This window comes from Nipponia nippon, unplaced genomic scaffold, assembly GCF_047370975.1.
Source record: "Nipponia nippon isolate SJK-2023a ecotype South Korea unplaced genomic scaffold, ASM4737097v1 scaffold_2, whole genome shotgun sequence".
Lineage (NCBI taxonomy): Eukaryota > Metazoa > Chordata > Aves > Pelecaniformes > Threskiornithidae > Nipponia > Nipponia nippon.
The window spans coordinates 110,345,496-110,452,107 of NW_028262336.1; the positions used below are offsets into that span (position 1 = coordinate 110,345,496).

The 106,612-nt window shown below is 38.3% G+C and overlaps 1 protein-coding gene and 1 long non-coding RNA gene across 5 annotated transcripts; one reads left to right on the top strand and one right to left on the bottom strand.

Annotated features, from left to right (window-relative positions):
- The first annotated feature begins 570 nt into the window (after positions 1-570).
- Positions 571-5,658, top strand: LOC148055919 (uncharacterized). Its single transcript, XR_015704706.1, has 3 exons — positions 571-603; positions 4,511-4,733; positions 5,507-5,658. It is a non-coding gene; the product is annotated as an uncharacterized LOC148055919 (long non-coding RNA).
- Positions 5,659-5,764: 106 nt separating this feature from the next.
- On the bottom strand, positions 5,765-73,600 carry TNFRSF19 (TNF receptor superfamily member 19). Of its 4 annotated transcripts, XM_087757420.1 has the most exons (11): positions 73,527-73,600; positions 73,138-73,225; positions 60,275-60,363; positions 58,750-58,860; positions 45,029-45,207; positions 41,739-41,824; positions 15,418-15,582; positions 14,015-14,140; positions 13,136-13,238; positions 10,564-10,964; positions 5,766-8,077 (listed from the first exon to the last, which is right to left on the bottom strand). In XM_087757420.1, exons 3-10 carry the CDS (start codon positions 60,338-60,340, stop codon positions 10,571-10,573), a joined length of 1,230 nt encoding a protein of 409 aa, XP_087613546.1. In that variant the 5' UTR covers positions 60,341-60,363; positions 73,138-73,225; positions 73,527-73,600; the 3' UTR covers positions 5,766-8,077; positions 10,564-10,570. The 4 variants fall into 4 exon arrangements, with proteins under 4 accessions (XP_087613548.1, XP_087613546.1, XP_087613547.1 ...); XM_087757422.1 differs by lacking the exons at positions 73,138-73,225; positions 73,527-73,600 and adding an exon at positions 67,497-67,789 and having other exon boundaries at positions 5,765-8,077; XM_087757421.1 differs by lacking the exon at positions 73,527-73,600 and having other exon boundaries at positions 73,138-73,306.
- Positions 73,601-106,612: the final 33,012 nt, after the last annotated feature.

Sequence of the window (106,612 nt, forward strand, 5' to 3'; positions counted from 1 at the left end):
TCAGGGCATGTGCTTAAAAATCACCATTTTAAGCACTCAACCATTATCTTCCATTTTAGAAGCAGCTGTCCAGAGACAGGAATCCAACCAAATAAATTCTTGGGTAGGCTGGCTTTGAATTTGAGCTCGCTGGCTTTGAATTTGAGCTCGCTGCCTTTCTGAAAGTCAGCATTACCCCATGTCGCATTTGCACACTATGCTTGAGTACCTTTGTTTCCCTCTCTTTTATTTCCTTTGCTTGTATATAAGAACAGAGCACAGCCTTAGAGATGCTTTCGTACGTTGTGTTACATCTTCCAGGGTCATGAAATTAAATCTACAATTCTGCTTTCACGTGGCAATGGGGGAGCAGACCAGCTAGTGGAGGCAGGAGAACGGGGAACACAGGCCTGGAGGGAGGAAGGCAAAGAAAGACCTGAAAATTGCAGCAGCGACAAATAAGGCAGAACGGTCGGGAAGAGCCATAACACAGGAGGAGCGGGGGTGAGAGAGAGCCATTCCTTTCCTGAGTGGAAAGAGCCTTCAGCGCTGGTGCTGTGTTACTATTTCTGATGCTGGGCAGGGGATGAGGGAGGGCAAACCCTTCTGCATTAAGAATGAGGGGTAAGTGCTGCATGTCTACTTCACAAAATCATATTTTGTAAAGATTAGAAGCGTTTTCGTTCCTACTTGTTGTCCTGTGCAGCCCAAGGTGATTTAGCTAAGCTTTTCATACACAAATGGGAATTTTGCTGAGTGTCTCTCCAGTATAATTCTTTATGCAGTTGTTTTCCTCCTGTCTCTGTCTCTTTTTTTCTTTTGTTTTGTTTGAACTACCCGTAAGCTGTGATTCAATAACAGACTTTTAAAGAATGGGTTGCTGGTGTGGGTTGGGGTTGCTCTGGTCAAAGAGGTGTTTTGATTTTTTTCTGGCCTGCTTCCTGGGCCAGGGGACAGAGCAGCAGAGGCAGGCACTGGTACCAGCATGAAGCAGTATCTGGTTCCCAGGCCATCTTCTGGGTGGCATTAAGGTGACTGCATTTCTTTTGCATGAGAAAATGGAACTGGAGTCTTATTATGGACAGTTTGTGAGTAATGCAACTTAAGCAAAATTTGAATACAGTCTTTTTTTTTTTTTTTTTTTTTTTTTTTTTTTTAAATGAGGTAATTGGGAAAAGAACAGAGATTGTCAGGCATTTAAACCCTCCAGCTCTTGCAGGGTGAAGTATAACAAGGCCAAGCCGAAAGGTAACTTCTGCTCCCTAAGATCAGGTGAGAGTTGCATGGGCATCCCCAGAGCCGCAGCAGCTGCAGACCTTTAACTACATGCAAAGTGTGCAAGCAAACATTAGAAAGCAGATCCAAGAAGGCCTTGAGCCCCAAACCTTTAGTTATTTTTGGTCGTGCCCCCCCCCCCCAACTAACAGATGATATTAATTTTTTTTTTCTTATAGCTTTCAGCTACCGCGGTTACGCTGATACATCTGCAGAAGGTGCAATATTGCATCTTTGGGGGTTTTTAGGCTTCCAAGCACGTTTACAGCTGATCTCTGCACAGCTGGGAGACTCGCAGAGGGAAATCAGCTGTAACGGGCCATGGGGTGTGCGGGACGGACCCGCGCTGCACCCTGCTCCCCTCTGGCTGCTGCAGGCCTTGCTGCTTCCCCCGCCGCCCCCAGTCCACCTACTGCAGGAAGGCAGTAAAAAGGCCTCTTCTCTAGGAAAGGAAAGCGTCTGGCTGTAAACGCAACAAGAGCTCCTCAGTGCCATTCTGTGTATTAGGAAACATCATCTGGCAGACAGATATTGTCAGGAATCCCTATCACAGCACTTGCCAACACCCTGGGTAAACTCCAGTGCTATCTATTTGTTGTTGAAAGCCACGGGCGAGGTAATTTATGGCATTCTCGAGCTCTTCCTTGCAGATCCCATAGCCTGTTTGAACTAATGAGAGAGGGCTGAACCCACAGGGCTTGCTTCTTTTAACCCATCAATAACGTAATATTTTATCATGTAAAGGATTTAGAGTTTCTTCTACCTGAATCCATCTGTCCTGCTAGTTAAAAACCAGTGTATGAAAATAACTTTGAGGTAGTTCTTGCTCATGCAAATGGATTAGTCCTCCTTCAGTAACCAACAAATCCTCCAAAGTTTAAAATATATTTAAAGATACAACTTAAATCAATATTGAGGGTTTCAATTTATTGAGGGTTTAAGATGGAGGGTAGCTGCGCAAACCATCCTGGAGAAAATACTCTCATGTGAGATGTCACAGCATTTTGTCATGGCGTGAAAACTTTTTCAAGCAAGGAATTTTTTCTATTTGTAGTCTCAAAAGATGAAAAAAAAAAAAAGTGATGAATTTTGACAAAATGTATTGCAAGTGTTGTTTGGTAAAATGTTATGTCTCTGTTTCGGTATCTCAGTCAGAAAGACATTCTCACTCTTGCACAGGTGCGGTGTCCCCTTAACTTTTATTGTTGAGCATCCTTAGGTTTAATAAAGCTGAAGCTACGATACAGGAACACAACTATTGTTGTGTCTAACAACATAAAACCGCATTGGTTTGGTCAACAACTTTGTTTTTTCTCTTGGAACAGAGTGAAACAAATGGCCAAACTGATGATTGCTGTTGAATTTCCTCAGGTTAAACTCGGCTACCATATGTTGCAGGAGTCAACATAAATATACAAGAAAACACAGTTGCAACGTATGAACAAAATTGGTGCAGTAAACACGCTGTTATTCTGCTGATTCCAGGTCTTCCTCGGTTTGCTTTGGCCAGGTGCAGAGTTTATGTGCATTTAAGCGACCATGAAGTCAGAGAAGTAAGGGGGCTGTAGACTAGATCTTTACTTTGGCTTTTAAAATATGGTTACGTTGCAACATAATGGCCGGTTTTGCTCTTTTTTGGTGCACTAGTACCCAGATGTTCTTTCCTCCTTATTCTTATTTTCGTAACAAATAACCTCTACCGTTCCAGTTTTGTTGAGTATTGTTCTCTTAAAGGTCCATTGTACGGAAGCACGTGTAGGCACATGCACAGAGCATCCCCATTACAAACGTCCTGCTGAGACCCCCACCAGCCGAAAAGCGTTAGCATCTCCTGTGGGGCCAGCCAGGGCCTTCGGGGGCTACCAACCCTGGTGGGCAAATTGCAGTCACTCAGTGAATATTCCAGTATGTTGCTTTTGCAAAGCAAGAAATTGCAGCTCTAAAAATCCTGGAAGGGAGCCAGAGAGTACTGGCTGTAGGTCTTAAATGTTTTCTTTTGTTGTTTATAGTAACTTTTTTTTCTGTAAGGCTCCCATGTTGACCTATGAAACATCCAGGGCCCTTGGATTTCTGGACTGAAAGGCATTTTAAAAAAACTGAAATAGAGCCTTTACTACTTTCTAAAAAGTTCTCAATTCATTTTGTAACCTCTGCCACATGCAGAATAAATGCTTGTATCTTGTAAAGGTCTCATCTGAATTGGTCCATGCTGTTGTGTAATTTCCTTATGTTTAACGACTTAGGAATAAAATTACTAACTGGCCTGGACAATGCTCTGCCTCAGATCACATGTAAGGTGATTGGTTCTTTTAAATTTGGTTATTATTTTATTCTAATGTAAAATATTTCTTCATGTACACATGAATTATATATGTATTTATATATGTTTATCGTTATGTTCCAATGAACTGTCTGATATGGCTCTTGGGCAAATCAAGGTGATTTCTTGAATTCCAATGGTTTAATTTTTTCCAAGCTTTAAATCAGTGCTCTCCCTTAAACTGTTGATTATAGACTAGATTTTGATAAAGTATCTTCTATACTTCAAGATATTGAGGTGCTGGAGCGTGTCCAAAGAAGGGCAACGAAGCTGGTGAAGGGTCTGGAGCACAAGTCTTATGAGGAGCGGCTGAGGGAGCTGGGGTTGTTTAGTCTGGAGAAGAGGAGGCTGAGGGGAGACCTTATTGCTCTCTACAACTACCTGAAAGGAGGTTGTAGCCAGGTGGGGGTCGGTCTCTTCTCCCCAGTAACAAGCGATGGGACGAGAGGAAATGGCCTCAAGCTGCGCCAGGGGAAGTTTAGGTTGGATATTAGGAAAAACTTCTTCACCAAAAGGGTAGTCAGGCACTGGACCAGGCTGCCCAGGGAAGTGGTTGAGTCCCCATCCCTGGAGGTATTTAAAAGCCGGGTAGATGTGGTGCTTTGGGACATGGTTTAGTGGTGGACTTGGCAGTGATAGGTTAACGGTTGGACTTGATGATCTTAAGGGTCTTTTCCAACCTTAATGATGTATTTTTCTTGGATTCTGAGAGTCTCTGATTCTATGACTCTTTTAGAAAGATAGCTGGATAAAAAACTGCAGCCTTGCTAATGACATTTATATTTTATCTGTCTAATATGATCTAATGTCTATGCAAGTTTTATGGTCACATACATAATTTCTTTTAAATTGTAGTTTGTTTCCAGATAAAACAGAATAAATACCTGTTTTTCAATTCCTGTTTCTTTCTTGATTTTTTTTTTTTATTTTTGGCAGGGGCACACTATTGCGATCCTAGCAGTTCCAAGACTTGTTACCTTTATTGACACAAAGTGAACGACGTTTAAGTGACTGAGAAGGGTGATGAGGTGGCTGGGGATGCGGTCGGCTGCCATTTTTGACAGCCTCAGCAGGAGACAAGTAGAAGACTACTCAGGAGTGTAGCACACGGGCACAGTCATACAAGGAGACCTTGCTATTCTGGGAAGGTGTTCCCCGGGTAAGCTGTGAATTATGTACTTAAAAGACTGGGGAAATAACAGCAATACACAGAAAAGAGCTAACATGACATTTGCTAGAATAAACTAGCAACAGGGACAGAGCAGCTTTCGGCTTCTCTCAAACTTTCCCATAAAAACCAATAGTGCTACAAACTCTCCACCAGAAACACCCTGGCTTCATGTTACCTATCATCCTTATCTGGATTCAGTTTCCAGTCACTGCTTTTTATGTCTTCACCATAAGAAGCCATGTAATTATATGCAATTATCAAATTACTCTTTCTTCGCAGTCCTTTATTCTTGTCAGTCAAACCGTGCCATCCCTTTCTTAATCCCATTTGAGTAACATTTTCCTGAATCTTTTCAACATATAAACCTTCTGGACAATGTTTGAAAAATGGCCTAAATAGTCACGGGTAATTAGTCTTCTGTATTGGTGTTCTCTAATTCCCTCTTTCTTCAGCCAAGGTTTGAAACCACTCTTGGCTGCTGCAGTGCAACACGAGTGCAGGCTCTCTCGGTGCTAATCAGGGGCCACGATTAGGGCATCCTTTTCTGTTTCAATTATACAGCTACTCATTATTTACGTATCTGTCTTGTCTGAAACAGTCTACTGTGTGGAGTACTTCGTTTTCTTTTCGAAGACATTATACGGACAGCAATTTGTGGCGCTTACCAGCTTCTTTCTCTCCTTTCTTGAGAAGCAACATTTTGAAAAGATTTTGAAGCACTATGATTTTAAGGATTGATGTTAACTTACTGCTTCTTCCAGGTCCTCCAGCTTGAAGAATGATGCTCCTGTTAAACAGCAAACATCTCAAGACAAAGATGTACCAAATTATACCCTAATTTTAATACAATTAAACCATTATGGAATTCTAAAAATAATAAAAGAATTGATCACTAACTTTGTATAGAATGCTATTATTAATTTGAGATCAACAAACCAAGACTGGTTCACGTAACATTTTATTCACAAGTAGAAAAAGTATTACAAAATGATTTATACAAGATTTTAATTTACATTCCTTACAGGAGTATTTAAAACAGCAGTGTAAGTGCCTAGATGTGATATGTGGGCAGTCTAAATGCGGTGGTAGCGTATGTTTTCTATTGGCATGTACAACATTGCTTGCCACAGGCAATATAAAAAAGACCAATTTGGTTAAATTAAGGAAAAAAGTATGTACACAATATACACATATATTTAAAAAGCACTCTCTTTGTTTTTTCTTCCCAATTTGCTCTCAAGCTAGCTGTCACTCATTTAAAGAAATGAGTATTTTTCTCTAGAGTTGCCGGACAAAAACAATTATACAAAGTGTAAATTCCAATGGGAAAACATACTTACTGTGGCAGATGCTGGCAAAACTTTTGAACATAGCATTTTAAAGAACTGTTATTAGTGAAAAGTTAAATCTCCATATGTTCTAAAAATATCTTGCCATATACTGAAATGCACATTGGATTTTTTCTATTTACAAAGTATATACAAAGAAGCACACATCTCTTCATGCACACGTCGTGAAAAATAACATTTTGTCACTTCTTAAATGTATGAAAGTATCCAGAGAAATTATTCAAAACTACTCTTATTTGACTGTACAGTATTTAGCTGAGTAACTGTACTCCCTGTATAACTGTGTATTATTCTGTCAGTGACCAAAGGGTGGTATGTACTACTTAAAAAAAAAATCACTTATGTAATTTCTTCAGTTACTTTGGTTTGAATTTGATAACTGTTTTTCATGATTTCTGCACACACGAATGATCTCACCGGTTTTAGCTGAAACGTCTTACCGCCTTGGCTGCCTATACTGGCTGTAGCTATTCTTGTGCAGGTTCAACCTTCTCCTGGGTGCTTCAAAGCAAAAGTCTTTTTCCGTTAGGGAATATGAATACTGTCTCAACATTTCCATTGCCACACAAACCATGTGTTGAAAGATGAGTAATAGTTATTGCAAATTGGCATTTGTTTTTGCTGATTGCTTTGCTTTTGTCGAGGCACATTGGGTACTTTAAAGAATAATTGCTGGAGTTCATCACTATCAAGTTTGAGCCTGTTGAATGTAATGAATCAGTAGAGGTTACTGGGATTACTCACAGAAGCGAAAACTATTTTAGGGATAAAAATGGCTGCAGAACAAATGGTATTATGGGCTGTGGTGCAACAAACTGCAGTTAAAAAAATCTTAACAGCAATGAGGGCAGAGAGTTGATAATTTACTAGGCATTCACGCAACTTTGAGGATTCAATTCAGAGGTATTTTTTTTTTTTAAATGTTATGAATTACTTTCTGTATTTTGTGTGGAAAAATTGAATTTACACAATACTACAGTGAGAAGGACAGAGTGACACGAATGAAAAGAAAAGGCCTCCTAAATGAACAAACTAGGTCACCATGAAGCTTGACCCTTAAAAATAATGCATTACTAAAAAATATTAGTAATAGTCTCATTGTATGAATACTTTCATGACACACCTGCTATAGTTTGACATTTTGATGTGACAGTTGATTACATTTATTTCAACATCCCAAAATTACATGCTATAACAACAAGTGCTGTATTCCAATACTGAGACTACCAATTAAACACAACATCCCTATCTATACGGCTGACTTTCATTAAACTAAATCTAATTTAAAGCTAATCTCCTGCTCTATTTAACAAAACAATGCTCCCTCCCATAAATGTAATAATTGGATGGAGGGGACTTCAACCATACATATTGTAACATGCAAATTCTTTAACTCCCCAAACTAGCTTATTAACTATAATGTAATATATAATAAAAGCTTCAGCTTATCAATAGATGATCCTTGCATAAATAGAAATGTTTCTTTTTTAAGTAAGTCCTTCAACAGCAGGAAACTGATTTAAAATTAGAACCAGCCAAAAAAAATCCTAATGCATGCATAAATCTGCAAGCAGAATAACTGGCGACGTCTTGTCCCATGCCTTCTGACATCTGTAGCCATATTTAAGATATACCCACCTAAACACACTGAAATATTTATATTTCTTGCTGTATTTACAGATACTTTGAAGCTCACTCCATTAGACTTTTTGAGAATCTAAGGGAATAGAAGGTTCTTTTTAAAAAGAGATGCAAAAGGTCATAAATCCACATTCAGGGTTCTCCTAGGATGCTCCTCGAAGGTTCACTTTACAGCTGTTACGGCTCAGATGTAACTGCTCAGAAGGTGTGAAATGATGCCATTTCTTTCCAGCTGATTTTGAAACCATGCAACATTGAAGACCAGACCAAGTTTGATGAGAAGCAGCAGAGGAGCATAAGGGAAGCATTCAGCTTTAGCGCTGAGAGAAATAGCTTGGTTTCCTAAAAGAAAGTGATAGAACAGTGGTTACATAAATTCATAAAAAACCTGTATGTACTTCTATACTTGACTAAACACTAAGAAAGTACAGCTATACTTACTGCTCACTGTAAAAATTCACCTAAACCTGAAGACCGAACCTGTATCAAAACAACCATTAAAAAACTTATATTTATGTGCACATAAATAAAAATGTGCCGTCTTCTGATTTTATTACGTTATTATTTATTTTGCAATATAATAATGAAGCATGGCCCTATGCAAGACTGTAATGCACCCACATGTACTAAAAAGACCATCCTTCCCTCAAAATATTTCAAAAAGACAAGATAGATGAAGGGCAAATGGAAAAAATGGGGTAGACTGAGATGAAATAATTTTCTTGGAGTTGTACAGCTGGTCAGAGTTCAGCCTGAAAATACATCTCAGGTAAGCCTAGTCCTGGTCCTGTCCCTCAAATGCTGCTTAAATTTCTCCACCAAAGATGCATATATAATGATGCACTGTAGAGTCCAAATAGGGAGAAATTGTACAAAATGAATCAGTAAAGTCTATTAAAGAAAAAACATGAAGGAAAACCTAACCGTTCCAAACCATCTTGCTTATTCAGAATTATACATAAATCTCATTAGTGATACATGATAGTACAAAACCATCAAGGAATACAGGATTTTGAAATGTCAGAAAAAATGTCTACACACACGTAGGAATCAGTAAGAAAATTTACAATTTATATACCTTAACAAGTATGGTGAAATCTAAGTTAATTTTTATAGTGATATTTTGAAATTCTGTGGTTCCTTTCATCTAGAAAAACTCTAAATAATATTAATCACAAACCTCTGGAGTTGATACAGGGTTTAGTGGGGAAAAAAACCCACAAACTTCTGATTTTTAAAATCTTATTTATATGGAAATATATTCCCTTAAAACATCAAGGGAGCATTCAAGTTTCATTCGTAATGGCTGAAGAACTGGGAACTAGCAGCGTCAAGATTTGCAGTCATAGCCATGTCATTGTCCCTTCCTATATATCCCAAGAGAATACGACTATCACCTAATGATATTTGGCATATACCAGAATGAAACTATGACGATTGCTGTCTGACACATGGGCCATTAGTGCCAGACATTGTTACAGACAAACCTATATATTGTAAATAATATATTGAGAAAAATATGTGCGACATAGATAAGGTTGATATTTTCAGTGACAGCAGTAGATTTCGAGGGTGATATATGAGTTCCATTGAAGTCAATGGCAAAAAAAGTCTTGACTTAGCAGTCTGTTTACCTTCCTTTCCTCCTCCTGAAAACATCACCTAAAGAATTAAGCCTTGATTTACACAGAATTAACTATTGCACTTACATGTTTTCAGAATATGCATATTTTTTTGTTAAATACTAATTACTTTCTGCTTCTTATTTAAGAACAATATGAAAGTGGCATGCAAATCAAATAGAAGAGGATCAAAGGAAGGTAGTTTTATTTCTGCAGATGACCCTAAATTTTTATAATTACAGATAGCGTAATTTTCTTAATTAAGTTTGGTGGATTATTAATATTAGTGGCAAGTGCCTTTGTTCCTGCCTCTGCGTACATGCACAGGAGACTGTTTCAGCTTTCCAGCCACAGCCTGCATAACCCTTGAGTAACAACACCAGTCCACATGCCATAATTTGGGATCCTTTCACAGATGAGCTACTTTTTGCTCCAAGTTACTTCCAATAGTAGAAAATGCCACTTTAAAAATATACAGCACAGCTAATATTCAAAAAGATATAATGATGAAGCAGTAGCAGAGTGACTTCTTGTGATGGTTATGTTGCTATGTGGTAGAGACAACTGTTTATCACCTCTTCTCATTTTGACCTCAGACCTGCATTTTCTCTGAGCTTCTATATATTAAATTATATACTATGGACAAACTTATGGAACGTTTTACCTGATGACATGGGAATTCAAATGGCATTCAATTCAAAAGCATTTGAGATTCTCTCTTCTGTTTCTGCTACTGCTGTAGTAACTTCACAGAGAAGGCTTTGTAAATATTTTTGGATGAACACTTGCATGTATTTTATGCTCTGTTTACAATGAGCAAAGACAAGTCCCCAGTTCTTCCCTCATAAACAAGGACTAGCCCCATATAGCAGTTTGGTCATAAGGCTATTGAACTGATGTTTTTCCCCTGAAATGTAATGAAAAAAAAAAAACCCTGATAAAAGCTGACTGGTGTACAGACTTCCCTCTGTATTCTGGTTCATATTATCTCAACATTATAGTTTGAGTAATTACACCTTTCAAATTCAGTCAATTATTTAAAAATGTGAAACTGTTGGATCTCTTGTACAGTTGTAATTTATTTCAGCAATAGCTAGGTGTAACCTATGGAGAAACATAACCCTACAACTTTTTACAATTCTATTTTTATCTAGCTCTATGTGCCTTGAGTACTCATTCTCACTCCTTTGTAGTTATGTTTTTTACCTCTTTATCAGTCTGTAGAGTCATTTGCTGTTCCATTACGCTTTGTCTTTGGCTGGGTTTCAGCAGCGGCTGAGTTCTGAAGTGATGAAACATCTATGCATGTTCTATGTTTGGAGATTTCAAATGACTTTGCAACGTTTCCATCAAGAGATTTAGCTGAAATAAGTACTTCACTTAGTTCCTGGTTATTATCCAACTCAACAGCCGTTGCATTTTCAGTCTCAGAGCTGCAGGATTTTGCAGATCCTCCAGCCAGTTCTGAATATGATTCACAGAAAGAAATGCTGTCACAACAAGCTGAGTTTTGCATAAGAGGCCAAGCATCTGAAATGTCTCCACAGGTGGAGTGTGAAAGAGAACCAAGGAAGGTAGGAATCATTTCTCCAACAGAATCAGAAGCCCTGCAAAAGGATAAAAGACACATGGTTTCAAAAGCATTCCAGAAAACATTATCAATATTGTAATTATTGTGTTAGTAATTATAGGTATTTCAAGAAGGTTTAACAGGATTATATTAAGTTAATACTCTAGAGGCATCCTGTACGAACAAATTCTTCTGAAAAGGAATACAGTTTGTTCCTCGTCTGGAAATGAAGAAAGCTCTGGAGAACACTACTAAAAGTAGAGATGATGCCTAGAGACCTTCATACTGTGAATTCAGGGTTCTGGAAAACATGAACTACAGTTGGGGTTGTTTAAAGTCTAAAGAACAGAAATATGATAAAAAGTACTATAGCAGTGTTCAGATACAAAGACGGTTGCGAAGAGGAAGGAATTTATTTGTTCTCAATGCACAGGGGGGCAGGGGGTGTTGAGACTAGATATAACAGGCTTGAATTGCAGCAAGAAAGATGTTTGGGAAGACTGTGGAATCTCCAACACTTTTTTGAAAAAAAAAAAAACCAAACAGGCTAGTCAAATATCTAATGGATGTAAAAGAATTAAAGCGGGTTCAGACTCGGAGAAGGGAATAGGCAACAAGACTGAATGAAACTCCTCCTATCTGGGTGATTTCGTATTGAACATGCATTCACTTTAGCTTTTTCAGTTTGTTCTGTCTAGCCTTCAAAATGTTTCAAAATGTAAGAAAAGTTTTTCTCCTATTCTCTTTCATGCGGAAAGGATATAATATTAAAGAAGGGTAAGGATTTTTAATTCTCACAAGGTTCATTTTTATTATACGGATAATGGAAGAAAGTGGAAGTAGAAACTCAATATTATCTATATCTCAAGTGTATTTAAAGTGCATGATGAGACTGGTGTATCTGAGTGCACTATACATGCCTATCTCTGTTGAAAGCCCAGTAATGTCTTTTGCTATAGTATATCACAATAAGTATTAACAAAACCAAAAAAATATACTAATGTGTTTAATTTCCAAAAACTGTCTACAGATTTATAGAACTGTAAAGGCTATATTAAGTAAGTCTGATATACAGTCATAATTTGTGTGACAAGACTCATCCCACATTAACGTTGCCTATAACAGATTTTAAGTAGCCTTACTCTTCCAAAACATGATGCTTTAACAGCTTTGATATACAGACAAAGCATTTTCATAGATGAGGCCAAAAGTCAGGACATTGCACCACAATTGAAGGAAATACATTATTTTGGCAAAGGAAATTGGAGCAAACTCCATTTCTACTGGAAGGAACCACGGGACCTTTGATGTCCACATAGCATGGACATAACATTTATTTTTAAAGCCTTAACCAAAAGATCCCTCACAAAGTACACAACTCTCAATTTGTCAGCCTTGGTGGTATAAAAGGATGACTCAAGCTTGCTGGTATTTAAACTAGTTGTTACAGAAAATTTAGGTATTTTGCATCTTGTACTTAGGTCACTAAGTCACCTTGCATAAACAGTACCTATGAAGAAGCTGCCTCTACATTTTTAGTTACATTTGGCCATAAGAACAAAACAGCTGGAGACCAATTTAAACCTTATATGGCAAACAATTCTAGCTAAAAGAAATAAATACATCCTGTGTTAAAATCTGTAACCAGGAAACTCTGAATGACACCATAAACTTTGTATATTTAGCTCATGGCACTGCTGTAGAAATAACTACTCTACTACTGTATTTATATTCAGCTGATCAGGAGAAAATAATGGTTACAATCTGGTAGGAATTCAGAAATGCTAGATATTTCAAATCTCACAGTCATTAAGAGTTTCTAAAAAAAGAAAATCTTTGTGACACTTCTAAATTGTACCTTAATCCCCCCAGATTCACAGGTTTATGCAGCACCTTGCTAACCCATAGCAGAAGAGGAGGTCACCAAAGCCTCTAAGGAACCACAGAGTAAGAGGAAGACTATTTGCTTGTGAGAGAAGTAAGTTACTTCTTCTTCAGAGAAATGGATATATCAAGTCAGCATTTACCAAGTGATACTTAAAATCAATTTTTCACCATAAACCTGTTTTTGCATAAAATGGGAGGATATGGCTACAGTTCATCAAAATCCCTCATTCCACTCCAAACAGCTGCTGTATCTGTATAAATATTAATTTGACTGCATAAAAAATATTTCATGTTTAATAGACATTTATAAAACTAAGTTACCTTTCGTTAAGTGTAGTCTGTGAGTGGAAAGCACAACTGTGACTGCTGTGCTCCATGCTACAGGTTTCATCACAGCACAGTGATGGAATCAAGTGAACTGGTCCTAAGGAATGAAAATTAATTTAATAATGTTAAAAATGTTAAAGCTCTGTATAAACTTAGCCTCTGTACTCTTTCAAACTTGAGTATTAGTTTGCCAGTTACATTATAATATATGGATTGAGAAAAGAGATTTCTTATTCCAAAAAATATGTTATTTAATTTATTACTTTAAAATCAAATTACTTACAAGCCCTTCCTCCAGGAGTAACATAGATGCCAGTATCTACTTTTTAAATTAATTTGCTTTTCAATTGGATACGCGTGAGAAGAAGTACCACATTCTGAGTTAACGTATTAGGATGATATTTAAGCTTGTGCTCTTGTGTTAAATTATGTATTTGTTAACGTCATAAATGCATCTGTTCTGATATGACTTCACAAAATCTCAATGATTTGAATTGTTCAGGTTGTTAATGTCCTTTAGCATTCATATCACATTCTTAGATACTGTCTGGTAAATCCTTCACACTAATTTAAGGCTCAAAGCCAGATGCAGTGCTATTTTTATCAGAAAGAAATGAGATAGACATTTAAAGCTTTTTTTTTTTTTTTTTTTTTTTTTTTTAAGCGAAGGGCCATTGGAATGAAATTGGGAAAAAAAAATCATAACCAAATAGCTACTTAGAAATTCTATCTGCTTATTGAGAAATTAGCCTAGGACAAAGGGTAGTTTGACAATGTTAGCTCTGTAGTTAAATGTCACAACTCAACTGTTAGATAAATGTTAGATAAATATTCATCATGCCATGAAGTCACCTTTTAGTAGGCCTAACATACCACATGTCTGTGATGTGCTTCTCTGGCACTGGCAACATGTTCTGTGGTCATATTCACTTAGCCGTGGTCTATCAAAACATGACAATTCAGAGCCATTGTAGTGAATGTCTTGTGATCTCAGAGACCCTTTGGACAAAATGAGTAAAAATATATATTAGTAAATGATAACCTTTTTCCTGTTCAGAGCTTCCTGTCTTCACAGAATGCTTAAATGTCACACCATACAGTATTTCCATACATTTTCCAACTGAAAGATCCACAATGATCATGTGGTTTCATATAACGCAAACCACAGATTTTGCAATAAACCCTAGAACAGCTGGTTCAACTACAGCCTCTTCTAGGAAGACATCTGCTCTTATTTTGATCATTTGAGAGTATATATTATTCACAGTTACATTTTCTCAGTGTTTTAATGATTCTCAGTGATTCCCATCTGAAATTCTCCACATTCAGCTTTCAGCCACTGGGATTTTGTTTATGTTATCTTAAAGAGCTTTATATTAACAGCAGACTTGCTTTAATCTGTATAATTGTAGGCCAAGACAAATGAGTTACTAAACTTCACTAACTGAAGTTTGAATTCACTATGTCTGAATTTCTCAAAACTTACATTGTAAAGCATCTTCTAGGTTAGGAACAATTCTTACAATTCCTCTCTCAGTCTTTTTATTTTTGTTTGTGCTGTAAGCAGTGATAACATCAGTTCTTCCTAGATATTATTCTTGTTTGACATCCGAGGTTCATTAGATGCTATAAACATATTTTAATAACAGTTTTTAAAAATGATAAATAGGAACTAGAGTGCTTTTAACTTTTTCTTTATTTAAATTAAGGGGCAGAAAAATGTTCATTATAAACAAACTGAATTACATTGATGAGCTGTTATGGATTTTTAAAAAAAATTTACAAATCTAACTGGCTTAGGCATTTAATTCTTCTTGAATATGCCCATAAAACCAAAATTGCTAATGACAAATGTGCTATCTACACTGGCCACATTCATTACCTTGATGAGCTAATCTGTGTTTCACAATAGCATGTGACATACAGATCCTCCAAGCTGGTATTTCCACATTGGCATTGCAACTCTATAATGATGTCCCAGCTTGGATCCTGAATGGTCCAAGTATATCTGTGCAGCATCTAACAGAGTATGGCACAGAATTAATGCAATTGGACTATTTCTGGACATCTGCACAGCATTTTCTCAGTAGAAGCTGCAACATCCACACTGAGCTGGCAAACCTGTATGGAGTCTTGGGCTTCTGTTAGCTTGCTCATCTCAATGCTAAACTTGCTTGAATGCTGTAGACATTTCATTTATTTACCTACAGAGGGATCTGCCAAACTAATACCGGTATATAAATATTACAAAGAAACAGTAATAATTGGAAACTCACAGCTTGGTTTCTTCTCCATAAACTGCCTCTTACAATAGATAACACAAAGAATAAGAAGTGCTAAGAGCACTGTCGCAAGTGCACTGCATATAACAGCTGCTAGAGCAGTGTCTCGAGGACTGGAAGCAGTTGAAGGGATCTTCACAAGATTTACTTTGGTGGTACCTGAAATGTAATTAAATAATAATTAAGGCAAACTGTAAACATTTCAGGAATACAATAACATAAATGAAAGCCTGGGAAAAGAAGAGGTTTGTAGCACATAAAAAAAAAGGATATTCCATCTGCTAATGTATAAAAATTAGTCGCACATATAAATAGATATGATTATCAGCAACCACATTACGAAAAAAATCTTTAAAAAAATACATGCAAAGTGAGTGATGCAAAAATATATGCAAAGTGGAGATGCACACAAACATGTTCTGACTATCCATGAGAATGGAATCAGATCTTCACCATGAAAACAAAGACCTCTCAAATTTTAATGTCAGATGATTTTGATATGGAGAACATATCCTACTGTATAGTTGAGAAAGCTGTCCACTAGAGGGAGTCACAAATACATGAACTTCCCTTAATAAGGAAACTTTCTGAGAACTGAGACACCCACAGAAGTTCAAAGGCTGTCAAAGGTATCATTTTGCTTGGTTGTGTATGTCATGACACCATGGTCATTTCTAGGCTCAAGCCTAGGATTTCAACTTTGCTAACTTTTTTTATTCAGTGATAGTTTTTTAGTACAGATAACACCTCTAGTAAAAATTCAGCAGATTAACTTTATATCCATATTAGTAAAGACTTAAGCAATGTTTCTAGCTTTGACAAACATTGTTACTTTTAGGTGGAAAGTGAAAAAAATTTTAAAAGTATCAAAACTTGAACTACAACTATTGAAACTATCTTAAATTACGAATGGTCTTTTAAAATGAAATTCTTTTTTAACAACTTATGAATTTTGATAGCTCATCTATTTCAATCTACTTTGAAGTCCACATCAATTCAATAATATTTTATGAGAAAAAGGAACAAAACATTGAGTATTTCTCTGACAGCAAATTTTTAAAAAAACACAAGCCAGATTTTATTAACTTATAAAAATAGGTTACATGTGCCTATTTACCCCAGAAAATTTTTGGTTAAAACCTAAAGACTATAATTTCCTAAGAAATGGTTCATGCAGTCATAAGTTTAAATTGGGAGATAAATGTCTGCCAGAGTATATTAAAATCATTAATCAAATTGTACATACATACTATTGTTTGATATCTTCACTGCAACATAATAATAGCAGGAGAGAACTTACTTACTAGGTTAGTTAGTGCAATCAATGGAATTGTATTACTTAGGAATAATTCTCTGACATAATTATGGTATTTCCTCTACACACATCAAACGTGGGCACCAAAGTGTTTACCATACCATATACTTTGTTATAATGGCCAGATTGCCAAAAATCTAGGGATTTTGAAAACCAACTTCATTCTATCCCATCCTAAGTCTTCAGACCACTTAACACCTACAAAAATATTAACTTGTAGGAAATAAAGAATCCAAAATTAAAAAAAAGACACCCAACATATTAAATAAAAAGAGCTTCTTTGAATTATAGTATCACGTAGTTGCTGGTAAGTGGGAGAATATAAAAAAACGGAGAGGTCAGATCACAGTGATTATCCAGAAGAAAGAACGTTTAGTTGTTAATTTCCTGATTTCAACATGAAGAGAAACAAGTCTTAATGCATTTACATCTGCTCGAATATTTCTATTTACCTTTGATTTGTACTATTATGTTCCACTGTCACTTCAAAAGTGTAAAGAGCAAATTTATAGCAGATCTTTTTTATATCCTTTTAACTTGCCAAATTGGACAGAGTGGAGCTACTGGAGAGAGTCCAACGAAGGGCTGCAAAAATAATTGAGGAACTGGAGCCTCTCTCCTATGATGAAAGGCTGAGAGAGGTGGGACTGCTCAGCCTGGAGAAGAGAAGGCTCAGGGGAATCTCATCACTGTGTATAAATCCTTGAAGGAAGGGTGGAAAGAGGACAGAGCCAGGCTCTTTTCAGTGGACGAGAGGCAATGGGCACAAACTGAAACACAGGAGGTTCCCTCTGAACATCAGGAAACACTTTTTTAACTGTGAGGGTGACTGAGCACTGGAACAGATTGACCAGAGTGGTTGTGGAGTCTCCCTCCTTGGAGATACTTAGAAGCCATCTGGCCATGGTCATGGGCAACCAGCTCTAGGTGACCGTGCTTGAGCAGAGGGGTTGAACCAGATGACCTCCATAGGTCCCTTCCCACCTCAACCATTCTGTGATTCTGAGTTATTAAAATACAGCAGATCTCAAAACTCAAGTCAATAGAGGCTGAAGTCTCCTACATGAACTAGAAATACATTCTGAAGCTCTGTCCTTGTACTGAAATGTTATCATTTTCATAATCATAGCAGATGGTCTATCATCTATTATTTGTGTTCCAGATAACAGAATGGAATTCCAATTCAGGGTCTCAGGTACATTTCCTCTTAAATAATTATTACCTGTCCTTCGCTTTATGTTCTTCTAGAATTCCTGTTACTCACAGAGTTAAGTTCTATGACCTCTTTTTCAAAAACCACCAGTATGATAATCTTTTTGTCATAACTTGAATGCTCTTGGCAGGAGCATTGCAATCTTCCACAGAGAAAACTTTTCACTCAGTTTCTAGGATTCTTGCAGCTGTAATTTTAAGTTTATAGTTTTAACAGACTGCAAAAATTTCTGCATGATATGTAAAGTTCCAGAATATAATTCTGTGAGAAGCAGTAAAACTATATATATAAAAAAAAGCTGTCTATACAGCAATGTGTACTGCCTTTGGTGTGAAAGTCAAGGACCGTGCTTTGATATCAGGTTTTCAATTTTAGTCAACTGCCTGATCTAGTCCTTAGAAGGTTAAAGACAGCCTGGACAAGTATTTAAAAACAAGACAATAAAAAACAGATCAGAATTTCTTCAAATATTTTTCATATCAATATACCTACTTGTATCAATGTACCTACCTAAAAGCACAAAACAGTTCTTAGAAATTAGGCCTTCATAATTAGTAAAAAATAGAATTGCTAATTTTGAAAGCAAAAATACAACAAGAGTACTGGAGGTGGAGCTGCTATATTTTTGTTTCTCTTCATTTGCTCACAAAATATATCTATTTGCAAGTATAATTACATATTACATATTCTGGGAAATTATAAATGATATATATTTCTTTAGTGCCCATCATCAATATCCAAACTGGAAATACAGTGATTTTAATTTAAATAGTGATGGCAAAAGTTTAGATTTATTTTAGCCATCTAGTTATTTAAGATTTATTTTATTTGGTTGATTTTTTTTTTTCTTGAGAAAGCAATTTTCTATTCCTGAGAATCCCTACCACTCATCTTCACCTTCAAAGAACTTTTTGGAATAGCTACTATAAGCAGTCCATTGTAGTGTAGCTCTAATTATAATGATAGTGATCTTCCCTGCAGAGACCAACATTTCAGAAGTGGATTGCTATTGTAGAAGTGGCCCGTTGGGCATTGCTGAACTCTGCTTTCAGTGTTACTCAAATACGTATGCATTTTCATAAACTCTCTCTTTCTTTTCAGGCTCACAGACTTAATAGTTCCATTTCAGTAAAGCAAGGAGATGCATTTTAAACTTTAAACTTGTGCTTACATCTATTAAATGATTACATGATTAAATTTAAATATGTAATTAAACACTTTGTGAATTGGACGTGATACATTAAGAAAGGAGGGAGGAGGTGCACGCTGTTTTATGATTCTGGAAAGCATGTGCATATTATGCATCACAAAAATAAAACAAAAAATATATTTTATTTAAGAAATAGATTTCCTTTTCTAAGTCTTAGTTCCAACATATTCTGGAAATGTGCTAGTGCTAAAGAAGAATTACCCAAAATACCAAGCTGTCTCCTGCATAATTTTGAGCAGTAAGCCTAAATACACATTCTTCCCTTAAAAAACCAATAGTACATCATAATGTCAGTATATGCAAAGGTGTGGTTCTTAAAAGCAAGCAAAGTTTCTGTCAATCCAAGAAGGTTAAATAGCAGTAACTTAGCTAATACAGAACATATGAATTCTAGTTGTATCACTACAACTTCTGCCAATGAACAGAATAGTTGAATTTTCGGCCTATTATACCAAACAACCAGAGACAGGACAAAATGTAAAAAGACGTTCTTTATCACTTATTTCATGCTTTTTTTCTCAGATTTTTTTTTTTTTTTCAGAACCATGATTAGTTACAGTCACTACTGGAAACAGAATGCCTAAAAGAAGGCTTTCTGTGGTAGATTAACCATGTGAAAACAGAACTTGCAACACTTTAAGTTTCTTCCATGGATATAATAAATAATAATATAATAATAATAATATAATTACCAAAGTTGAGGAGGATAAAATGTGGAATATTATGTTTGGGTTTTCTTTCTTACCATGTCAAGTCAATGCTAACCCAAAGAGGGTTTACTCAAAACAAAGCTAATCAAAACTTCACTTAGATAGCAATAACATGGTAACATTGGACAGAGTGACATCTTTTACAATCATCATTTAAAACAAGATACAAAAGTAAATTAAAATGCTGTTAATTCCTGGAATATGGGTATTTCTGGTCAAGAGAGGGGAAAGGAGCATATGCCTATTATAAGAAGTGTTTGCCCACTACCTTTATGCTGATTGGCCCAAGTCAGTGGTATCAACCTTAATTTGACATGAATTAAGGGCTCAGACATACCCTCAAGTTACGATAATTTAACAAGTTACTGCCTGTCAGCTGAATTGCAGTGGCTATCTTTATGTGTGCTCTTGATCCATGGAAAATGAAAGGCAATGTGACTTATCTTGAAACTCCTTCATTTTGAAAAAAGTTTAAAATGTGTTTATGTTCATTTAAAAGTAAAAAGGCAATACCTTTACCTAGTCCCCAACAAGCAAAAGAATGTATTATGTATAAACACGATGTGTGTATATATAATTCAGATACTACATGTATTTTATATATGTATATATAAAATACATGCATAATATATACTACTGAGTATTAACATCAATGGAAAGTAAGTTGTCCTGAATATATTTTTGAGTCGTCTCCTGATCTTTCAAGTAGGAGGTAAGAAACTTTATTAAACATTACTGTTGGAGACTGTGGTAAACACTGGAGAGAGAGAGAGTCTCCCAACATCTGTAAAAGGTCAGCCATTTGCGTGCATGGCCTACACCCAAAAGTTCATCATGTCAAACCACATTTTTCAAATGTACTCCAAGTGCTGACTTTAAAGCCTTTAGTTTCCAAGTTAGTGCCCTACAACTTTTTTGTCTTATTTTGCTGGTTTTGTTATTTTTTTTAATAAATGTACCAAAAAGCCCTAGGGGAGAAAATGACTATTCAAGTATTTATCCATTGTTTGGAAATCCTGAGAAATGTGCTTATAAATTCTTTGGAATTTGATTTATTCATTTCCAAGACCATTTCTATTCCACTGCCTATTTCCACAAACTCCAACTGCTGACAGCCTTTTATGTTTAAAATGGTAGAACAATTACACTGTGTATGTGAATTTAAAATATATATGAACTCCACAGTACTGGATACATACCACTGTGTCTATAAGGCATAGTCAACCTCTGCAACATGTTTTTCTTTTAGTAATTACGAGATGTTAATTCTTGGTACTACCATCGTCATCTAAATTGAACTGATATATGGCCACAAAAGTAACATTGTTTCATGCACAAAACTTTCACCTTTGAGAACTGTCTAGCTGTTTAAAAATACTACTACATGAGAATAAAGCCTCAAATCACTGGTACCCTGAAATAACCTGAAAAAAAGCCTGAGAGTGAGCAAAAAATCAGAGGAAGTGGGATAAAATCTGTGTCACTGCTGAACTACATATTCTCCCCCCCACAACATAACATAACTGGTTATCAATGTTGAAAAGACAGTATGTCTCTCCTCTATAAATCGGAAATACTTAGCATGATCTGGTGGCACAAAGTATATATTGCTGTTAATATGACTGTGGTGTTGTCAGCAATTATCCTTCTGACTTTGCTTCTAGCAGCTCACTTTGCACCTCTGACAGTTAAGAGTGCCTAATATCTATTTTGCAGAAAATGCAATTTCTTTCTCAGGTGTTTTCATGTGTTAAATCAGTATCACATAAAGTTTGTGTCAGAACATATGAGATTGCTAGGTACAGCAGAAAATCTATTTCCCTATTCCACTTAACTTGTACTTTTAACCAAATTCTTTTCCAGACATGTTTTGGGAGCAAGAACACAATATTTTACGATATTCTCTTGTTCAAATCCAACTATAGAATGCATTCATCCCACCCAGGCTATGATTTTTAACAGAAGATGAAAGTAGAAAGTACCTGGTTTGAATTCTGTATGTGCAGTCCTATTTCATCTTTAGGACTACCCAGTCATAGAATAAAAACCACCTGGTGCAGTATTTGAGTCAATTAAGTCTCTTTATGACAGTTACTGCTTGTATACATACTCTATCAGTTCCAAAATGCTTATACAAGGCATTACCCACATAAGCAGAAGAAGAGTTTGTATTGCCTAAGCGCACACCATTTTCAAGTGGGTAACTACTGCCATTACCTGTTTTCTAAAAGAAGGAAGACCTTATACCCTTTAGAATCTAATTATATAGTCACTAGTTAAATGACAATGGCATGTATGTAAATATAAGAATAAGCATGTCTGAAGGTTTTTTCTTTAGCCAACAGAGAGTAACCCACTTTCATTAATCAAAAGTGTAATTGAACATTGTGAATCCCATGCATACTGGTTACAGATCTGTTCTAAAAGGTTCAAACAAGATCTCAGAGTTGCTGTGTGATGAGCTTGTAGATTGGGGCATGAATTAGTTTTCAGTATGGATTGAAACATGACAGCGTGGAAAGCTCCATCCTGTAACCATGACCCGACAGGCAGGACTGAGGGCTGGCAGGGTAGCTATGACACTTTATGCCCTCACCTGGGCAGGGAACACACATGCTCTTCCAGCTATGCACTACTGGCACACTGTATGCATTTCAAGTGCAACTGCCACATACACCCACGATCACTGAAGTTAATACAGTACTCTATATATATTTGTATAAATCCCTGTCAAGAAAGACGTGAATTGTAAGTCAGTCATAAAAGAGTTTTTGTCTCCCTCTGATTCAATGAGAAGTAATTGTCTTCATAAATGACCTGGATACAGGACTTGAAGGACTACTATCTAAGTTTGCCGATGACACAAAACTGGGAGGAGCCGTTTACACTCTCAAGGGCAGAGAGGCCCTCTGGAGAGATTTAGATAAATTAGAGAGCTGGGCAATCACCAACCATGTGAAGTTTAACAAGGGCAAGTGCTGGATTTTACACCTGTGACATGGCAACCCTGGATGTACATACAGACTGGGGAATGAGAGGCTGGAGAGCAGCCCTGCAGAGAGCGATCTGGGGATTCTGGTTGATGGCAAGTTGAACATGAGCCAAGAGTGCGCCCTGGCAGCCAAAAGCGTCAACCATGTCCTGGGGTGCATCAAGCACTGTATTGCTAGGCGGTCGAGGGAGGTGATTGTCCCGCTCTACTCTGCACTGGTGTGGCCTCATCTTGAGTACTGTGTGCAGTTTTGGGCACCACAGTACAAAAAGGATACAAAGCTACTAGAGAGTGTCCAGAGGAGAGCCACGAAGATGGTGAAGGGTTTAGAGGGGAAGCTGTATGAGGAGCGGCTGAAGTCACTTGGTCTGTTCAGCCTGGAGAAGAGGAGACTGAGGGGAGACCTCATTGCAATCTACAGCTTCCTCACAAGGGAAGGAGGAGGGGCAGGTGCTGATCTCTTCTCCCTGATGACCAATGACAGGACCCGAGGGAACGGCAGGAAGATATGCCAGGGGAGGTTTAGGTTGGACCTTAGGAAAAGGTTCTTCACCCAAAGGGTCGCGGAGCACTGGAGCAGGCTCCCCCGGGAGGTAGTCACGGCGCCAAGCCTGACAACATTTAAGCAGCATTTGGGCAACGCCCTCAGACATAGGATATGAATTCTGGGGCTGTCCTATGCAGGGACAGGAGTTGGACTCGATGATCCCTGTGGGTCCCTTCCAACTCAGGACATTCTATGATTCTATGAACTTCTAACACTTCACTATCTAACCCAAATATTTCCTTCTTTGTCCTGGTTCAGCTGTGGTAAAAGCCAAGGAGTAGAGCAAAAGCTTGCATGATGACTGCAAGCCTGTATCCTAAATTTGTTAAGACAGACTTTGATAAACATTACTAATAGTCTATGCAGTACATTTTCAAGAGCTATGGTTTTTTCTTGCTTTAAAAATGTTCTGTAAACATTAAAGATAATAACAGTACTCAGCTATGTCACTTCTGTCTGCTGACTGTATACCTGTTTTGTCACCAGAATCACCGAGTATATTGTGATAATTTTCAGTCACAAAGCTTTTATATCTTTAGACAATAGGGATTGAATATTCAAAGAAAAAATTTATATAAATGAGTGATACATTACAAGACCTACTATATTTGAATATCAAATTATTTGCAGGATCATTTGCTTATTTTGCTTAAAAGGAAGTTCTTGAATTGGCCAAATAACCTATCTAGTCCAGCAAGCTACATGTTCCAGAAGTGATGAAAAAATTCAATAGAATTTTAGTACCCTTCCCTTGTGGCTTCCCAGGCTACAATTAAAATATGAAATAACCGGGTAAGGAAAATGAAATCCTGATGGTTAGAGACATCTCCACTCCTTAAAATCTCTGTAATATACTATCATTTTTTGTTACTGAACATGAAAAAACATAAATGCTAAAGAAATTCTTCCAGCTATTAGAAATTCCATGCAGAAAGAGCCTACTTCTAAAGTATGATTAATAAAAAATCAGTACTGAAAAAGATCTGGAAATATATGTGTGTGTGCATGTGTGTTTGACACTGGAAGAATTTATTACATTAAATTTTAAAAATGATTACTTTTGAATTGAGAGAATAGATAAGAAATAAAACATAAAAGTCCCATAACTTTCAGAGAAGCTTTCGAATAATCTAAAAATCACTGCACATATAAAATTGATGCCACTATATTTTGAAGAGTGACAAAGGACTTGATCTCTTGGCACAGGTCTTAAGTATGTAGAAGTTAAGCCCTAAAATCTGTCATTTTTAAATCCAAGGTCTCTATCTGGGAAACTAGAGGCCTGTATTAGATCACATACTTCCTATACAGTGCAGAGAAAAAGTTAAATATAGAACTGAATCGGAAATATGTCACACTGAGTAACACGGTGCCTAAAGTCACCATGCTCGGCCTATACATGTAGAAACCTGGAGAAGGATACTAAACTTTGTTCTTCCCATAAATTACTCAGAGTGGCAAAGAGGGGCTTCCATCTTTTCTTAAAACTCCCCTGAGAACAAAAATCTATGATCTTATTTTCAAATTAAATTGAGGGGGGAGAAATCATGAGCATGGCTTATAACACCTTTCAGATATAACTCTTGAAAGAGGAGGTAATAATGGGGTTTCTTTCTCCCCTCTGTAAAAGCTTAAGAGCCCTTTGCCAAGAAGTATGAGATAGCGGTTCAACTGCCTCCTCTGCCACCTCCATGGAGACTATTTTAGCCACTAGGCTATAAGCTGAGCTGGGTAAAAGCTTATTTCATCTCTCCAGTTGAATTTGCAGAGTTATAAAGCTTCAGCAGAAGTAGTAAGTAGCTTCCAGCTTCTTTGCGTAGCCAACAGTCACATGGAATATATTTTTGGAATGCAACAAAATGAAATAAACCATACTCATGCTTGCCCACCACTTACTTTCTTCCTGTTTATAATTATGTTAAAACATCATTAATGTAGGTTAAATTCTCCAGGCAATGAAACTACTTGTGAATGGGGGGTGGTTGGGTTTTTTTTATCGTGGGGGGTGGGGGTAGGGTGGGGTTGTTTTTTTGTTTTTTAAAAACGTAACTGCTAGCCATTTCCACATATTGGGGGGAAAATATGTCTGTACTATGGAAAACACAAAGTGTGTTTATGTAATTAAGACTGTATCATAATACTTACACACAACTGGGCTGAATTATGATTCTGAATTAAGGTGGAAGTTAAGAGTTGCATAACCAACCCTACTAGTACTTTCTAACTTTTTAATGTCCAACTTTGCAATCTCAGCATCTTTTAAAAATGCTTTTTTGGGTAAGTATTCTGAAATACATGGGATTAAATATAAATTTTCGTAATTTTATAACATATAGCCTTAACACATTTAGAAGCTGGACATTTATCACCAGCTTACTGTAATACTGCAAATATCAAAGTAAATGTCATGATTTACTGCAAAGAAAGTTACCTACTGTGCATAAGTAAGTACACACATGAAAACTATAGTACAGATGAAAAAGCTGTAGCTTTGAAGTCAGAAATAATAATAGCTTATTAAAAGCAGGTTTTAATTCACCACTTAAAGCTTTAGGGATAAAGTCAAGTCATACAGAACAAAAGGCTGCTGCGTACAAGATCCTTGCTTTGTTATATTACCTAATTTGAAACATAACATCTCCCCTCTTTAACAGAAGTGAATAGGAATTAGTCATAGAATACAGAAGACACTCTGAAAGGTTATCTTTGAAAAGTCAAGCTCTATTGGTGAGATTCATCTGAGAAACATCTGCTTCTGAGGGAGTCACCTGAACTTTCTCTACACAGTGGTGGTGGGGAGAAGAAAGGCTCCTTTAGGGTGCAATTAATCTGATTTTCTTAAACAGCTCCCTTGATCATTTCTCTCCACCGATTACAGAGTGAGTCTAAGGTCACCAGCTTGTAGATGTAGCCATTATAGATATCCACAGCCAAGAAGAAGGCAACCTACTCTGGGTTTGTCAAGTAAGGATGCAGGGTTTTGGACACCTTTGACTATTTTGACTTTAGTTTCTGTTTCAGTTCATTAACTGTATAACAGACACTATACATTTTACATCACTTCTGTTGTAAAGATAAAAGTCAATAACAACTGCAAAATTTGTAACAACTGCTTTACAGTGGCAGAACCACAGAAAAGCCCAGCAGTAATTAGTAACTCACATTCTGCACGGAATATAAAATAGTGTGTAGCAAATAAGGCCAGACACAGAATTATAGGTTTTGCCTATCCTGTGCTTTAAATGAACAAAGGCTCACTGGGAAATAACATATGCAAGAATGTAAATAAAACCTGTATCAGAGTGACTATATACGAAGGAATCTAATTATGGTTGCAGGCCTCAATTCTGGCACATTCTAACTTTGGCAAGTTTCCTTAGGATGGGGGCTTCGGTTTGTAAGAAACATTTCATCAAAGAATAAGAAAATAATTTATATTATTTTTTTAAATGTTTTTATTTGTTTATCAAGAGTGAAAAAATAAAAATAGCCTACACTCTAAAATATCAATCTTCCTACATAAAATTAATTAAAGAGGTAAGAGGAAGATCAGGTTTTAGGAAGACAGATACAATCATTCAATGTTGAATTTGCAGTTTTCATCTAACCTGATATGGCATCTAGATGAAACTAACTTCAGAAGTCTGAAGGTCTAAAGACAAAGTCAGAGCTACTCACCTTAGGCTCTCTTTCTAAAACAGAGCCAAAAATAGAAATCTCCAGAGAAGTAATTAATCTGAAATGGCTTGAAAGACTGCTTAGTGTTAGTCATTGAAGCTTACCTTATCTGGCTTGCCTGAACTCTTGAGATACCTAATTCTCTCCGCTGATTACCAGTGGGAGGCTGGACTGACAACTTCAGTGTTAAGCATTAACTTTTATATGCCTAATTTAGGGTGCATTAATTCCATCCTAAATTTCCACATGCAGATATGGTAACTGTAAATTACATTCAGTAGTATGCACAATTATACCACTGAACTTAAATGAAACTTAAATAAAACTGGCAGATACAACCCTTTATTTAAGAAAGCTGTAACAAAGAACTAATCTTTTTAAGAAAGTCACAGCCTATACCTCAAAGGCACGTTGCTGTCCAGAATAACACGTGAGATCACTCTATGATCTTCGTAAAAGAGGAGGTTGGCAGCGCACTGCTTTAGCACAAGTGAACCAGTAAAAGTGAGAATGTGTGAGGCCTCTCAGCCAAAAAAATGAAAGGTGAGCAAAGTAGAGGACAACAACTGGAAGGATACAAGTGATCAGTAGGAACATTAGGTCTTTCTTCTATTAGAAGAATGTTTCCATTCTATTGCTAGAATCTATCGTTTCCAGCTCATGAGGTGTTAGTTTATAATGAATCATTACTGCTAAGGCCCTTAGCGCACAACTGTTTTAAGGCTATTGCATCTTATTCTCTTTCCAATACGTTCCAGTCCTCCAGGTAATTCCAGTCCTCTGGAGTGATTTCTTTTGCTTGACAATGATTTTCTTAATAGAGAGTTGGCAATATGGAAAGTTTCAGCCTAGATGGATTCCCTGTTTTCTACTGTATTTTTTTTAAACAAGAAATTTAAGAGAAACACAGCCTAAGTATTTTGTAGCTAAGCAACATAGCCAATAGTATCTACCAGCACGAAGTAGAATAAAAAACCCCAAGACACTATTGTGCATTTGTTTAGCAGTATTTTATACTCGCATGTCAGTCACAACTTGGACTCTGTACCCAAAAGCCATAGCAGTCAGCATGTATCTATACCGTAAGCACCAAAACTCAGTGCTGTTGAAGTGGTGCTAATGCAACCGTTCCCAGAATTAGCTGGGTGATTATGAGAGATAAATTTAAACTAATATTTTCAGTCTGAACATAGCTTAAAAGCATGTTACTAAATTCATATATTTAAAATAGTCTAATGCTTCTGTAACTAGAAAATGTCTAAAAAAATATAAAAAAAATTGCTGAAAAGCTGCAACTACTACTTATTTTTTCAGATTAACCCTAAACACAATAAAGTAAAAATTAACTGAAAAAAATGTTTTGCAGCTTTACTGCAATGTATGCAATACTGGAATAATTTTGATGAACATAATGGCCAAGTTAAATAAGAACCTTGCAAACCCACTCCATACAATGAACAGATAATTACTTACAGCCACTGCAAGATTGGGCTAAAGGGCTAGCCACATTAGTAAGTATACATAAGAAAAAAAACATAGGAAATAGTACTTATTCAGTACAGGTCAACGATTAGCCCCTTCTCTGTAACTCAGGAATTTCAAGTTCACTTTAATCTAGTGTAATTGAGCTAACCAGCTCTTACATTAAAAAGTAATGATTAAGTTAAATTTCTTGCAGACATTCTGTACCTAAAACAAACATGCAGTATGCCTCTGGCAAAGAAGGATACTAATTATAGGATTGACTCATAAGATGAAAGGTTGCACAAGTTACTACTAGAAACAAAAGTCTGGTAAACTGGTTTGAAAAAACATATTGAAATTCTCATACTCCGCAGTTGAGATGAGAATTTCATTTTCTAACTGTACTTAATGTCAAGAAACAAAACTAAATATGCTTGCAAACTGCTTGTTCATATTTTGGAGGAACAAACTAGAAGTGAATACTGAAATTACAGACTTCATCATTCTGTATATTAAGGAATTTTTTAACCAAATAAAGAAGTGAGGTCTCTCCAGTGATTTTTTACTACAGACAAACAGGCAAAACTATGTTTTTTGGTCACTCTCAGCTTTCTTTTGTTATATAAAACATGCTCTTAAAATGGATATTTACGGATTCATTGCATTGTCAGGCAATGAATCTCTAACTTCACCCTTAACGCAACAATTCATTCCCTGATTTAAAAGCAATCATAAAAGAAACACATCACCAAGGCTCCAGACATCTGCGGGGAAGGATATGCAAGTTCAAAAGTAGTTTTGTATTTCAAACTGAAGCTTTCACTGGGATTAGCAGAGAGGGTTGCCAGCTGTGAGTTAGAACAAAGATACAAAACTGCCCTATACGTTACTATGTACTGATTTGATATAACCTTCTGAATACCAGATGGGCACCACTTATGTAAACTCCTATTAACAGTTGCATGAGCTTGTGATGTGAATTCATGAAATAAATGAAATCTGATTCAATATATTTTAAAATCACAAGTTGACATTTCTATGTCAAGCTATACATTTTCCATCATATTGTAGCAAGCAACAAGGAATGTATTTTCAGAGGGATTTACACTGGAATACCGTGTTCTCTCCAAAATACATTAATACATGCTTTAGTAGATAAAAATGGATTGCACATAATTAGTGCAATTCTCATGCTGACACTAGGAAGCCAAGGCCTTTCAGTGCAATTCAGCTTGGTCAAATAGCACCTCAACTTCATACCATCTACTTAAAACTTTACCGGATTATGAACATACATATATTATGTATGAAATTTTCAGTGATTATAAACACGTAGTGTTGAAAAACAACATTTCCAATCTTAATTTATTCTGTAATTTCCATTTGTATGATGGAAGCCATTTACATTACATCTGCTCACTCTAAAACTCATTTAATATTTATATTGGTAACAGCTTTCTGAGTAGGGACTGCTAATAATAATCTTCTAGATTTTATATTGGAGTAGATGATTTTTTTTTTAAAGTTTCAAACTTCTAGTGTTCAAATTTTCCTGTTCTCCCCCGGCAATCATAATAAATGAGCACTTTCAAGAGGTCCACAAATTACCATTTGTTTTACATTATTTTCCTTTCTGTAGATTTTCTGCTGTTGATGAATGTGGTAGGAGCTTATGCTACAATCTTCTCAGTAAGCGCACTAATGTAGCTCCCTGTTCACTACTAGATCACTTGTTTTCGTAAAATCAGAAAATTCCTTGTCTGAGGTCTCTGTTACTCTGTCAGCATGGATAGAAATTAGTCATTAGGGTCAAAAGCATTTAAGAGGGATAATGAATGACAACAGTAGCGTATATACTGTGTTCACTTGGGAAACCAAACTGAAGAAGACACAATTCTAATCTCAGCATGTATCTTAAGAGGTTTGCAATAACACTTGAATTCACAATTCTGAAATTGTTTTTAGCAGCCAAAAATGACCACTGTCACATCTATGGGCCACTAGCAACATTCAGCATGCTTCAAATATGTAATAGTTAAAAACTATTAAAGACAAATTCTCTGTTTTCAGAAACTTGGCCTTCACTGGCCAGGAAGGAAAAAGGAGTTTCCCCCTAAAGAATGCTAACCCGCTGTAAAGGAAAATTCTTTCACAGATCCAGAGACTAGTATGATGCAGGCATTAAAGAAATGATCCACATGCTCAAATGATAACCACCAAACACTTCGATAGGTGTTCAGTCAACAAACCCAATTCAGCCCAATCCAGATAAATCCAGAACTTAAATGACAGGGATGTAGAATGACAGGAAACATTTAACTGTCAGCAAGAAAGCACTTCCTATCGATAGCCTCAGGAATGCCTGTGAGGGTCAATCAGCACAAGGGTGGGACACAAGCCCACCAATTCTGGAAGAGGAAATCTTATAGCAGCATCCCATCTATGTTACATCACAAGCTTGCACAAAGTAACAGCAGGAAAGAACTAGAAAGGGGAGTTTTGGTTTAGTATTTTTGCTCTGTTGGAAGAGCTACAGCATTCCTTCATTCGTCATCTAGCAACTGAAGTAAGTGATCTTCATGAGTCTCTACCACCAGAGAGACAGTAAACTCTGAATCCTTAAAAAGTACAAATGTCTTAATTAGCGTGTTAAGATAAAATGAGTATTCTACGTCCTTTTTTACCACTTACTAGCACCAACAGCATTTTGTATAAAATGTATATATATGACTGCCCTCGAATCAAAGGAAAGAGTATTATTTTCAGACTCACATAAAAAACCTAACCTTTACTTTTGCCAGGACAAAGTGAGGTTACAATATTGTTTATTTACTGAAAGACGGATGGTTTTCACTGTGGGTATATCAGTTTGGGCTTCCTTCTTCCATTGAGTACCACCTCAGACAGACAGATTGCACATACAAAAAACCTCTTCACTGTGGAACTTTCTGTCTACATTTTGATCCAGAGGAAAGTTTCACAATCCATCTCACACAGGTTTAATTATGGCAATATGTGTGAAATCAATCTAACAAACCACGTTTTGCCAAAAGAAAAATCACACACTATAATTACAATATGTAATAAAAGGAAAGGTTTAACAATTTCCTTGAGAAAAGACACACAGAAAAGGGGGATTCAAAGCACATCCTTCTGTACAGCCTCTAGAAAGAAATACTACCAAGAAATATGCATTAAATCCAAATTTTGTTTGGCTTTGCACTGCTACTGCAAAGTCTATGTTAGTGAACCATACCTTGATCTTGCATATGCCACAGAAATATTTATTTGCATCTCAAGGACATTTTGTGTTTTTATAGCTGCTCAGAAAATATTTTCATTACAGAAGCACAAATACAATTACAATAAGGAAAGAAAAAAAAGATAATACTTTTCTGAATGAGAAGATACAAAACCCACACCAGTTAATACAGCAGAAATGTCTTTTAATGATTCTTTTGTGCAGATTCATTCCTTGATGTAGAGGATTACTCATTATAGTGCATGAAGCAGTGCGTTAAAACTTTTTTGTGTAACAAAAATTTTAGAATGCATTCCTGATGCTCTACTTGAATTTACAATTACCAAGTTTCATCCCATTAATCATAAACCAGTTTCTGGAAAACTGTGGCATTCCTTCCTGTTGAACACACTTTTTATATGGGGGGGGGAGGCGGGGGGAGGGTGGAGAAAAAAAAAATAAAAAGATCAGAAGTAAAGTGTTTGTCTCTATGTTTTTCTTCCTTTTTTGATATGCATTGATTTTTGCTAAACTTTGCAGAGCCTTTACAGAGCTGTATTCAGCTTTTTAAATTTCCATTGGATGTTATCAGCAGACCTCCTCTAGGATTTGCTGGTCAGTCTCAACGCATCTAGTAATACAAAGGTAGCAAGAAGCAAAACAGAGGACTGCCCATTATTTGAGATTAAAGAGCAGAATAATTGAAATAGAAAGTCTGACCCAGTCACCTGTACTTCACACAAACACATAAAGCAGAAAGTAGGGAAGAAAGTTTGGATGATTAGTCAGGTAATCATTTAAATGGAAATTCACTAATTTATAGCTTAAGCTTTACTTCAAAAATACAACTCTAATTCTTAACTATTTGAACAAATTTCAATTCAACAAAAGAACAGTCTTATTGGTATACTTTCATCAGCATATCCAAACAGCAAACATAGCAGATATGCTTTGCCCCTCTTTTTAAAAGCTGTGAGCATTAAATTGGAATTTATTATTTAACCATCACTTGTGGTTGCAGTCAGAATGGGAGAATTATGAACAATGTGACTATCTTAAGAAGATATCTTAGAACAATTGAGCTGTATTCAGACTTATTAATTTGATAAGGCATGAAACTAGGATCACAAATAGGCACAGACCCTGCAGTGCTAAGCACTGCACCATTTAGGCTGCAAATACAATGCTGGGAAACCTACCTGCGATGGGAACCTACTTGTGATGTGAGAATCAAAGAGTAAGGACAAGAAGCCAACACACAGGTAGTCAACACGATAAGGAAAGAATTCTGGACTCAAAGAAGTTACCAAGAAAAGGACTCCCAGCCAATATCCCTACCTGCTCTGCCGAGTTTGGCATCAGAAGACACCATAGAACATATTGTCCATAGATGGATGACAGACCGATTAGCTTGTAGATCCTGATGGTTTCAGTGCCAGCTGGGCACATAGCTGCTCAGCATTGCGAAAGTTTTGGGATGACCACTGAAGAGTACAGAGAACTTTGTAAGTGCCTCCTTAAATTCCAATTCCATTACCTCTTTGATTGACTGTGAGAGAGAACGGGGTCTGTATTCTCCAATTAGGCACCTATTGAGAGCATCCTGTCCAGTCCAGGCATATGTATTTCCTTCCATGGCAGTCAGGGGAAAGCAGGTGAACCACAATCCTTTTGGCCTAATCTAAACCTGCAATGTGTTCAAGCCACCTGGACCCAGAATCAGTGGAATTCTCCTGGAGACCATAGTGTATGAATGGTTGTAGGTCCCTTGGGCTTTTAAGTATTTGCACAGTTAGGTAGCTGTCAAGCAGGTCAGTTGGTGATGTAATTTTGGAGTCAGGGTCCTGGGCCTATTTGGATATATAAGCCTTAGGTACTTCTAAATACTTGACAAGGTTAATGCTGCCTATACTAAGCATATTTCTAAATCATTCACTACTAACCTAGTTCTTTTAGTTTGTAGCTTGAACCAGGTTACTTGAAACTCACTTAGTGAAATAAAATTTCACTGTGCAAAGAAATCTAGTTAGATTTGAGGTAGCAGGCACAAAAAAAGTGACCCTGCTGACTGTCATTGTAAGAGCTTCAATGAAGATGAGGAAATTTCAAATGTTCATTAGAATTGCTTAAGTTCTTCAGGTTACTACCCTTTTACTACAGGCTCAAATGATAAATCTTTCATAACAGAGCAGACATGCTACACTGAGTACTTCTGTTCTACAGAAGTTACTAGTAAGTGAATCGATTCATTAGAACAGCCCTCACACTTACAGTTTTGCAGCACTAAGCTATATTACACGCGATTGGAAATTTTTCTGACAAAACAAATTTTCCTCTGTAAAAAGTAAACTGCAGGGAACAAAACATTTAAGGATAGTGCAAGAAAGTGGACAAAAGTCTAACAGTTTGGACTGACTGGAAGCCCTGAGAGCTTTGGCTTCCAAATTTTAATTCCTTGGTAAAGTGTCTGGCTGGCTACACAGAAATTCTGTGGGTTTGGGAGTAGCACCTCCTTGCAATGTCATTTCAACATTTTTAAGCTAAATTTTCTTTTATGGAAAATTCTTCCCCCCCCCGCCCCGTTGTGTTTTGGCACACTCTGCACCTTTTTTCGATTGTTGTTTGTTTGTTTGTTTGTTTTTTACTTGGAGGAAGAGGAGTAGAAGGGATGGTGGATAGAAATGAGGGAAACACTTCTGAGCAGTTCTCTCTACTAACTGTAATACATCTTTCTTTAGTGATAACACACTACATAATGAAGCGCTTCTATAGATACAGGCACAGAAATGAGAGATACAGACAATGGGAGTTAGGGAAAGTAAGTTGGGAATGCGTATGTGAAAAAAGGATATTCTCCGAGCTAGGCAAGGAGAAAGTTTTGGAACATGATTAAACTACACAATGAATCTAAATATCCTCCCCATTAAGTAACATTCCTGAACTATTATAACCAATTTTAGTTGTAACATCTCTGTTATTAACAGAAGGAAAAATCTGCCCGCTCTTTGTTTGCAACTTTTTGTTTTAGGTGGGGAGCCCAGCATGTAAAGCAAATTCAGAACAGGAAGAAAAGGAGCTGTTTGACTCTGTTGTTAATGTAAGTCATACATTAAACTTGCCCCAATGGGTCAGAAGCATCACAATTATCAAGGACAAGGAATTGAAAACATTGAGGTTTTCTAGGTTAACTCTCTTTGTTCTACGATGAGTGGAAGAAATCAAATTGTAATAAAACTTTATAAGACATGAATAGCAATTCTCATCTCTCTGAAACACCTAGTCAAATTTGTTTCAGACTTCCTGAAGGTAAGTCACTCTACCATCAGGTCACATATGGAAAATATCAGACTGACTTATTAGATTTTTACAAAAGTGTACATTTCGGTTATGAGATAATGGAAAGCTAATGTCTCTGTAATAAAACAGTACTGATATTTATAAGCTACTGATGCTATTAGCTGTACTTAAATTACCTGTCACTCCCTATGACTTTTGTGAAAGGTTTAGACAATATTCCAGCTGCTTTCTGTCACAGCGTCCAACATGGCAAACAGGATTATGAGAGATGCTGTGAGGTAACTCCAAATCAGAAAAAATACTGAAATAGGATGGACATATATGTTGGAATAGAACCAAATAATTAAGAATGGCTTCACTTGTTATATACTTTCAGCTGCCAGTTGTCTCATATGCACATAAGCAGCCTAACCTTCAAAGGCTGCTTTGCATTAGTAATACAAAGTTTACTGTACAAAGCAACCAAATAAAAATTACAGAAAAACCTAATAGCTGGAAAAACATTATCTGGAGTCTGACAGCTTTCAAATCACAAAATTCTGTAAACAGAAAGAAGAGCGTGATACGAGTAAATTAAAATTCCACTATGTAAACAGAGAAACTTAATGTGGAATTGAATGTCATCCAAAAATTACTCCCAAATTAAGATGCTATATTAATGTTTAATGAAATAATGTAAAAAACCCTAGCAGAGCTGAGACAGTGGGAATTTTTACCACTAGCGATATTTTACAGAATACACATGTAGCCAGCAAGCGTCCTGCTCCCTCCCTTACTTTTTATCATGTATTTTGTCACCCTACAATATTCCCCTGCAGACTGTAATTTCTACCTTATCTTCTTTGTTCTGAAGTATAGTCCTTGCATACCTCAAACACCCACTACACTCACATGAAAGTTTACAAAATCACAGATCCTAAACTTGTAAATGTAAATAAGTAGATTTATACCAGATCTTACTTTTCCTGTATTAGTTACTTTTAACACCAGGAAGAAGGAAATACCACCAGATTTTATGCCTTAAATAGCACCTTTCATTAGTGAAACAACATTTTCTGTAGATTTTAAAGAGTGAGACTCCGCTGCAGTTTAGGACACTTACATTTAATTCTCAGAAAAACAATTCTGTAAACGTACAGAAGCAAACTAATAAAAAAAAAAAATCTACAGAAGAAAACCGTAAAGGGAGTTTTGTGACCAGTCTCAGTGAAGGTAGTCAAAGTGTTGTAGAAGTTCCTTAAAGAAGCAAAATTTAAAGAAGGTAAGATATGGACGCCTCACATGAAAATGTAATGTTTACACTATGATCTGCTGTATGTATTTTGTCTCAACAAGCTGTAGTCTTTACTTTTATTCCTCAACTTAGTAAAAACTGTTTATTTTCTAGTTCGAGAGATTCTTTATATTTGAAAACACTGTCACTGAAATCAGTATCTCAAAACATGGCTCACGGCAAAAAAAGTAGCAATTTTAGACCTGAATGCACGTTTATTTCAAATGCACATGATGTTACAATCAAACTGTAGATATTTCCACTGCTGTGACTTATTCAACAAAACATTTCTGCTTCATTGAAGCAAAGAATGCGTCTATTTCCTGAAACATGTAAAGGCTAGTTTCCCAAGCTCCACATGGAATGGTATCCCGCCGCCATCCTGTCCCCCCCCAGCTTCCCATGCTCCTTGCTTTAAGTCATGAAGACAAGCAGAAGTAGTCCTGGAGAGGGAAGAATGAGTCTGGCTGGACATACTGTGCAATTTTTTACTGTGTAAAAAATTATTTTTTAAAAAATATAATAGTGCAGATAATTACAAAAAAAAAAAAAAAGGACAAGGCTGTTCCTTCGGTGGTGGTTTGGCTGTAAAATGCTCTTGGCGCCTAGGTGTTCATTTCCTCTCTTCCTTGACTCTCAGAATTTATTCCAATTTAACTGTTTGTACAGTCAAATTCTAGACTGAATTTGCACATAACAGGGGAAGACCACTGACTGTGATTGGTCCAGAAAGGAACAGTAATGTGGAAGTGCTAGGAACTATTTTTTTTAAAACACCTCAAAAAAGTTCACTGTCACAGGTTCTTCGGCTTAGTAGAAAGCCTGTTCAGAGGCTAAAGGATTCTAATGACTCTGATGCCGTTCTGCATTTTGAATGGAACAATACAACAGGAACCACTTAGAATCATAGAATCATTTAGGTTGGAAAAGACCCTTAAGATCATTGAGTCCAACCGTTAACCTATCACTACCAAGTCCACCACTAAACCATGTCCTCAAGCACCACATCTACCCTTCTTTTAAATACCTCCAGGGATGGAGACTCCACCACTTCCCTGGGCAGCCTGTTCTGGTGCCTGACTACCCTTTCGGTGAAGAAGTTTTTCCTAATATCCAACCTAAACTTCCCCTGGCGCAGCTTGAGGCTGTTTCCTCTTGTCCTGTCACTTGTTACTTGGGAGAAGAGACCAACCCCCACCTCACTACAACCTCCTTTCAGGCAGTTGTAGAGAGCAATAAGGTCTCCCCTCAGCCTCCTCTTCTCCAGACTAAACAACCCCAGCTCCCTCAGCTGCTCCTCATAAGACTTGTGCTCCAGACCCTTCACCAGCTTTGTTGCCCTTCTCTGGACACGCTCCAGGACCTCGATGTCCTTCTTGTAGTGAGGGGCCCAAAACTGAACACAGTACTCGAGGTGCAGCACTTGTAGGAATAGCTGACATAGCCAAGCTGATAAAATAATTATATTGCTTTAATTTTAATCTGCCATCTTCTTATGGCCAAAAGAAGATAAGGAGTATGGTTTCTAACGTTTTTTGTTTATTTTCTAAGACGGACTAGCTGAAAACATAATGCTCAAAGAAAGCAATGGTATCTTTGGAAAATCTTCTGCTCCTTACCCCACCCTTTCCCACATCTCTCCTTCACTTGTGCCACCACAAGTGTTTTGGGGTTAACAAACTCATTAGATTTAAAAGTAACCTTAAGAAGGGAGTTATTTTAATTCTTTTTATATCATGGATAGATTCACAATCTAGCTTACTGAAGAGTTTCATTAACAGTTTAAGCATAACCATTGGGGCAGCACAACACTAGCCTGAGCAGACAAGAGAGTGAACTCTGCAAGCCTAAACTGGTGCTGAGAAAAAAGAATCATTGAACCATATCTACGTCACCGTTTCTCTGCTGAACAATTTGAGACAGATACCAGTTTGGGACAGTCTATGCTACCTTCCATTTCAGAAATTACATCTTTGATTGATTGCGTTTTCACTCTAGTTCCCAGCTCAAAGGACTCCTTTTCTGTCATTCATTTGAAAAAAAAAAAAAAAAAAGTCTTCAGGTGAGAAAAATGTCTTCAGTTTATAAAGTGAACATAAATAGTAATTTTAAAACAATGCTTTCATTTCTAATCTAATGTTTAGATGCTGACCCTATATATAGGATTGGTATTTACAGTTTATTTACCTGAACTAAGCAAATTAAAATATAACTATATCATTGTGTATTTAATTTTCTGACATCCTAAAAACACACATAAGTCATTGTGTCCCCTTTAAAGTTTACACAAAGGTGATAGCAATTCTCCTGGCTTCTAATACTCTCTTTACTTGTTCATTATAGAATCCTTTCAACTTTGCCTCTAGCGATTCACAAACTCATTTTTTCATGAGTAAATATTTAAACCAGATCTGCTTTAAAATGTCTACAGTAAGAAAGAAGATAAAAGCAAGTATTTAGATTTATAGCTAACCGGGTAATAATCAACTGCTACTAGTGCTGAAAGAACTTCATCCATGTCTCGGCTTTAACATGAACCTTTAGTCCAGGTAGGGGGCTGTGAGCCTTTGTGCCCTTATGGCTATGTTCTTAAGCAAACAAAAGATTGCCACATACCTCACAGGACAATTAATTCATTGAAACAGGACATTTAAACTTTTCCTTTTCATCTGTAATATAAGAGTTAGCTGCACTAATATTTGACTTTCTGTTTCACAGTGGAAAGAAAGAAGGATAAGAAAGGCAGAGAATTAGAACTTAGTCCTCTGCTCATTGAGAACTTGCCCCATACACCTAATGGTCTGTCTCCATTTAACTTCAATTAATGCAGTCTTAAACATCTTAACTATCAAAAACTATCCATTATTGAAATAAACAGCAAATATTTTCAGCATTAGGTGGAAAAAGCTTGCTTTCACACACCGTTATTTATACTTCCCTGTAAAATCATGGTTTTGACTTAGTCTTAAAACTGAGATATTTCCGCCTATTTGATGTTAAGTAAAACTCAGACAGATTTCAGTTCATTTACCTACTACTGTAGGAATAACTTCGTAGGCTGCTCTGAGGCAGGCATGTACACTCCTCTAAACTAAGACAGCTTATGTTAGAGATCTGAAGAACGAATATACAAATTCCAAACAAAAGCCTTCTGAAAACCAGTGACATATGGTAATCATACTTCATGGTAGGATTTCTGTTATTTAAGATTTTAATGGTTGGTTAGTATGTAAATAAAGAACATTTTAATGATTTCAAACTTTTTAGTATTGCTTCTGTAAAAGCTGGAAATACTTGCCAATTCTCACAATTTGCCACCAGAAATATGAAAAACAAGCAATTTTTAACACTTCTGTTATTTCTCAGTCAAAGGCTTTGTCACAGCCATGAGATTAGGGAACAAAAAAAGTCTCTAATCTGGATCTACCATTGCAGCTTGTGCCAGAGAAAATGCTCTTCTCCATGAGGTTGTCTGTTGCCCACTTAGAATTAGAAGTCTGTCCTAACAGTTCAATTTAGGATCCAAGCTTAGGCTCAATGACAAAAGCCAAATCACTGTAAACTAAACAATTCTGAGTTATTCCAGAAGACTTGGTAACCATTCTTTCACCATCTTTTAAAAATCAAAATTTGTGATTTGGGAAACGATGGAAATACGCAAATGAATCACTAACTACAGTCAAAGCAGAAAGATGAAGGAGGTAATTTTTACTTCCCTGCCTTTGATTGTGCCAGAGAACAGAATTCATGTTTTGAATACCATCCTTTCTTAGAAGAAGGGAATAAACGAGAAAAGAGGAAAAATTGCATAAAACGAATTTCTGAGTTAGAGATCCTACATTAGAATAATACTGTTGCACTTTGGATTTCACTTTCTTTTTTTGTAGAAAAAAAGAGAGTAAAAACAAATGAAGGGTATATAATACTTAATCTGATCAATTAGGGGATTAAAATAAATGTACATATGAAATTGCCTGTTTGGGTTCAAGCTCTGTCTGAAATACCTTCTGCAGCTCATTGAATTTGAAATGATTTGCTGCAGTAAGTCAAGAACAGCATTTCATTCTTGGCATCAAACCCCATAGTGTTCGCTACAAAGAACATACTTTCTCTAAACACTTTTAAGATATTATGTTGTCTACACTACAAAAATAGTTGAAAATTTTTAAATTTACTTTCTACGCTTACATTATACATGGGCAGGAGTAACTGCTGCAAACATTGTAACTTATTTAACTTATTCGTTTTATAGAAATCCGATTTACTAGTTTTCAATGTTGCAATCTTTAATAAAAATTAAATCATTCTGATTCAGACGTATATAATGAAATTCTCTCAAACCATAAGAGAAATGCACAGGAAGCCAGATTTATAAAAACTTTTACTATTAAAATACTGTCTGAGAATCTGGTTTTGTAAGTCTATTCCCCAAAGGGCACTAAAACTAGAATGGAAGCAAAACAAGGAAGTTTGGCTCAGTTGAAAAATTACTATCTAAGCAATATATGAAATGCTGAAGAATCCTTATTTCATTAAATTTAGTACAATATAAAACTATTTAAAATGCACAATAGCATATACTTGGTTATATTTTAACTTAGCACAATTAAAAAAGAATGTTTATAAGAAACAGTGTATCCTTATTAAAGCAGCATGAAGCATTTCAGAAGTTTGACAATTCATTCTTTCTATAAACAATTCTATAAGCAATAAATGCAACAAGAATAATTCACTCCTTTTTTTGAATTAAAAGCTTGATGGGACGTAGACCATCAGTAGTCTTGGAAGAAGTAGTAAAAAGGCTTCTGTTGCAGAATAAAGAGGTTCTCTCCTTTTAAAGAGATTCGAATCCTCTCATTGGCCAAAAACAAACAGAGAAACTAATTATTCATTTCCTTCTTAACATATATAGTAGTATAAAGATATTTATCTATATTGTTCTCTCTCACTGTAACCTTAGTACAAAAGTTATTTTTAAAGGTATCAACAAATTACCCCTTTTGGGCGTCAGGATATTATTCATACTCACTGAGGCCTACCTGATAGTAGGCAGAGGGTCTAGGAAGGCTGCCTTTCTTTTGGCATTAACACAGAACAGAAATTGAAATTAATGACAACATCGGAAGTGGTCTCAAGACTCCCTAATCACGTGGTATGACAGCTATGTTTACCCTCAAGTGCCTGGTCATATGAGGGTACTTTGCAATGAAGTGCTGAAGTGTATTAACAAAATCATTTACTAACAAGAAAAGGAGTCTTTAAAAGAATACTTCATAACTGTGACTGTCATTTTTTGCCAAGCTTTCAAGTTAAAACAGAAAACATTCTAAAGCAAAAAAGTTAATCCCACTGAACAGGAGGAAAAGAGCACTTACAGTGAGGCTCATAGGGAGGAGGAGGATCACCACAAGGAACACACTCCATGTCTTGAAAGCCTCCAAGCTTAGTCTTCCTATAAAATCTAGAAGATAAAGGAATGAAAAAACAAGTTAATCAAAACCAGTTATTTTTCCTCACAAAATTAATCAAGTGTTTTAAAAAAATCCTCTATAACTGCAAACTTTTGTCAATCTGTGTCCCAATGCAAACTATCAGGAAACAGAAGAAAATAAAAGTAAACAAAAGTACATGAGATATTAATTAATAGTACAGCAGTAGATCTAAAGTAAATTGAGGAAAAATTCTAAATCTGTTAGTCCAAATGCATAGCCACTATATTCTTATATTCACATAAGAAATAAACAATTCTGGAGATTTCAGACAGAAATCAATACCCTGTTTTCCACACAGATCACAACATACAAGACAAGTATGATGAACTTATATTATGAAAGCTTATTTACACATTTAAAAAATAAAAGTGAACTGATTAGTCTACATAACTATCCTAAAAGAAACAAAATACTACAAGGCAATTATGACCACTAACAGTATATAATGGACCAGACGTCAATGTTTTCTAGTTAAAATCCCTAAGATATCCTCTAGCTCAGAGAAGGAAAAAAATCACTTATAAATTGGTTCATTCATGTACTTGTCCAGAAAGCCCCCCTCCCCCAAAAAGCTTTAACATGCTGTGTGACAAAATCTTCAGAAAATAAGATTATTCTGATTGTTTTGTAGAACAGCAAAACAGTAAAAATGGCTTTTCAGAACTATCTTTTAACAAACCAACAGTCCCTCTCTGACTCTTCCTTCTCCTCCAGGAAGATCTTCACTACCAACCAAAATCACAAAGTGCATGGACTGTTAATGCAAATTAACAAAGTGACCACATGAGTCCCAATCTACATTATCCAATTCTCCACTTTGTTTTCATATTCTCACTTCAATGTATAGTGTAAAAATTCTAGATAGCAAGCACTTCAAGGTATGAAAAAACAGATATTGCAAAAGAAAGTATAAAGCAAACTAACCAGTGAGCTACTCATTCCTAAAGAAATTAATGCAAAAACATTAAAAAGAAAAAAAAAGGGCCATGTACCCAAAGAGACACTTTATTCTAAAGACCCTTCAAGAACTTTACTATTTAGTTTATGTTTGAAGAGCTTACTGACTACAGTGACAGGCAGAACCCTACATTCCTAAACTAGGGAACAAGAGTAGTACCAAATGAAAAAACAGAACTTTAGAGTGTTATATTTCAAATTTGTATGAGAGTATGACATCCTCTAAAGAACTTATCTACAACAGCTCCCTAATCAAGTAGAATCAATAGCTGTGGTCTGTTCAAGATGAATTAAGTGTTTTCTGTAGTGGTAGTGGCATATTAAATAAAAGGTACTAACTCTACTGATGTTAAATTACTAACTCTGCAAATGCCATTAAAGTATGAAGGCTGTATCAGCTAAAGCAAACAACTTTCCACCTGCTCAAGAAACTCATGCTTTAACAATGTGAACAGAAACAGATTCATAGGCTGTAAGACTGAAGGGGCCACTGTGATCATTTACTCTGAATGAAACGTGTTAATATTTGTTTTTAGCTGACATGCTCACTCTAGTGTTTTGAAGCTGAACAATAGGGAATGGCATGTTGGAATCCCATGCAAAACAGAAATAAATATGATTGCTGAGAGGTAAAACATTAGCTAAACCATTTGGTTTGACTAGCTATATCCTCCATTCGCTTAGGCAGCATCTAAACTGATGGGCAGGTATGAGTAGTGGCGTTTTCTACAGTTCTGTTCTCCAAAATGTCCAGACCAGATGATCTGTGACTCCCCTACTCATGACTCCCTCCCTCCTCATGTTTCCACCTTTCTGCCAGTAAAAGCAGGTTGTGGAAACAGCTCTTATTTTAACACATACTCAACACACGTATCTAGAATACATTCTAGACCAGAATACTAAGAAGCATTCCCAGGTCCCCCAGTTTAGATTTACCCTTAATTCATGTTTTATTCTGGCTTCTTTTTTGTTCCTTTCTCATCTTCCAAAATTTAGCTTATATTGTTTACACCACAAGAAGAAAATTTTCTCCCGGCTGACAGTCAAATAAGCCCTACAATGCATATATATTAATGTGCAATAAGAGCATAAATTAATCCACCATGTGCCTGCAGGTAGTATCAAAAGTGGTTGTGAGTAACATGCAATGCCTGGAGTTGCACCTTCTTAAACCATGACTTAAACTAACATTAGTTACCAAAGCTCTACTAAGTGTTTTTAAATGAAAAAAACTCTCTTCTGGCTTGAGAGGAATAACTGTAGGAGCTTCAACAGTGTTCAGGTATTTGATAGCTGGTATTAAGAAAAAAAAAGTATATAAAAATAAATAGAATGGCTGAGAAGTATATAGGAAACAAATGTATGAACTTTTAAGCATCTCTGAAATATACACCCTGAAAACACAAAGGCTGTTACAACTGCAGATCAGCTCTCATAACCTACTCCTATCAATTAAGCTACCAATCCATAATTCAAAAAAGCATGAGAAATGCCTTTTAATAAATTCATGGCAGGTATTTATAATAGCGGACAAATAGCCTTTTGGAGACCTTAACGCTTAGTACTACAAAACAGAGATCTGGGATGACTGCACAACAAATTAAGCACAGGTCTTGATTTATAATTGCCATTTCAGTGAGTCTCCACGTTGTTATAATTTGTTCCAAAACAATTCTTTCAGATCCATTTATGATTCTCAGCCAGGATCATGCTCTATGAATTTGCCAACGTGATGAAGGAAATTCAGGAGCATAAACCACAGCCACTACTTTTGACCTAAAAATATATGTGTATGAGAATTATTAGGCATTGTCCTAAGGGGCGGGGGGGGGCGGGGAGCAAGCAAATAATGTGATCAGTCTTCATGAAGGTAACGGCGTATATCTCCAAATGTTTAATTCTTTATAACAATGAAGTAAGTCACCAGTAACATTCAATATTTTGAATTATTTTGCTCAGGCACTGCACAGACAGTACTCTCCTTGATCAGGTCGGTAATTATCAAACCATTTTTATAGATGACATAATTAAGACTGCAATTCTGAAATTATGTGCTCAGATCATACAGTAAATTATTGGCAAGGTCAGGATTAGAACCTAGGACCTTCATACATACATGAAGGATTTAAACATTTATCCAGAAAACATGAACAAGCAAATGTTAATGCAAATTAGTTTTGAATTTGTTCAAGTCACATCTTCAGAAATGGACTTACCCTGGTAAACAGTCTCCACAGAGTGCATTGCTGGTGGCAGAACAGTTGGCCTTCTGAAATCGGTTAACTAATGCACAATCCAGGCAAGGCTTGCACTTCTGAAAGCCCCAGTCTTCCTTGAACCTGTTTGGCCTGCATGTCATGCACTGTGCATCCTCCCCATATCCAAAACCGCATTCCTGTAGGGATTAACAAGCAATAGCAAGCTATTCAGTCACTGAAAGCGTGAACAAGAAGAGAATGCTGGGATAAAATGAAGACCTAGTGTAATTATTACTGAGAGTAGGTCTTTCTAGAGACAAAAGCCATCCTTTTAGCAAGTTCAAATGTGTCTTCCACTGCTAATAATCTCCCTTACTTCTATAAGTAATACTTAGTCATCCACTTTATTCATGAAACCACTGTGTATTTGAATGATAAAGGGCTTCAAGGACTCCCACAGTTTCATTATTACTAGCTTATGGTAGAATTATTGAGCTGTCTGTTTTTTAATTAGGTCAGTCATGTGAAAGTGCAGAAACTGGGACAAGTGAAGTATAAAGGCACTTACTCAGTTACAAAAACAGCAAAGAAGCACTTTGATATTAAGGTTCATAGCTAAGGTGAACAAAGTTAATTGCCGAAGAGAGTGCACTGATCTTCAAAGGCTTAGAATTTCTGTTACCAAATAAAACAGAGCTGGTTAATAACCAGCAGCTAGGCATGAAATGTTGCTTAGCCACTAAGAATTTCAGAAACTCAATCCGCTCCTGTTCTAACAGTTCTTAAAATGTTGGAGAAGTTTAATAGCTCTGCGGATCACAGGGAGGCATGATATTTTACTACATAAGTAATGTTGTTAGGGTTAGTTATTTATCCCAAATTTAGCTGTTTAAAGAAATTACTTCCATTCATTTGCAAAAGGACACCTAATGTAACTGACAGGCTGCAAAGAGAAACACTTCACCCAACAGTATGTAACAGTTTGGGAACTCAATTCTACAAACTGATTATCAAGAACTATCGATTTATTTCATTTTTATGTCACTATTTCTTAGACTTATCAAGTTACTAAGAGTTGTTATTCTCTTTTCTCATCTGAATATCCTATTAAGCTTTTTTGCAGTACTTTGGAGTTAGATTCGACGCATTAGTGACACATCGCGAAACGGCAAGAGGAATACAACAAATTGCTGGAAAGGACTGATTGGGAAGGAAGTAGGTGGGAAAGACACAATGTGGGGACGTCCTCCAGTATGCGGTCTCTGTGGAAGAACAGGATATCGTACAAGTGAGAGAACTGCAGGAAATCTTTAACTGGGGCAACTTAAGGTAAGGTTTCCACCAGTTTCCTCCACAACACATGCATGTTTGATGCATATAAATAACTTTTTCCAAAGTCACCCACATAAGCAAATCTGCTGCAGTAAAAAGCTTTGAACCTTACAAATCCACTCAGGATTCTCCAAGGTTTTGCACGGAGAAAGCATCTATGGAAGAAGCTATGTGATGGAGTTGGCCAGTATGTATTTTACAGTGCCTCTAATTTGCAACGATAAAGTAACAATAAAAAACTTCAGATGCATTTTACTGGACATTCTAAAAATTTTCAATTTTCTTTTATGTTAAGAATATCTTTACTGTCCTCTGAAGAAGAACAAGCACTCAAGTACCCAGAAAATTAACAATTCTAAGAAAGCAACTACAAATGGACACTAAAAATAGTCTTCTTCCTCTGCCTCTAGACCCAGGAATTTAAAAAATAAATTTTAATTTTTGTTTTTTAGCTGAAATGTAGTTTCTTACTATTGACTATTATTCAGATTAAGGAGCAGACAGACAAATCATTGCAGTCAGTAACAAAAAAAAAGCATACTACAGTTTCATGCACTGTACAGCACGCTCCTCCTGTGAGATGCTGACCCTAATAAAGCTGGTAGGCAAAAGGGGATAAAAATATTTCTTTTCTTTTTTTTTTTTTTTAATTTACTTCAGCCATAGAAAATTTTCTACCATTTTATTTCAAACCTTCCAGTTTCTGCTAGGAATCGATGCCAAAACAATGACAGTTCTAGCAGTTCTATGTCACCTAAAAATATCTGCCTGTGTTCAGTTTTACACTCAATTTCATTTATGCAGTTGTAAGACTGTATACAAAAGTACATGATTACCACCGGGAGCTGGGACCAGACTAACTTCTGCTAGGAGATCTTGCTTTTCCTAAGTCTAAATAAACTTTTTCATTGAATCTCATTATTCCTTAACACATTCTTTCTAAATACTTATTCTTACTCTTTCCATTTAGATCATCCAAATAGTCGTGTTATAGGATATATTGTATAACTCAGTCAAACCATGTATATTCGGATCTTTTGATAAATCACTTTGAATCAATAACTCCCAAGTCCTAGTAAACTTTCAAATATAAGGCTTAAATTAATTTAATTATAAGTTTTCCTTTCCAGACTACCTTTGAAGTTTCTGATCAAAACCAAGCAAACACCAGGAAATAAAGTTAGAATGAAATGCCTTCAACTCACTGGCCCAAACTACCAAAGCTTGAGTAAGTTGTTTCTAGCTCTATCAGATCTTCTTTGCTATAGTTGGATGTATGGTCATATCTTAGCGGTCCTTTGTAAAGTGGAACGGTTTACTTTAAAGCTATAAAAATGGTGGATGCAATATAAAGAAATCTTCTGCCCAAGGAATTTACAGTCTCCAGTCTTTTCAAAGATGGCTTCTAAGTCCTTGCCAGGAATTCTGCAGATATAATCCATAACAACTACAATTTTATGTATGTGCTTTTTATGTTCACATAATATTTGAGGTAGTTAACTGCCTGGCAGGTGCAAATAAATATTTAAGCTTGTAAACCAGGCAGAACTTCAAACAGATCTGTACTCATAATTAACCACATTCCCAAAACTGAAGGATATGATTTAGACAATTGATTCAAACCCTTTGAAATCTTGGACTTTATAATTTAGCAGTCCAGCAAAGACACAAACAATCGGCTGTTCATCTTTTATTAGTACATGTGCAAAACTGATGTGCACCAGTTTACTTAGTGCTCTATTTACGAAGTTGTCAAGTTATATAGCTGATGAGATCTGAATAGTTCCCAACTCCCCTCATCCCTTCTATCCTCCCACTCAAATTTTTAAAAGAGGACTCATCTCCTGTGGCAGTTCACCTCAGGACTGCAGAAAAGAGAAATAAAACTTGTAACTTCAATTAGCTAGATTTCAAAAAAATGTTTTTTATTTTCGTGCCAGGAAAAAAAAAAAAAAAGAGCAGGTAAATATATGCTATATTTATTTCTCCTATTGTGAAGTGTATTGTGAAGAACACTTAACCCACTCTTCCCTTTCCACTTCCCATTTTCAACGCTACCATCAGTGGTACCAGGTAACATTAATGAAAGATTTCTCTCTCAAATGATACACAGTACAAGCCATGAAAACTCAAACACTAATTTAGAAAACTTCATTCAAATTAATTTTTAAAAAATCCTCAAAATTCAAATGCAATTTGCATTATTGTGACACCTCATTATCTTTCATGTATGTATCCCCAGAACAATTTTGTTCAGAAGTTTGTTTCACTAAGGTATCAAGTGAGATAACCGGTCAAGGCCACCTAGGAATCTGTAGCAAACTAGTTAACTAAACTCGTAACTTACTTTCAAGCTAAAAATATTGAAAGCATACAATAATACAGACACTTCTTAAAGTACTACCTTGGCAGTGTTAACATTTTCTTTCAGTATATACTACCCAAACACTGACTCAGACAGAATGACCAAAACTATAGCAGACTATAAAGGGTAATGGAGTTAAGTGGTATGGGTTTTCCCTGAAAGTTGAATGCAACACAGAAAGCAAGTGAACAGTAAACTAGATTTTAAACGTTCTTTCAATTAAAACAACCTCAAATTTCATTTAAAAAAAAGCTTTCAGGCATTATTAAGATTGTAATCTGCAAGTACGTTTTAGAATTTGTTTCTAGTTCCACTGATTATCCACAATCTATGTAAGTCCCTAGACAGTACAGCAGAGAGGAGTTCCACTTAGGCCACGATGATTACAAGAATATTTGTGTATTCTCAAGAAAAAGCCTTCAGTCATTAAGCCACTTCTAATTGATGTCAGGTCATATAACAAGTTGCAGCACTACACTGGTGCTGGGAAATGAAGTTTTTAGTAATATCTTTGAGCATATGGCCTTGTTAAATAGCACACAGTTTTAGCTTCCAGAAGTACCTTAGGCTGTGGATCAGCCTCATCTAGAATCCAATAATCAGCTGTATGTATCAGCGGAAATCTCTGAGCAGGACAGGCTGCAGCAGTGTGCTGCGAACACGTCAGATTTAGCTGCTGTGGTAAAGCGCATAGGGTCAGAAAAGTTTCATCTTCAGTCACTAAAATTTGACATGTCTACATGCAGCTGCTCCAGCTCCCAGGACACTGACCCACAAACATGTGTTAGCCTCTCCTGAGCTGAGATATGGCAGGCTTCCTCACAAGCAGCTCTTTTCCTTTGAAAAGTCACAGAGTGACTGCTGGACATGATAGCAGCTGCTCTCAGTAACTTCACTGGGACAACACGTCAGACATAGCACACCACCTTTCATGTTCTGTATGAGGACTGTTACATTCAGGAATAGCTTCAAACAGTACCTTCCTGTTTAATTCACAATTCCTTTTTCTGAGCCAAAATGCAGGTCCCCTTTTCCTTCATCATACGCTTGGTGCAAGGAAGCAACCCATGATACGTAGCCCTACCTCAGCAACCATCAAGCTGCCTCTGTCCCATAGGCTCTCTGCACAGCAGCAGTCTCTTGGTGACAATATTTATCATCACGTATTTGGTAGCAATGCTGGCTTAAGGCACTCTCTCCCTTTCATCTCTGCTTTTTCTTCCTTGTCATACATTGTCCTCAACTGTACTGATACAGCTGATGATGAGGCTGAGCTGTAATCTGACCACAGGATTGATCCAGGCTAAAAGTCATCAGTTCAGTGATCTGTTCCATAGTACACCTTAAAAATCTACTGTGTCAGCATAACTGCACAGGTAGGACACTGGAAAGGACTTACTATTGCCAAAACTGTCATTTCAGTGTTTCTGAACTACAGCCTCAGATGTGATCTGTTGACAAAAAAATGTAGAATTGCAGCTGAAGTTCTGAGATGCAATATAAGCTTGATGAGGCTGAGATATGGATTACTTTTTCATATATAAATTAAAAAATACATGGAAGCTATAGAGAGTTTTTTTGTTTGTTTTTTTTTTTTTGAAAAAAAGCAAATTATGGTGAAAGGACTGGAAGGACTCATTTCTGTACTGGAACATTTTCAAGAAAAGGCTGAAACCCAAACTATCCCCATCTATTTTTTCTGCATTAATTGTGATTTATATAAATTTGAATCATATTTAACGTTTGATTTATACAGAAACACATTGCTGGTAAGATAGGACAAAAAGGCTCTTACTATCAAGCCACACCAATGAGTATTCAGATGCTGGCAACTTGAAGTCACTTAAAGAATGAAAGATATTAAACCACTTGCTTAACTACATGATACTTTGTTTCCTACTAAATGAATGAGAAATGAAATAATGCTGAGTCACATGAAGCAAACACTTCCTTCTGAATCGACACAATCATCTTAGTCTTCCACTCCAGAAGAAAGCACTACTTAAAAAAAAAAAGGCAAAACAAAAACCAGACAAAAAACAACCCCAAAAATCCCACACCCTCAAAAGCAAGCTATTTCAGTGGTTCAAAGGCTTCACAAACATTACCAAGGACACATGTTTATGAGAAGAAAAGGCTACACAGATTTTTTTTAATAAACAAATAGAAGCAAAGAAACAGGAGAAGCAGCTTTTGCTTCCTTCCCTATCAATGCTAAATTGTTGATACAATAACAAAGCTGGCTTTCTTATGATGGAAATATGTTAAAAGTACTTTATAAAAAATACAATCAACATAGAAGTAAAATCCATTGATCACTTAAGTTAATGCAACATCTGCAGTGCTGCTGTTAGAAGAGTTGCTAGGGAATCAGAAAGAAAATGGATAATGGGATCAAGTGTAGCCTGATGAAGTTTGCTGATGACACCAAACTGAGTGGAGAAGTAGACACTCTGGAAGGGAGAGCCACCCTGCAGGAAGATCTGGATAGGCTGCAAGAGTGGGCTAACAAGAACCTTATGAGGTTTAACAAAAAGACAAGTGTAAGGTCTTGCACCTGGGAAAACATAATCCAGGAGTGCAGCTCAGACTGGGACCCACCTGGCTAGAGAGCAGCTCCGTGGAAAGAGACCTGGGGGTCCTGGTGCACAGGAAGCCCAACAGGAGTGAACAGTGTGCTGCTGCGGCCAAGGAGGCCGATAGGATGCTGGGTTACATCAAAAAGGGCATCACCAGCAGAGATAAAGAAGTCATTATCCCACTCTACTCGGCGCTTGTCAGGCCACACCTGGAATACTGTGTACAGTTCTGGTCCCCATTATACAAAAAAGATGTGGACAGGCTGGAGGGGGTCCAGAGAAGGGCCACCAAGATGATCAAGGGTCTGGGAAGCCTGCCGTATGAGGATAGGCTGAGAAAGCTGGGTTTGTTCAGCCTTGAGAAAAGGAGGCTTAGAGGTGATCTCATCACCACGTACCAGTACTTAAAGAGGATGTACAAAGAAGATGGAGGCTCCCTTTCTACAAGGGGTCACATGGTGAAGACAAGGGGTAACAGGTACAAGTTACTCCCAGGGAGATTCCAATTGGACACAAGAGGTAAATTTTTCACAATGAGAACAGTCAATCATTGGAATAATCTCCCCAGGGAAGTGCTTGACTCCCGCTACACTGAAGATGTTTAAGACTCAGCTGGACATGGTGCTGAGCCATCTCGTCTAGATTGTGCTAGAAAGGTTGGACCAGATGATCCTTGAGGTCGCTTCCAACCTGGTATTCTATGATTCTATGATCTATGAAAAGTTGAGGGTGTATCTTTTCTTATTTTAAGGAAGAGAGAATTACTTTAAAAACATTCTTGAAAGAGAAAGCCCCACTAAACTGCGACAGCAAAAGCTGAAAAGAATAGTCTAGATTCAGAACTAGTTACATGAAATAAGGCTAGGGTTTTTTTGCTGTTTTTTTTTGTTTCATGCTATAAAGGGTGTCTGAAGTTGCTTATCTGTGCAGACAGGAAGGTCAATCCTATAGATTGAGCACTAGTTTGCAACTAAAACACTCATCACAGAAACATAGAGCAGCCCAGATTGGAAGGAACCTTGAGAGAATATCTGGTCCAACCTTTCATGCGACAGGGAACCGAGATGAGATGATCTAGCACCCTGTCGAATTGCATCCTAAAAACCTCCAGCGATGGGGACTCTACCACATTGCTGGGGAGGTTGTTCCATTGAATGATTGTTCTCACTGTAAAAAATTTCTTTCTTATATAGAGATAAAACCTCTCTCCTCGTACAACTTGTACCTGTTGCCCCTTGTCTCGTCCATGTGGTGCCTTGTGAAGAGAGAGCCTCCATGCTCTTGTTCCACTCTGTGGCCTGTGTCTACTCTGTTCCACCAAAAACTTCCTGCATTACCATACGCAAGTTGATTTCTGTGCTAGTGTTTCATGTAAAAATAGTATAGCAACAAAGGTCTTTAAATAACTCAAATTAATAGTTGTAAAAATAAGTATAAACACACACACACATATATGTGTGTGTGTGTATACATATAGATATATATATATACATATACGTATATACACACACCTACTCTGTACAGGTGGTATTTTGCCCTGCACATTTACCCATACTGTTGATGCAAGTCTGTGGTATATCTGAATGCAAGTGGCGACATAGGAACAGACTGGACTGTCACACAGGACCTGATTTGATTAGGCTTTAACCATACCTTAAGTCACCTGTGCAGCCTGTGTTAAGATTCTTAAGTCTGATCTTCAGGTGTCACTGTGTCTTCCCTTAAGTGTAGGGACAACTAGTGACTGTTGACTTAACTGGGTTTTATAAATCCACAATAAAAATCCCATTGAAGTTTAAAAAAACCCAACCAAACCAAACAAACCACCAAACTTATCACAATTAGGTAACAACGTATTAGTTTTGATTTCTGTAACAACATATACTCAGTTTAACAAAGGCAAAAGGAAGAAAGTACATGCACAAGTGTACTTATGCTCTAAACTGGTTGCTAATCAATTCAGTGGCAATATATTTAAGTCATAGTACCCACCTGTACCACGGTATATATCTTAATTTTTATCTTGATAACTCCAGTTTTCCTTTCATAGTGTTTACCCTACTAACTCTACTTGGTTTTTGAAAGGAAAACAGTTCCTATTTTTCTATAGCAATAACAAGAAAGAAATCTACAGATTTAGATTGTAACTAAGATGAAGTAGTTTCTCATAAATAAAGAGTGAAGTGAGGGCTCTACGGTCCTTGACACTGAACCTGTCTGCTTCAGCTTACTCAGAGTAGAAGTTCTACCTGAACTGAATTTCGAGGGAAGGAAATAGGGACATATGTTGACATCAACCGTTCACACTGTCCACTGCTGCATGACCCAAAAGCTGGCCTTTTGTATTCAACAATATAGGCTAAGGTTTTTTGTTACTACCTTAAAAAAGAAACCTGTCAGTCAATTGCTTAAAACATTTTAGGGGGGAACCAAACAAAAAACCCCACTGATAACATTGTATTTTACTATATACTTCGACATACAGTCATGCTCACACATCCAGACATATATCTAGCTTTATCCATGACACTAAATATTTGATAGGAAAACAGACACATTACTTGTTATTAAGAAACTGTTATTAAACTACTGCATAATTACATCATTGCTTTCTCACATGTAAAAAAACCAAGCAAACAAAACTCACCCTGTGTTGCAAATTACTCCAAGTATATCATTAAATCCCTTTTCCTTTTGCGTTCCGACCTTTCACTTAACGTACTTTGTTGCTTCAAGCTGTAGTTCAGCAAGACTACTTTCAACCGCATTTCAGTAACAGCCACAGCATCACAACCTTTGCTATGATTCACAGAAAATTGTACCTCTATTTATAAAGGAAATTATGCTTCCACTCACATTTAGAATCATAGAATCATTTAGGTTGGAAAAGACCCTTAAGATCATCAAGTCCAACCATTAACCTAGCGCTACCAAGTCCACCACTAAACCATGTCCTTAAGCACCACATCTACCGGTCTTTTAAATACCTCCAGGGATGGAGACTCAATCACTTCCCTGGGAAGCCTGTTCCAGTGCTTGACTACCCTTTTGGTGAAGACTTTTTTCCTAATATCCAACCTAAACCTCCCCTGGCACAGCCTGAAGCCGTTTCCTCTTGTCCTATCACTTGTTACTTGGGAGAAGAGACCAACCCCCACCTCGCTACAACCTCCTTTCAGGCAGTTGTAGAGAGCAATAAGGTCTCCCCTCAGCCTCCTCTTCTCCAGACTAAACAACCCCAGCTCCCTCAGCTGCTCCTCATAAGACTTGTGCTCCAGACCCTTCACCAGCTTTGTTGCCCTTCTCTGGACACGCTCCAGGACCTCGATGTCCTTCTTGTAGTGAGGGGCCCAAAACTGAACACAGTACTCGAGGTGCGGCCTCACCAGTGCTGAGTACAGGGGCACTATCACCTCCCTGGTCCTGCTGGCCACACTATTCCTGATACAAGCCAGGATCCCATTGGCTGCCTTGGCCACCTGGGCACACTGCTGGCTTATGTTCAGGCGGCTGTCGACCAACACCCCCAGGTCCTTTTCCACCAGGCAGCTCTCCAGCCACTCCTCCCCCAGCCTGTAGCGTTGCATGGGGTTGTTGTGACCCAAGTGCAGGACCCAGCACTGAGCCTTGTTGAACCTCATACAGTTGGCCTCGGCCCATCTATCCAGCCTGTCCAGGTCCCTCTGCACAGCCTTCCTACCCTCCAGCACAACGCTTCCACCCAACTTGGTGTCATCTGCAACTTACTGAGGGGGCACTCGATCCCCTCATCCAGATTGTCGATAAAGATATTAAACAGGACTGGCCCCAATATTGAGCCCTGGGGAACACCACTTGTGACCAGTTGCCAACTGCATTTAACTCCATTCACAACTCTTCGGGCCTGGCCATCCAGCCAGTTTTTTACCCAGCGAGGAGTATGCCCATCAAAGCCATGGGTGGCCAGTTTCTTCAGGAGAATGCTGTGGGAAATGGTGTCAAAGGCCTTAGTAAAGTCCAGGCAGACAACATCCACAGCCTTTCCCTCATCCGCTAAGCAGGTCACCTTGTCATAGAAGGAGATCAGGTTGGTCAAGCAGGACCTGCCTTTCATAAACCCATGCTGACTGGGCCTGATGGTTGTCCCATGCACGCCATGTGATGGCACTCAGGATGATCTGCTCCCTAACCTTCCCCGGCACCGAGGTCAGGCTGACAGGCCTGTAGTTCCCCAGATCCTCCTTCTGGCCCTTCTTGTAGATGGGTGTCACATTTGCTAACTTCCAGTCAACTGAGACCTCCCCGGTTAGCCAGGACTACTGACAGATGATGGGAAGTGGCTTGGTGAACACCTCCGCCAGCTCCCTCAGTACCCTTGGGTGGATCCCATCCAGACTTGTGCATGTCTAAGTGGTGTAGCAGGTCACCAACCATTTCCTCTTGGATTATGGGGGCTTCATTCTGCTTCCTGTCCCTGTCTTCCAGCTCAGGGGGCTGGGTACCCCAAGAACAACTGGTCTGACTATTAAAGACTGAGGCAAGGAAGGCATTAAGTACCTCAGCCTCTTCTTTGTCCTCTGTCACTATGCTTCCCCCCGCATACAATAAAGGATGGAGATTCTCCTTAGCTCTCCTTTTGTCGCTAATGTATTTGTAGAAACAATTTTGTTGTCTTGTACAGCAGTATCCAGTTTAAGTTCCAGCTGGGCTTTGGCCCTTCTAATTTTCTCCTTGCATAACCTCATGACATCCTTGTAGTCCTCCTGAGTTACCTATCCCTTCTTCCAAAGGTCGTAAACTCTCCTTTTATTCCTGAGTTCCAGTCAAAGCTCTCTGTTCAGCCAGGCTATTCTTCTCCCCTGCTGGCTCGTCTTTCGGCACATGGGGACAGCCTGCTCCTGTGCCTTTAAGGTTTCCTTCTTGAAGAACGTCCAGCCTTCCTGGACTCCTTTGCCCTTCAGGACTGCCTCCCAAGGTTTGAGCAAAATCTGTTTAGTTATTTCAGTTCTAGTGTAGTAGCAAAGAATAGTATTTGAAAGCCTATACATGTGTGGGAGAAGTAATTCCTCACACACTGAAATTAATTAAGCATTCCTATTTTCAGAAAAACTAGTCTTAAGAATCAGGACTATCAGATTGTAAACAAAAATAGTTAAAGTAAAAACATAACTTGAATAGTGTACTATTGCAAACTATAACCTTCCTATTTTAGTTTAGCATTTCTTTATTAAATTGAAAGTGTGATTACTGAGGGCATTAGTTTTTACACTTCGGTTTTTTATTTGCCAGCTAGATTAGTATGCTACATTAATGCATATAATACTATAATACTGCTTTAGTAGGACCACTGTTATGAAGTGCCATATTTACAAGTGCCTTTATAAACTACAACACCTGCCGGAACCTTTCAGTCCTCAAATTTAAGGCCAATCTAAAAAAACCAAAACATCCAAAGAAAACCACATCCATACCCTTAGTCATCTTCAAATCGCTACTTCCACAGCATTGTTTGTATGTCTAAACCTTAACTAATACTGCCTAACATCGAAAGAATCCTCACTAAAGTGTGAAATATTTCTGTTAACACACTGAAAACTAGCTGGGGGGTGTGTGTGGGGGGGGAGATAGGGAAAAATGTGTCACTCAGTTTCAGTAAATCTCTTCAAACCACCCACAAACCACAATACTTAACTTGTGCTTTTTTTCAGAGCTGAATATAGTAAGAAATACAAAGCCACAAACTGAAAGCTTCTTTTTCCCTGTTGTTTAAACACACATACACACCAGACTTAGTAATGTTTCATGTTAAAAAATTTTCAAAAATAACATTTCAAATTCCCCCTTGGATCTACATAACATACTTGCCTACAAAAGGAACCCTGAAAATTAAATTTCACTGCTCCTAAATAACACCCTAAATTCTACCTTTATCATCCATTTACACTATCAATAAGAGTACAAAACAGAGTTTGCCCTTCATGTATGCAAAGGCACTGGGCAGGGCATCTACTTCTCTCTTGCTTCGTGGCCCCACCTATCAGGTACTGATCAGACTGCACAGTTATGTCTGGGCCACAGTTTTACACTTTAACAATGGGCAAGATGTAGGTATACTAGCTGGACACTGAAGGAAGTCTTATACTTATGCATGAGACTTGACAAGTCTGCTCACCCTTCATGATACAAGCTTGCATTCTCTCTTTTTTGCCTGACCATCTTCACACCTCTAGTATGACACGCCTGCTCCCCCCAAACATCCAGTCTCCCCACGACGCATAACTCATTCTGTTATCTCCCTCACCTCTGGCGATTGAGTTGGTGAATCCCACCATATCCCTCCCTCCTGGTTTCAGCTGTATCTTCCTTCATTGTTCTCTATCCTTGCTTATACACAGCACCTACTTTCTCTGTGCTGAAAGCAACTAAGATCCCCCTCATGACTTGCATTTAGACTTGGAATTTTGATGGAAATTTTGACAAGTTAACTTTCTAGTGCTACTGAATCACAGTCCATAACCTCAGTCACCATTCATCTCTGTTGATTCATTTCTGCATTCCTAAAAAACATGCAACTTCCAAAACTTTTACAGGGATTTTCTTTTGGAAGAGATGTAGTTGTTCTAAAAGAAAAAAACATTTATGTAAGACTCATGATAACAACCTTTCCTTCTCCATGATAACAAAGACTTCTTATGTGCTTTCTACATATTACCATGTATTTTTCTGGCCTCCCCCTTCTCAATTACTTTACACAGCATAAAGATATGGATTAGGTTTATAGCATTTTTAATAAGTTGTAAAACAAAGAAATTGAGCCTCACTTGAGTCTAGCTTCCAAATACAACACGCTCCAACCAGTGAGCTAGTGAAAACAGAACAATCACCTATCTCCCAGCTGTTCTAAGGAAATATCGCAGTTCTCACTTGAATCCTCTTCTGTATTTATGTGCTTATGCCCTTATTTTTATTATAAACCATTCTGTTAAGACAAGTTGTTGTGCAGAAAATATTTAAACGCTGTCTATAGTGGCAACTTCACATAGAATCCAGAACTGATTCTGAAAGTCAGCATTGTAAAAAATCAAGCCCCCCCCCCTTCAATGGTCTGTACCAGTTACTAGTTTGAAATCCATTTTTTATACTCTCCTCTACACAGTGAGGTTATTCAGTCTTAATTCCCTGTAGTTTTTTTCCCCTCTTTGTAGCACTAACTCATCTTTAAAAAAAATCATTTGAATTTGAGAGCCCATACCCAGCTCCTCTAACGGTACTGCCTACTTTATTAATGGTATCATCATTTTCTGAACTGAGCATTTTATATAAAGAGAACCAGAAAACATGGTACTTGAAAAACTGTAAAAGGTTCAAACGCCAAAATCATAAAAATATACTTCCACATAAGTACAGATATCTATTATTTTAATTACATATGTAAATGCATTTATTGGAAACAAAGTAAATTCAAGAAAGCATCATTTGCTTACCTTTGAGAGTTCCATTCCAGGTCCACACTGTTTGCAGAGGATACAGTTTCCAGTGTGGTCCCTAAATTCTTGCTCTCTGCAATCTCCAGTCTCACAAATTACCCTACTTAGCTTAAAAAAAAAAAAAAAAAAAAAAAAAGTAAACTCATTACGGTATAATTAACCTGTGATTAACATATAATTTATATTAACTCTAAATCTGAGAAATAAATTCACGTTTCTATCTTAAAAATAACCTTCTGCATTATCAAAAACTTTAAATATGGCAATGAAAATTAATCATCTAACTCCAAATATGGATAAGTGGCCTGAATTTTAAAGGTTCTCAGTACTCAGTGACTTGCAATAATTTTACAATTTTTAGAAGACCTGCTTGATATTTGGCACTTGTGGAATGCTAAAACATTTAATTGTTTGAACATGAGTTTACGTTCCTCACCTTACTCAATATTATGAAAAATGCATGTGACCATTTACTAAAGCTACAATTTTCATGACAGTAAGCTATGTCATATCACATTATATTACCGTGTTTCATTTATTTGCGAATTTTTATTTTTTTAATGATGCTATTACAATTGAATAAATAAGCTAAAAATCTATTCCTTTAAACAAAAATATTGAGAGATTTTAAAAGGTCACTCAAACCTTTTGGAAACTTAAAAAAACCCCAAACCTGTATGAATACTGTTTATTCTAAATTTCACTATTACTTTATATTTAATGGGCCAAATGAGAGAGAATCCAATTTCTGCCTCCAAAGGCATTTAAGTACATTATCTGACCAAACCAGAAACCGAGGTTATGAGAAATACCATAAGCAGTAATATCAGCCATGCAAAGTCTCAGTATAATTGCTGGAATCCTACCCAAGAACATTAGCAAACCCTGTGAGCCCCCTCAAAACAATTTTAAATGAAATATCTAGATACAGGTTTCCATCACAGAAAGTGCTCTCCAGAATTGCTACTAAATTCTTACTTTGTGTATTAGCCTTTTCAGAGAGACCAAAGCCTTTCTGATAGCTATGAAATGCGAAATACCCTTAGTTCTAGAGCTTGTCTTTGCAAGCCAGAGTTGAAGTACGCTTAGTAGGCAACATAATTGTGTGCTATGCTATGTTCTGTGGATAAATCGAATACTCCAAACTCCTAAACTATATATATGGCATACTCTGCTAAGAGACGGCTACTGCAAATTGCTTAGAACTCCTGCCATCTCTTTGAAGTGAAGCAGTATCACCTGTACAGCACTATATTCACCTATATTTTCCGTCCTAGTCCAGTCCTTCTTCCGTGAAGAGGCTCACAAGGTAAATTTTAATTGCATGTGAGGAGTAGCAAGAAATTTATAAATCAGTTGACCAAGCTCACTTCTAAATTGATAAAATGTGTATGTAATTGTATGGATATACGTGTTTAAGACTTTTAGTATTAGCAGTAATGTGTAAAACAAAAGGCACCATTTCTGTGCCCAATATAATTTTTTTAACAATCATCCTAGGGGGAAAAAAAAATTAATTTACCAAATAAGCTAGTAAAATTACGAGCATCTTCAGTTTATCTTCTCCTTGTAATCTTTTTGCATCCATTTCTTACAATTAAACCTTTCTCCCTAGAAAAAAATAAAAAGAAAAAAAGAAAAAAATCATTATGTTTCACAATGTTGTTTAAATTGCAAAAGTCGTATGTCCATAGTACTTCATGTCATTCAGTATGTCAAAATATTTATCTTTTAATGCCATTAAAATATTTCAGATAGATTCCTGGAAGCTAAACAACAAACACATGCCTTAAAAATAATGTTCTTTTTTAGAAGACAAGGCAATATACACAAAGTTTCTATAGCCTTAATTCTCAAAAGAAGAGACCGCTATCAGTCTAGAGAACGTCAATGTTTGTAAATCTAACATCTTCTAACATCCCTAACATAACTTTCTTGCTTGTTAGATGCCTAACTAAGTACAAGATCAACAAGACAAAAATAAATTTCTTCAAATATGGCACATATCAGCCAAGACATAGCTGATCACGAGAATGATCCTTCTGTGTTGCAGTGTGGAGCAGAATGGGTTTGCCTAGTGGCTAAGATAATCTCTTTTACTTCGTTCTGCAACGAACTGGAGGCATACACAGGATCTGTTTCTACCACTTACCTAAGGGATACTAACTTCTTGAGATCTGTTAACATGATTGTTTGTGATCTGGTAGGCAAAGACTATTATATAAGATATTTCCAACAGCATAACCAAATCACATCCTACCTCAGACAATTTTTATCATAATCTCAGAAAGAGTCTATAAAGCCTTGCTTAATTATTTTTTAAGAAGTGGTAACAAACAAACAATTAAAAAAAAAAAAAAAGAAGGGGAACTATTTGAAACCGTCATGGAAAGGAAGTTCTAATTTGGGACTAGGTGTTTTGGATTATTAAATCAACAAACTGCATCCCCACAATCATCAAGAATATTGTGCTTGGCCAACAGAACATTTTTTCTCTGCTTAATTTCCTTTTGTTTATTTGAGTCTTTGTGTTAATTTCCGGTTTCTTACTTTTTGGTTTTGTCAGTTAACTGCAAATGGAAGTATAACTTTTAGTTCAGAAATCCAAACTGTATAGTAACAATAACAAGAAAAGAATAAATAAATCCAGCTCACATAACATGCTATTTGAATTTGATCTTAATTTGCATACCTTATATGACAGTAATATAATGGCATTGCTTTCAGCTAGATGTGAAAAATAATGTTTAAAACATTTCTGGCCTGCTTCAAAGCTTGAAGGACTGAGGTTTAATTACGCTGTTTTAAAAGACAAAATCAGTAATTTTTATCATTGACAAATGACAAAAACTGACAAATTAAAGGATGGAACTCAAAACATAAGGAAAGTAGTACAGAAAAAGATTAAGAACAGTTGCAAAATGCTTTACAATATGGAACTATAATAAGCATAATACACTTCAAAAAATATACAACCAGAATGAGCATAAACACACAAATTCACATTTTACTGCATGAATGCCCTAATTAATTAATTCTAATCAATAAGAAGAAAGTATACTTCAATGGCACTATTGATACCTTTTCAGACAAATTGTATTTTGAACTGTAAAAAGAGCTAAAGTCTGCTAGAAGAACAGAACAGGCAAAGAGGTGTGTCAGGCAGCACTCTACAGGAAAGCCAAGATTACATTTCTATGGTTATTTCTCATTTGGTGATGGTAATGGTCTATGGGCCAATGACAATTATCAGATTATATGCATGTCAACATGGGTAAAAAAGAACACATACCATCAAGTAATACAAATACACACAGATAAAGTATTCAACATGGGTTGCTTTTTAAGTCTAAGGAAAAAAAAATAAGCAGAAAAACGTGAAATGGGAAATCTCAGAAAGAATTCCGAATGTCCCAAATACAACAATTTGATGTAAAAACACTGTAAAACAAATGGAAAAATGGAAAAGGAGAATCAACGAATTTTAAAAGTTACTAAGTGCACAAGGTTGGCATGAGAAGCTGACAGTGCTAATGCTGCAAAAAACTAGGCATATAAGAACAAAACAATTCCTAGTAATAGCAAACACCAAACAGTGGACAGAGGCGGTAAAAATACTGTTAAGGGAACTCAGAAGTTTCAAGAAATGTTTCACATCTATGTTTGGAGAGAAACAGGATGGATAAAAACACATCATACAATATATCTTCTGGCTGAATAGGAACTGAAGATCTGCTACTTAAGAACAAAAGACAAGTTGTGAGACTTTGCACCTCAATAACCTTGAAAAAAGCATCAAGACTTAAACTTGCTGCTGTTCAATTTTTATACCATTTGGAATGCTACAGAAATTCAAGAGTGGTAATGTTATGAAAAGATTAAAAAAGAACTAAGAATAGTAACACAATAAATATCTCTACACAATATTACAGAAAAGTAGTCCTGCAAAACAAACTTGACTTCACTTGATTCAGAGAAGACAAGGCAATAAAGCTAAAAGTCTAAAAGCTAAATCATCTAAACTGATTAAATATTAATTCAAAGAATCATCCTGAAACGAAAGGGATTTGGGAGAAAAATCCCCATTGACTTCTTTATTTCACATAATAGTATTCAGTGGAAAAAATTAAATACTTCATATGCTTTCTTAATTGCTATAGGAGGCATAACTTTACATAAGTGTGCCAGTGAAATAGAGCTGTAAATATAACTGAGTTGCTTAGAACTGAACGTCAAGTGATTATTCCAAGTCATATGAATTTATAGTCATTATATTCCTTAATATTATTGTTAAAGAAATAAAACATAGCACAGTTCTAATGTAATTATGACCATCTATATAATACTACCAAAAATTTAAAAATAGGATTCTTTATAAAGTTAAAAGTATGTTTTATTTTAAGATTTACTTTTGCTTCTGAAAATAGACATATCAAAAAAGAAACTGAATATCATAATAATTGCATATTTTTATGTCAAGTTTCATGTAGAATTATCAATACAAACAATATTAGTGAGCTCTACTAAGCCCAATGATCTAAAATATGGAGCTGGGGCATAATCTAAACAGTCTGTATTTTTTTCTGAGCAGGTCACCTGAAGTATGGAAAAATAAAGCAAATTAAGAACAGCTTGATTAACTGGCCAGCAGATTCAGTACTTGCCATATTATTGCAATAAAACTGTATTAGCTTTATGTAATGAAGCCACATTCATCCTGTACATTTTTTCCAATATGCAATAACCTGAAGATTTAATATCGTAAAAAAGTTAGCACATAAACAATTTATTAAAATCAATATTGAAACAAAGCTAATGATGTACTTTTATGTTTGTAATATTCTGGAGTCACAACTGGATTAAAAAACAAATGCCAGTTCTTAATAGAAGGTAGTACAGAATAACAGGCAGTATTAAAAATGCTGCTGGTTATGCTGACAGCTCGTATTTCAGTTTTGGAGTTGCCATATCTGTTATAAGATGATCTTCTTATAGCATGTACCTCAAAGATCATTAGAACATAGAAAGCACATGGCGAAGCATGCTATACTAAAACAAATTTTGTTGACTTAGGTGTGGCAATTTTATTGCACCTGTGAAATATTTTCTATTTCAAAGAAAATCTACTGCCTTCATAGCACTCTTGCCAAATACAACACCTTCAAACATGAGGAGTTCCAAAACCTAGAGTAAATTTCCAAAATCAAGTGTTTTAGAACTGGCATCAAACTATTATGGACTTCTCCAACTCATCTACACATTTTACTGAGCTTCAAATTTGTTGACTGATCATTATGTGTACCATGCAATCTCACAGCTTTAGGTCTATGATACAATATGAGATATCTTCTAGATAATTTGTCTTTTATAATCATCAAATCTTCCAAAATTGGTCTATGGGCAAACTTCATGGGCAGGTCTATGGGCAAACTTCAGCGCACTTCAGTAGGTTTAGTAGCACCAAAACACGTTCAAATCATTTCAGTACACACGTACGAATGCTTGTGGTACTGTATCATGCAATCATTGTGCTTATTGTCCCAGTTCCTACCAAAAAAACCCCAAAGATTATATACTGGCTATAACATATAAGAAAGAGATTAACTGGTGTACAATATAAAGCCATTGTTAAAAGTACCAAAAAAAAATTTCTTTTTATGACAACATTTTGATCAAAATAATGCAAATGGTTAAGGCACATTTATAACTCATTGTACTGAAAGCAAGTCCTGAAGGAGACATAACTGTGCCAGCTGCTTGTTTCCTGTTCCTGTCTCCAGTTTGGTTAAAAGCCCTGCTTAAAAAGCAGACACTGCAGCACTTAATAATAGGTTGCCATCGGGCAAATTTGTTCTCTCTTGATATCAAGTGGCATTACACTGATGTCTGTTGGACACAAGCCATTCACCTCATATGCATTCAAGTAAGAAGTAACTAGAAGTAGTTTTTGCCTTTAAAATATGTGCGACCAAATAGAAGTTCAATACACTTAAACTTTATTTGTTCTTATTCATATACTGGTATTTACAATGCTGAGTTCAGTTATCCTCAACTTTATTAAATGAAAGAAAACTGTGGACACAGTTTCTTGAGGTCAATAAATCATTCCAAATGCATCTTTTTAGGTTAACAGTAATACACTTGCACAAAATACTCAGGGAAAAGCAATCATCATTGGTAATGTACTGAACTCAAGATATAGAACTTCCATTACAAAATGCGGTTGCATAGTTTTAAGGTTGTGTGGGGCCTACTATGCATATGTATAAAGAGGGCAATATCAAACAATAAATTAGGAACATGTAATAAATGTATTGTGAAAGTAAGAACTTCCAACCTTCCAGGGTCCTAGAATCCACTGTCCTCCAAAATTTACTCCTACATTTACTTGCTTGCCTGAGCAGTAGTCATCATTCTATTTCAAAGTCAATCTGTCAGAAAAATATTTCTTCCTTCTCTCCAAAAAAATGAAGTTTCACCATGACACATCACCTCAAGACTCGAGGCGGCATGATTAAATTATGGCCTACTAGCAGGTTTCTCATACATGTAAGCATCGAAACTTTGAAGTCAACATCATCTTCTAAGAGCAACTTTAGAAGGGGTGAAGGGTCCAAACTTCAAATTCACTTAACTTTCCTAGATCTTGTAAGCTTCTCATATTTGATTTGACATTCATACTTGATGACCACTTTTCATGCTCACTGGCAAAGAGTACTCTGAGAAGTTCTGGATTAGAAAGAGGGATGAAAACATAATTATCTTATCTTGCCAACAGAGGTCTCTGGAATCCAATGAGTAGGATCTCAGCTCCCTTCTAACCACCCTGTCTCCCACCTGCAGCTGTCAACTGCATGCAATAAAATGACAAGGAGTGGCAAATGGCTTTAGCAGAGTCAGTGCCCCACGGGCAAGAAACAAGAGAAGGGAAAGTACTTACGCTGCTGCAATGATAAAGACAAAGGGAACAAGTTAGGGACAAGAACTTCCACTACAGAGCTACATATCATTACTCTGTCTCATACTTCTAGAACACCTTCCCTTTACACCCTACCCACAACCCTTGTACTCTTCCCCTTCGTGAAGTAAATGAGGTCTTGCCTGACCACATTTGCTCCAACTTCTCTGAGAAGCACCATGTGCGGGGGTGGGGGGAAGAATACTGTCAGCTAGGTAGCACTCATCAACATTAAAAATACCATGTAGAATAAATCCGTATTTTTCAGAAGCTGCCATACATGAAATTGTACAAAATTAGGCAGCTATAAATTTATTTCTAGTTTTGTACAGACAGAGATAGCAGATTAAAGGTGGAATGTGACTGGTGATAGAAAACATTTATATCTATTTTAAGGGCTGAGGGAGGAGAGAAAGGAGGTTTATACATAGCCAAGAAATATTTGTGCTCCTTCTGAGTACCATATGCTTTGAGTTACGTTAGCTGAAGTACCTGACTTTACAGGAATAATGGTGATAGTAATTCAACACTCCAAAGAAGCATCTCTACAGTATCTTCACTACCACATACAGCATTTACAGAACGCATTATATCCCAGTGTCTCAAAAAGGGTATAATCAGCACAACTTGAGAATGAACTACATAATTTATCCCCGGTTTTGCTACTTACAAATGATGTTCCAAATCCATGCTGGTAAAATTATGGAAAATAGTTTATCATCCATGTTCTTCAACATATCCAGATTATCATTAATCAGAAATTATAGTAAAATATTTTAAAAAAGGTGCAATGTGGTGACATTTTTCCTACACTTAAACAAAGCTTTTTAGAGGATCAGAACCTGTGATTCACACATGAACTCGTAATCCCATTTAAGTTGATGAGACTACTCATACAAATTCTGTGCTTTGACATCAAAACTGTGGTGAAAATGTTGCTCCTTCTGTTTAATACATCTCACTCACCTTAACTTCTAGGAGACACTAGTTTGCTAGATGAAACGTCAGCGTAGAGCTGCATTTGTACATATTCGTACTTAGATATGTCAATAAGTAATACAATAAAATGAGAATGTCAATATTATATTCATATTTCATTTATACCAAAGTATACTAATAGTTACTTTTCAAAGTAATTTTTAAGAATCATAAATTATAAAGCATTGGGCTGGTTAATACAGTAACTATTGCAATGGTGCAATGCCAATGTGTTACTTTTATCCAGCCACCCTTTAGCAGTTTTGGATAGCATGCAACATCTCAAAAAGCACAGACATGAGTTACTTTTATTCTCAGCATTCTCTTTTATTAGTATTGCAATTGCAAGTTGTGGAAACTGAGAAAAAGTAATTTATTGCCTCCTTAACTGATAATTTATACATCTTATTACTGAACTAATAAAGAAGCTTACTTCTGTTTCTAAAAAACCCTCTTTGCTTATATGGTAGAAAGCTTCCAGTTAATATACATAACTTGTTGTACATGTGATGGTCAAGGTGTGCTTGAAAGAGATTATGCAGTAGTTAACAAACCTACCTACAGGTTGAATCCATTTGCCACTTTTGCTTATATTAAATGCTACTGTACCCCTTTGATTTTTGATAAAAGCATTCATTTAAAGTAGTTGTAAGTATAAAGGTGGTAAATAGATATTAAGTATCAAGACTTTTCACGAGGTAAAGCTTTCAGTCCAAGGTCAGATTAGCGGAGACAGACATCAGGAAAGAAAGTCAAACAATCAAAGGCTTTTCAACAGAACCATAACTGTGGCTTTTCAACGTCTTACCAGCCAAGAGAAAAAGTTACTAGCTCCCGTTCCTTCAACTCCAGCTCCAAAATTGTTTGAAGCAAACAGCAACTTATTTATGCAGTAGACACGAGAAGAGCTTGTGAACAAGAAAGCCCGGCTCTCAAGGGCTTTTTGTTCGCCGCCCTCTGGAGCCTGGAGGAGTTACTCTAGGGCTGTCGAAATCTGCAAAACCCAGCAACATCAGCTGCGACTCCCTTCTGCTGCGCGGTGCCTTTCATATCCACTGCGGGACCCCTCGGGGCAGAGGGGCCTGTTAGAGAGCGGCAGAGCTGAAGCCACCTCGGAGAGGAAGGGATCTAGCGGAGCCCTCCCCTCCGCCTCGCCTCGCCTCCCCTCCCCTCCTCCCCCGCAGCCTGCGCGGTCCGCGGAGGGTCATTCCCATCACCTCCCGGCCGCAGGCAGCGGGCCCTACGTGCAAGGGGAAGGCAGAGCGGGCCGGTGCCAGGCGCACGGCGGGGCTGCGGGCGCCCAGCACTCTCGGGTCAGCGCCCAGCCAGGCCGGTGCCCTGCGGGGTGGCGGAGGCAAGCTGCGCGGAGCCCCGGGAAGCGGCAGCCCCGCTCCGCGCACCCGCGCACCCTCGCCTCAGAGCCTCCGGAAGGGGGCGACCCTCTGAGGGAGGGGGAGGACCAGGCACGCTCCGGGGCTGAGGGGATCGGGCCCGCCCGGATCTCCCACGCACCCACCTGCCACGCCGTGGCCTGCTGGCCGCCCCGAGGCGGTGCCGGGGTGCCGGCCGCCCGCCCGCCACCGCGGAGCGCTCGCCCTGCGCCCGCTCCCTCCTTCACCTCCTCTCGCTCCGGTTCGCCCCGTCGCCCCGGCAACGCCGCGCCGCGCCGCTCCCCTCCCTCCTTCGCCGGAGGGGGCCGGGCTCAGGTGACCGGAGGCAGCCAATCAGCAGCTCCCCGGCCCACGTGCCCCGTGGCGAGGAGGCGCGCGCCCGCGGAGGCAGGCGCGGGAGGGAGGGGTCGCGCGGCCGAGGCGGCGGCAGTTGGGCGTCGCGCGGGCCAGGCGGCGGGAAGAGGCCGTTAGCGGCCGCCGCCTTAGGGGGCGGGAGGGGCCCTGCTCCCGCCCCGGCTTCTGTGAGGGGCTGCGCGCCCCCCCCCCCGAGGTCACCTCCCTGCCGGGAGCTGTGTACCTGGTGCTCAGCGGTGAGGTGTGTCTGGTACTAGTGGTGCTGAGCCAGGGCGAGCCACGAACGAGGTGCTCGGGTCCCTTTTATCCTACCAGGAGGATGGCGGAGACGTGCTGTGTGCACTTAGGTGGTTCATTGCAGGCTGCGGCTGCCACCCTGTCTCCAGAGGCAGCCTGGGCTGCAGCCTTGGTGTTGCTGATCTCCCGCAGTAGGAGCCCTGGCTTGGAAGTGTTTATGGCTGGCTGTCCCCAGATTGCTGGGCTGTTGTTAAGCGGATGGGCAAACCCCTTTGCCTCCATGCAGGAGGAGTCTATGTAACTCACCAAAGTCCCTTTTGCCTGTCCATCCAAAGACCGTGATGGAGGCCCTCTGACAATGCACTGCAAAATTCTCTCCAAAGTACCCGAGTAGCATTTTTTTCCTGCTAGCTCTGAATCTGAAATATTTTTGCACTCTGCAGGTAACAAGTTACCCAATCAATACCAAATGTGAGTTCAGAAATCCAGCCCTTCACAGAGAATAAATTATTCACAGTCACTAGAAAGGGTGTACTTTACTGCTATTTACTGTGATGTAAATTAGGAGCTTTGCTGGAGTTAGTGATGCTCCAACATTGGTGAAACCAATTTTGGAGACCTTGGAGAAAGAGCTGCTACTGCAGAGATTTCAGGTCGTTAGTTCTACTTCTAATGAAGAGGTTAGTGATACCACTACAGTCTAGACAATTGTATGGATACGCTGGGAGCTGAGTTAGGTTCTGAAGACAATGAACTAATGGATATACTTGGCAGTAAAGTATTGTCAAATAAACAGAATTTTTGGGAGCTTCTCACAGAGATAAATTTTTGGAGTTCGCTAGCCACATGGACTTTTATAAAAACAAGTAGCGGTCATTGCAGTACAGCAAGTTGTCTGCAAAGAGATAAATGATTGCTGCAAAATGAGTTGTTTTCAATTAAAAAAACTTGAACTAACTCAGAATTTATGGGGGTTTTCCTTTATCTTAAAAAGGGCCTGCAAAGAAAAGATTTGCTTCAGGACCCTTGCCAGAAGGAGCTCTGCAAGAGGTTAGAATTTCAGTGAGGAATGGCATGCTACGGTGCAACGACGGTGCATCTGTTGTGAATGGCAGCTGCTGCACAGCACCGAGCATGCTACATCCTCTCGCTATTTACAGACAACTGTTTGGCATGTTATCGGTTTTGTGTAGACACCAGTGAAACGTATTGCATGAGTTTTTCTTAGTGGAGTCATCGTGTGTTTCAGATACTTGTTTTAAAGTAGTATAGTTAGACAAGTGTATTAAAACATCCCAGAGTTCTTGAAGTGTTGACTAAACACTGAGGGTTACCGTATAAAGAAACATTAAGACTTTCTCATCACATGGGGGGTTACTAAGCCTATGAATTAAGAGCAACATGCAGTCTGTAACACTGAAACTTAAATGTCTAAGTCCCTGTTGTAGCACGTAAAATATTTCCTCTAAATGTAAAATGGATGAGTTAATTCCATTCATCGTCGAAAGATATTGAAAATTGCAGGGTTTCTTTTGTTTTAAATCATGATGTTTCTTCTAAGGAAATGGAAGAAGTGAACTGTTAGAGCAACTAGTATAGATGTAAGAACAGAGATTCTCGCTACAGTAGAGAAAGCAGAAAAGAAATATTTGGAAAGTAGTTTCAGCTGACCCCTTTGATAAGACTAAGTTGCGTGGCATATCTGATGTGGAAGCAGAAATTGTACAGCAATAGGAAGTTGTTATCTCCATATCTCAAATGCTAACACAGTTCCCCCAGTCAACTGTAAGATAGATCTACTCTTGTTATGACAGCTGTTGGAAACTGATGTCAGTATAACTGTGCAATGTCTTTTGATAGTCTTAACTATTACAAACCTTAAAATATGTTTATGATGTTATCTAAGACACACTGTTTGGAAATGGCTCTATTTATAATCAGAAATTGCTCAAGCTGTTTTAATAAATAAATGACATACTTGTGAGTTTCCTAGTCAGATTTGCTTGAAAAAGCATTGTGAACTTTTTCTTTCTGAAGACTTAAGCCTGAGGATTAATTAATGTTTATACAGCACTTTGTAAAAGCAAAGTTGCAAGTGCCAAGAATTATTACTATATAATCTTTAAAAGTCAGATCAATGAAAGACTGAACTGTCAGAAAACTGCTATTTAAAATAACAAAAATACTGAAAATCCTCTCCTCCCCATACTTAAATATGTCCAACTGTGCTTTCATGTCAGTCTCACATACAGACAAACAAAGATATTTTTCAGTGTAAATGGGTTAACGCCCATCTGCGTTTAAATATGTGGGAAGATTACTTAAAATCCTAGGGACTTTTTACAAAACGAAAACAATCTTTGTTTCTGAAATGCATTTCTAGGGCCTAAATATTGCAAATATTTATATATGTAAGTCCTACTCATCAGTGTAATCTATCTGATTAACCAGTTTTACTTCTGTGTGCAACTTTAACCACTTGTGTGATGGGTCAGATCCTTATAGTGACAGTTTAATTGTATTAGACTCACATAGCTATTTTGACTTCTGAGGAATAAGAATCCTTACTTTTTTTTTTTTTTAATTTGCTTCTTTTTCTACTTTACAGCAAACAGAGGTATGGTTTAGAAACCTTTTTCCTGAGAAATTAAATGTACATGTTAGAAAACCAGCAACAAGCAAGAGAAGATTGGAAAGGTAGAGAAGCTCATCAGTGAAGTATATGATTAATAAATAAAACCATCTTTTCAGGGTTGCAGAAGCATGTTTTAGTACATCATTGTCATTTAAGGAAAAATACTAAATTTTGCTTTGGCTATGGCTTAAACAATATTCTTCCTTGACAGCTATACGCACATTATTCACGCAGTGCTAATTACTTTCCTTATAATGTAATTGACTTGTTAAGTCAGAATATGAATTAATTGGTGGTATAGAAAACTAAATGATACCAAGTCAGGCCTAGTTAATCTGTGTCTGGCATATTATCTCTTGATATTCAGTAAATTTAAAATTTATATATACAAATATACTTTTAATTAGAAGAAACAACGTTTGCAGACTGACTAATGAAAGCTGACTACGTTTATCTGGAAATGTTGATAACAATCTTATTCAGATGCAAGCAGACTGTTAAAATCTGGGTTAGCAAGTTACTGTGGTGCATCCTGAAATATGAACATCTTGAGGGGCCTATGGACTGATAAACTTCTTAGAGAATAGCTTTCAAACAATGCTTAAGAGCTATCAGTTATGCTGACTTTTAGTTGCAATTCGTTAATAAACAGATGTACTTAAGACTGATATACACTTAAATTCACATTTAAGAATATGCATCTAAAGTCAGTATTTCAGAACTCACTATCCACCATTAAGACTAGATTTTCAAAGAGCTCAGTGTCTGGAATGTTGAACTTCTTTGCAAGTCTGGCCCCAATTATGGGTTCTAAGTTCTTCTGAAAATCTAAATTATATTTAAATACCTACAGAAGAAGCTTGAGTCTTACTTTACCAGACTGGCTCCAGCTGCAAGCACAGAACACTCATGGATTTGGCCCAAACTCACCCAAAAATCTGGCCCTTTAAAACTACAAATGTATAGTGACTAATCCTAAATCTTCTAATGATTGTTCCCTTATAATGAATTTCTGGAGTAGATGTCTCAAATTTTCTTAAACACAGTACATGTGAATTTGAGGAACAGAAACAAAAATACTGTGAATGGAAATTGCTTCACTGAAATAGGAGCAAAACTTCCATGAAGTTCAGCAAAACCAGGTGTTTGCTCTAGATAAGCTTAAGATTTCCTTAATATCTTCATTAAGATGCCTTAAAGGAAATTTCTATCATCAAGTTAAAATGTTACTTTTATTATCAAGATTTCTTTTCATATGGTATAGTTGAACTAACATCTCTTCAATCTCGAAATAAAACCATTTCCCTTTTGTATATAAGGATGTTATGTTTAGAAACTTAGTTGTAATAACTTGCGGAACAGGAGAGTTTTTTCATCTCAGGTCTGGAACTATTAGGATTTAAAGTGTTGCTTGAAGAAGTCACAGTTCAATAAACGCACTGAGAGCAAATAAAGTATACACAGTATGTAGGAAATCTGGTTGGTCTTTTCTTAGAAAATAAGTACTCCCCTAAGTCATGTAATACTTGCATTCAAATGAAACTTTACAAAACTATAGACAGTAGGAATGAGCAGTGCACACCAAAATCTTATATACCCCCAAAATACTGAAAAAAAAAAGATTTTGCTTCAGTTTTCAATTGTCTATGTATTCTAGATAGTCTATTCTCAATATAGTTCTGCCTAAGAGTTGCAAATAAAATGCTGCATAAATTAAATATAATCTTTCAAACTTTGTACACACAGTAGTGTGTAGTATTACTGTTTATGTGAATTTTATAATTTCTTAAAATCTTGCAACACAAAACGGCAAAAAACATAAAATCCAGTACCTGTTATCTGATGAAGTTTTCCAGTGCCCAAGCTTTCTGCAGCTTAATTTCACACTGCCAGAGCTTCTGTATTAAATGCTTTTACCTCCTTAAAAAAAAAAAAAAAAAAAGTATGTCAGCACAAGCCCAGACGAAACTCCAAATCCGGGAAAATAAAATTAACCATGCAGATCAAAGGCAGACGAGCACTGAGACCAAATGCCTGTAATCTGATCAGTGATCAGTTGCCATACATCAAAGGCAGTGCTTTGGAGAGGAAAAAAAGCGCCTTTTCCAGCAGGTAGCTGCACTCTTAAATTCTGCCTTTCAGTACTCCAGTTCTTTTGTTAAAATCGATCCCTAGCTTCGCCCCCCCCCCCCCCCCCCTTGTTTGTGCTGGGAGAACGCACACGATCCTGAAACGCTTGGAGTTGAGTGGCTGGATCTGTAGCTTTTGAGTTCCCAAGCTGTGTTGTGGATTGTGTGTTGGAAGCTTTCCCCAGTGCCAGCGGGTTCCGCTTTATCCCTTTCATCTCGCTGAGCTGCAGATCCCATGACATCATTCAATGCTGTGGGACTGGTTAGAGAGCTGTAACACAGCCTGTGGGGGAATACAGCTAAAGAGCAACACGAGTTTGCATGATTTCTAATCAGGTTAGGCCATTGTAACAAACCCAAGGCTCTCGTCAAAGTTTTTGTTACATTAAAGTTTCCTCCCAAGAAGGGAGAAGAGAGCAGCTCTAAGGTTTTCTCAAAAAGATGCTTTATAATTTTGTCTGCAACAGGAAGTCACAATTTTCCATAAAGTTCTGGAAGTCAGACATGCAAGGCTGTTTGCTGGGCAGCTGTAAAACATGACAGAAAACTACTCTTGTCTCTTCGTTGAGGTTTGGAGAGGAGGAAATGGTGCGTTTTGTGCACTGGAATTGTGTTTTTGCACTGGCAGAATCAAGCACAATAGAGCATGCTCTTAGTCCCTGATTCGCGTCCTCCCTGCTACTTACTGTGCGGCCTTTTGCAAATTGTTTTATTTGAGCCTGATTCACCTGTGGCTCATGATTCCTTTACGTGAATGAGCTGTAAAGCTGCCCTAAGTATATCTCAGAAGCTTTTTAGTGTAAAGGCATTTTTTAGCTGGGGTGGATCCAAAGTGGTCGCCATTGCGCTGTCAGCGGAGGGAGGCTTTGGGGGAGAAGAAGCCCATTGACAGCCATTCTCCCTGCTGGTGCAGTTCACAGACCCAAGAATTGTTGGAGGGTCCTGCGCAGCCCTGGAAAGCAGGGGAATTCTCAAGGCTGCTGTGACTTGCACTGTTTCGGCGGTACAGAGGAAACGCCGAAGAAATGTACAACTGCATTTCATTTTCTCTGATCTGAGGCAAGGTTAGCTTTTGGCAGAGAGATTCATTCAGCCCTCTGTACTTCAGCTGTTAATAAAACATACCAATATCAAGCAGGATGGCTTTTAGGGTAATCAGCCATATTGAAGATATCACCGAAGTTCTCATAAACGTTTACCCCACATTTTGGGTATACCACATGTGCAGATGAAAGTGATAGAAGCATGTCAACTCGTAACCATTGGTACACTCTGCAAATATTTGCAGACTGAGTAACCCAGAATTCATTTAAAAGGCAAAAATAAAAAGAGGAAATATGCTAGTCATGGTTGCCTTGAGCATTAAAAACAAAAGTAAACAATCAGCAGACAATGGGCACTGGATAGTCGTGCGAGAGCGACAAAGCGTGCGGGGGGGGTTCCTCGCTCTGCCCCGTTTGCGGGCTGCAGCCTCCTCCCTCCCGCCGCCGGCCCCCGCCAGGGACGGGCGTGCGTGGCCGGCTCCTGCCTTCGGCAGGCTGAGAGCCGCCGCGGGGCACAGCCACCCGCCGGAGGGACAGCCACCCGCCGGGGGGACAGCCACCCGCCGGGGGCACAGCCACCCGCCGGGGGCACAGCCAGCGCCGGGGGCACAGCCAGCGCCGGCCCCCGCCCGCTGCCCCCGGCCCTCCCCTCCGGCCGGCGGCCGGCTGCTGGCGGGGCGCTCCGGCTGCACTCGGTGGCTTAGGGAGCCTTCTGCTGGTTGGATGCTGTACTGTGGGCAGCACCAGGCCGGTAACGAGCACCGTGCTTCAGAGCAGTGGTAATTAACATTTCCAGAAAGCTTTGAGATCCTTATAAGGGGTGCTGTGTAATGTAATTTTGTTGCTAGTTGGACATAGCTTAAATATTGTTTTGGATCGCCTATCCAGGTAGGCCTTTGGGGGACGTTCTGGTAATTGAGATGGAGAGGTGTTGCAGGTACAAAGGAGTATCGTGCAGGTAATGAATCCGACTTTCAGGAATACACTGCTGGAAAAATATGTAAACAAACCATAAATTTATCTCTTTCTCTAATTTCCACTTCCACCTATTATAAATAAAAGAAAATTATCCAGGCTGCTTACTTCTATTTTAGCATTAATTTGCACAACTTCCCCCTACTCACTGGAAGATTTTTTGATAACAGTCCATTGGTTGCTTTCATGGTAAAACTGGAAATGCTTATGTTGGAATAAAATTTACGGGTGAGCTGTACAGAAATGAAATAACCCTTTTCTGTTCATTTCAAAGGTGCTTTTCTTTAAGAACAATACTGGTCACAGAAAGCACCTTTTAGTTCTCTGGATTTTAAGCAAAAGCAAGTCCTGAAGGTCTATTAGAGGTCTTTGATCTTTCTTTTGTACATATGAAAAAGAGAAGTACGGTTAATTATTACCAATTTAACCTTCTAAAGCTTAAGCATTGCATCGTGCATTTATGACACTATTTTTCACTGTGGAGCCTGGAAGCCTGAACAATCTGCTATTTCCTATTCTACAGCTTCCTCAAAATTTGATCAGAAATGTGTAGTAATAACCACAGTTGTCCGTATAATTCAGTATTTTTCCAAAGGTTGATAATAATCTTTTCTCCTTATATAAAATGAGGATAATGCGTATATATTGTGATAAGGCACAGAACAGGCTAGTACCAGAGCCAGAAACACTTACACCTTCTAATCATCAGCTCGTGCTTCTTCTCGTAGTCCCTGATCCAACAAAGCAGTCAAGCACACGTGGTCTGATTAAAATCCATTAGGCTACTCGCTAGATGTTTGATTCGAATCACTGAAATTACTGGGGCAGGATCTGATCTGAAATTACTGGAATTAGGTATCCAGCTTGTATTCACTGTTCAGGTATCTAAAAAGCTTTTCTGGAAGAAGTGCTTGTGTTTCCTGTGTGAAACCAGAGAGAGAGGTGTCTCTGAAGTCCTGCAGAGGGAGATGCTGTCTTCCTAATTCATTGCTTAAACTTTTCTGAACTTAGAATCTTCCTTGAGAAATATTTGGTGGGTTTTCCATTCTCTTTTTTCTATGTGAGGACCTCAAGCTCTTAAGGAGGTTGCTTCATTTTTCTCCTAAAGGTTAGGCAAGAATTAGAGAAGGCTCTTAAATTAGGCAGGTTAGATCCCATTTCAGGAATTTTTAGGGAAATGGAACAAAGCCCAGGGCTGCTATTCATGCCCAAAGTGCTTCATTGGGTCAAAGCCAAAGACAGTCAGCTGATAGAAATGAGAACTTTCTGGAGATGTTTCTTAGAAGAAACAATCAAACCTATCAAACAATTGACAGTGATTATAGAAACCCCTGCCCCGTGCTTAACAAGGATCTTCTAGTATTTATGTTGTGCCTAACACACCTGTATCATATACATCAAACAATTTACTGTATTGCTTGATATACTACTACTTCAGTCCACAGGAGCTCCAACAGAGGTTCAGAAAAGAAGTCAGGAATCATCCCAGGAAATGCAGTGCTGTCATTATAGCCTGCTCGCTGGCCATGCAACCATCGTTTGTGCTAACCTCAGCCTTTCTAAGTGTGGCATAGCTACTGGATATCCTATTAAAAATGTCACGCCAGCAACATCAGTGCAGTTGCAAGCTTGCATCATGCACATCTACCGGGACGGCTGCGTCACAGGGATCAGCGATGGGCTGCTGATTTAGAGGTGGAAGACAATTTTCAGAGCTTTTTGTGGCAGGTCAGCACTGGCTCTGAAGCAGTAGTTGTCAGTCTAGGCCCCAGTTGTAGTCAGAAGTGCTGATCATCACCCTTCTAAAGCATTAGGGGGATATCGTTCTGTGAGACTGGTCAGTCCTGTGGTCAAGAGAGATGCTTTAGAATACCCAAATCCATCCTCCTGCGTGATCTGCATTGCCATCCCAATAAAAGCTAACACGCTGTTTCTGCCTTATCACATGGGTGTTGTTAGTCCAGTATTGCTGATACCTACTCCCACTCTCTGCTACAGTGCCTACAATCTCCTTGATAGTCATAAGGTTCATAAGAACTTCAACTACAGCACCTTTAGGCAGAAAAATCAAGACCTTTTGGCATTTCCTGAAAGACTGGCTCACTGTTATCACAGAGTATGTCATCAGACTTACCATCATCTGCAACACTCTGCACAGTCATCACAGAGCAACTTGTAGTTAACACGAGCTTTGAATGTAGCCCCAGCAGTTTTTGACTTTCAGGGAAAAAGCCCTGTCTGCCATCTATATGTGCTGCAATGGCAGGTCTTTGACCTCATGACTTATGAGGAGAAAACAGCTTTGGTTTGCCTCTGTCTGGTCCTGAATTTTTATTGCTGTTTGTCTGTGTTTTTTTTCCCTGTGGCTCTTCATAGGATCCAGCTTTGACTGGTTCCCTTGTATGTACCCTAAGATCTAAGCAAAATGGAGATTTTTGGTTCTTGGCTCACCAGGTGAGTCACTCTAAGGGAAGCCTCAAGGGCATTCCCGCATCTAGATAATGTGGAAGGTTGGGAATTTGGCTTTGAGGTTGTCCTCAAGGATAATGTAGATGCACCCGGTAGGAAGTATTAGTTAATCCACCTGTGATTGGGAGTCAGAAGTTGTGGTTTTATTCCTGGTTCTATCACATGGGTATGACTGGAGGCAAGTTAGTTTTTCTCACTGGGTTAGATCCTCAGTTGTGCAAGTTATAGCTCAAATGAAATCAAAGGAGCAATGGCAGTTTATGCCATATGGCCATGCAGTCCCCCCAGTATGTTTTCATATCGCTTTAAAAATAATGTAAAGATAATTATTTGTAATACTGTACTTGAGATAATGCAAAACAAGTCTGTATGAATTCCAAACCAAAATAACCCAGTTCTGAAACTTCAAAAGTTTCTGTATTTAAAGTGTTTTTGAAGAGTAATAAGAATAATAAGCATCCCTAGGGCACTAGTGCATTTCTCACTTTACTGCGCACTGAAGTTTCACAGCCCTTAGCTGTCTTCACACACATCAGAGAAGTGAATCAACAGTGTAAGAGTTGTGTCTTTGTAATTGTTTCTTATTGTTTCATTGAATGAAAATATAAAGTTTCTTCCCTCTTTTACATCGAGTTTTTCACCTGTACTGAAATGGTCCGCTGTGATTTTCTGCCTGTTAGCGTGGCTGAAGCTCTGCACCAGCATGCAAACTTTAATAACGTAGCATTCTTTCCACAGGTGCTGGTGGAGTTGTGTCAGTGAACTGACTTCCCCCAAGGCTGTTGGAGCTTGATCAGCGATATTGTTCATGTAGCTGGAACAGGAGATTTGATAGACCCATGATTTTGTAATTTGTATTTCAGAAGCCAACGGATGTTTTTGAGGCACTATATTTTCAGCCTACTTTTAAAAAATATTATGTACATAGTAGCATGCTCTTCTCTTCAGAACACTTTATTATCCAACCTTTACTCTTAAAGCATGCTAAGGTCTCAACAAGGTTATACCACATTTTGCTAGATGTTGCAAAAACCAGTATAAAACCCCCTAACACTCCAAATCCAAATCTAACTGTTCTACAGAAGAGGCAAAGAAAGCAGGCTAAGTGGGAAGAAAGGGAATGGAGAAACAAATCTGATATGTGCAATTAACTGATCACGAGTAGAGATCATAGCTGGCCACCTGCCTAGTTGTTATCAAAACACATGTTTAGAAGTATTCCCTTAAGGCAACTCCAGCAAAACAATTTCTAAAAGATCATGAAGTTAGTTTCAACTAAAAAGAATGTTCTTATTTTAGACAAAATGATGTTTATAAATACTAATGTCTGATCATAGAGAGACTGCATCACATGACCACACTTCTGTCTTGATGCATTTGCTCAGTTTTGCCCTTTATTTTCACTTTGTAGTTCAGAATTTTCCCCATTTAAATAAAACACCCTCAGTCTGTCTCATAGATCTTATACCACTTCTCCCTTCCTCTTCCCTTTTTTCTGTCAGTCTTAACCAGAATTGGCCCTTTTTCCTGATCTTTTTTTTCCCCACATGTAATCAAGAACAAACTAAGAACGAGTTTACTTACTTTTTTTAAATCAGTACTTCATTTTAAATTGTTTTCTAAGATACTATTTTATGCCAGAGCTTTGATTCAGTGGCCTATTTACTTAAGGTATAAACTTGTAGAAGCGTGGTAGTCCAGACCCTCAGCTAAGACCTGTAGTTTCCTGTGAGTTGCATCACTACAGACCTGCTAACGATACAATTCTTCTTTCCCTGATTTGTCATTACTTTGGCATGTGGGAGCTCACTTCAATAGTTCAAATGTAAAATCCCATACTGCCCATATCAAATCCTATACTCCAAAGTACACATACTGCAAACACAAACCCAAGTTTCTGTGCTGAGCAATTTCAGTTCCTTATGGAATGACTGCGAACTGTGGGTACTTATTCCCTCTGCAGTTAAGATCCTAAGAGCCTGAACTTAGTCACTCAGCAGTTGACAATCATCTTGAAAAGTGGAAAAGGGGTAAAGAGTTGAGGTTTTTTAATTCCATCCCTATAGCAAAGCACTTCTATGTCCGTATCTTTAAGCAGGAGACAGTCAATAAGACTTAAGTATACGCATATTTCTGAACTGGGGCCCAGCCCACGTGTTATTTTTGGAGATTCAGGCATAAAGAGCCTTTCCTCAGATGACGATACAGTAACTGACTTGCAGAACAGCATTAGTGTAATTTTTGGATGAGTTTCACCTCCTAGAGAAAAGTAGGTTTATTTGAAGAAATTAAAGACAAGAAGATGTACAGATTGTCACCACTCTTAAATAGGCAGCTTCGATAAATAGGGCTATCATTAAGAAGACATCTGAACAGAATCAATGCCTCAGAAGAAACAGTAACTAGATCTAATCCCTAAGCAATTGTCTGCAGCCCCAGTTGCAATACATAATTTTTGCACATATTCTACTTTGAAAGAGTTGACAGATTTGATTCTTTTTCTTTTTTTTTTTTCCCCTGGTTATAGATGATAAACTATACTTTCCCCTGTATGATGTGATAGCAGCTGCATCCTACTGTCTGTAAGAAATCTTCCATATTAGCTACAGCCATAAAAATGCCAAAAGGAAAAAAATAAACAAAAGAGCATAAGTTATAAAAAGGATCAGGCTGAGCTGATGCTTGCTGCCAGCTTTTTTAAAGCAGATGTTCTTCTTCTGACAGTCATCTGTTTTTAGTCTGGAGTTCTGTATCCAGTTTGACACACATTTCCTAGCTCATGATTTGTAAAGCTTTCATATATTTTCCCTAGATACATAGTTGCACTTTTCCTCACCTTAAAACTCTTTATGCTCTTCTAAAAAACAAAAAGCTATGAAAAAATAGTTTAAAACAACCTAAAAACAAGAGACTATAAAGACTAAGTGAAGATGACTGAGGAAAAACAATCATGGGTTCTAATAATATCTTCGAAGTAATAATGTAAGTGATGAGAGGACAGCTTTAAGATTTGGTTGGAAAGGGTTATGAAGGTATAACAGATCTTTTTGATCAGGAAAATACTGTGACAGCAGTTTATCTTAGGAAAGGTAACAAAAAAAGTCATAGTCAAGATTGGTGACTGTCACCTAATGCACATTAATTCCTTACTGAAATTCCACAGAAAAATCACTTCTTAGAACCTGTTTATTCTGTGGAATGTGGTCTTGCATAACAAAGTGTTTTATTTCTTGATTTATTTTTGTGTGATGTCCTTGCTCTCTCTCAAAATCTTGAGCTATAGAAATGTGGCTCCATTATTTATATGATATATTCCAGCTTTTGACCTGTTCTATGTACTTTGGTGTTAAACACACACTTTTATCAAGGAATGAACTGAACTTTATGGAATGTCCAAAACCACCAGAAACGTGATAATGCCCCTATTGTTCTGCAACTTAACATCATGCCGTATGAAGCAATTCCTCCTTTTGTTTATTCCGGACCTGGTGTTTGTTTCATTTGATACCCACAAGTTCTTATAATAAAATAAACAGAGAATATTTGTTCCATACCAACATTTGGGATTTTATTTTAAGTTTTCAATTACCCTTGCTTTTTCACCCTAGAAAATACTGTTATGAAACTACTGTCTTATTTGGCACTTAGCATTAATACCTAGCAATTGAAGGGCTCCATGATGTATGAGACATTGGATCCCTGGTATGTTCCACAAGATCACAGCAAATGCCTGGGCTAAGCCTTATGTCCTGGTGGACTCCTGCCCAATTGCATGTTCGTGCAGCAATGTTGATCTGAAAAAAACCCCAAACATCTGGAAGCAACAGACATAGGTAGATGTAAAAAAATGGAGGTATCAAAGGGATGAGATTCAGAGGGATCAGAGTCCTGTGTGGGAAGTGTCAGTAGGTCAAAGAGAGCAGCCTGGCAGCCTGCTGCAAAGGGAAAATCAGTTATTTGGGGGGCTGGAGATTTTGTAAGCAGGAACTGTGTGAAGATGCAGTTTACAAGAGGCTGCAGAATGGGAATGGATCTACAAGGTAATGATGGGTTATCTGCTGAGATCACCATAATATTCCAGTAGCAAGTGTTTTCAGAAATTTTAGGTGCCACTGCTATGACAGCGTAACAGTTTGCACAATATAGATGTTGTGTTCAGCTCCTCCTGACACTGCAGCATCTGGCCCTACACTACCCCTGCCTTTCTCCTGCAACCCAGAACAGATGCTACGCGCACAGCCTCCTTTCTCCAGCAGAAGATGGAGCAGTGGCTACAAGTTGGGTTCTCACATAATTTTCTCTGTCCTTTGAAACACCTGCTTCTTCTCAGAGCAGACTGGAGTATTCAGTAGGGAATCTGTATGTCCTAGAAGGGGAGAGGATGACAAAATGAGGTGCTGTGGGACAGGAGATCCAAAGGAGATGAATGTAGAGGAGATCTCAGTGCTCTGAGAACCAGACTGCTTTGCAGCATCCACTGTCGGAAGTTATTTTGAAGAAGAGGTCCTGGTTCCTCCATGAGACCGAAGTGACTGCTCTGGAACAGCACTGACCATTTGAGCAAAAGATTTAGTAAGACTGCAACACTTACGGCTTCATGGTCCTTATTTGGTACCAGTATCTCTGAAAGATGCAAAAAGTATCACTTATCAGTACTACAGGCAAAACGTGTATGAAGGGATCTCTGAGAATGGTTTGCTCTTATGTGCTGCTGATCTTTGCCATATTTATTTACTTCAGGTGAAGAAAGCCTGTTATTTCATTAGCTTCTATATGTCTGTCCCCAATATAGTGTTTGTTCAGGTAAGGAAAACTAAATCAGTCAAACCAGCTATAAGTACCTGCTCTGCACAGCTACTCTGTACTCACCTTCTGGTAAACTGCAGCTACGCTGACTTCTGCAGCCTTGGTTAAGCACTAGGCTTCCTACGCCCGTATCTTTTGGTTGGAAGTGCCAAACAAATTTGTGCCACTATTCAAATTTCTTCACAGAGTCTTATGGAAGAACCTGTTTGACCTTCCCTTTCACATGCTGGGAAGTGTTTGTAACATGCCACCATCATAAGTTAAATAAAGCACATCATAAGGCTTATTTCACTCCATGACCTGAGTTACAGCCAGTGCCGAAGAGCAGGCCTTTCTTGCAGCATCTCTTTCAGCAGGAGGCAGAAAGGCCAGAAACTATGGCGAGAGCTTTGGCTTCCCCTCTGGAGGATGCAGTGAGCGGCTGATGGGAGAACATGCAGATTGTGTATGAACTTGGCATTATATCGCCACCAGGTGCTGATTTTAATAGCTATGTAACCTCCTCTGCTAAACAGTAATCGGAAGAAGGTATGCTGATACTGAGTTGTCAGACTGCATGCAGGCGGCTGTCAGTTCTGTCATGCAGAACAGGGCTGTCAAGCACTACCTGGAGATACTCTGGTTGGAGAAGGAAAATCTGTGTTGCTGGGCATTTGTGAGGCAATTATTCCTGTGATTTATCCAACCTGCACGAACACTGCTGATGAATAAGCACTTGACTGGGACAAAGGAACTGCTAGAACAATCAATAATACATATATGCTGTTTGTTTCCCTTCCTAGCTCTACTTGGTAAATATATATAAATAACTCAAAACCAAAGAATGGTTATTCTTTCATTTTATACCTCTTCGTCAGCCACAGAAAAGAATGAACGAACACTGGTAAGGATGCAATGATAGGACATCTGATATCTCTGAGACTCAAATATCTGAGGGACAAGGGGGGATCTTACTACCTCCAGATGAATGTACAGGACAACTGTTCATTGTTAATTCAGAGAGCCCAACCTATTTTCTAGTGCCCTGTCTCACAAAGCTGTATGCTGTGCCTGGCAGAAGACCTAATTACTCAAAGACTGGTTGCTTGATGGTGTTAGAATTTTGGCTGACTGAAAACAAAAAGGTTTTGTTCTGTAAACCCGTCTGAATGGTGATGTGTCCAGTACTGGTCATGCTATTCATGCTGTCGGGAAAGAGCTTTAACCAGGCGTATGTTTAAGATAGTACCTGATGACAGGTATGGCTTCAGGAACCCCAGGACACGACTACTACCTGGAGGAGTGGAAGGTGCTTTCTGTGAAGAAATAGAGGGGGAGATGGGATGGAGGTGCCAAATACTAGTAATCTGAGGTGGTTTTATATGATTTCAAATAAACTCTTATTTCCTAGACTCTACGTTGATGGGAGCGTGGAAACACAGGCCAAAAGCCATTACACAGAGAGTTTAGTTCATGAAAGCTATCTTTTCCTGATGATAGCCCTTGTATTATTTTTAGAATGACTGCCAGTGGAAGATGTTAAATTGCTGGAGAAGACCGCTAGCACAGAGGAAGTCACAGGGCAGAATGGCAGGTAAACACAAATGAACACGTGTTGAAATGTGCATGAAGATGATGGTAACTTGCAGTTAAGAGGTATACTGCAGTATTTATGAAAATGCACAGAGGGTTACAGATTAGTGCTACATTTTCATGCAAGATTTGCAGCAGAGCAACCTTGAAAAGTATCTAGAAGACCTTGGACAGTGTTACAGTTATTCAAAGAGAGAATTACAAATAGTAAGTGCTATAATAAAGACCCTATCTTTTGCAACAAAAAATGAAAGATTCTGATGTTTTAAGAATCCCTCAGGATCCTTAGTGCTGTAAATAGCAGTGCATGTTATTGGTACTGTGATTTACTGCAACTTTTTCACACTGTATTAAAAGCTTATCTTTTAGGCAACTATGGAAAAGTGACTTAATTTTCAGCAGCTCTGGGCTGTACTAATGTGCCACATAGATTAGCTGTGCACATCTGCTGTTCCTTCAGCCCTGCTAGTTCAACCCCAGTCAGAGCTCACTTTTGCCTGGCCAAGACCACACCAAGGTTTTGTGGAGGTGCTGGCTCCTTTGCTGGGGAACGGCTTGCCTGCATGCTGTGCTCAGCAGGAGGGTCTTCATCCTTCCGCCCCAAGCCACAGGCTCCCTGAAGTCCTGCCCGGCCGTGCTGGTGCTGCCCCTGAGTCGTTGGGTCAGTGAGCATTGGCTGTCTGGTGGGGCAGTGGACCCCACTGAGTCAAGGAGCGGATGCTGCCTTTCATCCTGTAAAAAGGCAATATGCAGCATATTATGTGCTGCTTGGTTCTTTCTGCCCAGCACGTAGGGAGCAGCTTGTGACACTGCTTTGAATTGGACTGAATCAGTATAAATAATTGTACTATCTACTGAGTCTTTAATTCTTTGAAAATCATGTTGACACTGTACATGTCTTGCTATTTTGACATTTACAGTTTTGACCTGCCTCTTCCTCAGCGTACATGCTTTGAAAATAGAAATGCGTGTTGGAATAAGACTGTGTAGAAGAAGGAGAGTATAAGCTTAACATTTTGGGAACCGGTAATCTCTCTGGTCTAAAAGGCTTTGATAGCTACCTTTTAATTAAGGATCTGCAAATAGCAATTTTCATCCCTATTTCACAAGAAATATAGTTCTGTTCAAAGCTGTCCTTTTATGGCATGATGCGATTACCCCAATTACACTTTACAGCTAGGCTCTTTCTCTTCTTGCTGAAACGATGCAGGTACTTATTTTGAAAGACAAGGTATTGTGGATATGATTCACGTTTACCTGTCGTTATGTCTATTTCATCTTCATCTTTTGTGAACAGCATTTTGTACTTCCAATAAGTGATTTAACTTAACCACTGCCTTCCGCAGAAGCTCGGAATTAAACTCTAAATGCTATTTACGTCCCTTTAATTATAAAAATACATCAGGTTAGTTTGTAATTAAAGATAATGGTAATGTTGTTTGATACCTTGTGGGAAGAAGTTTAAATATTCCATGACCAAAGAGCTGCAGAAAGGAGGGTAGCAAAGATAGCAGAAGTTTCTTTTGTTCTCTCTCTCCTGGAATGGAGAACAAAGATAATAAACCCCCGGCAAATTTGGTATGTAAACCAAACGCAGGAAGACAGTAGCAGTTGTAGATCCACTGCGTGCAAGAGAAGAGAGGGAACACAGAAAAGCACAGAGATGAGCTCATGTAGATTTTGAGGCCCACCTTCAGGAGGTCACCACCTCTACCTAACTGCTGTGTCCTCCCAGTGGAGACAGCAGAAAAGGGGCATCGGGGGGTTCCGGCCAGATCTACCTCTTGATTTAAGCTGCATGTAAAAATGGGTTATGAAGATGCTGGACTTGGCACAAAAGTGGCTGAGACTTTGTTTTAGGTCCCCTTCGAAGGATTTTTCTTTCAAAGAGGTGGAACAGACAACTGGAGCTCCCAATTTTGTTAAGCCACCACAGCAATATACAGAAGTGCTTTGTCAACACTCTGAAGTAGAAGGGGGCACTGCTGAATGATGTCTTTGCATCCTGATGAGTGAAGTTAATATCTACTATAGACAAATGTGTATATGTGAGGAATATTGTTAATAAATAATAAATCTCTTGAAGAGATTGTTTTATGTCTGATATTCAAGTATAATGAAATTTTCCTGTATCTTTGCTAATTACATCTTTTCAGAAGGGAAGGAATAAAGAGAATGAGGGCCACTATAGTACTACTCATTCACAACTAATTATCACTGTATTGAAAAGTCAATATATCCCCCTACCATATAAGTGAAAAATGTACCTCGAGCATTCCTGTTGTTTCAAACCATGAACGCTTAGCAATGTAGCTAGCTTGTATGTACCTCAGGAGGTTTTAAATTCCAGCTCATAAAACACTCTGCATAGCGATGACTTTCCTTCCCTACCTAGTTAGAGGAAGATAAACCTGAACTGGCATTTTGAAGTTTGCTGCTGTTTCATCTCCTTCCTGCTTCATACATGTGTGTATTAGTAATGACCTCATGCAGAAGTTTGAATCCATCTTGATGGATTTCTTTTTACATTTGGAGTATGCTGACATATATGGGAGACAATGCAAGAATGAGAGAAAAGAAGATCTTTTACACAGCTGTAAAGAATGAATGAAAATCGGTCTGTTCTGGCTGTGTGGGCTAAGTATGCCATTTGCTGAACTTGTGAGATATACTGAAGACTGGATAACTTTTGTTGAGTTTGAAAGACTCGATTATTTATTTTGTAAAAATATTGCTTTATGAGACATTGCAAATGTGTAAAAAATCTGTTACAGCATTGGTTTATCTACAGATGTTAGGTATTTTAGAAGGCAATAAAGTTTACAGCTGAGATCACATTTGAACTCATATTTGTAGTATTCTTTGCCTTGCTTTTTAAACATTTTTGACAGAGATGTGGCTGGTCCTTTGTGAATACTTTCAGGTAGGGGAAGTGGGGCCATTAGTCATAATTACTACATTCTTTATGTTCCTTGAATACAAGGAACAAGAAAAGTACAATTGCACGCTGACTCTAGTGTGGAGAGGGCAAATGAACTCATCAACACCTTATCTGAAAAGGTCAGAGCCTCTCTCTTGATGTGGGTTTGCCCCAGCAGAATCAGCTAGAAATGCTTTTGGGGATTCCTGTGAGGCTACACCATAGCTCTGCCATCCTCAGTACAAGAAAACTGCATTGTAAGTAATAACAGCCCATGGACAGCCCCTTTACAAAATAAAAGGGTCTTTAATAATATAAGTGAGGTTATGCATATGTTGCCATTGGGAGGTGTGATTGCAGTATGTGTGGGCATCCTGAGATAACTTTCATCTAGGTAACGGCAAGCTCAAGTAGCCCTATCAGTGAGTCTTTAGCAGCACTGGCTTTACACCAGGCTATATGAAGATACATGAGTACTTGGTTTTCTAGATTTTGCTGAAGTCAGTGCTGCCACACCTTTACTGATGTTGCTCCTCAAACTGGAGAAATTAAAGCTATCCAGGCTCTGCTTATGCAGGGTATAATTGTACCTTGCTGCAGTGGAAACATACCTAATGCTACAAAAAGTAGTGAACTGAAGTTTTAAAAAGGGGAGAAGTAAATAGTCTTTGTTCTGTGTGTAGCATAGCTGTGAAAACACTTTTTAATGTCTGTGTTGGCCTTAGACAATGCTATTATTCAATGTTATCTGGCAGAGGACTTAATCACAGGCCCATGTCTTTTCTTTCTGAATTGCTGTAATGGACAGAAATGCCCTGAGAAATTTAGAGGACACAGCCCACAAAGGCTTTCCATATATTTCCAGCTTCCATTTCTGCCGATAGAGTGGAGACTGCTGCAGGCGTTGCAGAGACTCATTTCCTCTTTATGCCACGTCAAGGGTAGGACCAGCTTTAATTGCCACAAGGTCTCCTGTGTAAAGTGCCAGTATTTGTATTTAATGCTTGTGGTGTGTCCTTCAAGTAATTACAAATCCCTTTGTAACTGTTAATCACATTTAATGTGTCAAATTGCTGCTGCTGCAGTTATAACAGTGACAGCTACAGTAACTGTAATGGGTTAAGTCTATTTGAAGCCAGTGGCTTGGACATTATGTTATTACATTAACAGTTGAAACAGAATAATTTTCACTCTGCATGCTCCTAGATTATAGCATTATTACATACTTCGACTTAGATTATTTTGTTTTGTTGAAGTTTGCATTTACAATGGGCATGAGCAGCTACCACAGCTTAGCTGAGACACAGCAGCTTCTCTCATCTCTCAGCTCCTCGTGTAATGAGATCCTGCTTTCAAAATAAACATAAGAGAAAAATAAACTTGTTTGGGTCACCTGTCTGAAAGAATACAAAGCATCTTACAGATGTTTCTCAGTATGAAGAACACTGGGGATGTACAGAAGGGTGTGTGTTTTGATGACTGGTACAATAGAAAGGCCGAACCAACTCTAAGTAAGTAGCAGAAAGCCAGAACAGAATAAAGAACACTGCAGTACAACACTGCAGACAAAGATGCGGTAAAAAGGTTTCCGGCTAAGGGCTAACTGGTGCAGGATTTGCAACTATACTTCCCGTTGCTTGAATGATGTCGTGTCACGGAGCTGAGCCCTTGCCCATTTTTTATATCAATAAAATAATCAGATCTACTTAATAAATTCTTTACCTGAAAGAAGTGGGCAATGGTCAAAATTAGCTAGTAGGTATAGCAATATATAAACATTGTATGTTGGTAGTAATGTGCAGTATATTCTTTTTTTGATGTCTGGGAATCATTTTCAGTACAATAGGGAGAAAAGGAACAAAAGAGTCTCCTCATATGACGATGATTTTGTTGTTTTTACAAATAGCATAGAATGTGGAGACATAGTGACTTATCTAAAGGATAATTAATTTCAAAACATACTTCTTAAAGTTGCCTTACGGTCCTTTTTGTCCTTTTTACTTGGAAAAAAAAAAGATTCTCATATTTGAACACTCCATCTACTTGCAAAAATAAATACAAGTTCTACAAAGTCTGGACTTGTTTGATTTTGCTGGAGGACTTGTTTTTTCCACATTTCCCAGCAAATTATACTGTGAACTCTCCCACTGTACTCACAGTGATAGAACTACTGAGTTTTCTTTGAAGAGTTCCTTTCTCTGACTTGTAACTATTCACTGAATGTCAACAGGTGATAAATAAAACAACCCCTCACCCCAAATTCTTAGTAGTCTGATGCTTCCTTTCTCATTGAATTGGTCTTCATATGCCTTGATGTATACAGGGTCCTACCGGGGTGGCACAGCCCACTGCCGCCTGCCTGCCATTAGCTGGTGTCAGATGCTTCAAAAGAAAACTCTGTAAGAGCTCATGGTGGAAAAAAAACCAGCACATACAAATCCTCACAAAAATTCCTGAAAGCTACAAGCTGACTTGTGCTTGACATCCTAACAGTTTTATAATTCATAGAGAAAGCAGTGAAGCCTGTCTAATGTAGAACCTCTAGATATTTTCATTAAATGCAGGGATTATGTCTGGGGCTACTTTCGTAAAAATGCACTTGCTCAAACAAAAGATACAGTATGTTGTAAATTCTCACTTAATTTTGATCCCTCAGTTTAATTTTTTGTTTTATTTTTTTTGCCCCATAAAATGTAATAAAAGCAGAAATTCTTACTTGGATTAAATGCTTCTCTTCATAAATGAGAGCCCGTGAAGGACATAGACTGAAAACAAAACAAAATGAAGATGCTTATGTTGACTACTTAGGTGACAAGATATTAACACTGAACAAGCAACACAGAAGTTGGAAAATAAAATACATATTATAACTGTTTTAAATTCAATGACTTAAGACATTTTAAAGTATTTAAGTTACAAAAGGTAGAAAACATAGAGAATTTTTAGTTTTAATTTTTTCGTTGCCACATATGCTGTTTGAAGTAAATAGAACTATTCACTTTACTGGAAAGAAACTTTTTATTTTACCTGCTTTAAATTGTAGATTTCCTAATGTAAATTTTAACTTCAAAGTATTATGTGCGCAGTGTACTGAAGCACGTTTTCACTTGTTTCCCAGTAAGTAACTGCTCCTCTCAGTAGGAGGGCAAGATGGAAGATACCATGAGCAGAATTAGAGAGCCCTTCAATTAGTATGAACAATCAGGCCCGTTCCCATATTTTAAGTCTTGTACTTCCTGATGGATTTCAAAGTCTGTTTTATTCTGCCCACCCATAGTGTAACTTGAGCTCTTACTTGCTAGAATTTCTGAATATTACAATTGATTTGTGTGATTTATGTTCTCTGAGTGCTGCTGTCTGTTAGCTGTCATTTGTTTGGCAGGAATTTGTAGCCACCTGTTAAGGCGTAAACCCAGTTTTCTACAGTATCTTATGCTATGCAGCGTTATCTAAGCTGAAGATGTGTCACGGCTCCATGTTTTATCTTTATATTTTAATTTACTATTCCAAGTCTTGTGCCAAAATAATTTCCTGAAACTTGTGTCTATCTTGATGCAGACAATTGTCGTTCTTCTACATGTAGCCTCCCTCTTTTGCATGCATATATAATTTCATAGAAGGTGGAAGTGCGTATAATCTGATGTAGCTGTTCCACGCATACACCTACCTTTGAAGAATATTTTGTATGCATATGCAGATGTCCTAAGCTCAGAAGTCTCAAGCAGGTTTTTCTGGGTTATCAAAATGCCCTTATGTGAGATATTCTTGGTTAGGAAATGTGTGTGAAAAATCTAAAAAAGTCTGTGAAGGTGAATAATACTTTATTTGCTCTTCTGTTAGCTCAGAGACTCCCTCTCAAGCTGGGCAGATGTCCCATATCCTCCCTGGTTCATTGGGAATCACTTCAGTCCCTACCATTTGTGTTTATTCTGGGGTCCAACTGAGTGCCGACCCTGCAGCAAGGGGAAACGTGCCAGCTAGCTCAGGTACTGGAAACAGTCTGAACATGCAGCCTGGTGCAGGGAGCAGGACAAATTAGCCTGGACTGAGCACCGTGCTGTCATCCTATGTTGCTATCGGGGTCCAAAGAAGTTATCTGAAAGCAAGACGGGTTGTCTTCATTTTACACAGCAGTCTGCAGCGCCGGTGTACTACTATCCGCTGAGACATAAGGGCATCCCAGCTCTGTGCAAAGGAGAATGACCTGCAGCTCTACTGTGTCTTTTTGGGGCATGCTTCTTGACCTGTGGAGGAAGCCCAGCATGCTCCCTTAGTCCTGACTCTTGCTGTGTCAGCCCTGCCTTCTGCCACCTGCGACACGTTCTCCTGGGGGTGCCTGAGAGAGGGGTTAGTGGCAGAGATGCCTTCAAATATCTCTTTTTCAGAGGCAGTGAATGCTTTGGGTATGGAGTGACAAGGGCCACATGTGAGGAGTTCCCTGAAGGCATTGAGGTGGGCCAATAGTTTAAGCATAGTAGGAGATCACATTCATTTAATGAGATCTTGGCTAGTTTGATATTCATCGTGGTTTCATTTGTCTTGCCCTTTCCCACCCTGCCAAGGAGTAGTGATTAAGAACTATTTTTTGGTTGATTGCTTTTTAATTTTACTGCTTTAAGTGGTGAAACTGGATAAGATATATGAAATGCATTATACTACTTGCACTTTATGGCTTCTCAGCTGTCTAGAGTTGCACTAAAGCCAAAAAGATCAGGACCAAAAAGGACATCTGCCCTTTGAAATCGGATTTGTTTAAACACTTCCATGTATCTCGTAGCCTGGGGTGAGAAAGCTTGTAGCTTTTCAGCTGTGACTTGCAAGCAATTCAGATGCAGTTCTCATGCCAAGACTATAGCACATGGCTGTCAGCAGTGCTGTCGTGGCATGGGACATGGCATGACTGGATAATGTGGCCTCTGGCTTCAGGAGGAGGTGAACAAGCAGGAGATGGGGAGACCCAACATCAGCAGGAAACATAACACCAGGCTTTGTGCTCCCGCAAATTACGGCACGATAGATGAATTCCCATTGCACCGTTATCACCTTCATCCTCTGAACTATCCCCGGAGCTTCCCCTGCTCTACAGATCTCAGGCTATGGAGTATGTGTCATATGGCCTTCGATCCTGTGAAGATCTTAAATGGTTACAGGAAAAGGATAGCCACCCTGATAGGAAGTCCTTAAAATACTTCTCCATAAAGGAATAAAAAGCTATCTCGTCGTGTCTTCTTTAAATACACTACCAACACTGCTTCCTTTTGATCATATTTTAATAACACCACGTTTCACTTGTTTCACTGCTCCAAGTCATCCCCTGTGTAAATGGTTTTAATTTGGTCCAGTGGTTGACTGAAATATCCAGTCTGTTGAAAGGAAAATATTCTTGAGACATTCTGTGCCTGCACAGACTCCTTGAAACTAGCATTTGTGACACTGGGATGGTAAAATGTCAAAATTGCCAGTGTATACACTGGCAAATGCACATGTGCACATATAGACACGTGCAAACTTGCAGAAAAAAATACCATGTGGCAGAATATTACTATCATTTATTTCGCTGCATACTTGTCACATTGTTCTGTTCATATATGTTTATGCCAATTTCAGAAAGAAAAAAGTTTTGGCTGATTTTCTTTTTTATTAATCTGCTGAAGAGGCTTAGAAAAACATCAAGAATGAGAGCGGAAATTCATGTTATGATAGTTGAGCACACTGGGTGTGGGATGCAACCAGTTAACAGAAGACAGCTAAACTATTTCCAAAGTAATAGAAGTGCTGAAAAGTAAAATAATTATCGTAGAACAAGAGCACACGTCCCTATTGATATAAAAATAGCAAAGAGAGCCAACTTGTTCTTACTGGCATGCAAACAGCAAATAGAACTTCCCGATTAAATACAAGAGTAATTATGATAATAATGCTTCGAATTGGTGAACTTTTTTAGGTGATGATTCTCAGATAGTTTTACAAAGGAATAGGTCAGAATTATTAACATAAGAACAACAAAGGAGGACAACCCCCCCTCATTTAAAAAATATCCATTCAAAATCTGTTGGCAGATACTAAAAACAAGACCATATATATAGATGTAGAGGAATTGCTGTATCCTTGCTAGGGTGGTAATTTATGGAGAGGATTTGTTGTGGAATTCACCGCTTGCTGCAGAATTGTTGTCTCCATTCCGAGGGTGTGTCCACACTTGTGAAGCTACTGGAATTTATTGAAATAATTATTCCAGAATAATTTGGTAAATTTCCAGAGAAGCTCCCAGCCCTAGTTTTAAAATGCTTCTGGCCCTGATGTTTGAGAAAATATGTGGTTTTATTTGTATGGTTGTATGGAAATAGAGTTGTCTTCCTGAGGTCACAGAGAAAGCCAGAAATAATAATGTTGAGAGATGGGATCTGCCCTGTACCAGGCTTGTTTAAACTTAAAAAGGCAAGTCCACAGCGTAGTAAAGATGAAATGTAGACTGAAAGATTAAATAAAAACAATTTGCTATCAGATAGCACAGAAGCAGCATTATGGAATGTATACTTCATCTTCATATTAAAACAGTAACCTGAATTTTAAGGTTCCATGAAGTTGTAGATTTCTGGCAATTTACACTCATGTACTGTAAAATTTGGGGTCCTTCCTGAAAAAAATAATCCCCAGCTTTCTGCAGAGCACATGAAGTCTCCAAAAGAAGCAACATATTTTGAGTTGCACTTCTTGAGGCCTCAGTAGGAAGATTATCTTACTGGATAAAATTACACATGCTTTCAACCCCAAACTGCTATAGCTCTATAAGAACCTTATACCCTACAAACACTCACATGTGAATAACTCTTGATAAAGGTGACATACTTATGCAGGGTCAGTTAGGTATGAGGAGAAACATTGGCCAATTCAACAGAGCGCCTCAGGATGTAGAATTTATATTATATTGGCATCACATAGTCCCCAGAAATATTAATAATTTTTCTTCCACTTCAGTGAATTAAATTGTTCAATTTTAAACATGTGCACATATGGGAGAAGTTATAAAAAAAAGCTTAGTGTATTAAGGTGGGCAATAGTGATTTATGAGTAGAATTGATTCTGATCTGTGGGATGGGGAATCTATACTCTGTAAGAAGCATATCCATCTCCTCTTTCTCATACCATGTTCTCTTTCATAAACTCTCTTATGTTCACGCTACTTGCTTCTTTTTTAAAAAATAATAGTCTTAATTTTTATAACATGCTTGATTTAGAATTTTTGATGTTGTCTCTAGGTTCATTCTTTTCTCCTTGCCCTATTTTTTTTCTGAGGTAGGTAAGTAAAATATAATCCATCCCTCAAATACTTGGTGTACCATTGTTTTATCTAGGTGTATTTTATTTTATTCTTTAAAAATCAGTGCCAGAATCTCTTAGTGTGTTTGATTTCTTCTATATATTGCGTACATATTGATCTCAAATGTGTCCAACACTGTCATGAAAACCTTTTTGTGGAAAGTTGAAATTAAATTCACATCGAAATACATGAATATTTTAAAAGTCCTTTTTTTTCTGAAGGACATTAGCTTGTACATACCTGCAGAAATGCCATTTGCTCTCTTATTGCCAACTGCCTACCTTCAAATAGCTGTTTTGAACATTGGGGTAATCAATTCTTGTTGGCAGGATTCATCTCACCTAACTTCAGCTATCCAAAAGTTGGAGGCTAAAACAGTTATTTACACTTTCTTAGTAGCCTGAAGAGACAAACAGGGCTTTCAGGGAGGATTTCATCCTGCCTTCAACAAGATGTCCAAGACAGGGGGATGACTCAGCCTCCAGTGGTACTAATCTTTGTCCACTGCCTGCCTGTGGGGTGTAGGGATGACCAGTGTAGACACCTAAGGCACCAAACTCCCAGGTAGCTTTGATTAGGTGAAATTAATATGCCCTGAGAGTCTAAACCAGTCTAATGAGCTGTGTGCCTGCAACACCCTCAACAGCATAGGTCTGAGTGCAGAACAGTGGGATCCTGCCTGCTGAAAATTATCTTTTTCACTCTTTTGGGTTTTTTTTGCCATTTATTTTCTGCAAATGTATATTGTATGGTTCATGTGTATTTTTTTTTTTTATTTTAATGACAATGATACCTACCTCAGACACCTTTCACACCTTTAAAAGTACTGGTACTTGAAAATAAGTCCTAGGTAACTGAAACCCAATGCACTATAAATCAGAAACAGGGAGAAGGGAATCACGTCTGAAGGGTATCACCAGGAAAAATACTCACTCGGGAGTAAATTTTCCAAATACTGCTACTCTGCTTGCAGAGAACCTAGCCATAAGCATACAGTACACATTTAACTATTTAGCCCCTTTCAATAACCTCTTATGACAAACTTGAATGTTTCTGTTCTACTTGTTCTGTTCTAAAGAGTTCAATGAGATCACGGGCCACTATTTGTTTATTTACTTATTCATTTTCAGAGGAGCAGTTCTGATTTGGTTATCCCAATTTAATGAGAATTTTAAAATTTTTTTAAAGGACAGCTGCCAAGTAAACTTTTTGGTCTCTGTTTGCCAAGCTCAGCTGTTCTGTTTTGAGATTTTTTTTTTTTAAACTAACAACTCTTGATCATGAGGCAAAACAGCTAGTTTGTATGATTGTGAATTATTTTGTTCACTCATTTTAAATTCTTTAAAAACCTGTGAATGAAACAATCCAGTCCTAGTTTTAAGGGACTGACTCAAAGACATTGAAGTCAGAGGTAGTCCTTTTGCTGATTTCAGTAGACTCTGAGGGTCTAAAAGTCGTTAGTTTGTCTTAACTTGTTCTTGTTTGAAGTGTTTAAAATTCACAGGAGTAGGAGAAAGTTACTGCTGGGGATATTTATGTTCTTGTTTCTAAATTTAAAATTGTTTTAATGTACAGTTATAAAAGAATATAATCTTAAATATTCTACAGAGTACGTTATGAACCAGTGATATTTTTCGGTTCAAAAACCCATGATATGCTATTTAAAGACAGTTTTGATGTATTTAAAATGTCAAAGTTTTTAGAAGTTCCAAGGAGTTGTAGACAAATGTGATTTTTTTTTACACCCATGATTATCTTAACAGATGAAGATAAAAGGACATTAAACACCTGTAATAGACTCAGAAATATGTAAAGCTAACTTCAACTTCTTTTGGGGGAAGGAAGAACACTTAAAATAAAAAATTATCTTTAAATACTGAAACAATACTGTATTTTTCTACACTGTTGTTAGGCATATTTGAATATTTAGCATCAAGACAGTCTGTGTGAAAGATAATGTAAAAATGATTCTTAGTGCTCTTATACGAAACTTTGTTCTGATATTGAGATGCCTGGGGAAGAAGTAAATTGTGATAAGGACAGATTGTGAATGCAGGATCATCTGAATAATTTGGGAAATGTACTATAAAGAAATGTTTGGGCACACTGAAATGTCCATATGCTGAAAGGAGTATGCAGGCCATAATTACAGGCAAGGAGCCTGGGAAGGAGGGACTCTGGAGAAGGCTTGAGCATCATGACGGGATGCCATGAACACCTCTCCTGGATGAATTTGTGTGGATGGGCTCTGTGGGGCCTCTGCATGTGGATGCAGAAATAGTGACCTGAAAACAGCAGGCTGAAGAAAGAAAAATTGCATGCTGAGAAGTAGTGTGTGAAAGTCTGTCAGGAGCTGACAAGCTCTGGAGACTCCTTGTCCTGGCAAATCCATAAGAACAGATAAACTCAGGCCACCAAGAACCTGTGCAAGGCTATCAGCACATGCTGACACCTACAAAGGCTGTACAGCTCGGACCGTATTGAGGAAGGCAGTGGTTGCTGCATGCAGCCTGACAAAGCATGGGACCACGAGGGACTTGCTGAGCATGCTCCTGAAGCCCTGAGAGCCTCAGCATGACCCTCCTTTTCTGAGCAAACCACTGGGACTGGCCTCCCTACGGCTGCTGCAGCTGGGCAGCAAGGAGCGATCACGAACATGTGACGGAACACTTGAATGTACCATTATCTGCTATGAGTAGTAACAGCTTGATGCTACTAGCAGTAACAGTTAAATTCATAAATGGTGTCCTGATAGACATTGGTTGTGATGTGTGTCTCCCTGTCTCAATCCCCTATGCTGGGGATTTTCAAGAGGATTATTATCTGAAAATGATTCTTTGGTGAAAAAGACAATTTCCATCTTCGGATGTGTGAATAGGAGAATAGAGACTAGAAGTTTAGACTGAAATATTGACTGTAGCTCCAGATGGTCATAGAACTCAGACAAAAAAAAAAAGTGCCAGGGTCTCATGTCTATATGTCAAGAAGGTGAAGGGCTGTAGGAATGACTAGAGTCCTCGAAAACTTGCCTCAGGGTGAGAGAGTCAATGAACGTGTAAGTACCTATATCAAAACCAGAAACTCACTATGAAAAGGCTTTTTGAACTCTAAACCAAACTAGGCTTTAATAACATCCAGTTGGTGCAAGATGAAGCAGATAAACATAAACTACAAATAAAGCACACATTTTTAATAGAGATGTTAATTAAACTCTGGAACAGTTTATCATGGGTTGTGGTAGCTTTACCATCACTGGAATAATTTAAATCAAGTTCATATGTGTTTCTAGAGGTCTCCTCCAGTTGAAAGGGGAGTTAATTCAAGGCAGTCCTGTAGCCGTTATTATTCAGAGAGTTAGGTTAGATGATCTCAGTAGTTTCTTGCCTGGTTAAATATTAATCTAACAAAAAACACTTTGTCTATGCAGAATGAGAAGAATTAGCTATAATCAGAAACAAATAATACATCACAAACCATTTCAAACAAAAGGTAGCCTCAGAGAGGGAGCAGGGGCTGGACAGGTGGCTGGGGATCTTGCAAGACAGACAGTTAAAGACATAAAAGGAACCAGGAATGTAAAATACTCAATTAAATAGCATGAAAATGGAAAGCAGTAAAAACATTTACCTTCTGGAAAAAAATGATCGTTTCTGACATGCTTGTAAGGAATGATTGGAGGGAAGAGGATAAATGCACATACAAGACACACGAACATAGCATGGTCAGACATTGTTTATGATATGTGGCAATGGGGAAAAATCAGCATATTAATCTCCAAAATCACCCTCCCTCTGTCTGAGTAAAGTGAAAATTAGTTGCACTAGTGCTGAAACACATAGAGGACTAAATTATACATATTTGAGCGGCAATGATCTTTTGCTCAGCACAAGTCACTGATGTCTATAACCTACTGCAAATGGTATTTACAGAGGACTAACAGATAACAGTAACATGTTTTAAAAAGCTGATAAAATTCCTGAATGGTTCCTTAGCTGATCAGCATGTATAAGACTTTTTCGTGCATATATACGTGGTTAGATTGTAAGGTTGTGCAACCCTTGAATTATCTTGTGTGCCATCCTTTTATTTTTAATGATGCATTTTCCTAGGAATACATTTTAATACATTTTCTTGCATCCACCTATATTTATTAGGTGTAAATTGTAATGTCCTTATTCTAATTTGGCAGGTTTCTTCCCAGTGATTGCCATTAATGTAACAATTATCAGTCACAAGGACGTACAGAGTTGGCAGAGCTATGAAATAAGGCAGCTTAATCCATTTTTAAAGTGTCTGTAACCAAAGGGATGGCAAAAATACCCCAAAACAATACTTCAAAGTAGCGCAATGGATCGAGTTTTCTATACAATTGGTTAATTGCACTGTTCTGTGAAAGAGCTGCTTAGGACCCTGGGCTATATTTGACACTGATGGAGGGGTGGGATTAGCCCATCTCACTGGCACCAGGCTTGTGGGGGGGAATCCGTGGTTGTAGCCTGGCCGTGGCTCTGTGTTGTCCATCTGACCCCACTTCTTCTGGGGGGGCAGGATTTTCAGTCTGTATCCTGGGACATACCTGAGGTGTCCCAAGGTAAAATGCAGATGAGGATATCCTATATTTGGAGGTTGCAAAGAGATCCTCCTCCAACCCAAGCTTCTGTGAAAGGAGGTCACAGCAACGCAGCTGCAGATCTTGGAAATTCTCTACGATAATTGTTGGGTCTTTAAATTAATTTATAGGAAAGTTTTAAATGCAGTACCACTTAGCAAATCTTCAAAGTTGGATTTTAATCCAGGCTCTGGATCAAAGGCACTTCTGCTTTGCAAAGGAGAGCAAATTATGTCTCCGCATGACAGGCAGACCGGTGGGTTGCACCCTGCTGCGGCAGGAAACGTAGCCCCGGGAGATGACGGGCCTGCCTGTTAACTGGGGATCGGCAGCTTTTTTTTGCCATGAGACTCCCATGTAGCAGCAAGGACTCAAGCTCTGAGAGCCATCTGCGGCTCCTACAGCTGCATCACCGCTGCGGGGAGATGGCAGCCAGGGAGGGTTGTGGCTGGTTGTCACTGCCCCTTCACGCCCTAGCTGTGCTCCGCCTCGAGGCACATGCAGTTTCTTTCTCCTAAAGAAATCAGATGGGAGCGTAAGTCATGTAAGCCGAAATCAGGGTTAATTCCTTTGATCTTTACTTCAGCCTTTGTGCGTTAGCGGGTAGCAAGTGGTCCTCAAAAAAGAGCTACCTGGGGAACTCCGTAGCATGAAGAAGTGTGTGCCCCTTGGGGCGGGGGTCCCAAGGACATGGGCCAGCCTGAGTGGCACCTCTTCTTGTGGTTTTGCTCTAACTCTGTAGCGTTAGACTTGCTTACATGCGATACTGAGGGTTAATTTGGCCACCAAGAAGCCTGGGATAAAGGGACTAGAAAAGTGGCTGATACCCATTTTCTGCACCCATGTCTCCTCTATACCAAATGTGAACCATTGTACAGCCTAGTTTTATACACTTACACCCACATCTCTCAAGATTGCACTTCAGCAAATCTTATGGACACAACCCATGAAACCCTGTTTCTTTTTATAGTGCCCAGTTGTGCCTGCAGATAATATCCCAATACTAACTTATTTTCTCCCAAAGACTGCATTTTTGGACACAGGAGCGCCAGTGACTCAGTGGTCATAACTTCTCTCAGTTATTCTTCTGGGACAGCAGCATAACCAGCAGTGAAACACGTGCAAAATGAGAGCACAAAGCTTTCACTTGGTGGCCAGCTGAGGAGAGGAGAATGTACTTGTCCCAAAGTGATAACCTGGGAGGGAACTAGGGCAAGTGCACAAAAAATGTTGATTCCTGTTAAAAATGTAGATTCAGGTTGACATCCAAAGGGTTAAGTATCATACAGCTGCTTAACTATTGCAGCTGCTTGTGTAAAAGCTTGTCAGAGAAAAAAAAAGTAATAAATGTTCGTTTTAAAACCTGTTTTGTTTATCCTTTGCCTTTGTGCTAGTTTTCAGGGCATAATGAAGATATCCTTTAAAGTCTGAGGTTTTAAAATTAAGTAATTTTAAAAATTATAAACACAAAAAGTCAGGCACTTTAAAACATGTGAAACCAGATGACATTTTTATTTGCATCTCACTCAGTTTGACAGTTTTTCATCAGGTGAGGCTGGGAAAAAAATCCTTAAAGACCTTTTCTGCACTCTGGCAACAAACAAGGAGAAAAGAGACTGCGTGGTGGCGGGTGCAGGGGAAAGGAGGGCTGAAAGAAAAGAAAACTGAAAGGCTGAAAGACGGAAACCTCATTTCAGTGTGAACTTTGATTCTGCAAATGTTGACACAGATGCCAAGTTTCTTCTAATTCAGGGCTTCGGGACTGAGTCTTTTAGAGATGCATTGCTAAGCTCTTAAGGAGGATTATTTTTTCCTACCTGGGCTGCAGAGATGAAGTTAACATTCATGATATTTTTCATTGCACCTTATATTTTTCTCATTGCACTTCACAGATTCTTTATTAATTCCATCTTTCCTTTTGTTATGAGTTTTTATACATGGTGACAGGACTTGCATCTGTGGTAGTTCACTAGGACGTACTGAGTCTACCTTCTTCTGTCACTGACATTACATAAATCTGATCACTGAATAGCATAATTTGGATCAGTTTTCCAAAAGTAAGATGAAATAGTAGGAGACCTTGATCTAAGAAGAGATAACATTATGTACAAAAATATAAACAAAAATTGTGAAGGAATCTGGAAAATCCAAACTTCCAAGTCTTTGTCCCACTGTGGTTCAGATGTGGGACTCCTCTGGTGTATGGAGGAGCCACCTCAGTGGCGTTGTCCCTATGTCTGGAGTGGGTTTCTCCTGCTCCCTGCAGAAACCTCCTTGTGTACCAAGAGGGAAGAGGGGAGCATGTGGAAATGGCCTGTGAAGCCTGGCTTTGTCAAGGAAAGGTGAAAACTAAGTGCTTTATGCATCTACTGCAAATGACCCACTTTCTGCAAAACGAAATATGCGAGCGTTATAAAAATGATAATTGGATATCCCTTCAGAAACTAGACAATGCATGTTCCCTAAGAGAAATCTGTGTCAAGACCACAGTAGTTTATTCTTCCCTGGCCTGAGTGTTCTCTAGCTCTCACTGAGTTTGTCCTACAATATTCTCTCTACTATAGTAATAACAGCTATGAAATTATCAAGAAATCTATGGCATATTTCTCAGTGCTGTCAATTGACAGCAATTGCTGTCAATTTGGTTAAAATAATTTATGCATGAATTTTGCACCACCTTCTGGCAAATGAACTTGTTTCCAGATGTCAACGACGGCTATTTTGCCCCACTATTTAATGTGTCCTTAAAATGATCAAGATATTAATCTTTATTAAAACATGTAACTGCCATTCTGGAAAAATACTCGGCTCCCTGTCACCACCTTGTTAACAAGTCATAAATGGTTTTGAGTGATAGCAGTACATGACAGTTTGGAGAGTGTCATGTAACATGGAGAAATAGCCACGTATCTGAGACGGAGATTGAATTCAGCTCTCAGGAATTTTTGCTGCAGTTTCTGTTTCAGTTCAAAACACTGAAATAAGAGGCTAAGGGCTAAAATTAGTCTCCATAGTGTTTGTGCTTAGTACTATTTATATTCTGTGTCCTGTGAGCCTGCGAGGTGCTTTGTAGTCAGAACTACAATGTCTCATGTTAGAGTGGTACCCGAGTACTCAAATGCATAAACGGGAGCTTTATTTTTGTATCCTTTCATCCCACTCTTGACTGGCACCTGGTGGTGCAACCATAAAATGAGTAATATAGGAAAAAAAGAAAAACGTGGAGAAAACAAACAAACAAAAAGATGTTTCAGCATATTTCTTAGGTTTGGCTCCCATTGCTTCTTATGAAGTATGCATTGTCTCCATTTTCATGGAGACAGTTTTAAGGCACAGTTTTAAGGTCTGCAACATGGAAATCAAGTGAAGATATCTGAGCTAGATTTTTGTAGACATTACATTCAGTTTATAATTTATGTTTTTTCCTGCCCTAAAAGCAGCAGAGACATCCTTTCCCCACTTCACCTCTGCTGACCCATGAGATCGAAATTACACCTACTTGTGCCAGCATGGGCCAAGTAAGCCCTGGAGGGATTCACCTGAGTGCTCCTACTGCCTTCCCACCTTCGAAATTTCTGGATGAGTGGAGCAGCAGTATTTGATGAAAACTTCTTAACATCCCTCCACCGAATAAAGCGTGGGGAAAGCGCTAAGCCTCTTGCTTTGCAGCCACCCAACTTACACCCTTGTCATAGCCAGCCCTGACATTGTAGAGGATCTCAAGAGAGATGGTTGTGCTCCAGTAAGGGTGAGCCAGTCTCCAGGCCTCCCTAAGCAGGCTAAATTTAGGCAGAGAATCACAGAGCTGTAACTAGTTCCCCAAAGTCTCCTGCTCTGCTTCACTGATGGTAGGCAAAGCAGCGAGTCTAGCCCAGTACGCCCATTCCAGTTTTTAATCCCTTTGCTTGAAAGATGAGATAACCTAATCCAACATCCTCATGAAATTCAAACTACTAATTTTTTTATAAAGGAGCATCCATATACATTTTTTGGTACTAATCATGGGAGCACCTCATTCACCAAATGTGCAGTCCGGGGGTGAGGCTTTTCCTGTGAGATGAGTGTGTTCAAAATGCCCTCGTATGGCAGAGACTTGGAAGATGGGTCTCACACCTGCTAAGGAGTGCATCAGTAATTTTATTACATGATACAAAACTGTACAAAATGGACATAATACCAGTATTTACACAGAGCATAAACACATAAATATATAACATCTTTATTTTGCAAAAACCTATGCATTTTTTTTGCTGAAGTCATTACTGTGTGGGAGACTCGGGTATGGTCTTCAGCAGAGGGGAACGCTTTACTCCAAAATCCTGCACTGTTGAGATAGGGCGCTGGAGCGAGGGACATACTTAAACAGTACCAGACAGAAAAAAGGAACTGAAAAGCTCATGTACTTTCTGGAGGACTGCTCTGGTGCCCTGTTATTGTCTAGAAGGCTTCGTTTGGGGGATTTTTTTGAGGTTTCACAGTGTTTTTCAGACAGCACATCAAGGAAAGATTTAAGGCTGTGCCAGCTGGGTCTGAGTCGCAGCTGGCTGCGAGCAGATGCCACAGCAGGGTGCTGCACCCTCAGGCCCCCAGGGAAGACACTGGGACATTCCCTTCTCTCTGCATTTCCTGCTGGTTCCTGTATTTGGCTACGCAGTCAGTGCACTGCCATATAAAGATCCCATTTGTAGATGCTTCATAGTCCACCAGCTAGTGTGGACACTTCAACATCTAGTTTTGGGTTATGAATTTTGATTTGTGACTTAGCACCTAAATGTTCGTGTGGCATTGCTCCAAGCATTTCACTCTTCTTTGGAGTTTGACGTTGCTGGGTATTAAAATGACATAGTCGTGACAGAAGTGCTGAAGATCCTAATGAAGTGTATTATAAACAGTCCTGCATAGCTGAGTTAACGTCCTTGCCAATATGATTTTTCAGTTAAGTCAATTATTAATATTGCTTCGTGTTACATTGGGCAAATGTTCTCACAATTGTGCTCTCCTTTTACCTCAAATGCAGGGGCTGTATATTAATCCCAGTAATAAAACCATAAACTGGGAAGCCTAACACTGTCATTAGAGATATCGTATTTGATTTTAGATTTTATTTTTCAAAGGAACTGTATTTACAATTTTTAAAGCCTGGGGGCTGAATCACAATATAGAGTATCTAGTTCCATATACCAGATAAGTGCTTTAGAAAAGATTAAAATCAATTATGCTATTGTAAAGTTTTAAAGTTCAAAGGGTTTGAGATCTGTAAAAAATGTTTAGATGTAATCTTAAGGCAAAGAATTAGGCACTTATGGCTTCATTTGGAAATGTGCTCCGCAATCACAAGTTATTTAATTCTCTCTATCAGTCTTAGCTTGGGACCCGGTATTGTAAAGTATTAACAATGAGAAATTGCCTGACATGAGTGTGTGGGGTTGTCTAAATGGGATTTGATAAACCTCCTTAGTGCTGAATTGCAGGAACCTCACGGCCGAAGCGGCATTGCAGCAAACACGCTTTTTACTTCCATTTAGTAAACTTAATCCATGTACAGATTGACATATTATATCATAAAAGCCCCTGATAACTGGGTTTTTGTCTTGCAAGCTTCCACTCCTGTAAGCGGTGTTACTGAAGTCGAAGGAGCAACGTGTCAGGGAGCACATAGATTGCAAATATTCCTGCAGTAATATTAAAGGAGAGAGCAGCCTGCGGTTTAGCATTTGCAGACTTAGATCTTCACGTCTGCTGCTTCAGTCTGCCAGGCAAGCTGTGTAGCTGTGGGGATCCCTAGTTTCACAGAAACACAGCCTCCAAGGGTCACTGCTTTGGGCTGTAGTGCCGTGCAACGAGCTAAGCAGTGGGGCTGAGACCTTTCTAGTAAGTCTGTGAGCCACTTTGAACACAAGATCCTGCAGCCCCTCTTCCTGCAATCTTTTCGTCTAGTACAGGATGATATATATACAGCCATCTGTGCCAGAACTGAATTTCATCCATAAAGACTAGAGAAAGAAATAATGGTTTGCAGGTTTATATCCATATTCATCATGAGAGAATTTGTTTTAATGAAAAAGAAAAAGACTAAGGCTTTATCTTAGGGCTAGCTATGTTAAATTCACTGGAAAAATAGTTCTGAGAAGGAATGTATCTACATATATATGGAGAATGGAAAAATACAGACCTTTATGCTGTGCCTGTATGGGTAAGCGTGGGCACTTGTGTCTCTGAACTTGCAGGCTCAGGACTAACATCCATGCAAACATGCTAGTGTAGTACGAGCTTCTTAATTCTGCTTCCCAGCAAAATTTATTACCTTAAACTGAGAGCTCTGTTAATACAGCTTCATTGTTTGCCAGGCTTGGGAAATGGGTACAGCAGATGTGAAACTGTTGGTACCAAAGTACATGGACATGCTCACAAGCCTCGCTACAGCTGTAAGGGAGTGGTGGACTCAGCTTCCTTTTGACTTTTTCATGGCTACATTCTTTTATTATTATTTCTTCATCCCTTTTATTATTATATCTCTATTCCTAGACCAGTGTGCATCTCAGAGGATGCTCCCAGCCCTGTGAGTGCCGGGAAGTGTGGTGCTGAGAGGCAGAGAGAGCCTCGAGAAGCCAGACAGCCAGGCCGCACACATGGTTTGAGAGAGCTCAGAGGAGAGGTGCGTATGGCTGAGCACAGCGTGTGCTGCGAAGCCCAGTGCCCTTTTATCGTTCCTTCCCCAGAACCAGCTGGAGGGAAGTCATAAGGAATAGAATTTATCCTGGGAGTGAAGGCAAAACTACAAAAAAGTACAAACGAAACAGTAAACTTTGTTTTTTCTTTTAAAACCTGTTTGTTATAGCAGCCTTCCTCCCAGTATTTTTAATCTCCACTCTTCTTTCCCACAGCAGTTGCCTGATTTCTTGTCTTGCTTGTATTCTCTGTTTTGGGGCATAAGAAGAGCTCATGCTGTTCTCTTTCTGAGGCTCCCGGTATTAGATGGTAAACTTGTCGGGGCATACTCATATGTTGCTCATTTCATGTGAGTACGCTTTGCTTCTGTGTTTGCAAAGTAGCACTTAAGAGAGTTTATTATTAATAACAGTAAATTATTCTACACTTTCTTATCAGATAATATGAGATCAAGTAGCTGTCAAGACATGTTGGGCAGATATCTGCAAAAACAATAATATCTAAAGATCCACAACAAAAAGGAAGAATTTGGAAGGTCTTCAGTCAGCTCCTAGCAGCTGCAAATTTTGCTTTGGATGAAATAATGAACCCATCTAAGGGTCTCTCGCAAAACAGTCTCACCGAGTTATACCTGTCAGAAGTTGTATTTGGCTTCTTACTTTGATATATTCCCAAAAAAGGAACTGGAACAAGCACCTAGAACTGGGTAAGTCAGCAAGACATCTAGTCAAGATTAGGGTGTATAAATAAAAAAAATAGTGGCCTCATATGCGGCTGATTTGCAAAAATAATCT

Bases quoted from the DNA above. Each gene is read 5' to 3' on its own strand.
- TNFRSF19 (XM_087757422.1), bottom strand. From the start codon at position 60,340: ATGGATGCAAAAAGATTACAAGGAGAAGATAAACTGAAGATGCTCGTA. The intron at 45,208-58,749 runs GTAAGCAAATGA...TAATCCCTACAG, and splicing joins CTGGAATGGAACTCTCAAAG to GAATGCGGTTTTGGATATGG. The intron at 41,825-45,028 runs GTAAGTCCATTT...TTTATCTTCTAG, and splicing joins TGTGGAGACTGTTTACCAGG to ATTTTATAGGAAGACTAAGC.